Source organism: Anser cygnoides, chromosome 13 (genome assembly GCF_040182565.1).
Source record: "Anser cygnoides isolate HZ-2024a breed goose chromosome 13, Taihu_goose_T2T_genome, whole genome shotgun sequence".
Lineage (NCBI taxonomy): Eukaryota > Metazoa > Chordata > Aves > Anseriformes > Anatidae > Anser > Anser cygnoides.
The window spans coordinates 6,777,171-6,899,318 of record NC_089885.1 but is presented as its reverse complement, the minus strand read 5'-3'; the positions used below and the strand labels follow the sequence as shown (position 1 = coordinate 6,899,318).

The 122,148-nt window shown below is 58.5% G+C and overlaps 9 protein-coding genes across 23 annotated transcripts; 3 read left to right on the top strand and 6 right to left on the bottom strand.

The window, feature by feature from the left end:
- Window positions 1-3,176: 3,176 nt before the first annotated feature.
- On the bottom strand, window positions 3,177-7,934 carry UTP14A (UTP14A small subunit processome component). Of its 3 annotated transcripts, none has more exons than XM_067005107.1 (14): window positions 7,823-7,934; window positions 7,596-7,666; window positions 7,386-7,450; window positions 7,022-7,164; window positions 6,694-6,849; window positions 6,070-6,189; window positions 5,876-5,970; window positions 5,547-5,670; window positions 5,381-5,458; window positions 4,934-5,279; window positions 4,398-4,777; window positions 4,137-4,324; window positions 3,963-4,062; window positions 3,177-3,617 (listed from the first exon to the last, which is right to left on the bottom strand). In XM_067005107.1, exons 1-14 carry the CDS (start codon window positions 7,889-7,891, stop codon window positions 3,357-3,359), a joined length of 2,196 nt encoding a protein of 731 aa, XP_066861208.1. In that variant the 5' UTR covers window positions 7,892-7,934; the 3' UTR covers window positions 3,177-3,356. The 3 variants fall into 3 exon arrangements, with proteins under 3 accessions (XP_066861208.1, XP_066861209.1, XP_066861206.1); XM_067005108.1 differs by having other exon boundaries at window positions 7,596-7,668; window positions 7,828-7,933; XM_067005105.1 differs by having other exon boundaries at window positions 7,596-7,669; window positions 7,823-7,906.
- A 159-nt stretch (window positions 7,935-8,093) lies between these two features.
- ZDHHC9 (zinc finger DHHC-type palmitoyltransferase 9) lies at window positions 8,094-20,013 on the top strand. Its single transcript, XM_067005109.1, has 10 exons — window positions 8,094-8,225; window positions 8,446-8,741; window positions 15,361-15,521; window positions 16,092-16,250; window positions 17,225-17,362; window positions 17,517-17,565; window positions 17,851-17,953; window positions 18,099-18,202; window positions 18,754-18,922; window positions 19,344-20,013. The coding sequence occupies exons 1-10, from the start codon at window positions 8,112-8,114 to the stop codon at window positions 19,446-19,448; spliced, it is 1,398 nt and encodes a 465-aa protein (XP_066861210.1). The 5' UTR covers window positions 8,094-8,111; the 3' UTR covers window positions 19,449-20,013.
- Window positions 20,014-21,586: 1,573 nt separating this feature from the next.
- On the bottom strand, window positions 21,587-25,956 carry SASH3 (SAM and SH3 domain containing 3). Of its 2 annotated transcripts, none has more exons than XM_013183786.3 (8): window positions 25,654-25,956; window positions 24,212-24,307; window positions 23,862-24,011; window positions 23,648-23,789; window positions 23,416-23,567; window positions 23,103-23,309; window positions 22,836-22,986; window positions 21,587-22,729 (listed from the first exon to the last, which is right to left on the bottom strand). In XM_013183786.3, the coding sequence occupies exons 1-8, from the start codon at window positions 25,927-25,929 to the stop codon at window positions 22,545-22,547; spliced, it is 1,359 nt and encodes a 452-aa protein (XP_013039240.3). In that variant the 5' UTR covers window positions 25,930-25,956; the 3' UTR covers window positions 21,587-22,544. The 2 variants fall into 2 exon arrangements, with proteins under 2 accessions (XP_013039240.3, XP_013039239.3); XM_013183785.3 differs by having other exon boundaries at window positions 21,587-22,732; window positions 25,654-25,954.
- An 87-nt stretch (window positions 25,957-26,043) lies between these two features.
- Window positions 26,044-31,387, bottom strand: XPNPEP2 (X-prolyl aminopeptidase 2). Its single transcript, XM_048079002.2, has 21 exons — window positions 31,256-31,387; window positions 30,756-30,829; window positions 30,533-30,643; window positions 30,389-30,452; window positions 30,144-30,248; window positions 29,981-30,067; window positions 29,716-29,862; window positions 29,536-29,637; window positions 29,344-29,425; window positions 28,805-29,000; window positions 28,617-28,706; window positions 28,394-28,503; window positions 28,225-28,302; window positions 28,068-28,139; window positions 27,916-27,976; window positions 27,714-27,783; window positions 27,524-27,628; window positions 27,323-27,382; window positions 27,052-27,128; window positions 26,695-26,793; window positions 26,044-26,504 (listed from the first exon to the last, which is right to left on the bottom strand). Exons 1-21 carry the CDS (start codon window positions 31,299-31,301, stop codon window positions 26,295-26,297), a joined length of 2,046 nt encoding a protein of 681 aa, XP_047934959.2. The 5' UTR covers window positions 31,302-31,387; the 3' UTR covers window positions 26,044-26,294.
- A 4,930-nt stretch (window positions 31,388-36,317) lies between these two features.
- APLN (apelin) lies at window positions 36,318-38,005 on the top strand. Its single transcript, XM_067005352.1, has 3 exons — window positions 36,318-36,495; window positions 37,130-37,292; window positions 37,377-38,005. Exons 1-2 carry the CDS (start codon window positions 36,417-36,419, stop codon window positions 37,285-37,287), a joined length of 237 nt encoding a protein of 78 aa, XP_066861453.1. The 5' UTR covers window positions 36,318-36,416; the 3' UTR covers window positions 37,288-37,292; window positions 37,377-38,005.
- A 2,722-nt stretch (window positions 38,006-40,727) lies between these two features.
- On the bottom strand, window positions 40,728-63,304 carry OCRL (OCRL inositol polyphosphate-5-phosphatase). 3 transcript variants are annotated; one of them, XM_067005348.1, is made up of 23 exons: window positions 62,961-63,304; window positions 62,573-62,652; window positions 62,141-62,179; window positions 61,366-61,476; window positions 61,197-61,289; window positions 60,646-60,766; window positions 60,380-60,541; window positions 59,657-59,758; window positions 59,106-59,220; window positions 57,227-57,343; window positions 56,898-57,085; window positions 55,288-55,399; window positions 54,087-54,196; window positions 52,967-53,102; window positions 51,921-52,031; window positions 51,476-51,641; window positions 50,745-50,980; window positions 46,387-46,410; window positions 44,037-44,156; window positions 43,773-43,857; window positions 43,223-43,350; window positions 42,291-42,402; window positions 40,728-42,201 (listed from the first exon to the last, which is right to left on the bottom strand). In XM_067005348.1, the coding sequence occupies exons 1-23, from the start codon at window positions 63,287-63,289 to the stop codon at window positions 42,077-42,079; spliced, it is 2,922 nt and encodes a 973-aa protein (XP_066861449.1). In that variant the 5' UTR covers window positions 63,290-63,304; the 3' UTR covers window positions 40,728-42,076. The 3 variants fall into 3 exon arrangements, with proteins under 3 accessions (XP_066861449.1, XP_066861450.1, XP_066861451.1); XM_067005349.1 differs by having other exon boundaries at window positions 61,366-61,473; XM_067005350.1 differs by lacking the exon at window positions 46,387-46,410.
- Window position 63,305: 1 nt separating this feature from the next.
- On the top strand, window positions 63,306-67,769 carry ERCC6L (ERCC excision repair 6 like, spindle assembly checkpoint helicase). Its single transcript, XM_048079771.2, is given in 3 exon segments — window positions 63,306-63,480; window positions 63,589-66,631; window positions 66,633-67,769. Coding segments are annotated over 3 exon segments (3,960 nt in total). The 5' UTR covers window positions 63,306-63,361; the 3' UTR covers window positions 67,431-67,769.
- A 2,967-nt stretch (window positions 67,770-70,736) lies between these two features.
- On the bottom strand, window positions 70,737-71,531 carry PIN4 (peptidylprolyl cis/trans isomerase, NIMA-interacting 4). Its single transcript, XM_048079780.2, has 4 exons — window positions 71,385-71,531; window positions 71,210-71,277; window positions 71,016-71,135; window positions 70,737-70,913 (listed from the first exon to the last, which is right to left on the bottom strand). Exons 1-4 carry the CDS (start codon window positions 71,422-71,424, stop codon window positions 70,755-70,757), a joined length of 387 nt encoding a protein of 128 aa, XP_047935737.1. The 5' UTR covers window positions 71,425-71,531; the 3' UTR covers window positions 70,737-70,754.
- Window positions 71,532-72,875: 1,344 nt separating this feature from the next.
- On the bottom strand, window positions 72,876-103,028 carry NHSL2 (NHS like 2). Of its 10 annotated transcripts, none has more exons than XM_067005338.1 (9): window positions 102,894-103,027; window positions 99,896-101,621; window positions 80,113-80,265; window positions 79,228-79,361; window positions 78,822-79,026; window positions 77,826-77,957; window positions 74,582-76,699; window positions 74,341-74,473; window positions 72,876-73,662 (listed from the first exon to the last, which is right to left on the bottom strand). In XM_067005338.1, exons 2-9 carry the CDS (start codon window positions 100,338-100,340, stop codon window positions 73,350-73,352), a joined length of 3,633 nt encoding a protein of 1,210 aa, XP_066861439.1. In that variant the 5' UTR covers window positions 100,341-101,621; window positions 102,894-103,027; the 3' UTR covers window positions 72,876-73,349. The 10 variants fall into 10 exon arrangements, with proteins under 10 accessions (XP_066861439.1, XP_066861440.1, XP_066861448.1 ...); XM_067005339.1 differs by having other exon boundaries at window positions 77,826-77,906; XM_067005347.1 differs by lacking the exon at window positions 99,896-101,621 and having other exon boundaries at window positions 102,894-103,028.
- Window positions 103,029-122,148: the final 19,120 nt, after the last annotated feature.

Sequence of the window (122,148 nt, the reverse complement as noted above, 5' to 3'; positions counted from 1 at the left end):
GGAAACGCGGCGGCTGTGCAGGCCGGGATGCGCGGCCGGGCACCGCGAGGGCTGCGGGTGCCCCCCGTGCCCCCCGCTCCCAGAGGCAGCCCCGGGAGGAGGGGGCCCGCAGGTCGCCCCTGCCCTCGGCACCGGGGGAGGAGGCGGGGAGGAATGCGGGGGAGCTCTGCTGCGCCGTGCCGGAGATCCCCGATCCAAAGTAAGGGAGCAGCGCGGGACCCTCTGACGGCCGCGGGGGCCCTGCCACGGCCAGGGGCACCCCGGGCACACTCAGGCGCTCCCGCGGCATGCAAAGCCGGGGGGCCTTCACCGGGGGCTGAAATTTCACCCTCAGAAATAGCCCGGATGAAATACTTTACAGGTTATTTATAGCCTATGCTAGAAAACATAAAAAAAAAATAAAATATAAAAAGGAAGGAAAAAAGAAAACAACCACGAAACCCCTTTATTTGCTCATTTTTAATCTGCCTTTTCATTTCAGTCGGCTCCCACTGGTCTCAAGGGCCGGCTGGAGCCCGAGCACGGCATGGCCGAAGCATCGGCATCATCTCTCTCCCCCCGGGGTGCCCGCAGGGTCCCCGCCCCAGGGCAGCTCGGAGGCGCCCCAGCGGAGCCGCGTCCCCGTCCCATCACCGGGCGCTCCCTGCCGGAGCCAGGAGCGGTTCAGCCGCCTTCACCCAGGCTCCCCGCTCCGTAAACCTGGCTTTGACGTAGCCCTGAAAGTAGGCCAGTAAGAGCAAACTGCAGCCGCTCGCAGCCCTCTCGAGGGACGCCGTGCCTGCGCGGCGGGAGGGAGGAGTGCGCATTAACAGCGCCGCTGCTCTCCGCGGGCTCCCGCGCTCGGTGGAGATGGCCGGCGGAGGCCGGTGTTTTTCTCTCCTCCTGGTTGCCTTCAGACTCGCCCCAGCCGAGCCCCGGCGTGGCGATGCGCGGCGGCAGGGCATGAGTGTGCTGCAGGAAGGGGATTAGAGCGGGGAGTGTCCGGCCCCGTCTCCTCCCTGCTGCCGTGGCAGCTGCCAGTGGGCATCCCCGCCATCCCCCTTTCCTGCAGCATTTTGCAGATCCTGATTTATTTTTTAATTAAAAACCAAGCGCTGACATCCCCGCGCCCTGCAATTTTATTTCTGCGGGGACACCGGGGGACACAACCTGCTCTCGGCGGGGGAGCGTGGCAGCACCAGGAGCGGGCGAGCCCAAAGCGCTGGCAGGAGATGCGGCTGCATCTGGGTCCCTCCTGTAACTCATCCCAAGCAGCTTACACTGACGCTTTATGGATTTATTTTGGAAGCATTTCCGGATCCTTGAAGCCCCAGTTCGAGCCCAGTCCGCCCCAGCACTGCCCTTCTTTGCAGGACCAGGCACCCCCAGCTCTGCAGCTTGAAGCCGCCCCTCTCGATGCCGTCCGAGCATTGGCCGTGCTCGCACCGCAGGACCCGTCAGACAAAACCCGGCACGAAGCTGCCTTCAGACCGAGGGGCCGTATGCCAGCAGGTCCTGGTCGCTGCTTCAGGCGGTCACAGCTCGCGACAGCCTTAAGGCCGCTGCTCTCTATGGGGACACGAGCCCGTTTCGGGTGCGCTGACCTCTCCAGGATCAGCACCCCAGGAGGTCCTGTCCTGCTGCCTCGCAGCGGCCTGAGCCCCATCGCGTTGCTGCTGCTGTGGGGCAGCCGGGGAGCTCCAGCAGTGCCACGGGGACCTGGCTGGCCCCAGGAAGCCACCCCACCAGGGCTGCCAGAGAGCCTGGAGCTGGCCGCAGGCACACGGAGGAGCAGCGCGCAGCCCGTGCCGGGCACTGCCTTCCCCTGGCTTCAGGGCGCTCCAGGTTTTACTAAAACAAACAAGAACTGCCCCCCGCCCTGTGGCCCCCCGGTGACGTCCCCAGAGGCCGGGGGGCGAAGGTTTCCCACAGCGTTTTGGGCAGCCGGAGCAGAAGGAAGCTGGGGTTTGAGCTGGGGCCACCAGCCCAGCGAGGGGCTCGTCAGTGCCGTGGCACGGAAACGATCGCTGCTTCCTTTCTTTTTTTTTTTTTCAGCCGTGTCGACTAAAGCAACGCAACCATGCCCCCGTCCGCGGCCAGCGTTATCCAGCAGCCCCGGGGCACCGCGCAGAGCCAGCGATGCACCAGCTGGAGCCCAGCAAGGACACGGCCCGGGCAGAGGGCAGCGCCCGGCCCCTTGTGCTGGGCACAGCGGGCTCCCCGACTCCCACACCGGCTCGGAGCAGAAGCAGCCACCCCCGCAGGGTGCGGGCGCAGAGCGGAAGAGCCTGGCGTATTTACGGGTCGGGGAAGCCAGCGAGTCGCGGGGCCGGCTGCTGTCAGCCTGCATGTGCCCGTGCCCCAGCCGCGGGGGACGAGGGACAGGCCCCTGCACAACGCGGCTGCAGGGCAGAACAGCGGTGGCACGGCTCTGCCCCAAGGGACACACCGGGACCCAGCCTGGCTGCGGTGCCAAGGTGGGAGGAGGCGTCCCCAGCGCAAGGGACGTGTTTCCTGGGAACAGAAGCAGCTCCTCAAGTCCCTCCTTCGCTTAGGATCAGGAGTTTCTCCAGCTGGCACGAACGCAGCACACGTGGGAAGAGGGAGGAGAGGCCGGGAGGGCTCTGAGCCCGCTCCCGTTTCACTATGCCTCTCTGGCACAGCCCTCGGCCGCAGCCCCACATCCCTGGTGCTCAGGAGGGGAACACCCCGAGCACCCTGCCACCGCCTTCTGGAAAGGGCCTGGCTTCAGCTGGGGGGCCGGACTCCGCAGCAGGAAGATGGCCGGGTGGCTGCGCTGGGGCAGAGCCCGCTACCAGCCCACGCGGAGTGGCAGCAGGGCCGTGCAGCCCCGCTCTCTGTGCTCCTTGGAGCCGGCCAGCAGTTACTTGGGGCAGCAGGAGGGCTTGAGAAGCGTTGCCGCGTGGCCGGGCTCGCTGCAGCAGGCTGCAAGAAAGCCAACGTGGCCAAGACGACGACTGTTTATGTAAAAAATTGTGGCATTGAAGACAAAAACAAGGGGTAGAGACCTAGCCCAACGCTAACACGGTGCTGGCAGCAGCTCCACCTCCTCTTCAGGCTCCCACCCCCAGGCCGCACCTCCTGGGCCTGACCCCCAGCAAGCTGTTCACGTTACACCGGGGCGAGCCACCCTGCCCCGCGTCGGGCCCCAAGGACAGGCAGGAGGGCACCAGCTGTCCTGTCCCCAGGGCGGCCACGCAGCCTGCGCAGCCACGGCAGCCCAGCAGTTTTATTGCGGAAGGAGCATTAAAAAGCCCTTGACAGAACCAAGAACCTCTCCCTGGGAGGGAAGCCCCCGGGCACGGCCCCTCCACCTGCTCCCCAGCGCTGCGCGGGCCAGTCCTAGCCCTAGAGAGCTACCGCGCTCTCTTGTGCGGGCGGCCAGAGGACTGCTCTCGCTGCTTGGGAGCGATTTCTAGCACTGGTTTGGCTCCGCTGCCAGCTGAGGTGACGTCCTCAGCAGAGAGGGGCTGGATGATGTGGCCGGCCCGGGTGATGACGCGGGGGGAAGTCAGCTTCTGGAAAGCACGCTGCGTGTTCCACGTGGAGCCCACGGGCGTCCGGATGCTCTGCTCGAACTGCTGGTGCCTCTCAAAGGGGAAGGGCAGCTCGCTGACCTGCGGGGAAACAGCACAGCGGGGGTAGTGCCACCAGCGACCCGGCCCAGCACCCCGGTGCTGCTTTCTTCCCACCCTGACACCGCTTCCAACCACACCACAGCCAGCTTGCACCATGCACCCAGGCCCGGGACCTGCCGACCTCCTCGCTCCACACTCCAGGACAGACGGCCCAGCAGCACTCCAGGAACAGACCTGTAAATTCCCCCCCCCCTACCCTCCCGCCCCATTGCCCTCAGGGTTGTCAGAGCTGGAAATTGAACGGTCCCTTTGGAGGCGGGGATTCAGGAAGTTCAGGGGACGGGCCATGTGCCAGGCCAGCCCAGGAGCCAGCGCAGCACCCACCTGATGTGCCGCCGCATGGATGTTGCGCTGCTCGCTCATGATGACGTGGGGCAAGTGCTGGTCCTTCCTGGGAGGTGCTGGGGGGGGCTTGATCAGGAACCTGCCGGGGGCGGACGAAGACGTCAGGCCCTGGAGCTGGGCGGAAGCACGCTGCCGCAGCCCGTGGGCGCTTACCGTCTTATTTTCTTGGAGCTGGGCTTCAGGCCGGTGCCTCCCCACTCGCCCCAGCCCGGCAGCACCAAGTTCACCGCCTGGGGCTTCGCGTCCCGCTCCGCCTTGCTCTTCTCCCGGTGGAAGTCGGCAACTACGTCATCCCCGGCAAAGGCCTCGGTGATCACCCCCCGCTGGTCGATGCCACCCTCCTGCGGAGACAGGGGTCAGTGCCCGGCGGCCAGCCGGCTCCTGGCCCAGGAGGACTGGGCCCGTCCCGCTCACCTCCTCCTCCATGACCACGGGTAGGCTGGGGCACTGAATCTCCTGGGGCTTTTCAGACAGCACGGACTGCAGGCTAATCATTTTCTCCTTGGCTGTCGGTTTCTTGGCAGGCCGGGCCCCAGCTCTGCCTTTGTCCTGCTGGTGTGCTCGCTCTTCTGCTCCCGCAGCCGCTGGCTTCTCCTGCTCCTCCAAGGGCTCCTTGGAGGCCAGAGCCTCAACGTCCTCCATCGTCTGCACGCGGTCCAGCTGCTCCGACAGCAGGGTCTCCTCCTGGGCCTGGGGAGGCGGCTCGATCCCTGCACTCACCTGCTCCTCGTCACAGATGGGGTGCACGGAGCTGTCTCCCGGAGGGTCAGAAACTGCCTCTGTCTCATCAGTGCCTGCGCACCAAGGCAACAGAGAAGAAAACAGCCACCCCATGAGCGGGGAGGGAAGAAAGCAGGGCAGCTGTAAGAAAACGCAGCCCTCGCGACCCACCGCGCATTTGCCCAGCCCTGCAGCACATCAGACATTGCATGGGGCTGCGAGCTCCTCACCGTGCTGCTCAGGGCTCCCTGCCCGCCGCGCGTGCCGTTTCTGCTCAAAGTCCTGTAGCAGGGCCTCCTCCTCCGACACCTCCTCCTCCTCCGACATCTCCTCCTTGCTCTCCACAGCACCAGGCACTGCAGCGTCTTCAAGACCCTCTCGCACCTCAGGTTCCTTGGCTGGGTCGCTGGGCTTGCCCAGCATCCAGGGATTTGCTCTGCTGGCACCCACAGGGACGGTCACAGACGTGAGGTCCTCCTCAGGCACATCACCTGGCTCCTCCTCGGGCAGCTCCACCCGCACCTTCTGCATCAGCTCCTTGTTCCTGGCCAGCTGCTCCTGCATGGCCTTGCGGGCCTGGGAAAGGGTTGAGACAATTCCAACACAGGCCACAAACAACGTGTCCGCTTTCTTTGCCCCACCTCAGCTGTTCTCCCCTTCCCCAAGCTCCGTCTCACCTCCAGGTCGTACTTGGCCATAATGGCCCTGGAGCGGGCCCATTTCCCCTTGTTCTGGTGCTTGAGACTCATTCGCTCCTGAGGCAGAGGAAGAGGAAGCATCACAAAGAGCACCCTGAGCGAGGGCGAGCTCCCAAGGGATGAGGGAGAGGCAAGCGAGCAGCACCTCCATCCGGAGCTGCTCCAGCTCCTCCAGCTTTGCCAAGGCGGCCTCAGGGTCTGACTTCTGCAGCAGCTCAAACTCCTTCAAGGCCTTGCGCCTCTTGCTTTTCTTCAGCACGCGGTGGTACCTGCGGCACGAGGGGGCAGGCGGTGAGACCTCCTGGCGCGAGCACCCAGCCTCCTCTTTAGGAAGGCAGTGCCGTTTCGGGCAGCACAGCTTCCCAGCAACATTTCAGCTGGATGCTCGGCCTTCCTCCGCCCTTCAGCTGTCCCCACGCACCGGGCCCCAGTCCCCCCCCCAGCGCCCCGAGCCCGGCAACGTCAGGGTCTTACTTCTTGCTCTTGATCTTCTTCTCTCGCCGAGCCTTGGCTTCGTAGTAGGACTGCAGGACCCGAGCCTTCTGCAGCTCTGCTCGCCGCCGCTGGGCCTGCCAGGGAGCACAGCGTAAGGGCAAGCGCAAAGGAAGGGGCCAACCCGGCCAGCACAGGGGTATTTAAAAAAAAAAAAAAAAAAAAGAACCACCCACCTCCTCCAAGCTCATTGCCTGCAGCGAGGCTTTCTCCTGCGGCGTCAGCAGCGGGTCTGTGATGGGCTGCTGCGTTTTGTGGAGCAGTCCGAAGATCTCCTGCTCCAGGGGAGTTCGTGGCTGTCGGTGGGACAGATCGCACAGCAAGACAGGATGAAACAAGGAGCAGTGCAGGAGCCAGCACCCACACAGATCTCCCCATCCCTTCCGATGCTCGAGCAGGCCCATGGGAGGGCGCAAGCAAGCGGAAGTCCCAGGCCCCACAACACCATGTCAAGATGAACAGAGAGGGAGCTCCGGGCGGAGGAAGCGGTGCCTGTTAAGCTAGGAGCCTGGTGGGATCTGACCTTGCCCTGACCTTGGAAAGCTCTCCAGGGGTGGGAGCCTCTCCTACCAAGCAACACGGCCTGCATGGGAACTCGGATTCAAAGCCCAAAGCATGACCAAGACTTACAGGTGGGCTCTACCTGGCAAACTAATTCCCTCCTCCATCTCCAGAGGTGGCTGAGGCCTGTGAGCAAGCACCTGGCTCAGTGCAGAGACCGGGCACCAGCAGGCTCAACCCACGTGCTGAGCGCTAAAGAGCAGGGAGGAGAAACGCACCCAAGAGGTGACAGTCCCCACCTTCCATGCCGAAACCACTTGCTCCAGGGGGGCAACCGCCACGAGCTCCTGCTTCAGAGGGAAAACCAACTGCTCCGCTCGACGGTTCTGCAGGACCACCGGCTGCCATTTGCCAACGTCTTTGGAGGTCTTGACGTAGGCAGCCTCCCTCACAACCTGCAGATGGGCGCGAGAAGGGAAAAGGGTGAGTAGAGAAGCTGACCTGAAGAACGAGGAAAGCCAGGCAGCATTAGAGAGAAGTAGGCAGCACCCAGGGGCTCAAACCAGCCGCCCCTTACGGCTGGAACTTCTTCCCCCTGCTGCCCGCCACCCGCACAGACCCACGTACCCGCTCCCGCTCCTCCTTGCTGAGGGGCAGCTCCACCGCCTTCTTCTGCTTCACTCTGTTCAGCTCCTTCTTCACGCTGCTCAGGGCGGACTGGGCACGGATGGGCTGCAGGAGCTCAGACAGGTCCAGCTTCTCCCCGGCACCTACGTGAGGTCATCCCGCACATCGACACGGGCACACCGCGACCGAGCTGGGCAGCATTACGAGCTCTGATACCATTTGTTACGGGCTGCGACGCCTTCAGCCCGAAGGGCCAGCACGGCGCCTCCCGGGGGGGGGGTCTCCTCTGCCCGGCCTGGAGAATCCAACCACCTCCCGGGGGCAAAAACCTGGGGAAAGCCCCGAGCCCCCGAGGGGCCCTCACCTTTGCAGCTGACGTTGAACTCGGACACCTGCCCGCTGGCCTCGGAGCGCTCCACCAGCTTCCGCCTGCGGGAAAAGCGAATAAAACAGAGGAAAAGGGGGGAAGAAGCCCCCCGAGTGCTGCCGCCAGCAGCTCCCCGTGCTGCAGCCGAGGCGGAAGGGCCCGGGGCGGCAGGAGGGGGCACGGCGGGGCTGGGGGCTGGGGGCTCACCGCTTCCGCCCGGACAGGGCGCTGACCGCCTCCAGGAGCTGCCGGTGCCGCCGGTCGCCATCCTCCGGGCCCTGCTAAGCGGCGCACGCGGTCGTGAAGGCCGGGACTGCGTGGCCCGGGCCCGGCCCCGGCCCCAATCCCAACCCCGGTCCCGGTTCCCCTCCCGGTCCCGGCCAGCGGTCCCGTGCCACCCCGGACGCCGGCGGTGCGGGTCCCCCGCCGCTCACCTCCTCCTCCTCCTCCTCCTCCTCGCCGCCGCTGCCCGCCGCCTCCACGCCCAGCCACTCCTCCGCCATGGCACCGGAAGCGCGCCCACACGCCGCCGAGCGGCGCCGCTTCCGCCCCTGCCCGACGCCGCCGCCTGCCAAGCTTCCGCCCGGCCCGTGACGTCACGGCTGCCGGGGCAACGGGGCCGTGCCGCGGCCGGGCCGGGGCGGGGAGGAGGGGGCGGGGACTCAGCGCCGAGCGACGCCGCGCCCCGCCAATGGGCGCGCGAGGAGCGGCGCGGGCGGGCCAATGGCGGCCGAGCCCTCTCCCCCGGCGGCGGCGGCGGCGGCGGCGCGGGGCGTGGCGGCCCCTCCCGCGGCGCTGGGGCAGGAGCGGCGCGGCCCGGCCCGCACCGGCACGGGGGTGAGCGCCCCCCCCGCACCCCCCTCCCCCCTTTCTCCCCCCTCCCGGTGCCGCCCGGCGGGGCCGGTGCTGGCCGCGCCCTGTCCCCCCCCCCTCCCCTCCCCGATCCCCGTTCCCCGTTCCCGGCGGGTTGCCATGGCGACCCCGGGGGGGCTGCGGTTGCCACGGCGACCCCCCCCCCGCTGAGCCCCGTGCTCTCCCCCCCCCCCCCCTCCCGCAGCGCCCAGCCCAGCCCGGCCCAGGCGGGCCCCGAGGATGCCGGGGGCAGCGGAGCGGCGGCGGCGGCGGCGGTCCCCGGCCGAGCGGCGGCAGCAGCGGCAGCCCCAGTGACGGCCCCGCCATGTCGGTGCTGGTGGCGAGGAAGAAGAAGAAGAAGGTGGTGCGGAGATGGGAGAAGCTGCCCGGCAGGAACACCTTCTGCTGCGACGGGCGCATCATGATGGCCCGGCAGAAGGGCATCTTCTACCTGACGCTCTTCCTCATCCTCGGCACCTGCGCCCTCTTCTTCGCCTTCGAGTGAGTCCCCGCGGCGCTTCTCCCTTGCCCTTTGCAAGGGTTTGGGGCGAGGCCGGGCCCTCACGGGGCTCCGTGCCCCCCCCGGGACGCCGGGCCCTTGGTCACGGAGAGGTCCAGGGACCCGTGGCCCGAGCGCCTCGCTGCGTGGAGCCGCCCGGCTCGGGGAGGCGACGCTGCCGGGGAATCAGTGCAGCCAGAGGCACGGAGCCTGCTGGCACGGGGAGAGGGGCAAGTGCTGGTCCCACCGAGCTGGCAGCTGCTGGGCGACACGCTGCGGCGATGCTGGGCCGAAGCGGCCCCTTTTCTGCGCGAGGCCGGGCGCCTGGGGAGGCCCTGCCCCCCCCTTTAGGTCAGATCTGGTCCCGGGTCGGCAGCCTGGGGGGCTGCAGCCGAAATCCCAGATGCTCCCAAAAGAGCAGGAGCTTCCCCGTAACTCTCCCGGCTCCTTGAGTTGCCTGGGGAAGCGAGCTACCAAAAAATGGGAAATCGCAAGGGTTCGGCTAATGGTGCTGGTGGTGTGGGGAGAGGGCAGGGCAGCCCCTTTTTGCCCGGTCTGGAGATGGGTCAGCCTGAACGACAACAAGACTTCCCTCCCTCGTTCTCCGTCAGCATGTTTGTTTTGATCTTGGGGAGGCGAAGTCCTCAGTGGCGTTGGGTAACACAAAAGCTCTTTAAGCCAGGAAGGCAAAAGGAAGAACCTGCTGGCTGGTTAAGCCCTGGTTTTTCCTCCAGGTCTATAAAGCACTCAGCACGTGCGCTGGCCTCCGAGGCGTCTGCCCCAAACCAGGGAAGTTGTCTCTGCTTCCTCTGGTCCAGCATCGCCCTCCTTGCTAGCGGATACTGCTGGCAGCCTCGCAAAGGGCTTTCTGGAATGCCCTGCGGAGGCCTGCCACGTCCCAGCAGAAGCAATGAGGTGCATAACCTCAGGTACAAGACTGGTTTTTCTGCTTAGTCGTTGTGTAGCTTCGCAGGCGGGCGTCATGCAACCGTAACGCAAGGTGTTGGGGTTCCCGAGCTTGAAGAGCCAAAATTATCCCTGACTCAGCCTGAATTCACGGGTAAGAAATGACACTGCTGTTTGTTTGTTTTATTTCACATCCGACAAATGGCACTCGGGCTTCCTGCCTTGCAGGAATGAGTGTTACCACTCCAGAAACGCTCGTCGCCAGGGATAATTGCTCGCGCTCCCTGCGGAGCCTGTCCTCGTGGGACGAGCGGAGCCGCGTCCCGCTCTGCCCTGTTTGCCCTCGCTGCTGACCGCGCAAGCCCCGCTGCGGTTTGTGGGGCAGCGGGAACCAAGCCTGCGTTCCCAGCCCGGCAGCGTGACGGAGCTGCGTGTCGGGGAGCAGAATCGTCTGCGATTTTGGGTTGTTTGCTGATGAGTGGTTTTGACCGGGGAGGTGAGGGAAAGGTTGGAGAAATCTGAAATGCTGACTTGATGGTCTCAAGGCGCTGTGTCTTAATGCTTCCTGTCTGAGCGAGGTAGCTTTGTTGTGAAATTGCTTGTGGGTTTTTGAATTTGAGATAGGAATGAAACGCTGTCTTCCAAACCAGAAACACTCCACAAACCGTGCTAAGAAGACAGTCGGCTCAGCTGCTGGAGGCCTGGCTGCCCTTTGTGCCTTCTGCCTGCATCAGGGTGCTGTTGCGTGAGGGTCTTGGCTTTAATCTTTTCGCTGGGCGTGTTACCCGTTCATTTCAGCTCGTGGCCATTTCTTCGGCGTTTGCGCCGAAATTCCGTTTTCCCCTGTGAAGTTTGTTCCACGAAGGAACAATTTGGGTCGTTAGGATTTGCTTCTGGAGAGCAGCAGACGGGTGGGTGGAGGAGTCCTTTCAATCCTCGTACGCTAACTGCAGGGGTGCCTGTGTTTTCAGTGCCTGTTCCATTCAGCTGAATCACTTGCGCAGTCACACCTTGTCTAAGCAAAGCTCGGGGGTGCCTGAAGCCAGCAAACGCCTCGCCGCGCGACGCGAGCCAGCGACGGCTTGCTCCTCGCCCTCCGGGCTGCGCCGGCCCGGCCCTGGTTACAAACGCCCTCGCCGTAGAGCCGGTGGCGACTGGCATCGCACGTCACGAGATAAGCCGCCGCGCTCCTCGCTGACGGAGTCCTCCCGGCCGCGACATGACAGCCTCTCTGTTTTGGCTGCCGCTGGCGGCTCCGCTGCTGCCGGCTGATCTGCCGCATCTCTGCTCAAACGCTCCGAAGCCAGCTCGGCCCCGTGTGCGGGAACCTGGCTGGTTTTCTTCTCTCCGCCTTGGAGCTGCGGTCTCGCAGTCGCATCCGTGCCTCTGTTGGGGAGCGGAGGAGGCCCCGGGGACGGACCCAGCTGCTGGCGCCGTACCTGGAGGTCGGCTCCTCCCTCCCCGATAAAGCAGAGGTGCTGCGCTGGCTTCTCGGCAAGTGCCCGGCAGCCGCCGAGCGCCCTGCCCAAGGGCACCTCTCGCCACCACCCCGGCAGAAAGCGGCTGCTTCAAGGCTGAGGCTGGTCCCCGGGGCCTGGGTTTAATTGGGTCTGCTCTCTGACCGTAACTGCGTCACGTGGAATCGTATTTAATAGCCCGTTAGCGTTGTTTTACACGTTTATTGGGTGCATAGGCTGCTGTGTGAGGGCGCTCAGCTGTCTCACCGTGCCCGTGGTGTCTGGACACGATGAGAAGCCCTGGTGAAATCGCTGTGGGACGGAGGACGAGGGGCTGGGGTATCCCCTCTCTGACTGCCGGGGGTTTCTCTTTCCAGTTTGCCAGTGCAGCTGTGGCGGCTCTCCTGAAGTGACAGGCACTCGCTTCTCCAAAGCGGCTGCGAGAGAGCTCCATTTCTTTTGTCTTCAGCTTTTTGACACAAGCGAGACGTTTGTAAACGTTACAGGCAAGATAGTGCCCTCAATGCCAGGCTCCTGGCTGCACGAGGGGGCTGCTGTTTGCTTTTCCAATAACCAAGCACGTGTATCTTTTTTTTTTTTTTCTCTCTACATCCTTAGCTATGTAGAGGTTGAATTTTGTTTGTTTTCTGATAAATCGGAAAACCTAGGCTGACCCTTTGTGCGACTTCTCCTTCTGATTAATTTTCTTTCCTAAACCCCAAAGCTTGTGCACTAATAGGGAGTGCTCGTGAGATGGCTTCTGTCTCTGCGTAGGTCCATTTCGGACGTCGTCAAAAGCTGCACAGAAGCTGAGCGGTGCTTCTTCTTATTTCTTCTCTTGGTAGAGTCGAGCTTGTTGGCACCCAGAGCTGGTTCTGTGCACAGTGGCTGCTCCCCTGCTTTTGGGCTGTCTGCCCTTTCTCTTGCACTGTACAGGAGGCGTCTTTGCTCTCCCTGCCGCGTCCGTGCAGCTGCGGGTTCCTCCAGCTCAGAAACACGCGGTGCGCTCGGGCTGGGTCCGTCGCGAGCGTTTTCCACGTCGCTGCCGATCGATGGGGACGGACCCTGCCCACAGCTCCGGCTGAGCCCGAGCGTAGCTCGGGGAAGGGCCCCGAGCCTGCGGCACTGCAGTGCAGCCGTTACTCAGGTTTTCGGAGGATGGGGTTTCCACGCTGACAGTCAGCACGTCAGCTCCTGGAAGTCTTCCCGGGGCTGGGAGCTGCAGGTGACTCTGAGCGCTCTGGCGAGGGTTGGATGGTTGGTAAGGGTATTCCTTTGCTTCGACAGCGTTCAGGGTGAGCACGTGGTGCGGGTGTGCGTTGGTTCGTGAGAGTTAAACGGGTGATTTGCAAGTGAGGTATAAATGAACGTCACGCCAGAGCTTGTGCTGAGCCCTGGAGGGACCCAGAGTGGGATGCCTGGCCTGGTGGTCCCGGCCGAGTCCTGTGCCGCTCAGCGCTGGCGCGTTCATTTTCCCCTTCCTGGACTTCGCTTAACGTGCTGGGTACAGCAGAGCTTCCAGTGGCCTCAGAAGCTTCAGCAGAGTAGTCCGTGCTCCTTGCGCTCACTGCACCTCCGTCTGTTGCTTCTTGCTGCTCCCCCCTTCCCCGTTGCAATGATCCCTTTGTCTGAGCCTCCCCCCTCCCCCCGTCGTGCATTGTGATAGTGCTGTTGTCTGATATTAGACGGCAAAATGCTCGAGAGCACAGATATCGCCCTGGGAGGGGAGGAGGAGCAACATCCTCACATCCCAACAGTGTGTCTCTGTTGGTGCCCAGCTTTCCCAAACAATGGATCTTTAAAATATCAGTTCCTTAGCAGTGTAAATGAATTACTGCGCTTAATCACTCTGCAGACGAGGCATAGAACGAAGACTCCACGGCACTCCGGGTACCTGAGATTGCTTCTCTTTCCTCCTGAGCCGGGGGCCTGGCCTGCCCTGTGCCTGTGCCGCAGTGGAAGAGCCGAAGAGAGGCTGGAGAATGCCGTTTCCCTTGCCACAGCGGAGAGGACAATCGTGCACTCATCTTCTGTCTCCTAAAACTGCAGGCTTCTTCCCCTTCCCGCACCACACTCCGCAGTGCAGTAGCATCAGCCTGGAGGCTCCTCTCGCTGTGCCTGGGGGCGCATGTGCCTCCCCAAAGGGCTGGTTTCTCTGCAAAGATGCCCAGGGAGCGGGGCACGTCCCACGCTGGCGCTCGTCTGCAGGCCATGCAGGGGCTGATCCCGTTTGTTCTCAGGCGCTGCTGCGTAAAGCTCTCGGGTCTGTGCCTGGCCGAGCACACCCAGAGAGGATCACATGCTTTAAGGTAATAAATCTTTTTGCTGGTGGCACGCTGAAGAAACTTATGAAGGTGTCAGCGTGTATCTGAGGCTGGGAGCCCTGGCATGGTTTCAGCTCAGCTTTAACGCAGTTCACGAATCCTTTTTCTAAGCCTGTAATACAGTGGTTATAAAAGCCGGCATGTCAGCTGAACAAGGGTCAAGTTGCAGCCCTTGGAGGCAGACCGTGCACAGCTTTTGCGGGAATAAACCATATTCCTTCCCAAAACGGGATCCAAGGTTGCTGTTTAATCGCTGGCCGACTTGCAGCTCGCTAGCTAGACTTTGTCCTTACAGAGGGAAGGCAAAGTTATCTCGGGCTGCGTTAAGGCGGTAAGCCCAGCCCTCTGACTGTTCAGCCTGGCTTTGCAAAAGGAGGGAGCGCTTTGCACGTGGACGGCTCCAAGGGTTGTGTTGTTCTGAGTAACTGCGGGGTTTGTAGTGTCTAAAATTAACCACGTTGGTTTGGGGGACGGGCCCTGTGCATCGCAGCGGCCGAAGTATACCGTAGTGTATGGCCCGGGGCGTGCGCGTGTGTGGTCTCTCTACTTCGCTGCACACAGAGGATAGTTGCTGGAGTCGAGCAACAGCAAATTAAAGTCCGGTGAGCCGTCCTGCAGTGGGTGGTGAGTACGCAGAATTTGTTGCTGCAAAAGAAGCAGTTGGAGCTAGAAACTTCAGAGAAGCTGTGGGTGTGAAGGCTATCCAGAATTAAACAGTTAATGCCATGGATGTCGTAGAAATCCCCCTGTTTAGGATGAGAAGTCCACTGCGGAGGGTAATCCTGTGTCGTTCACCAGAGCAGCCTTATGCTTTCCTTGAGAACAGCAGTGGATGGGAGCAAGGGTCTGGGCTGGGTCCGTCTCTGCGGACTCAGAGGCATCAGGAGGAAGCTGAAGAAATGAGATGTGCGAGGAGAGGTGAAACTCCTGAGTGTGGGGGGGTTCAGGCGGGGTTAAACCAGAGGAAAGCTGTGTAAGACCGTCACCCCATCATAAGCAGGGTTTTCTAAAGAAACCGAGGTAAAAATTTGTTTTTTATTGGCCTGATGCCACTCTGAACCATGACTTCTGTACGGGCCTTCTGCGTGGCCTGTGCTGAAGTGCCCGTGGAGACATTTATGGGTGCCCAGGAGTATCATGGGGCATAATGAGATTGTTCTCCTTTGTCTCTGTGTACCACCTCAATCAACAGGATTATCAACGTGAATTTCTCCTCGGGCCCTTCTGTGTTTATAAACTAAACAATCTTCAGGCTGAGTGTCCTCTCAAGCTGATGTTGTCTTGAGGCAGGCGTGGGAAGAGACTTCCCGCTTCATCTGGGGCTTTTGAGCCCTGTGCCTCAGAAAAGCCGAAGGAAGCCTGACGTTTTGTGGCACACGCACGTTGCACTTGTACGTGACCATTGCTGAGAAGCACAGGGTGCGGTTAATCCTTGGCAGGTACTTTCTGTGGCACTGGATGCTGCCCGTTGAGGGGGCAGCCAGAGATTCCCACCGCTCAGGGCCATGCCCTCTGGCTCTGGTGGTGGGTTCTCAGACAAGGCTTTGGTGCTTCTCCTTTAGCTACGTCCTTGGCAGCTGCTGCCGTGGATGTCTTCTAGGCAAGATCCCTCTAGCTGGCTGGCTGTGTTTCTGTTGTCACCTGTGACTCTGAGCAAGACAGGAGCTGGAAACAAAATGAAATGCTGGAACACATACCGTGTTCTGCCTGGTTCAAACCGTGGTACTTCTCTGGTCTTAGCTGGCTGCCAGAGTTGCCCCAGCGATGCTGCCCTGTGGTGGTGGGATCAGAAGGAAGTGTTGAGCAGCCTGTCTTCTGCAGGTGTCACGGGGCTCAGAAGAGTCTGCGCTCTGATGTCTTGCCAGGATTTTAGACCCTGGCCCAGGCAGGCTTTGCTGAGGTCTGGTTCATTGCCTCCTGACGTTCCTTTACAGGTGTCGGTACCTGGCAGTCCAGCTCTCTCCAGCCATCCCCGTGTTTGCAGCAGTTCTCTTCCTGTTTGCCATGGCCACGCTCCTGCGGACGAGCTTCAGTGATCCCGGGGTGATCCCGAGAGCCCTGCCCGATGAGGCGGCCTTCATTGAGATGGAGATTGGTGAGTGCTGCAGCTGGACGCGTGGTGGCTGGAAAAGCCTTGGTGTTTTTGGTATAGTCTAGATTCTCTGCAGAGCCTTTTTGTCCCTGTTGGGGGGCACGACCTCCAAAAGTGGGAATGGCCCCAGACTGAGCATCTTACTGCCTACTGGCTAATTCTGCTTGGCTGAGTCTCAGCTGGTAAAACGTTCCTTTCCGGGAACCTTTTCATGCAGTTTTCTCTCTTGTAGCTGTGTACATACAAGCTCAGTCTGCTCTTGGTAAGGGGTGCAGGAAGCTTGACGCAGGCCCTTTGGTCCAGCAAGGAGAGAGGATGTTTGGTGGATCCAGGTCTGCTTGTTGTTTTGGTGGTTTTTTTTCCTCCCCTTACGCTCCTGAAAGCTCTGGCACCTCATTTCCAAGTTCCAAGCTGCCAAGTTGGCTCTGGAGTGTGTGAGCAGAGGTGTAGCCACTGGCTCTAGACCCAGCAGGCTCTGATCCATCTGGTAGAAAAAGCAAGGAGGAGAGTTGTAGCTCTCGTCCCGTTGTGTCGTAGCAGCAGGTCTGATCTCTGCTTGGTTCCCTCTCTCAGAGGCCACAAATGGGACCGTGCCGCAGGGTCAGCGCCCGCCCCCGCGGATTAAGAACTTCCAGATCAACAACCAGATAGTAAAGCTGAAGTATTGCTACACATGTAAGATCTTCCGTCCGCCCCGTGCCTCTCACTGCAGCATCTGTGACAACTGTGTGGGTGAGTAGAAAGGGCTGGGGCTGTTCCTGCAGCTGGGTGCTAGGTGAGAGCCTTTGGAGGAGAGCAAGTGAAGAGCTGCAGCAGGTCTCGCTCCGTATCCTGCCTCGTACTGCGCATGCTTCCAGCAGCGATGGAGGAAGTCCAGAGTGGTGTGGTCTGAACAGATGGGGACGGCCTGCCTCATCTTAAGCCCAAGGAGCTTGAGATTTGCTCAGAACCTGAAGCCAGATGGTTCGTCTTTGCCAGCATCTCTTTGGCAATAGCTGGTCTAATATGAGTCTAAATTATCCGTGTAAATGCAGAGTCCACGTCTGAGTTTCACTGAACTGCTGGCCTTGCTGGGCTAGAGGATTCCAGTGGAGAGCTGCAGCTTCTGTGAAAGCAGCTCCTTGCACCATCTTGGAGGCTATGCTGTTTCACCAAGTGCCCCTTTTTTGTCCAGCCCCCCCCCCCCCCCACCATAGCAGCTCTTTTAGCCCTTGTATGTGCCATAATTAGCTCATATTCAGCATCCCTTCTCGAGGAAGGAATCCCATTCTTCTGGATCCCTCGCCTTCAGTACAGGTTCCCAGCCCTTTGAGCACTTACGCAGTCTCTTGAACCTTCTAATGATCCCGATAGGAGTAAAGCAGCAGCGGGTTAGATGAGAACTGCTGAACTCCCAGACCTTCAGCCAACCTGTGTGCAGCTTTAATAGAAGCTATTGTACCTCAGGTCTGTGGGAGAGAAGACACGCGTGGGGTGAAGCTCTTAAACTCTACCTTAATGCGCCGACTGACTCAATGGAAGAGTTTTGCACTCTCTTACCTGGCTTCCACCGCCCCTTAGACCTGAGCTAGCGGAGGGGTAGACTCAGTGGCCCAGGGGGTCCTTGTCAGCCTTGTACGTTTCTGAGTTCAGGGCCTTGGAATAAGCACCTAGAAGCAGGCAGGACTGTGCTAGAGCAGTGCTGATCTCCATCTTCACTTTCACAGAGCGCTTCGACCATCACTGTCCCTGGGTGGGCAACTGCGTGGGGAAGAGGAACTACCGCTATTTCTACCTCTTCATCCTCTCGCTCTCACTCCTCACCATCTACATATTCACCTTCAACATAGTCTACGTAGCACTAAGTGAGTCTGGCTGTGGGGAGGTGGGTGGCTGGGCTGGCCGAGGGTGAGGGAGAATGCGGATGGTGTTCCCGACCCAGAACTGATGGAATGGGAAAGGGAAATGAACTTGATGCAGTCTCCCAGAGACCAAATGCCTCTTTCTTTGTGTTGCCAGAATCTCTGAAGATTGGGTTTCTGAACACGTTGAAGGAAACCCCAGGGACATATCCTTCCCCAGTGCCAGAAGGGTTGGCTTCTAAGTTGGTGCGGGAATGCAAGCTGCATTATGGGGGGAATGAAGTCTTGATGCTTAGGCTTTGCTGAGTTTTCCAGGGCATCACCCCCCTGCCTCCTTGATTACAAAACAAAGAGCAATTTTTGTGATTTTTGGAAGGGGGGTGAAACAGAAAACGGTCTAGGTGAAGAAGAGGCAGGGCTGAATGTAGTGACTCAGCTCGGGTGTGACTGTTTGACTGTTTGCCTGGTCCCCAGTCCTTAACTGCTCTCACTGTACTGGAGGTGCTCATCTGTTTCTTCACCCTGTGGTCGGTGGTGGGGTTAACTGGGTTCCACACCTTCCTGGTGGCACTGAATCAGACAACCAACGAAGACGTAAGTTCAGTCTCTTTGTTCCCCTGAGCCACCCCTGTTCCTCTTCGCTTCCTCTGTTTGCCACAGCTGCATCCACCTTGCTGACATGACCTGCTCGTGCTGAGGCTGGTGGAGCAGACCTGAGCTTGTGCCCTGTCCGTTGCAGATCAAGGGTTCCTGGACTGGGAAAAACCGTGTGCAGAATCCCTACAGCCATGGCAACATAGTGAAGAACTGCTGTGAGGTGCTCTGCGGACCTCTGCCCCCCAGGTACGCTCTTGAGGAGCTACCCTGCCATTCTTGCCCCGTCCCCCCGAGCCTGGGGTCCCGTGGAGCTTTCCTTGCTTGGGTGCAAGACCTGGCTGCCTTTCTGCCAGCGCTGTGTGTGTGGAAGGCTTCTGGAGGTCTCTTGGGACAGAGCCAGATCCTCTGGGGAGGAAGGTCTTTGGTTGCCTTCCTTGCGTATTTCCAGTGATTCACGTGTGTGATGCGGTCCCTAACACCGTGTGTTTTTGGGAAGCAATGGAGGAGTGACTTCCCTTCCCTGGGACAGTGTATGTAGAGGAAGCTCAGGGTGCTTGTTTCGGTGGGCTCCCACCCTCTGAACTGGGCTGCTGTCTGGGGGGCTTGGTTTTCCCAGGAGGAATGTAGGCACTCCTAAGATTAACTAGGAGTTAACTAGGATTGGGCGGAGCACAGCCTGTTTTTGGAGGGGGGAACGCCTTCCCTTGACTTTTGTCTTCCGCCAGCATTTTTCCTGCTAGAAAGAAGCTGGTGCAGAAGAGGTGCGGGTCTCTGACAGTGGGATTTTGTTCTTTCAGCGTCTTGGACAGACGGGGCATCTTGCAGCAGGAGGAGAGCACAGCTCAGGAGGAGACATGCACACGGGGGTCCAGCGCTCAAGAGCCCACTGCTGCTCAGGGCCCTGGTGGGCAGGAAGAGGAGAGCAGCGCTCAGCAGAAGGACGGCAGCCTTCCTCACCCGAGTGCCGTGAGTGATCCCCTCTGGATGGGGTGCAAGCAGGCTGCTGCTTTGTCTTTGAAACTAGCTACGCTTTGAGGGCAGGGTTGAACCCGAGACCCGTGGTGGTCCTCTCCTTCCTAAATTGTTCTGTGAACACGGTGCGAAGGGGCTGGGCCCGCTCCTGCTGGAGTGCGAGCTGCCTGTTTCTCTAGCACAAACAGACCAGAGTACTGCTGGAGCAGTCCAGTGCCCCAGATTTTCACGAAGCTGATGTGCTGCCTGCTTGGTGAGGCCCCTGCAGGCCTTGTTTCCCGTTTTCCCAAGCACAGCTGAGAGCTCTGCTCCTGGGGCTGGAGGCAGGGGCTGCAGGGTAGCTGGGCCACGTCTCTGTGCACAAACAGATACTCTGTGTGTTCGTGCCAAGTCATTGCTGTCTTCTCTTCTCCAGGTCCCTGTGCCGTCCCTGAGCAATGCTGAGATGCCAGAGGAAAAGCAGCTAACGACTGGGGAGCTCCCGGTCCCATCCCAGGACGCTGGGCAAGCAGAGCACTAGCCTCTGCTTGAAAGGGAGAACTTTCTTGTTTTGTCTAATCAAAGCTGGAAGTGATTGAGGAGAGGAGGAGATGGGCTGGATGGCAGGCAAATGATTCCTCATGGCCGTTTTGCTTTAGTCATTATTCATCTCAATGCGCAGGTGGTGTGGGCTGGCGCTGGCCATGCATGGTGGCAAAGGATAACGAGCACGAGCAGCCCACCGTGATCACTGAGGGACGCTCACCACCACCGGGGCTGGTCTCCCTGCAGGCCGAGGCAGGACCTCTTGCTCTGCAGGTTGTCCTCAACGCTAAATACTGGCTTGGTGGCCTGAGCTGTCCCTCCGTCTGGCCCTGACTGACCTGATGACTTGTGGTCAAGCAGCTCAGAAACGATGTTAGGGTCGGCCTGCTCCCTGCTGCTGAGGAATCCTGATGGGAAGGAGAAAGTGATTAATGGCAGTAACGTCCTCTCTCCCCTCCTCCCTCCTTCCTCTAATCTGTGGCATTGTTTTATTGGTTAACGTGGCAGGGGTTGTCAGGAGACATTTTGGTGCCAAAAGGGCCGAAAAAACTGGGAAGGTATTCTGCTGGCGGTGTTTCTTAAAGTAGCTTCCTTCCCTTGCTCCCTCTTTTCACGCGACTCTGCAGGTGTGAGCGCAGTCGTGGCGTGGGCCCTCCCTCGCGTCCTTCCCTGCAGCTCACGTGTACGGGGCTGGGGGAAGGAGCGGGGCAGCCCCGTCTTCCTGCTGCTCGGCTCTGCCCCGTGCCTGCCACAGCGTGGCCGTGCGCAGGGTGTGCCAAGCTGCAGGGGAGGACCTGCCTGCGTTGCTGCCTCCCAGGCTTGTGCCAGGGCTGGACGTGCTCCTGGGTGCCTGCTCTCCCGCCCTGCCCCGCTGGGCTGTGGCACGCCGCTCGGCCGCTGCTCTGCGCAACCTCGGCCCCGATTCTGTGTCGTGTTGTCGTGTCCCGTGCCCCCTCCCCGCCCCTTGCCCTGCATTTCTCAGCCATCCTTGGCTGGCTTTCAGAGCCTTGAATCTCCCCCGGGCTTTGCCGGCCGTCTTGGCTGCGTGGTGTCCTCCCCAGCAGAGGAGGGAGGAGAGGCCGAGCGGTGGTGGAAACCCCTGTGCCGTGGGCTCCTCGTCCACTGCAGCGCTCCCTCCGCGGGGTCTGCCGATGGCCGCTGCGGGCCCCTGCAGAGGCTGGAGATGGAGGGGAGGCCGCGATGTGCCCTGGCAGCTCTCCATCCCCTGCCGGGTGTGCTCGGTGCTGCTGCCTCCCGTGGACATGCAGCAAATGGACGGTGGGTGGAGATGTCGCAGGAGGGCCCCGCAGGGGCGGCCCAGCTTGCTTCTCCGCCTGGCAGCGTGTTCCTCCTTCCGTGCCCTCCCGCATCGCGCTGCTTTCAGTACCGTGGCCTGGAACAGGGCCGGGGGAGCCTGGTCCCTGCAGCTGCTCGAGCTGCTCCTTGCCAGCGCCTGAACGAGCTCTGGGTCCCACCACGCGGGGCTGGAGCCGCTGACGCCCTACGGCCAGACCGGCTCCGGTGCCCTCGCCGGCCCTGTGCACAGCCCGCGGCAGCGAGAGCTGCCCCTCCTCTCCCGCCTGCCCCAACGCGCTACTGACCAAATCTCAAACTCGTTGCGAAAAAAGTGTATTTTTTTGGTTTTACTAATCTATTTTCTAATGCGGTGTGTCGAGTGCTGCCTGCTGGGGCCGTCACGGATGCTGCCTGCACCTGTGGTTCCTGTCTGCTCTGTTCAGGTTCTTGTGAAGGAAGTGGGGGTAGGGTGAGGGTTGGTTTTTCTTTTTCTTTCTTTCTTTTTTCTTTTTTTTTTTTTTTGAAACAATGAAGGAAACTTAATTGGTTTGGAAAATGGCTGAGCTGTAGCCTCTGCCTCTCTCTGTCTGTGCCTCCCAAAGCGGGCTGCCTCCTTCTCCGTCCCCTGGGGCTTTCCAGCCTCTGCATCTCCCACACCCACAGTGTGCTCGAGCCCGCCCTTGTCTTACCTGTGTCCTGCTGTCCCCGACAACAGGGGCCATGGGTTGCAGCAGGAGGCTGTCCTGGGAAGCCGAACTACCTGCAGCTTCACTGGAAGGATGCTGCTCCCCTCCCTGGCTCTCTTCCCCAAGCCTTTGGGGCAGGTAGGAAGCAGGCTGAAGGCCAGAGCACGCCTTTATTGAGATCAAGCGCAAAGGAACAAACTCGGGGCCCAAAGGTCTGGCGCAGCACGGGAGCTGGAGCTGGATGAGTGCAGCCGTGAGAGCTGGGGCCGGATGAGCGCTGCGGTACCACCGAGCCCAGGGGTTTGTTACCCGTGGGCTCCTCTACCGGTGCCTTCCCTGACCAGCTCCTGCTCCCTGGCCCCGGCAGCGCTGCAGCTCCCCTGCCCGGGGGGCAGCCGGTGCTGGGAGGGGGGCACCTGCCTGTCTGCAGGGGGCTGTCCTGCGGGGCCCTGGGGACAGCCTCGTCCACCTCCGGGCAGTGCGGTGCTCGGCCCCGCTCCTCTGCGATCCCCTCTGGAGCAGGCTGCTGAGTGTCAGTTCTCACCCCAGCCTTCCTCCTGAGGCTGGGCTGCTCTCAGGGCTCGGCTGAAGCTCTCCCAGCAGCCTCCCGCTGTCTGCTTTGGCTGTGCAAGGAAGTCGATGGGGGAAGGCGGCACCCTCCCTGCTGCTGGCGGCGTTTCCTCGGTGCCTCTGCTTGCTTGCACCCATCCGCTCAGCAGCGGGCGTGCTCTGTCCGTGCCATCCCTGTCCTTGCAGGCTCCCCTGCGCTCATGTTTGCTCAGCCCAGCCAGCGAGGGCTCCTGGAGGAGCTCCTGAAGCTGTGGACAAAATGGGGCAAGCCTGGGAGGGGCGGCCCAGCCCCGGCTTGCAGACCTGCGGCATCAGATGGGCTCTCCCGCGGTGTCCAGAGCACCCACTGCGTGGGACAGTGAGCGTGGGGCAGTGGTATGAGGCAGCGCAGAACATCCTGGGGCAGCAAACCTCGGGGGCTGAGCCCGCCTGCAGAGCAGGTCCTGCCACGGGGTCCCATCCCTGGGGCTTGCCCGCACCCCGGCAAGCTTCCCCTCCTGTCCACTGCTGGGCCAGAGCCGGCAAAGCGCTTTGGGGGTTCAGGAGGACTCTGCTGGGGACAGGGCCCCCGGCTGCCCCTCAGGGCCTGCCAGCTCGGCCTCCTCCCGGCTGCCGTCAAGGGTCTCGGATCCTTCGAAGCAGCCCGAGTCCCGCGGGATGTCCCCCTTGGGCTCCGAGGGCGAAGGCTGGGCTTCAGAGCTGTCACCTTCCTCTGACTCGCTCGCTGCTGGGGGAGAGAAGACAAAGCATCAGCGGGTGCCCGGGCTGCTCCCCGCCAGCCAGCGTTGGGGACGGCCTGGGACGTCCCCTGCCGCCTGCCCAGCCCTTACTGTCATAATCCAGGAGGAGCTCGGCGGCCGTGAGCAGCTTGGCGCGGTGCTGGGGGTCCGTGATGTTCAGCTCGTTGAGGTGGGTCTCCCGCAGCTCCTTGAAGTCCTCCAGGGTCTGGTAGCCGTTCAGTAGCAGGGTGGAGGTGTGCTCCTGGGGCAGGGGGGGGATGAGACGTCCTCATCTTCCTGCATTGCTCTGCTCCTCGTCACATCCCCTCCCCGCCACTCCTGGGCTGCCCGGGTGCCCCGTGGGTCCCCGTCGCTCACCTGCAGGTTGATGCGCTCCAGCAGCTCGTGGAGCGTCTTGGGCTTGGGCCGCTTGCTCTTGCCCTGGCCCCGGCTCTTGCGGGCAGGGGCCATCTCCTCGGGGATGATGTCCACGTAGATGAACTTGAAGGAGCCCACCTTGTTGTTGAGCAGCCCCGTCCAGGTGCCCACGGGCGGCTTCTCGATGATGCCGATGATGTCCCCTTTCTGGGCCAAAGACGACAGGGGTGTGAAGGAAGGAGCAGGGATGGAGGAGCCACCGCCACACCGCGCTCCCTCGGGGCCGTCCCCAGCCCTGCCAGCCCAGGCTCACCCGCAGCTTCAGTGAGTCCTTGTCGTAGGGGCTCGGCGTGAAGTCTGTGTGGACGCGGGCCCTGCCGCAGAAGGGGCCTGTGTAGGCCGGGCCGCTCTCCTCCAGCCGCAGGCTGTCCCGGTTGTTGGGGCTGGGGCTGGACGCCTCGCTGCCTGCGGAGGGGAGAGGGAAGGGGGGGGTCAGGACAGGGTCCTGGGTGAGGGGCCGGGGGCCGGCTGGGGGCCGTGCTCACCGCTGGACAGCTGGCGGCTGATGGCCGGGTGCGCGTCTTCCTCCATCTCCAGGTAGGACAGGGGCATCTTCTCGTGGCTCGGCTCCTCCGTGCTGCTGGCTGGGGACAGTGGGGACGGGGACCCCTCCTCCTCCGCCTCTGCCTGCCAGGGGGGAGCGGGCTTGGTGCCAGGGAGCAGGGGCTGTGGCCCCGCACCCCTGGGCACCTTGCTCACCTTCCCCTCGGCCAGCGCCTTCACCGCCATCCTGCCCATCTTGCGGTTCATGGTGCGGGAGATGACGGCCCGCCACTTCTTGCCCAGCTTCATCCCGCTGCTCCGTGCCGCCTCCTCGGGGGCAGCGCTGCTGGGCTCATCCTCGGGGATCTGGAGGGGGGAAGGAGCGGGGAGGGCGCGCTGGGGCTGCAGGGCTCCCCGGGGAGCAGGACCCCAAAGCCAGGCACGGTTGGGCCGGTGCTGCTGCTGCAAGCCCCTGAGGCTGCCCCACAGCACCTGGGCTGCCAGTAGGGCTGGTGGCTCGGGGAAGGGGGCTCAGGAAAGGGCTGTGGGTGAGGACGGGCACTCACATTCTCATCCAGATTGAACTCCTTCTCGCTCGCCACAGGGGAGCTGACTTTGGCCTTGGCAAAGTCCTTGAAGCTGCTGGAGCGCTGGAGGGAGAGCTGGGGGCAGATGGAGAGGGGTGAGGGCTCCTCGCGCCTCCTGCATGAGGTCCTCCCCCCTTGCTCCCCAAGATCCTGCATGCATCAGAGGTGCCTGAAGCCCTTCCCAGCCCTAGGCCACAGACCTGCGCCTTCCTCGCCTAGTTCTCCTTTTTGTCAGCTTAACCGAGCATCATTTACTCTTTATTTTTGCTCTGCTCCCAGATCAGTGCCGCTCAGCCCACCAGACCCAGGCAGTTTGAACCCTCTGCGTCTCCTTCGCATCTCCTCGAGCTGAAACCTTCTCACACTGCGGTTGCCACCCCGGCCTCGCTGCGTGGCCGCTCGCCTGGGAGCGTTGCGAGATCGGCCCGCGGCGGGGAGGAGCCGGTGTTGCAAGAGCAGCCGGCACTAGAGCAGTGCTGAGCAAACCGCGAGCTCGGGGGGGGGCACCGGCTGCCCTGCGGGCGCCGTGCCCTCAGGAGCTCCGCAGAAATGGAGCGAGAGGGAAGTGAGAGCAGCGGGTGCGGCCAGGCTGGGCAGGGGATGCCCAGCGGGGGCTTGCCGGGCTCTCCGGGACACCCCTGCTCCAGGGGGATGCTTCACCCAGATTTCCCCCGGCAGCTGCGAGCTTCCCAGAGCGGGGCCTTCCCCCTCCTGGGCACATGGTGGCTGGCAAGAACCGTCTGCCACCGCCGCGGGCCTGGCGGTGCCGTGCCGGTGCCGTGCCGGTGCAGGACTGCTGGAGGAAGCAGCCGACACACGTGACGGGGCTGCAGCCTTGCACTGCCTCGACCGCAGACACCTTGCTGGGAGCTGCGCGCCCGGCAGCCCGCGCGGCACCGCCGTCATCCTCTCCCCGGGCAGGAAATGGCAGCGGTCGCCCACACCACAGGGAGCGGCGGGGTGGGGGAGCCTCTGCCCCCTGGCACAGCCCCGCCGGTCCTGTTGGTACCCCCTGCCGGCACCCACACTAACGTGGGGGTCTGAGCATCCCCGACCCACTGCTGCGGGCACTGCTGCTGCCTGCAGCGCCCCGGGGACGTGATGCTGCCCCCCTGCTGCTGTTTGTGGGCTGGGAGCAGACGGGGGCACTGGGTTGCAGCCGTGTGTCCCAGGGCCAGAGCAGGGCGTGGGCCAGGGCAGCTGCAAGCAAGGACCATGCAAGCAAGGCGACAGCGGCTTTGGTGGCAGGGCCTGGCTGCTGGCACTGCCATCCCCGGGCCCCAAGGGGCTCTGCCCCACGGCCACCCCAGATGCCCAGACCGCATCTCCCCATCCTCCCTGCCCCAGGTCCTGCTGGTGGAGGGTGGGCATCCTGGGCTCTGCGGGGACCCCCAGGGCAGCCTGGTCCGGTGGGCGCTCACCTTCCTGTGGCAGGGCTCCTTGTCGCTGGCGTTGGAGGGCTTGCGGCGCAGCATGGTGCTGGGGCCCCGGGGCAGAGCGCAGCGCTGGAGCAGCGCCTGGCAGGGCACGTACCGAGGCGCCGGCACCGAGGCCGGGAAGCGCACAGGAAGCCAGCGGTCACATGAGAGGTGCTTGCAGCGGCGCAGCTCGGGGCTTGCTAGCTGGGCCAGGAGGAAGGAAGACCTCCTCGAAGTGTCTGCCCTGCCCAGGGCCCCCGGGAGGGGTGCCAGCCTCATGTCGTGGTGCCTGCCACCAGTGCTGCTGATGGGCTCGGTGTCCCCCCTGGGCAGAAGAGGAGGGTCCCCTGCCTGTCTGCCGTGCCCTCTCCCCGTGCCCCTTCGTCCTCCTTGGCCAACCCCTTCATGGGACGCTGGGGCTGGGATGTCCCCTGCATCCCCAGGTCTTCCCTGCGCTGCAGAGGGGCAATTGGCCCCAGGTGGGACGGGCACACCGGCACCCTGCCCTGGCACACCAGCGCCTCACGCCCCCGTCGGTGTTGACACTGTTTAATTGCAAGGATGAAAATAAAAAAAAAAAAAAGGCAAAACAAGGAAGTGAGCGGTGGTGAGAAGAAGCTGCCTCGGCAGGGGAGGAGTCAGGATCAGGCCTGCAGCTCAGCGAGCAGCATGGAGACGAGCGAGCTGATGGCCAGCGTGCCCAGCGTGGCGGCGGCGGTGGTGCCAGTGCTGGCCAGCGGGAAGGGCTCTGTGTTCCTCTGCAGCCAGCGGTACTCCTCCTCCAGCTGCTGCCGCTGCAGCTCCGGCCCCACGCGTGCCCGGATGGTCTCGTAGTAGGCGTTCAGGTACTTTATCTGCAGCCGGGTATCATAGGCAGCTGCAGAGGACCGTCCTGGTGGTCCCAGCCCATTCACCCGCCCCAGCCCTGTCCCCAGGCCCCTCTGCACCTCTCTGTCCACGTGTCCATCCCTGCCTCAGCCCCGTTTGCCCACCCTGGCTCCGTTTGCCCTGGTTTCCCATTCACCCACTCCCAGTGCCCTGTACCTGCTCCTGCGACAGGAGGCTGACGTCGATGAGGTTGCGGTCGTAGGGCACCAGCGACACCACCTCGAAGGTCAGGAAGGGCTCCTCCCCGGTCGGGTGCTGCTGGGGGAAGGCTGTGAGGTGGGTGCCCCCCACTCCTTGCCTGGCGCAGCCCCCCCGGCACTGCCTGTCTAGTGATGGGAGCAGGGGAGGGGCCCGTGCCACCTCATCCCCTGCCACCCCTGCACTGTGCCCAAGCCCCCCCGCCCTCCCCTGTGCCCCCCAGCCTGATGCAGAGCCCTGGGAAGGAAGGTTGGTCTGGGGAGAGGAGGCAGCTCCAGGCTCCTCGGGCAGCTGCGTGAGCAGGGACAGCGTTACCTTGGTCTGCGCCTCCACCACGAGGGCGATGTCCTCGATGCGGATCCCAAACTCTCCATCCCGGTAGTAGCCGGGCTCTGAGGACAGGAGCAGTGCCCAGCAAGTCCCACGCCCCAGCAGCCCCCCCAGCCCATCCCCGCCTGTGGAGAGCCCTGGACTGGCTCCCCAGCGGGGCAGAAAGTTGGGGACCCACTTCCTTGGCACAGCCCCGTGACACCAGGGCCATCCCCTAGAGCCTGAGGCTGGCAGGACCCGCGCCGGGTGCACCTACCGATGGACGTGAACATGCCCGCAGTCAGCGGCACGTTGTTGGACTGGAAACCCACGGGCCCTGTGGGGGACACCGGGTGGGTTACGGGAAGGGGGAGACACACTCAGGGGGTGCCTGCCCGCAGCGAGCGGCAGCGCTGGGCTGTGACAAGCCCCCTGTGAGCCCTGTCCCTGTGTCCCGGAGCTGGGCCCCAGCACCTACACTCATGGACCGAGAGGAAGTTGCCGATGCCGTGGCCGGTCCCGTGGCCGTAGTTGAGCCCCACGTCCCAGAGCGCCCGGCGGGCGAAGGACTCCACGTTTCTCCCTGGAGGATGAGGACATGGGATGGGGCTGGAGAGCGGTGAGGGCACCCCCTGCCCTGCTCCCCCCGTGCCAGACGTGGCACCCACCGGCCGTGTTGGGCGGGAAGACGAGGCGGGAGAGGTCAATGTTGCCCATCAGCACGCGGGTGTAGGCTTCCTAAGAGCGGCACGGGGGTGCTGAGCATGGTGCTGCACGGATGTCCCCGTGCTCCCCCCCCCAGCACATCCAGCCTCAGCCTCTGGCAACAGCCCCAGCTCCACGGCTGGGATGGCCCCACGGTGCCAGCACCTTCTGGAGTGGGGTCGGGGTGCCCCAGTGCATGGTCCGCGTGATGTCTGTGGTGCCATCCCTGCAAAGGGGGACATGAGCAGGGGCCCTGACTTCTGCAGGGCTGGGCGCAGCCACGATAGGGGCACGGTGGGACGGGGTGGGATACGCACAGGTACTGCCCGCCGGTGTCCGACAGGTACATCTCATCCACCGACAGCGTCCGTTTGCTGGTGTTGGATGGGCTGGGGATGGGAGGGGGGTGAGAGCCCCCGCCATGGTACCCGGGACGCCCCGGCAGCTCCGCATCCCCAGCCCCTGACCCCACACCTGTAGTGGGCGAGCGCTGCGTTGAGCCCGCTGGCGGAGATGGACTCGAAGCTGGGCCCGTGGCTGTGCTGCTGGGCCCTGGAAGGCAGCGGGGGGGGGAGATGCCAGGGGGTCCCTGCCACCCTGTGCTGGCACCCCCTGGGTGCAGCGGCGGGTGGGCGGCACTGACCGTCGGAGGGCATCGATGTGGCGGGCACCCAAAAACTCATCCACCTGCCCCTGCGGCACCATCTTCTCCAACCACAGCAGGTACTGGATGACAGCCACCGCGTCCCGAACCTGGGCACAGCCCATTGGCATCGGGCGGGAGCGTGGGGGGGGGAACAGCACCCAAAGGAGCCCCCCCTCACCCCCCTTCTGCTGCTGGGTGAGGAGATGGGGACAGCCCTTACGTGAGCAGCTCGCAACAGCTCCTGCTCCTTGTTGTTCTTCACAGCCTTGGCCAGCATCACCGGGGAGTAGCTGTCCTCCAGCAGCTTCTCCTGCGAAGGAGACGGTGGGGCATGGCCACCCACCCCCCGCCCCCAGCCCCAGCAGCCGGCCTCCGGGGAGGCCGCGGCCACGGGCGGTGCAGCCTCACCTGGGGAACGACGCCGTAGAGGCCGTAGGTGGTGTACTCGGTGCCGAGCCAGACCGTGACGTTGCCCTGGGCGTAGCGCTGGAGGTGGGCACGCGCCTGGCTGTAGTTCCGCAGCTCCACGCAGAGCGGCCCGGGGCAGTCAGCCCGCAGCGACTGCCGTGCCTCTGCCGTCAGGCGCACCTCGTCCACGAACAGGCTGGGGGCAGGACGTGGGCTGGCTCCCCTGGCCCCCCCCGGCCCGGCCATGGGGGCACAGCAGTGGAGGGGAAGGGGCTGGGGGCTTGTGCTGGGAGGGGGGGGGGGGGCTGGACCCCGGGGTTTTATCGGGAGGGATGAGGCTGGAGCTGAGGCTGTGCTGGGAGGGACGGGGCCAGGCTTGGGAACAATGTGGGGCTTGGAGAGGGGGGTGCAACGGGGCTGGACACAGTGGGGTGCGCCAGGCGTTGGGGAAGGGTTGAAGGGGGGCTTCATGGCAGAAGGGAAGAGGGTCGGGGCAGGGCCCTGGCAGTGGCCCGTCCCCACAGGTAGGTGCTGCCCACCTTATGTTGGTGCTGGTCAGGAGCGTGTAGGAGTAGAAGACAGGGTTGTAGGGGATGTCATCTCCACGGAGGTTGAAGAGCCCTGCCGGGGGAGGGAGGCATCAGAACCCGTGTCCACCAGTGGCCCCGCTGCCCCAGCTCTCAGGGTGCCGCAGCCCTGGCACCGACGGCAGCACCGCCGTGGCTACTCACAGGCGGTCTCCTCCAGCCCCGAGAGCAGCACGGCCGTGGGCCTCCGGGTGTGCTCCGCCATCTGCTGCCGGATCCCGGCCACCTTCTCCTGCCAGCTGCTCCCTGGGAGGGGGGAGAGCCAGCGGCTCAGCTTGGACCCCCCACCCCGAGGCCAGGGGGTTTGGGTGGGGGCAGGCGTACCTGTGAACTCTGCCGGGAGGCTGTAGATCTCGCTGGAGGCCGGAGGGGGTCTCTGGTCCCCCCACACTTGGTCCACGAGGTTGGTCTCCATGGGCAGCAAGGCCCTGCCGGAGCCCTGTAGAGCCTGGCTGTAGCTGTTCCAGGTGTCTGAAGGGGAAAAGCAGCCCATGGGGGGGGGACATGCAGCAAAGACCTCCCTCACCACACCCAGGGGCCACTCGTGCACCCCATCAAGCAGGGCCCCCCCCGTGCCGACCAACCGTACCGATGGAGAAGAGGAAGGGGTCCAGGCTGACATTGCCCCCTGCAGGAACCGACTCCAGGATCCACTGCCCAATGTACTGGATCCATGCTGCAAGAGAGAGAGGCAGGTGGCGGGGGCCCAGGAGCGGGGACCCCCCCAGCCCCCCCGCCCTGCCCGCACTGACTTGTCCTCTGCAGCTCCCAGTTGCAGTCCAGCTGCCGCTCTGCCTGTGTCCAGTAGCGGCTGTCGGTCCACAGGGCCGCCCTATCCTGTGTCACCACGACGGTGCCTGGGGTGGCAGCGGGGACTCAGGCATCGCCTCTCCCCCTGCCAGGCTCCCCCAGGTCCTGCAGATGCCCCCGGGGACCCCCCAGGGTGGGAAGCCCAGCGGCCGCGGGCAGGTCCCCGCGGTGGCGAGGATGCTCTCACCCGCAGAGCCGGTGAAGCCGGTCAGCCAGCCCAGACGGGAATCCCGCTCGGCGATGTACTCGCTCTGGAGACGAGGATGGAGCCATGAGAAGCGGCTGGGGGTGCTGTCCCGCAGCCTGGGGCACGGGGGGGCTGCCCCCTTACCATGTGGGCGTCCGTGGAGGGCACGATGTAGGCGTGGGTGCTGTGGGCGCGCATGGCATCCCGCAGAGCGGCGAGCCGCGCCGTGGTGTTGGTGGCCGTGGGGGGCAGGTACTGGTGGCACAAGGAGGGAGACAAGGGTTTGGGGGGGGGGGGAGCCCTGCATGGGGCTCCCCGGGGGGGGGGGGGGGGGGGGGGGGCGCCGTGCACAGCAGGGGGGACTCACCGGTGGGTTCACAGAGCAGTCCCGAATGTCGGTCCTGGGGGATGCGGCCTGCTGCGAGCGTCCTGGGGTGCAGGCTGGGGTGCAGGGGGAGGCCAGAGCCTCAGCAGGGGCTCCAGCTCCTGGTCAGCCCCAGGCAGAGGCACATGCCCCTGGCATGCCTTGGGGAAGGGACCCCTGGGCACAGCGGGATGTCCACGAAGGGCAAGGTGGGATGGCCACGATGGGCACAGCAGGATGGTCACAAGGCACAGGTGAGGCATTGGGGAGCAGGCAGGAGCCAGCCCCGTGCTGAGCATCCCTGGGGCTGGGACCTGTCTGGGAGCCAGGGGTGTGCCCTGGGGCTGGAGCAGCAGAACAGCCCCCCAAGGGAAAACCCACCCATGCTTCACCCCCACCAGGCAAGCAAAACACTGAGGTGCACCATGCTGGGGCTGGATGGGAGTCCCTGGATCTGGTCCCCGCCCCCGCCCAGCCCTGCCACGGGGACGTCTCCCACATACCCTGGAGAAGGAGCAGCCAGGCTGCGATCCACCGGGAGGGCTGCATGGCTGCTCGGCAGTCCCCGAGCTGCTGGCAGAGGAAGGGACGTTTCGGCAGTGCCGGGGGTGACAGGTCCCTCCTCCTGCGCCTTTGCCCCAGGGGCGGAGGGATGCTGGATGACAGAGCCAAGGCCCCCGAGCAAATATGGGGGGGTCGTTGCCCTATTCACTGAGTGCTTCTCCCTTCTAGATAACCAGATAACAGTAAACAGCCAAATGCGCACAAAGTCCAAAGATCCTCCTGGAAGCAGAGGCGGAGCTGTGCCAGCTCAGCCTGGCAGGTCCCAGCTGCCCGGGGTGCTAACCTAGCACGAAGAGCTCTGTGGGGTGCCGTGTCCCCTGTGCCCCCGGGAAACCCCTTGTCCAGAAATACCCCCTGGGGGAGAGGCTGTCCCGTGGAGCGGGGTTGCGGGCATGGCACCGTCCTCGCCCGGCTCAGCGAAACGTCAGCGCTCGTCGGGTTGCGCCGAGATGGGGATGCGGTGAGGGCATCCAGGGTGCTGTGCTATGGCAAAGGGGCTGGGGGGCTGAGCTGAGCTCCTGAAACTCTCCCCAGTATGTGCGTAAGAGTTTCTGGGCAAGCAGAAATATGTGCAGGGCCTTGAGTGTAAGCACATAATGCCTTCAGCACTAGTGAGAGTGCGCGGTCTGGCTAATGGAGTAACAAGAATAATAAATTCAGCTCCCATTAGTGTGCCGGGTTTGAAACGCTGGCCAAGGAGACAAAAGGAATATTTTAGCATCCTGACAAGATAGGAGGCACATTTGGCAGCAGCGTACGGAGGGAGGGAGCGTGCTGGAGGTGAGCAGGTTGGGCTACCCCATGCAGGCAGGACACCAAACCATGCGCACGGCCTGGGGACCAGCGCCTGCACCCGAGGGCGGTGCCGGCTGGGCTGTGCCCTTCGTCCCTCCGAGCCTGTGTGCTCGGGACCGCCGTGGTCTCCACCTTGCAAAAAGAGCTGATGCGAGGCATAACGAGCCTCGAGCCCGGGGCCTGCCACGTTTATGGCGCACGTATTTCCTCCGGCTGGTTTTATGACCGCTCCGCCGCTGCCGAAGAGAAAGCCCGGCTGCAGCGGTGCCCATCCGAGGGTGGTGGGGGGAGATGTGCAGTGCCAGCCCCCTCCAGTGCCGTGGCAGCAGGACCTCGTGCTGCAGGATGCAAGCTGCTGGAAGTCCGGTAGGTCCTACGGTAAACAAACTGATGCTTTACAAGCAAACCTCCCTGAGAAGACACCAGCTGGGCAGCGGGCTCGGCGTCCCTGCGGGCCCCGTGCGATGGGCAGGGGGGGCTCTGCCGGCTGGCCCCTGTCCCGGGGCACCTCCCACGCGAGTTCTTGCCCCCTGCCCCGGCCCCCCCCCCCCGTGCCACCCCCCGCAGCAGGCAGGGATGCTGCGCCCCCGGCCGTGCCGCTGGGGTGCTGCCGGCCACGAGGTGGCACCACGACCCCGCCGCGGGGCCCCGTGTCCCCGTGTCCCCTGCCCCAGCCCCTGCGGAGCCCGGCGGGGAGCGGGGGGGCAGCAGCAGGAGCCGGGGGCATCGCCCCCGTGCCTGCAGCCACGCCGAGACCGGGCGCGGTCGTGTCACGGGTGGGTCCGTGGGTCCCCCGCTCCTGCCTGGGCCGGGGTCACCTCCCCGGGGCCCCCCTTTGGGTTCTCCTTGGGCTGGGGCAGCGGAGGGGGCATGCGGGGGGGGTCCGTGCCCCGGAGCTCCGAGCAGGGGCAGGACAGGGCCGGGTGGGGGACAGGGGACAGCAGCGACACCGAGGCTGCCCGCAGTCGTTACGGGCACGAAAAGTTTCTCGAGGATGCGTCACGCAGGTTGTCACGGCGACCATCAGGCAGCGCTTTGCTTCCATCCTGGTAATTAGCGAACCGCGCTAATCACCGCATCACCGAATCACCGAATCATCCAGGTTATAAGAGACCTCCAAATCATCCAGTCCAACCTCTAACCTAACAAGTCCTCCGCTAAACCACATCACCAAGCTCTACATCTGCTGCGCATCCTCCCCCAGCTCCGGCCGCCCCCTTGGGGACCCCCCAAGGCGCTCACCGGGGGCCGCCGCGAGCTGGGCAGCGTCAACCGGACGAGGCTCATCCACCGCCGCGCGTCCGGTGGGGCCCGTCCCTCCCGCGGGAGGTTTCCTCGAAGACGGGGCCGGAGGAAGGCTTGGGGGAGACATCCTCCCTTTGTGGGCTATTGTTAGCCTTCCGCCACCTGCGGGGCCGCGGCGTGACTCAGGCCGGGGTGATGCGCCCGAGCAAACAGGACGCGCGCGGGGCGGGAGGGAGCCCACTGCGGCCCCAGGAATGCGGAAGCAAGGGCGCTAGGTATTCTGATATCCAGAGAAAATCCCCCCCGTGACGGAGAGGCTGGGAGCCCCTGCCTGATGGACACGACGCGGGGGGACACGGGGGTCGCCACCCTGTCGCCAAGGCACCCCCAGCTCCTGCCTGCGTGGGTGTCTCGGCTTCCACTATGTGGGTACCTACAGGAGCTGTCGCATCACGGCTGTGGGGACCCCCCTGTGGGGCGTGGAGCTCTGACTTCCCTTTGTCCATCTGCGGATCCCCACTCGTGTCCTGGCTGTGCCTCAGTCGTTACCGCTTTGGTGACCTTACGGAGGCAGTTTTGGGGTGCCTTGTGTGGGTGTCTTGCACCTCTGCTGCCCTGGTCTGCACGGAAGCGTTGAGGTCGGAAGGGACCTCTCCAGGTCACCTGGTCCAAGCCCCTGCTCAGGCAGGGACACCCAGAGCAGGTCGCCCAGGACCACTTTCCACCTGCTTTTAAATCTTGCCGAAGGAGGGAGACTCCGTAGCCTCTCTGGTCGCCCTCACAGTAAAATGGGGTTCCTGAAGGTCAGACATAACATGCCGTGTTCCAGTTTTTGCCTATTGCCTCTTGTCCTGTTGTTGCAATCATCATCTTCAGAAGAGCCTGTCTCTGTCCTCTCTGCACTCTCCTTTCAGGTCTTTATAGACTTCGGTAAGATTTCCACGCGTTCCACACTCCACACATGCAACCCCTGGTCCCGCCTGGGCCTTCTCTTCTCTACGTGGAAGGGTCCCAGCTCGCTCAGCCTTTTGCCACGGGAGAGATACTCCAGGCCCCGAGTCATCTCTCTGGCCCTTCGTCAGACCCTGTCCTGTGTATGTGTGTCTGTGTTGCCCTTGTACTGAGGAGCCCTGAGCTGGGCATGGTGCTTCAGGTGTGGCCTCACCTGCGCTGAGCTGGGGGGAGGGCTCACCTTCCTCCACCTGCTGCCATGCCTGCTGCAGCCCAGGACACTGCCGGTCTTCTTTGCAGCAAGGGCACAGCCATGGAATGAGAGAATCACAGGCTCACAGAACGGTTCAGGTTGGCAGGGGCCTCAAAGCCCACCCAGTTCCAACCCCCTGCCGTGGGCAGGGACCCCTCCCACCAGCCCAGGATGCCCAGAGCCCCAACCAACCTGGCCTTGACCATCTCCAGGGATGGGGCATCCACAGCTCCTCTGTGCAGCCTGTTCAGTGCCTCACTGCCCTCACAGTGAAGAATTTCTTCCTTATACCCAATATAAACCTACCCTCTTTTAGTTTAAAGCCATTACCTTGTCCTATCACTACACAGTCCCTCACAGGGAGCCCCTCCTCAGCCTTCTTTGTGCTGGGGCCCCAGAGCTGAGCGCAGGGCTCCAGGTGGGGTCTGACGAGAGCAGAGCAGAGGGGGACAATCCCCTCCCTCAGCCTGCTGGCAACGCTGCTGTTGGTGCAGCCCAGCACACGGTTGGCTTTCTGGGCTGCAAGTGCACATTGTTGGCTTGTGTCGAGCTTCTCATCCACCAACACCCCCAGGTCCTTCTCCTCGGGGCTGCTCTCCATCCATTCCCCGCCCAGCCTGTGTTTGTGCTTGGGATTGCCCCGGCCCAGCTGCGGGACCTTGTGCTTGGTCTCATGAGGTTGGCACAGCCCCACCTCTCAGGCCTGCCCAGGTCCCTCTGGGTGGCATCCCTTCCCTCCTGCGTACTGACCGCACCACACAGCTCGGTGCTGTTTGCAAACAGGGTGCACTTGATCCCACTCTCTGTGCCACCGACAAAGATGCTAAACAGTGCTGGTCCCAGCACTGGCCCCCGAGGAACACCGCTTGTCACGGATCTCCACCTGGGCACTGAGCCGCTGACCGCAGCTCTTGGAGTGCAACCATCCAGCCAGTTCCTCACCCACCGAGTGGTCCTTCCATCACACCCATTTCTCCCCAGTTTAGAGACAAGGATACCATGGGGGACAGCATCAAGTGCCTTACACAAGTCCAGGTAGATGATGTCAGTTGTTCCTCCCCTATCCACCAGTGCTGTAACCCCATTGTAGAAGGCCCCCAGATTTTTCAGGCACGATCTGCCCTTAGTGAAGCCCTGTTCGCTGTCACCAGTCACCTCCTTATTTTCCACGGGCCTTAGCACAGTTTCCAGGAGGATCTGCTCCGTGGTCTTGCTGGGCACAGAGGTGAGACCGCCTGGCCTGTAGTTCCCCAGGTCTTCCCTTTTTCCCCTCTTAAAAACGGGGGCTACGTTTCCCCTCTTCCAGTCAGAGGGAACTTCACCGGACTCAAATATGACGGAGAGAGGCTTAGCAGCTACACCCACCGGCTCCCTCGGGACCCGCGGATGCATCCCATCGGCTCCCCCGGCCTTGTGCCCGCAGCCGGCGCGCTCAGCCCGCAGCCCCCCGGCCCCAGCCGGCTGCCCGGCGCGTCCCGGGGGGTACCGGGGCTCTGCATCCCCGGAGCGGCACCGGGAGGGCCGGGGCCAGGACGGCACCCCGGAGGGGGGGGGGGGGTTGCCCCAAGCCGGGGGGTCCCGCCTCCCCACGAACAGCCTGCGAGGGACCGCGGGGGGGGGGTCCCGGGGGGGCTCGGCCGCCGCGGGCGGAGGGGGCGGAGCGGGGCGGGCGGCGGAGCCCCCCCGGGGCGGGCGTGCGGCGGGGCCGGGCCGGGCTCTCGCCGCCTACAAATGCGGCGATCCCGGAGCGGGGCCGCCACCGCCGCCGCCGCCGCCTCCGCCGCTTCCCCCCCCCGCCGCCGCCGCCGCCGCCGCCCCGAGCCCGGCGGAGCCGCGCACCCCGCGCCCGGCGGAGCATGGCGGAGCGGCGCCGGCTGCTGGCGCTGCTGCTGCTGCTGCTGCTGCTGCTCTGCCTCGCCCTGGCCGCCGCCGCGGGTGAGTGCGGCGCGGGGGAGCGGGGCCCGCTGCGGGGCGGAGCGGCCGGGGGCGGCCGGGGGCGGCCGGGGGCTGGCAGGGAGCCGGCGGCCCCCCGGGGGGAGGACAAAGCCCTTTTCAGGGCGGCAACAAACCCCGCTCTGTCCGCCCCGGGGCGGCGGGGCCGGGCGACGGCCCGCGGAGGTCCCCGGGAGGCGGCCGTGCCACGGGGTGCCGGGGTCCCGTCGGGCGGGCGGCGGGCGCGGCGGCGGCCGTGCGAGCCGGGGGTCGCAGCCCCCGAGCCCCCAGGTGCCGGCCGAGGTCCGCTGCGGCGGGGACCGGGCAGGCGGGGAGGGGGCCGCGGGGCGCCGGGGAGCCGGGGGGGCTTTGGGATGGGCAGGGGGGGAGCCGGGGAGCCGAGCCGGGGAGCCGGGGCCGTGCCGTGCCCTTGGCAGCGGCCGCGCTCCGTGCAGGTGGCCCGGCCGCCCCGGTGCAGGAAGCACTCGGCTGGCGAACGGCTTCTGCCGGGGGCAATTCAGGAAACGGTGCCGCCCGGCCCTGCCCGCTTTGGGCCGAGCGCCGCAGCATCCCCATCCCTCGTGCAGGTTGGGGCGGGGGGGGGGACACAGGGCTAACGCTCTTCTTGCCGTCCCAGGGCCGGTGCCGGATGGGACGGGTCCGGAGCAGGGCCGCATCCGAACCCTGGTGCGGCCGCGGGGTGCGCGGCGCGGGGCCGGGCAGCGGGCGGGCGGGTGGCGGAGGCTCCGCCGGCCCCGGCCCCGGCTGTCCCACAAGGGCCCCATGCCCTTCTGACCCAGGTGAGTGGCGGTGGGGCTCGGGGGGGGACGCGCACGGTGCTGCCGGGCTGGGGCTCATCGCACCGCACTTCGCTCTTGTTGCAGGGTCGCCACCAGCCCTCCAGGGACGCGCGCCCCGCTGCCAGCCCCGCTGCCTAGCCCGGTCTGCTCGGCCCTGAGCCCCGCGCGTGGGGTCCCACCCGCGAGCCCCGGGCTGGCGTCACCTCCACCGCCGTGGCTGGTCCCCGGGCCGTGTCCCGTGGGTACCGCCGCGTCCCCTCGCCGCCTCGCGGGCAGCTCACGGCGGAGCTGGGGCGCTGCCCCCGTGCCCCGTTCCCGGCTCGCCGGGTCTGGGGGCTTTGCGCAAAGCACTTTGTCGGGCGGAGGAGCTCCCCGCGGCCCCGCAGGAGCCCTGCCCCGTCCCTGTCGCCCACCTGCCCCGGCAGCGTGGCTGGGGAGGGTCTATTTATTCTCGTGGTGCTAACCCCGCGTGAGCTGCCCTCCCCTCCCTGGCGGCAGAGCCACCTCTGCGGGACCCCCGGGGTGTGGGGTGCCCACCCGTGGGGTGCCTGTGGGGGGTCTCTGCGTGAAGCACTAATGTATGCCAAAGGAGGGCCTTAGTCGTGGTGCCGGGCCCTGTCGGTCACCGTGTCTCTCGTGTCTGTAAAGATTTGTTCTGTGTAAATACGTCTTTATAATAAAGAGCTATGATGACAATAAACACTTGTTTTTGGCGCGGTGGCGGCTGGGTGGCTGGACCAGGGGTTGGGACAAGATCTGCAGCCCTTGGGGCCGTGGAGAGATGCTTGGTGCCCTGCGAGGGGGACAACCTGTCCCGTCCCGGTCTCAGTCCCCGTCCCTCCGGGTGCTGATGGCGTACCCGATGCTGCAACGGCAGCCGGGGCTGGGGCTTGTGCATCTCACCAGCCGAAAGCGGTTTCTCGTTGCCGTGGTTACTGGCGATCGGTGCCGGGTGGGTGCAGCACCCAGCGCGGGGAGAGGGGCCTCAGCCTGTGCCCGGCCCTGGGGGGGCACGGGGCGATGGGACAGGACGGGACGGGCACTGCTGCAGCTGCTGGAGCTGCCCGGGTTCTGTGAGACCATGTCCTGGGCACCTTTGGCTCTTGTGCCGTCATGCCCTGGGGCTGCCGGACCTGCCCTCCCCCAGCCTAACACCACCAGCCCCGCTGGCCACAGGGGAGCAGCTGTGGGTGCCTGGCCTCTGGCACCCCCCTCCCTGGCATCCTCGTCCCCAGCATCCCCCTCCCTGGCATCCCTGTCCCTGGCATTCCTATCTCTAGTGTCCTTATTCCTGGTGTCTCTATTCCTGGCGTCCCTGTCCCTGTCATCCCTGTCTCTGGTGTCTCTATTCCTGGCATCCCTGTCCCTGGCATCTCTGTCCCTGTTGTCTCTATTCCTGACATCCCTGTCCCTGGAGTCCCTGTCCCTGGTGTCCCAATTCCTGGTGTCCTCCTCTCTGGTGTCCCCATCCCCACGGGCCCCGGCAGGCGAGCAGCTGCAGGCACCTGGTCCCTGGCATCCCCATCCCTGGTGTCCCGGTTCCCTGCATGCTCATTCCTGCTCTCTCTGTCCCTGTTTTCCCCCTCCCTGGTCCCTCACATGCCCGTGGAGAGGGGCAGCGGCTTAGGGCTGAGGGGGTCTTGCATGTGGATCGGCGGCTGAGCCCTGCAAAGGGATGGGACCCCTCCTGTCTCCCCCAACCCCCCAGAGCGGTGCTGGGCTCCTCGAGCTGCTGGGGCACGGGAGCCCCAGGAAAATGAGGGCCGGGGGCACCATGTTGGGGGGTCCCGCAGGCAGGGGCAGGGGCGTCAGCACTGGTGGGGAGGGGGTTAACGGGGCCACGGAGGGGCGGAAAGGCTGCAGCTGCGGGGCTGGGAGCAGGGGCCCGGGGGAAGCGGGGCTGGGTCCAGCTGGCCTCCATGAGCTCATCCTTGGGGAGCGGGAGGGATGCGCTCCCCGGCCACGCGCCAGCGCGCTCCCGCCCGGCCGCACGCCTGCGCCCGCCCCGTGCATCCCGTGCGGGCCCTGCTGGGTTTTCCCCTCCCGCGGGCCGGGGGCTGCCATGCCACCGGGTGCCGCGATGGGGGAGAGGCAGGATGCGGTGCCCTGGCCGCAGCCCAACCGCCCCAACCCTGCTGGCCCCATCTCTGCCCTGGAAGGGGGAGGCCGGGGAGGTCCCCCCGGTTGGGCTGTGGCCAGCCGGTGCCGGAGGAAAAGGCTCCTGGGCCGGGAAAGCGAAGGAATCTCTGGCTTTTCCTGGCTTGGCCTGCTGCCTGCAGGCAGGTGGGGGCTGCCGGGCTCCTCCGCCGTCCCCGTGCGCCGCGTGCCGTGCACCGTGCCAGCTCCCTCGCACGCTGCCGGCAGCGGCTGCCGCAAGTGCTGAAGCCAGAGGGGCTGTGAGGTCTCAGCAGCTGGGGGCAGAGGCTGGGAGGGCGCACAGCTTCCACCCCAGTGCCTGGCTGGGCACGTGTGCAGGTGCCTGTCCTGGCACGGCCAGGACGGGGGCTTTGCTGGGTCCAAGCTGGCCCAGTTGGGAAGCAAGGGTGCTGGGTGTGCTGGGAGAGGGGATGGGAGAGGGATGAGCCACCGCTGCAGGCCTCTGCTTCTTGGGGACCTCTGGCTGCATCCCAGGGGATGGCCAGGGCTCAGCGCTGGACATGCAGGCTGGGCAGGGGATGGTGGCTGTGCCAAAACCACAGGTTGAGCCACACCACTCACAGCTGGCACACACCGCTGGGGTGCCACCAGCCCCACCACGCAGACACTTCCAGCACCATGGTGGGTGCTGGGCACGTCCAAGCCCCCATCCCCATGCACTGCTCAGAGCTCCAAGGCCCTCCAAGGAGCGCCATGGCCATGGCCAAGCCTTGAGGATGCACGGGCCCAGCCCTCAGCCCGTCCCACGGGAGCCGCAGGGCTTCGCGCCCTCTCCGGCATTTCCGCCGGCAGTGGCAGGAATGCAGCGGCCACGGGAACAATGCCGGCACCTTGCACCGGTCCCCTCCGTGACGAGGCCGGGAGCAGCTGCCTGGGCACAGCCCTGCACTCAAGGAGCAGGCAGGAAGCAGATGGAGATGACACTGGTGGCCGTTTCCTGCGGCAGGATGCGGCCGGCTTTCTCCGCTGCTGCTCCAGATGCCGAGCCAGCGGGGCTGGAGGGCCCCGTGCCGCACTCTGGCACCGGGACCCCACTGCGCCCCCCTCCCCAGCACATGGGGGGCCCCTACTGAGAATTGTGTGCCGCCGAGGCACCCAGGGACGCTCAGCCGCCTGGCCCTCGTGCCCAGCTCTGCCCGTTCCCCCTGGGGGTTTTCCCCCCCAGCACAGCCCCGGAGCCGCAGCCCTGCGTCACTCCCGGGATGCTGCAGCCCCGCAGCCACTGCTACGTGAGGGCCAGCAGGCTCGGCCTGAGCCCTAAGCCCACGAAACCACTGCTTGCACAACTGAGGTTTATTTGGAACAGATGGATTCCCAATAAATTATGTAATTTAAAAATTAAAAAAAAAAAAAAGAAATTATAATAATAAGAGCCACAAGGTCCGGGAGCCCCCAGCTGCTCAGCCAGGGCACGGGGAACACAGGGCAGCACAAGATGTGGCCAGGTACGTGGGTCTGGGGCTGAGCACGGGCACCGTCCCTGCGTACCCTGGCTGAGGCTTGGCAGCTCCCCCCCGCAGCCCTGCAGGCAGGGCTCTGCTTAGTGTTTCAGCAGGGACAGGCCCCCCCTTGCACCCACCTCTCCCTTCCTGAGGGCTTCCCCTCCCCAGCTGCACACCCCCCAGCGCTTCGGGCCCCCGGCACGCTGCTCCCATGGGACCTGGGGCTCGTTCCCCATCCCCCCCGAGGGATGGATGGAGGGCACTCGATGCTGCCTGCGCCCTCAGACCCGGTCCTGCAGCAGGGATGGGGGGGGGGCAGGAGCCGTGTCCTGCTCCGTGCCATGCACAGGGACTGCCCTGGATAAACCAGACCTGGATAAACCTTCCCCTCACAGCCCTGCTCGATCCGGGCTCCTCTACGTCAGCCACCAGTCCCCGCACCCCAGAGGGCAGCCAGGGCACAGGGGGAGAGGGCAGAGCGAGGCGCTGGTGCCAGAAACCCAGGGGCCGGAGCAGGGGGATGGGGATGCCAAAACCTTACCCCGGGAGGGAAGGAGAGGAAACTGCGCCGCCAGAGGGAAGGGGCCACGTGTCCAGATAACCCTCGCGGCGCTGCCAGCGTCCTGCTTTCGTAGCTCAGGGACCGCGTATCAGGGTTAACCCGGGCTGCTGCAGGGCAAAGGGTGACACCTGCCCAACGCCAGCCTGGGAGAGCACAGGGCTCTCACCAGCGCGACCAGTGCCCACCAGCACACAGGGATGCAGCCTGCAGGCTGAGCGGCAGCCAGCTGAGCCACGGCCCTCCAGAAGCACCAGCAGCCTCCACCCTTCCCTGCGATGACTCCAGGGAGACGGGGGTGAAAAGGGGAGAGAAGCGTGGGTCGGGGAACCGGTGACATGGCTAAGGGACAAGTGGGCCGCCGGCACCACGTCTGGGTACCAGCAGATCCACCCAGCTCCAGGGGAGAAAGCAGGAGGGTCCTGTCATGGATGGCAGTGCAATGAGCACGCAGGTCCTCTGCGGCGTGGGGTACAGCAGTGGGAAAGAGGAGAACGCTTCCCTTCCAACTGTAAACACGGCACTTGGAGTAGCTTGGAGCCTTCCACCCTTCAGGAGCCGCCGGAGGCCCGGCCTGGGCACGAGGCCGGCAGCACGGGGCCCCAGCTTTGGCACGCGGGCAGGAGTCACTCCTCGTCCCCGGCAAGCAAGAAGCCATAGAGGAAGTTGATGGCACGCTGGCGGTCCTGCTGGGTCTGCTTTGCCATCAGGTTGGGTGGAGGCCGCAGGAGGAGGCTGGTGAACAAGGTGGCTGCAGAGGCAGAGTTAGTTACAGGCCTCGAGAGGCGCCAGGGAGGGGTCGCATTTCAGGGAGAAGGCAGAGAGGCGCCTCGGTCTTACCGATCATGGTGGCACTGACGTTGTTGTCTTCCGAGTATTTGAGCAGCTCTCGGAGGAACGACATTAGGTACCGAAACACGCTGCGATGGCAACGAGGCAGCTGAGAAACCACCTGCGAAGAAAACAGGGATGGGAACGCTCCCAGCACGTGCCCATCGCTCCGGCCTGGCCGAGCTGTGCCACCCTGCAGTGCGGCTGGGCAGCCTTCCCCCTCTGCTGCCTCGAGGCTGCTGCACGACCACCAGGCACCACTTAGAGTCCCAGGAAGAGAGCAGCAAGCCACCTGCTGTAGCCTGCTGCTGGTGACAGCACCACTGGGCTTCAGCTCCTGCTGACACCACCTCTAGGAGAACTGTCACCAGGTAAAAACTGACACTGCCCTGGGCTGCTTCCCTCTCGTCTTCCAGCTGGATCCAGCTGCACAGCAGCAGCACGAGGACCGGGACAAGAGGTTTCCCGAGGCCAGCTCTGAAAACATTCCTAGCTTCTTCCTCTGCCCAAGGACACGCTTGGCCTTGCTTGCTGCTCCGCCAGCTATTTTTAAGAGCCAGTTTGTTGCCGTCCTTAGAGAAAGCACAGGAACTGCAGCACTGAGCAGGTGCTCAAACCCTCGAGACTGGTGAAGGCGCTCTCGCTCCCTGGGGCTACTATTCCCAAGGTGCTCAGGGTGACACCACCCACGCCTGGGGGCTCTTTGGAAGCCACCAGCTCTCCTGGGACCGCTGGAGGAGCCGCAGTGCCAGCCCTTGGGCAAGAAGAGAGCACTGCCGGAGCACCCAAGCCACTCTTTGCTCACCGCAAAGAGCCTCTCCCAAAGCTCCTGCCAGCCCACGGGCAGGCAGCAAGCCCTGGGCCCACGCCAGAGCTGACAGCAGCGGGGAAAGCTCCCCCGAGCCTGCCGCGAGCGGATGGAGGCAGAGGCAGCGCCGTACCTGTCGGCAGAGCCGGCTGTCGTGCGACCAGTCGAGGCAGCGCTGATACATCTCGTAGCAGATCACCGGCTCTGGCAGAGCCTCCAGGAAGATGAGGAGCGCTTCAGCCACAGAGTGGTTACTGCCCGCTGGGCCAGAGGGAGTCAAGGGGCACGCGGAGCAGACTGACCCCCCCGCCTCTCTTCCTTCCCATTTGCTTTGCTGCTGCTTCCCCCCTGCAGGTCCTGCCGGTTCTCTGCCTAACTGCTTCCCGACACCACAGCCCCTCTCCTCTGCTCTCCCCCACCCACACAAAATGCTGGTACATCCACCCTGCGCTGCTTTTGCCCTCCTCCGAGCCCCACCATCAGTTCCTGCCCTTGGCACAGCCTTGCAGAAGCTTCCCTAAGGCTGAGTTAATCGGCGCGTGTTCAGTTCTGGAGGGACAGAAGGGAGCCAGCCCCCAAGCAGGGGCCCTTCCAGAAGTCAGACAAGCGCTCCTCAGAGAGCGATCTCACAGCAGAGCTGAGATTCAATGGGTTCCTGGGAATGCCAGGCGCAGCAAGGATACGGATTGTCTCGGGGATACTGGTGTCCAGGCAGTCGATGATCTGCTGCAGCTCCTCTTGCATGCCTGGAGTCTGGAACAGGTCCTCCTGCCAAAGACAGCGATGTCAGCACAGGGACAGGAACAGTCACACCTTCCTCACAGATGCTGGGGCACACAGGGACGGCAGGGTGGAAGCTGGAACCCCAGCCAGTGCCTCAAGCAGAGGGGAAAAGCCCTGCCTTACCCCGCTGGAGCTGATCTCCAGGCGGAGGTCCCATCCCTCACCTGGTGGCAAGCGTGCTTAAACAAGTGGTCCACCAAGAGCCAGATCTCCTTCGGCACCTGCAGCGGCATCTCGCTTGCATCCTCACTGTTCAGGATGCTCATCTGCAGCACGGATTTCTCCTGGTGGCAAAGAGAACATCAAGTTTCAGGGAAAGCTCGGTCCCTCTGGAAGGGTCTGGAGAAGGGAAGCAGCAGCAGCACCCAGGACGCGCCTGGCCCTGCTTCGGCAGGTCCCTGCCCCACAGAACCACCTGCCTGCTCCACCTCTGAACAGCAGATGACAGGCTGAGGCACAGCTCAGGGGAGCTCCCTCCAAAAAAAACAGCTCCCAGGACAGGTCCCCGGCTGTCCACGATGACCTGTCCGTGTTACAACTCCCACCCTCCCCAGAGCGTAATGAGTCTTGCTGCTGCACTGGCTTCCACGGTTCAGTTTAAGCCCAGCCACTGCTCTGCTCTGACTGCACAGTCAAGGACATGTCTTTACCGACTCCTGTGTGCTCTGGTGGTGCGTGACCGAAGCAATTCAGTTTTCTGAAGTTTGTTTCCTGATTTTCCTAAGGAGAGGTGTCCGCTGAAAACAGAACACCCTGACACCATCATCACGTTTCCCTGCTTGCTCACGGGAGGCAGCTGACTACCTCAACTGCTTAGAAATCCCCCCCACACCAACCTTTAACGGGATCAAAGTTTTCTTGCTTGATTTTATCCTCGCTTTATGATCGCTCGTGTTCCTGTGTGCTCCCAAAGAAACACCACGCACAGCTCTCCCGAAGCACGCACAGCAGAGCCACGCAGAAGAGACCGGCACAAGCAGGAACGCAACCAAAGGACACCAGCGGAGAGGAGCACCACAAGCCTAACACAAAGCGCTTCATTTTTGCTGGCAGCTTCCATGACAACTGTGATCTCTGTCCCTCTGCAGCGCACACAGCTGCCCACAGCCAGCCAGGGCTGCGTTTGGGTTCCCCCGATCGGTTCCCCCGATCCCTACCGACACGGGCACTGGCCACGCAGCACAGGACAGGCTTGCCCCACGCATCACCGACTTTTACCCAGCGAGCAGACACCGGGTCCTGGCTGCACACCCGCCTCACCCATCCAGGCACACAGGGAAGGCCGGAAAGCAGAGCGTTAAGCAAGCGAGTTACTCACAGCTTCCCTCTAAGAGCTAAGGCGGGAGCTGTGGGCGCTCTCGGAGAGCGAAAGACTCTTCGACAAAAAATCTCCGCTCCAGGCCATGCGGCGCTGGAGCCGAAGCCCAGAGCAGCACTCCTCGGCCGGGCTGCCCTCGGTGGGACTCGGAGAGCCGCGGAGCCCCCCGGCAGGAGGCAGGAGCCGTCCCCGGCGGCTGGAGCAGCGGCAGCAGCGCCGGGCTGTCCCTGCGCATCGCGCGGGCACCGAGCGCCCTCTCCTGCCGCGCGCGGGGAAGGGAAGCAGCGCCGGGGAGGGAAGATGCGCTGCGGAAGGATGCGATGCTCCCAGGGGCCAGCATCAAACTCCTCCCTCCCCCGCTGCTAGGAAGGAGCCTGGGGGCTTCGTCTGGTTCAAGCCCTCTCGGAGTCAGGACACCCCCCCCCCCCCCCCTCCTACCCTGACAGCCTGGAGAGGGGGAAGTCGCCCAGCCCAGGAAGGCTGCGCAGTCAGCTCGCATCGGCTACCAGGTGTTTGAGCTGGCGCAGGACGAGCAGGAACAGCGCTGCCATGCGCACAGCAGCGTCTCCACCTCCCACCTGCCCTTGGAATTACAGATTTGTCTCGTTTGGGCCCCAGCGCAGAGCACAAAGTAAAGCAGCAACCCCGCTCTGGCATCGGTGGCTATCGGTGCCGGCGGCGCAAGCGCTGCTGCTCGAGGAAGCTGAGGAACACCTGCCTCCTACACGAGACCCTCCCGAGGTCTCCGTGAGGGCATGCCAGGATGGAAAGAGCAAAAGATTTCTGTTTTCCGACTCAGCATTCTCCTTGCATCTGAAAAGGCTGCTCTGGTGAACCTCACCTCACCTGCACGGTTACAGTTAATTCGGGTATGTCACAGGTTGCCAGTCTTTTCTGGAAGTATTTGTCACTACTGCCTGGATTAGGACAGTATTTTTTTTTCCCCCCATAGCAAATTTTGTGAGCTTTAAGCAGCTCAGTTGGGCTGGCCCCATCTTGGCTATGGGGTCACTTTGTGCTCCTAAATGTTCTCATCTATTCTGGGCCCACAGCTGCGCTAAGAGGCTTTGCTGGAACAGGCACTCCCTCTGGACCCACCTCCCCTTCCCTCTTCAGCAGAAAGCAAGGGAAAAAACTCTCATTCTTTACAAACAAGTCATCGAGATGCAGACTTCCCCAGCAATTGCTTGCATTACCTTTTCTAAGAAGCTGTCTTCTCCCTGAGAGCATTGGGAAAGAGAGAAGAGGAAAAAGTATCGTTAAGAGAGAGAATGATCCCAGATTAAGCAGAAACCTACTTTGCATTATGAGAACCCACCAAATGCCAGTTCCTTCGTACATTTTGCTGACATGGCCAAAGTTAAACCTGTGGTAGGAGATTTGCCTGCCAGTTAGCAAAAATCCTGCTCACATGATGCACAACCTTGTCAAGATTTCTGTGAACTCCTCGAAGCAGCCGTGCAGCAACACTGTTCACAACTGAGCAAACAGCTGGACCACAGGCAGATGAGAGAGATCTGACAGGAAGAAGTTCCCCTTCTTGAATCCTCCTGGCCAGAAATACCTGTTCCTGTATTGTTTCTGCCATCTTCCCCTGTGACCGGGCCAGAGATAAAACATTCACCAAGCTAAATCTGTAGTGCTGAGTGCGTGGCAGCTGTGGAGCTAGCAGGCCCCCTAAGCAGCTTTGTGTAGAGTCAGGGAAATGAGTGTTTGTGCTCAAAACCCGAGGCTGCTTGTCTGTCTCAACCTAATAGCATTAACACTGCGACGAGGAGCACGCCAAGGCCCCCTCCAGGCTGAGTCCAATCCCTCAGACGATGCTGAAACGCAGCGTCCGCTCACCAGCGCAGTGCTGGCTGGCAACTTAAGACGCCGTTTAGTGGAGTCCACAGGAGGAAACACAAGCAGGTTGCCCAAGCTGAGTTTTGGCAGAACGACCTCTCAGGGTGGGAGCAACCAAAGTGCAGTCAAGGGCTGGGCTGGACAGACAGCTGCAGCAGCCATGACACAGGGCGTGCTTAGCGGGGAGCAGCATCTCAGGCTCTCCTCCTGCTTCTGCAGTGTCTGCTTCCTTTGGAGACTTGCTGTGTTTTAACGCAACCAGAATAGACCAGCTTGCTCCAAATAGGAGCTAGCGCAGGTTCTTCTTCCAAGGCACCAGAGGAGGGACTGCAGTCACAGGTTTGGGACACCAGAGAGCCACGCTGCACAGAAGAGAGGCTCGTTCGGTAACTGGGTGAGCCACCTACCTGACTGCCTGTCCTGCTGTTCACCTCTCTTCCTGTAGTGTTCAGCATATTGAGCTCTGTGAGACAACGTGCTCCTAAGAAAGATTTTTCAAGATGCTTTTTGAAGCCCACAGGAGGATCCCAAGAAAAAAAAATAGGATGAGACGCTAACACTAAAATCCCAAAGACAGGATGCTCAAGTGCTACCAGCTTCTCCCGGGAGAACTCAGAGAGCCATTTCCAAACAAGCTCACACCTACACGTTGCTATCCTGCATCAGACTGCCCTCAGACACTTCCTGACCTGCATTCTCCAAATCTCCCTCTGCTGAAGACAAGGCATACCATCTTGCCAGGCCAAGAAAAATGCTTGGTGCAGTGAATGATAAACTCTAACACTAAGCAAGTGCAGGAGAAAGAATGGTTCTTAACACACACACACACTTCTTTGCACAGTCAACACATTTGCTAAATACATGTAAACCAGACCTAAGCGCCTCTGGGCTGCACAGAACAGTCACCATTCTCCCTTGTAGAAAGTGCTCAGTTCTCCCTGTCTCCAAGAATTTCTCAACTCACAGGTATGATCAAAGACAACAGACCTAAAATAGCTCTAATGTGACAGTAGCTTTATAATCTTAAGTGACTAAATTTTGCTTTGGGCTGTTATACTTGTATTCCTTGAGCTTGCTTAACATCTTCCAATTGAAGTACTGCAGTCAAAGTGACCTCACTTGCAGAAGAGACTGTTTCTTTACTGCAAATGCTGGGACAGAGTGCCTTCATGTCTTGCTCTTCTCTGATTGTTTTGCTTCCTGTGCTTCTCTTCACTGAATAACAGAAGAAGGAAACAGAGGTAAAGGAAGCAGAAGAGGCCCCAGAGTACAGTTACTCAGAAAAGCAACGGTGCATATCCAGGAGGGCAGAAGCTAAGAGTCTAGGCCCAAGTTCCTATCCATCAAGCAAAAAGTCAGTGCTGAGCACTTGGAAGGAAAAGCCACCAGGACTACTGAAATGCTCCAGACCAAGTTTGACACATTTCAAAAAAAGAAGAATGATTATCAACCAAATCCTGAAAAGCATGAGGAGCTTGAGGCCTGCATTAGCTGCTTGAATTGAGGAGGCAAACACTGTATCTTGCCATCTAGATTCTGCTTAACCTAATCTTGTGATTACAAAAATCAGAAATCTAGCATAAAAAAAGCACAAAGGCCTTTCTGCATGTTGGGCCAGTGAGAAAAGTGGATGCTTACTACAAAAGGTGGGAACCGGAGGAGGGAGAAAGGGTGGGGCAGCTGCTAAAGGGAAGAGAAAGGAGTTTAAGCCAGCAGGAGAAGGCCCTGACAAATCTACAACTGTGAAAAAGCAGCAGCTCACTGGGCAAAAACAACAACAACAAACCACACACAGAAGGACAAGAATCTAAGATATGAGAAGAGACGAAAGGATGTCACAGAGACTGAAAGAACTGTGCTAATCCACCAGGTCAACAGAAATCGAGCTGCACCCTCAGCAAGTCTGCAGATGACACCAAGCTGAGGGGCGCAGTTGATACACCAGAAGGAAGGGATGCCATGCAAAGGGACCTGGACAAGCCTGAGAATTGGGCCCATGTGAACCGAATGAGGTTCAACAACGAGACAAAGCGCAAGGTGCTGCACCTGGGCCGGGCCAATCCCGGACATGAGCACAGACTGGGAGAAGAACTCACTGAGAGCAGCCCTGCACAGAAGGACTTGGGGGTTCTGGTGGATGAAAAGCTCGAAATGAGCCAGCGGTGAGTGCTTGCAGCCCAGAAGGCCAACTGCATCCCCGGCTGCATCACCAGAGGAAGGGCCAGCAGGTCCAGGGAGGGGATTGTGCCCCTCTGCTCTGCCCTTGTGAGGACCCACCTGGAGTGCTGTGTTCAGGTCTGGGGACCCCAGCACAAGAAAGATGTGGGGCTGTTAGAGCAGGTCCTGAGGAGGGCCCTCAGGATGATGGGGCTGGAGCACCTCTCCTATGGAGAAAGGCTGAGAGAGCTGGGGCTGTCCAGCCTGCAGAAAGGAAGGCTCTGGGGAGACCTCATTGTGGCTTTTCAGTATTTAAAGGTCAGTTATAAAAAAGATGAGGAGCAACTCTTGGCTCAATCAGGTAATGACAGGACAAGGGGGAATGGTTTTAAACTAAAAGAGGGGAGATTTACATTACAGGTTAGGAGGAAATTCTTCACTCAGAGGGTGGTGAGGCACTGGAACAGGTTGCCAAGAGAAGCTGTGGATGCCCCATCCCTGGAAGTGTTCAAAAGCGGGTTGGATGAAGTCCTGGGCAACCTGATCTAGTGTGTGGCATCCCTGCCCACGGCAGAGTGGTTGGAACTGGGTGATCTCTAAGTTGCCCTCCAACCCAGGCCATTCCATCATTCTACGAAATGAAAGGGCCTTCCTGGCTGAACAAGAATGAATAAGCAGACTAAAACTCAACAACTGCTAAACCATTCTGAAGCAAGGCCAGGGAAGGCCACCAGAAAAGAGGAATGAAAGCAGGCTGAAGCAAGAGTCAATGCCCCTCAAAATGGGGCTTAACCTCCAAAACAGCCATGAGACACCAAAAGGACAAAAGATGACTAGGGCACAGTCACACCACCTCATAGGCATACAAGGTTTCAGAAGGATGAATGCTGATGCTAGGGGCTCGTGACACTTGTAGAGATGAACAGTTATCTCTGTGTTGCAGAAGAGCTTGCTCACTGTGGTGTGACAGGAACTGGCCTGAGAGGCTGCAAGGCTGGCCATTTGCTGAGCTGTAGTCATCAGTACACTTAACAGCAACAAATTCCTTTCTTCGGTCCTGCTTCTGTCTCTTCCTTCCCTTGAGCAATGTGAATACCACAGCTGTCCAGAAGGAAAAGGATCCTGTAGCACTTCACATGGCCGAAGCAGCCTAGGCATCTCAGAGGAGATCATTTCAGTCACACTGCTTAAGGCACATCAGAGCCACCCAGCTGAGCACGCCAGCAACAGCAGGGCAGTGATGCAAACGAAGATGCTGGAATCATTGTTTTGTCTCACCACCACGTAATATTTAGGACTTAGTCAAGGAAATCACAGACAAAGTACAAGCTACCAAAAGCTCTCGGTGGTGGAGGGGAAAATCACAAAAGACCACCTCAAGCTCTGGAAGAAGTAAATCAGCTTAGAGCCAGCATAGCTGATCCAAATGGAAGGCATTACTCCAGCTTTTAGGAGTAAACAGAAGGAACATGCTCTCTCCCTAGGGGAACTGCAGGGCAAACCTGACATGCCCATTCACAGCAGCTTGTGCTCCAGAAATGCTGCTACTTACCAGGTCAATAAGTTTGGTGACTGGAACTTCTCGGATGGGTTGTCTCATCCGGCACAAAGCCTCTAGGGAGGTGCCAAAGCAGCTGGGCAGGTAGCTCCCACTGATGGTGAGGAAATAGTCCTTCCCTCGGTCCAAGTGAAGGACAAGAATATCCTCAATTTTATCCTCGCCCGAGTTCAGAAGGGTTACGGAGTCCTTACTGACGTACACATCCAGGGAGATGTCCACGCTCTCATCTGCAACAGGCAGGAGCTGTCATGAACACACAGACACTCTCCTCAAGGGGTAACAAAGACGTATATGGCCAACCTCTTTTCAGTGGTTTGTGGGGACAGGACAAGGGGCAATGGCCACAAGATGGAGCACAGGAAGTTCTGCCCCAACATGCAAAAGAACTTCACGGCGAGGGTGAGGGAGCACTGGGACAGGCTGCCCAGGGAGGTTGTGGGGTCTCCTTCTCTGGAGATATTCAAGGCCCGTCTGGACGCCTACCTGGGCAGCCTGCTCTAGGGAACCTGCTTTGGCAGGGGGGTTGGACCCGGTGATCTTTCGAGGTCCCTCCCAACCCCTACAGTTCCGTGATTCTGTACTACAGGGACAAAGGCCACAAAACTGAGAAGACAGGCAGACAAAGATGATGGCAGAACGGGTGAGACCCAGGAAAGAGGGGAGGGACTGATGAGAAGTGGCAGCCTATACCAATACACTGGAGAAACAGTGGCAAAACTCACTTGGCTCCAAGTAACCTTCACAAGGCTCAGCCCGAAGCCACGGCTTACAGTACTGCCTATCGTTGAGCTTTGGGATGAAGGAGAAGTGACAGGTGACCTGCCCGTTGTTGGTTATCTGGAACTTCTGCTTCTGCAGCTGACGGAACTTTACATTCTCAAACTCAAACTGCAGAGAGGAGAAAAACAGAAATCATGTTAGCAGCCAGGACAGGACACACAAGATAGCCACACAGACTCCACAGTGGCAACCCACAACCGGAAAGTGCCTACGTAATACAGAACTTCTAGCAGAATACCTCTCAAGAAGCCAACGTAAGATATCCCTTTTAATCCGATTCCTGATCATAAGATAACAGATAAAGTCCAAATTTCCTACAATTAAGTCCCAACACTTCCAAAACTGCTGTGTTTGGGAAGTGGATAGTGATTCAGATTTCATCCTCACTTCTCTCCTGCTTAGCTCCAGCGAAGGAAGAAAGTCATTCTCCATTCTGTCCATCATACGAACGATATCTTCAAACACCTTTCGATACCTCTGGTCATCCACAACCTTTACCTGTGAAAGATCAGAAAACACTCAGCAAAGTTTCTGACCAGCCTTACGAGAACTCCTGTGATCATGAGTAAACTGCAGAAGTGACGGGTTTCTCTAAGTAGTTGCTGTGTGTACCTGAGGCTCAGAGAATTTGCATACGTGGGTGCACCTCCAAGCTGCATAGGCAACTTAATGCAGATTTTATCCCAAGAGATGCGTTACTGGGGTGTTTCTGGTCAAGGGGTCACACTACTGGGAGATTACTGGGGGTGATCTCTGTGGGAGAGCACTGGCATCTTGCAGCATTCCTCACTATTCTCCAGGAGAACAAAAGTTCTCCTTTAAGGAGACTTGCGCAGCCCAGAAAGCGGCAAGTAGCCAAAACGGACATGGACCACCCCCACTCAGTAAGCTAGGAAACCCAAATCTGTTGCCAGCCAGTCACCATCAAACAAAACCAGATGTAAACCAGTGACACACTCTCCTAACACAACATTGCAACAGCAGGCACAAGTGATTACGGTTTTCTGCCCTCTCTCTTTGGGGAGGACAGAAAACAGTAGCTCACTCATTCTAGTGCTACGTACCGTGGGGTATACCCCAGAAGCTAAACAGCACCATTAAAGTAGTCAATGGGATTGCCTTCCTATTTACTGCATCACCACATCTGCTAGGGTAAGTGGCAGCAAACACCTGCACTGCTTTGGCATAACACTGTCCCAGCACTACGGCCAGGCTGCACTGCACACAAAGACTGCAATTGCTGAGTCGTTCGATGAGCAGAGGCTGGCACAGCTGCCAAATTGCAGCACACCTACCAAGTGGACACACCTTATTTTTTATTTACTCTGTCCTCTTGCAACAGCATTCACAGACGTGCCTTGACTACACAATCACCTCCCCAAGGAATGCATGGCAATATTGTGGTCCTGCCCTTGCATATAAAAACAAGTTACCCCGATGTGGAAAAGCGCGCTGACTGGCTTGTGGTCACTAGTCTTCAGGTCCATATGACTGCGATAGCAGAGCTGATTTATGTTCCCACCCCTCCAAAGGATTCGGTCACACCATGCTGGCACACGACACTTTCCACTACAAGGAAACACAAGTTACCACAGGAATCCAACAGCTCTAATATGGATATAAGCTCTTTCTCTTCCTGGCCACGCAGCTCCCTCCACCCCTATCATCAACGAGCACATCAGCAGTGATGGAGTGAACTCCCACGCTCCCCTCAACTGGAATACGATGGAATTTACTCTGCTCTCTTCCCTTTCCCTCTACAGCAGCTAGAACTCCCGTCCCTTCCAGGATCAGGAATCAGAATGACCACAAACAGGTCTGTTTCCACAGTCCGAGCCCACGTGTAGTGTGACCCAAACTGCGCTAGTTTCTTTTGCTGCCAGGCCTTTCTGCACATTACAGCTTGATCCATCACCCAACGTTTCCACTACAGAAAGTCTACTCAGCTATTACAATTATGTTATGAAATCTGAATCCTGGGTTATCCTTCTCCAGATTAACTACTGTGCTCATTCACAAACATGGGCAGAGTAAAATCTAATTGCTATATGGCTTGAAACTGCTTCTTGGGAGTTTCTCCATTTAGAGCAAGCTTCTGCAGAAGCATAAACGTCTGTGGGAGGCACCTAGCAGAGAGCGGCAAGCAGGAAGAACTGCTGCTATCCCAAGGTAGCCACCCCTGTGGGTGTGCAAGTCAGGGGCCAGGATGACTCACAGAGCACGTTCCTTTCTCTCTTCAACCCCTTTTATACTGTTTTTCTCTGGAAGCAGTAAAAACCCCTCCAGTGCAGGGTCACCTGTGAGTTCACTCTTTACCCGCACTCACGTATCGGAACCATCAACAACTGAGGTTAAAACATGTGCCTCCTCAACATACACAGGATCTGCTTATTCCAGAAAGTAGGGGAAACGAAGGAGTACAAATTTGTCTGTATACCCCAGCTATCACCGTAACACTGAGAGGTATTTCCACCTTTATGAAGCAGGAAATGACGTTTTACAACAAAAATATTTTATGTTATAGGTCAACATGTACATTGGCAGCAGATTTACCTGGAATCCCAGCGATCTGTTTTAGAATCATATTTGTATGTGGGGATGAACTTAATCTCTCCCTCAGTGAAATCTGCAAATGCTTTCTTATGAATACGCTGAATATTCAGCTAGAAGCAGAAAAAGATGATTTTAAAAACAAACTAAACAACGAAAAACCAAACCACCCCAAATGACCCACCCTCCCCAGCAGTGTCAGAGAGCAAATCTATAGGCTGAGCAATTGCAACTTGTCACCAAGGGATTCATCACAGATATCACACAAACCACCTCTCAGATCTTACACCTTTGACAAAGATAAAAATTCAACACGTCAGTGGAGTGTTTTTCAAATAGACTGAATACAAACTGGCACAGCACTGCTTGCCATACCATACAGACAGCATATAACAAATTAAGGGAAATACTAATTGTTCCTCTTGTGCTAAATGCCTTCATTAGTTTTCAGGCTCAAGCAACACCATCATTAATATTTCACTGTCAATTGTTTAGAAAAAGCCTCCGGAAGTGTGCTCAGATGACAACCTGACACTGCCTTCCTTTTCTCTTCCACTCTGCTGCAAATTTTCCTCGTTTTTTATCTCCAAAAAATCTAAGCTACAGTTGTTTTCTGCCTGAAGCTCTGTAGTACGGCAGGCATGAGCTACAGAACAGAATCAATCAGATTTACTGTTAAATTGTGTGCCAGAAATGCTATTACACTGTTTTTGTTCATATTTCACAGGTAGAATCCGTCATCTTAAAGACAGATCTGGTGCTACCTTAGTTTCCAGTGTGTTGCAAAAAAACCACTGAGTGGTGAAGACTACAGCACAGAATTTAGGTCAAACTGTCTGAGCAGACAAGTACTGGTCTCCAAATCAATACCTTTTCCAGGACACTGATTACAACAGCTATTGTTGCAGTTACAAATTTCTATGTTCCAGCTTGTACTGAAGAGAGAAATCTTCCAGCGAGATGCAAAGACACTTCGATAGTAACTGCCTGCCTGAGTCATTCCGTTAACCCCAGTATTGTGTACAAGCTATTTTGGTCCAGAGAGCTGATGTCACCAAGACACTCAAGAGCTCTGTCTAGGTTCTAGCATCTACGTCTACAGACACTTATCGCAGAGCGCCTGCCAGATCCTCCCAAGTACAGGCACATCTCAAGCCACAATGGCCTCACAAGTATGGAGCAAACATAGGCGGGGTTCACTGACCTGGTCATATGTCAACAATTTCTGAAGCTCATTCTTACTGATAAGACTTTTCACCTCACTGGCATCAGGGATACAAAGCCTGTAGTTCAAGTCTCCTAGCCAGATGACAACACTGAAAACAAAGACAAACATGGAAAAGAAGAGCCAGAAGTTAGTATCGTAAGCTACATGTGGAAGAAGGGGTGGCTAGGAGAACAGACGTTTGGTTGCTGGTGATTAAGACTGAGACACACGGAAGACAACAGGAGACATGAAGGACCAAGTCTGACAGCAGAAATTTCTAGTGGCATCTCCTCTGGAATCCCACGTGGGATTGAAGACTTGGTTTAATGGGAAATGCTTGTGTTTGCCTCTGTCTGAAAAAAGCCTCGAGAGCATCACCAGCTCTGTAACGAAACAGAACTTGCACGTCTCACGAAGGCTTCAAAACCTCCCAAGCTGCATAAAATCCACCCAGTACTCAGGCTCTTGTCTATAGAAGAGGGCAACGATAGAACTCGTTCCTGCTTGTTAATCAGTTAGGCAGGCTCATGTGCATGTATCTGCACGCTCGAACCTCGTGCGATACCATGGTTTTACCAGTTTCTCACTGCCTTTCTTTCAACCAGATCAGCACGCTACTTTATCAACTACCTAGCAAACACTGACTGATGCAGGATTTGCAAAAGCACAGATAGGACAAAAGCTCAAAGGGAGCCTATCTTATCTATCAGCCATATCTCATCAGCAACTGCTCTTATTCTGCCCCTCATTGGACTTCCAAACAGATCTACAGCCTTCCAGCTACCAGCAGCTAAAGAAACACTGGTAGTATTCTCTCTTTAATAAATAAAGGTTTCCTTCGAGGATTAAAATCTAAATGCTTCCAGTATCAAAGCTCTTCCTGTTTATAACCAAACCTCAAAAGTTCCATTAGTGGATTATCAAGGATAATCTAACGTTTGAAGTTTTTTCTTTATTTATCTACTCTATATTTTGAGTTTTTAATGGTTTAATTATTAACTGTAGAAGTATTAATTATTTGTATTAGGTTTAAGAAAACTTAATTTATATGCTTTTTTGTATGCATGCTTGGGATTGATTTGGATTATTCAGTAGCGCTGTCACTCCATAAAAAGATAATATAAATTGAATCAAGTGTTGCCTACATGCCATCTGATGCACTTGATGTACAGCAATTGTAAATACTCGTTACTCAAAAAAAGCCTAAAAAGCACAAACAATGCCCATTCTGCTATCCCTTTTCCTCCCATATTTATATTTTATTTCCCATCACACGAAAAACAAACAAAAAAAACCACTCAGCTTCCTCAAGCCCTGTAATGCTCAGTCACTGACTCAGGAATGCTGCTTGCTTGAAATGAGAAAATTATACGCAACGTGTGAGAAAAGGGCCGTTACAGACAGGTTGCCCGAGTCACCACGGTAAAAAGGTGACCAGCTAGCTCGACTGCAGGAGCTCTAGCACACAAGACACCTTGGCATTTTTAGTTATATTGTTAATTAAGCCAGAAAACTTATCTGTGGAAAATCTCTTGTTGCTGTGATTTTAACTTGATTTTTATTATCCAACACCACTTCAAGAAAGGCGGACAGTAAAAGAAACTTACTCGTGTTTCATGATGTTGAGCTGAGGTAGTGTATCATCAGGGGGTACAAAACTCATCCGAGCACAGATATCCTTATAATCCTGATTTCGGCGCTCAAAGTCCTCCACGTGAGCAGCTAAGTGGGAATTGACAACGCAGAAGGTCGTGTTGTGGAACACGAATCTCACCGCCACACCGCCCTTGTTGCCCTGGGGAGAGCAGGCATCAACAGTCGTTAGAGAAAAGGCACCAGGGAGAAGACGGGGACGGCACAGAGATGAGAACAAAACCAGACCGCGCCAGTTCTTGCATGGATAGACTGAAGCTAGAAACTGGCCTCAGTGACTCACCATCTTCCCCATGATTCCAGTGCCCACAGACTCTGTCATGATCTCTCTGACGTTACTCAGCTGATCCTTCCTAGCAAACACGAGCAGCATCATTCCAACCAGACGGACCATTTGCACCTGTAGAAATAAAAGAAACCCTGAGATCCCAGCAGGGCACTGCCTGCTCTGCCTCCTGTCTTCCTTCTCGGTATCTCTCAGTCCCTCATCGTGTTTTGTACTCAACCCCTGCTTGCAACAGCACCCAAAGGGCCTCCTGTCCCAAAGCTAGCTTCTGGAGGACAATCGATCAGCCTCCACTTGCCATCAGTTGTGCTGAGCTTACTACATTTCCCACTCTGGTGTTTCCCTACAAGCAGAGCTGTCTTGTGAGGTAACAGACACTTCACAGATGTGTAGCAGATCTTTTTGTGAAGTCCCAGCCTTTTACAAATTATGCGGTAACCAGCACGGCAATCACAGGAAGATCCCAAGAGAGCTAGTTAGGCATGTTGCAGAGAACTTCTTGTTGTGACTGTCACTGAGGGCTGCAGCTCCAGCTCCGGCTTGCTTACTCAGAACTACAACAGAAAAAGTGACATACCTTTGAGGGGAAAGGACAGAAAAGTTCTTATTTCCTGAGGTAAACGTGCCTGACATGCGGAGTATCAAAAGGCAGTGTCTCTGAGTTGTACCAACTGTTTGCTTTTCAGAAAACACCTTTTCTCTAATGTAAACAGTCTCTTTCTGGAGTTAAGAGGTTCTTCTCTGCTGCAGGGCTCAACCCCCAGGTCTCAACACAGTGCTGACGTGCGCTGTCCCAGCAGGATTGCAGGTCTGCTGCTGGTTCTTTGACACACGTGATGAGGCCTAACCACCCCGAGCACTGCTTACACGCTCACTTGAGAGGCGTAAACATATTAAGATGTGCTGGGATTAAGTCTATGCAGTGAAGGAAGAAGATGAAACCATAGCATAAAACGGGAAGAGGCAGAGTACTCAGTACAGTCTGCAGGAATGACATTTACATGAAACCACAAGTCTTATCTATGGTTTCAGTCACTTCCCCCTGCCTGCGGCCATATCCTGTTCTCTCCCTTTTGCAAGGGTGGAAGAAGTTTGCCTAAAAACTCACGTAAAACAAAGGCACAGGAACATCAGCCTCTCTGCAGTTCATGCCATGACCCTTGGCTCCTTCACCATGAACTTCAGCTCAGCAAGGTGCTGGTTTCCTGCTTTTGGTTACCTGTAATGCATGCCAGTGAGCTCACCGCAAAACAAGCAGGACAGGGGCGTGACAATGAGTGCATTGGCCAACGAGGAAGGGGAAACCGTATTTAGGCTGGTACCTACAGCAAAAAGGTTTGCTACAGCAGAGATGAAAAACAACGGCTTGCTCCAAAGCAACCAGAATAAAGACCAGGTGCCACAACTGAAGCAATTCCGCCCCAAGGCAGCAGCCTCTGGAATATTGCTCCTCATAAATTATTTCGTTCCTTCAGGGGGAAGCTATTCATTTAACTTACCAGCTCAAGACACACCTTGTTTCTAAAGCACAACAGTGAGAATAATACAAATAAAGAATTTGAACCCGCCACTATGATTTTATTGAGCATAGCACTTCCCTGTTACCTGCCTCTTATTTTATAGCTATTTTTACCCGCCTTTGTAAATTTCTGCTTCAAAATACAATGTTCTACTACAACAGTGGGACAGAAACATACTCTCCAGATTTAATTCAGTGTATTTGATACACAGACTTGCAGACACATGTCAAATACGCATCCTTGATTTCTACAGTCTCTGCTCTTTGGGTCAGATGAGGAAAGGGAAAGACCATTTCTGTTTCCTCTCCAGCCATTCCAACCCTTTGACAAACCCCCATACACTGAACAGAACTCACTTTCTTATACTTCGCCTGAGGGTGCAGGGACTTCTCCACAGCAACCAGCCATTCTTGCTCCTTTGAAGAGTCAAAGTAGAAAAAAGCCTCCGTGCTGAGGTCCAGCTCCTGGAACCTAAAACCAAGTCAACTTAGCACATTCCACCTCTCCTACAGATTGCCCTCTTTCTACAGGAAGGTCCCATATGAAACGTCCAGGAATCTCTCTTCTTGGTAGAAAAGCTCCTCATTCTTTCTTGCTAAAGCAGCAGCAGAATTTCACCGCGGTGCCTTGGAGACCCGACTGCAATACACCCCAGACACCCTCTCTCTGGGAGAGGTATTACTTTAAACTGAGGACAACCGGAGAGCACTGCGGGTACCTCAAGCAAAATCTATTTTGCTATGTCACACCTTAACTTGAAATGCTGCCTCAAACAAATAGCTCGCTCAGCTTTTTGGAACCCCTGAGAACACGACGGGAACTTCAGATAAATACAGCACACCAGCATCCAAGCAAAAGCAACAAGAAATCCAGCACCGTAAGTAAATAGAAGGTTATCACTTCTCACCCGATGCAATACAAGTCCGGAGGCTCTGTGTCACATGCCAGCCAGGGCTCCAAGCTACTGTCTGGAGACTGCCCGTTCACGTTCCACGTTCCCACAAAAAATCTACAACACAAAAGCAGCTGAACTGTCAGAAAACCCAGTAACTAATGCAAAAGTCGGGTCCCTCCAGTGCACACAGCAACATTCAGGCTGGGAGCAGACAATACATGAGCTCTCTCATATCATATTTTCAGTTATCCTATAGCTTAGGATATTAGGATAACTGAAATATTTTCAGTTATCCTATAGCTGACTTTACCTGTACAGGGTAAAGTCAGCTATAGGATAACTGAAAATATTTCTAGGCTTGGCTCATCTTTAGTGATACCAATTCTACAGAAAGCTACAAAACTAAAGACATTTCACCGGGGCCAGCAAACATCTGTCTCTTTTAAAATCATGTTGTATGGGGTGATGCCAAGGCAGTGTGGTGGGACAGATCCATTTTTTGTCTTTCTGCTCAACTGCTTCAGTCTTACTTGGAGGTCCAGAGATCTGACACACATAGAGGAAATGATACCAAAGGAGAAGCTGTATTGCAAACATTTGTTTTCTTTTCAGTCTGCACCAACCCTCATTTAGCCACCCAAGTTGTCAGATTTCAAACCTGGGCTGGACTTGAGCTCACAGAAGAGATTATAAAGGTTTGTCTCTATCTATGTATGCTGTTGCTTAGTCTCTAACCTGAAGTTCTCAAGGTAGACATACTCCTTCTCTCTCCTGGCAAGCACATGTTTGATGAGGCCTTCTCTTTGTCCTGACTGGGTGTTGGGCAAAAATATTTTGCGCATAGTGTTGGTTACTTTTGGCTGGTCCCTTGATGTACCTTCTCTCTCTCGGTGAAATCTCGGAAGGAAGCAAGAGCAGAATTAAAACTGGTTCTGCTGTCTAGGAAAAAAAAAAAAAAAAACAAACTCAAAAAAGGGGAAGATATTCACCATGGTACTTACTGCCTACTTGGAGGCACAGGAGGAGGTGGGGGATCCCGGCGAGATCCTGTTTGGTGGTTTTGCATGTTTCTTTTCTTCTCCAGGCTCATAGCATTGAAGTCATCCTCAAACCCCAAAGCTCCTATAAAGACAAAGCCAAGCACAATACCGTGAAAAACAATTTAATACAGCTCAGAACAAAAAGGAACGAATCTAACTCCACGGAATGTGAAAGAGCAAATGATAACAACAATGTACCAGCTCTGATGACACAGGGAAAAAGGTGCACAGGTGACACAGAGAAAGGGTATTAACCACAGAACAAGGCAGAACGGAGCTTAACACATGCAAACCAAGGCACTAGGCAGAAGACAGCACTGGAGAAGAAACAAATGGTCCAAGACAACAAAATCCAAGGACCAGGAAGTTTCATTTTGCACAGGATAAGGTGAGGCCAGGAAACAGGGCAAAAGGCAGACGGCTGAGTGCAGCATCAGTCACAGCTCCCTGCCACTGAGGGCCCTGTCCTGTACATACCACAGAGCATGCAAAGGTGACAGTCACTTTAATACCTGAAGGAGAGGCCTGCAAAAGGCTTGGGAGGTTCTTCTCCACCTGATGCCAGCTGGTTGAGTCCTTATGGTCCGGAAGAGATTTTAACTGAGCTGGAAAAAGAATCGGCCCTATCAGAAACTGCTAGTGGTCTGAGGATTTCACAAGCACAGCCATAGCTCTGCTTACCTTCCTGTATGCTCTGCACCTCTGAAAGGAATTCCAAGCAACGCTCCTCATCAGGGATTTCAAAGAGCCGCTCAGCTGTCTTGTCCCCTTGTATCCGGATCTTGCAGCCTGCTTCAGGCACAAACAGACTCAGAGAGTCACAGCCACATCTGCTTCACAGATGTGATGCCCTCAGAGCAACCAGGCTTACTATATAGCCTCTGAGCTCTTCAGTGGCAGGCAATGTCCAGCTACTGTTTCTGATAGGAATTGGCACCTAAACTAGTTTCCCCGTGCATCAGAGATTACCCTGTTTGGGCTATAACCAGTCTTGTTTTCCTGTTTTTAGGAACGCTTCTCCCCACTGCTACCTCACAGAGAAGAACTCTAAAAGTAGTAAGAAAAACGTATTGAAATGGAAAGCAGAACAGGTGACGAGAGAGTGCGCCGTTGCATGCACGCTGATAAGGGCAGATGGTAACTGAGGCTCAAGAACAAGTCAAAGAAACAGAAGGGGAATGAGAATGGTTCTGAAAGCAGGAAAAATTTAAGAAGTTAAAGTTTAACCAATTGCCAGTCCTTCTATCTGGGCAGTTAAAACCATGACAACTGGAAGTCTATAAAAGCCAGACAACCCTAGAGGAAATACATCCCCTGCCTGCTCAAAAGCTAAACACAAAGTATGGAGGAGAAGTACGAAACAGCAAGTAAAAGACGCATGTATCGGTGTCCAGCAGGCAGCCTGTTTCCTGAAAGGAGATTTAGCCACGCGACTGTCTGTAGTTATAAAACTTACTGTTTGTAGCTATATCAATCAGCAGGGTTTCTTCTGCCTCTGGAAGAGAGGAGAAACAGCATCAAGAGAGCTCATGCTTAACGCTGCAGTAACTGAGCACTCAAAAAATCACATTGCCTGCGTCTAGCCACAAGCGTCCTAACAATTGAACAAAGGGCTTTCATTTACACCTCTGCTCTTAATAATGGCTCCTGCAGAAAGAACGGTCATATCTGGAAGGCCTGGACAGTCATTTTCCCCTGTCAAAGGGTCAGAGGGGAGACTGCTAATGACCAGAGTCCTCACACCTTTGGACGTTTTGTTCCACTTGGGTACAGCTCCCTTGTGAAAGGCCGGCCTAACCATGAACTTCAGAGCTTACACAGCAAAAACGACGGGCAGAACTGCGCTGAATTACTGGGCAGCGGGATTCTGCCGCGGGGGGGTCAGTACCTTGCACGCACTTAAAGCGGCTGTTGATGGGGATGTAATCCGGGTCGGCGTTTTCCCTCTCCTGCGAGTGGATAACGATCCTGGAGACAGAGAGCGGCCTGCTGAGAGCGCAGAAGCGGCTCCCTCCCGGTGCACGGGCGGGCACCACCGGGAAGGCGAGAGGGAACGGCAGAGGGAAGGGGAGAGGGAAGTGGAAGGAGCTCGGCCCCGCGGGAGCAGCCCCAGCCCCAGCCCCCGCCCCCGCCCCCGCCCCCGCCCGCGCCCCCCCCCGAGGGCCGCCCCCCGCCCCGTCCCACGCTCTCCCGGCCCGTCCCGGCCCCCACGGGCGCTGTCGGCGGGGCTGCCCCGGTGCTCCCCGCGGGGCCGGGCCCGGTCCCGCCGCACTCACCCGTAGCGGCCGCCCCGCTGCGCCAGGCTGAGCGCGCACGGCTCCCGCCGCCCCGCCCGCACCTCCGCCCCGGCCAGGCCCCGCACAGCCCCCGGCCCCCCCCGCCGCCCCCTCCCGGCCAGGCCCCGGCCCGCGGCGGGCGGCTCCATGGCGGCGCCCCCGTCTCCCGGCGACCCCGCGGCGGGCCCGCCCCCCCCCGCAGCCCGCCCGCCCGCCGCACTGCCCCCTGGCGGCGGGAGGAGCGAGGGCGAGGCGCCGGGAGGGGCGGGGCTCCGGAAAGCCACGCCCACGCAGAGCGCCGATTGGCCGCGGCGGACGCTCATTTGCATGCCGCGCGGGGCAGGACGGGAAGGTTCGGGGTTTGAAGCGCGGCGCGGGGACGGCGGTGGCGGTGCGGCGACATGGCGGGGCCGGGGGAGGACCGGGACCGGGACCGGGACCAGAACCAGAACCAGGATTGGGACCGGGAGCGGGACCAGGACCACGATAGGGATCAGGATCAGGATCAGCAGTACCGGCGGTGAGCGGGGGGCCGGGCCCCGGGGTGCTGGGGGTGGTGGGGCCGGTGGGGCCGGGTCCCGGTGCCCCGGTACCGGTGCTGACGCCGTGCCCGTCCCCGTCCCCGCAGGCTGGTGAGCGACGCGAAGGAGGCAGCGGGCAGCGGGGACCTGGAGGCGGCGCTGCGGCTGTTCCAGCAGGCGGCCGCCATCCGCCCCAGCGAGAAGCTCCGCGGCCGCATGCAGCGGCTGGAGGCGGCGCTGGCCCAGCTGGCGGAGCAGGAGGAGGGAGAGGAGGAGGAGGAGGAGGAAGGCCGGTTCGTGGACGTGTGCGGCAGCGGGCTGCTGCTCTACGGGGAGCTGCACGCGAAGCTCTTCCAGCACCAGCGGGAGGGAGTCGCCTTCCTGTACCGCCTGCACCGGGACGGCCGGCCCGGCGGCATCCTGGCCGACGACATGGGTCTGGGTAAGACCGTCCAGATCATCGCCTTCCTCTCGGGTATGTTCGACAGTGAGCTCATCCAGCACGTCCTGCTCGTCATGCCCACCACCCTGGTCAGCAGCTGGCTGGCCGAGTTCGCTCGCTGGACCCCCGGCCTGCGCGTCAAGGAGTTCCACGGCAGCAGCAAGACAGAGCGCACCAGGAACCTGGAGAGGGTCCAGAGGAGGAACGGCATCATCGTCACGAGCTACCAGATGCTCATCAACAACTGGAAGCAGCTCGCCAGCTGCCACGAGCAGGACTTTGTCTGGGACTACATCATCCTCGACGAAGCGCATAAAATCAAGTGCCCGTCCAACAAAACGACAAAGTGCGTGTATGCGATTCCTGCAAAGCATCGCATCCTCCTCACGGGCACTCCGGTGCAGAACAACCTGCAGGAGATGTGGTCCTTGTTTGACTTTGCGTGCCAGGGCTCTCTCTTAGGAACTGCCAAAACATTTAGAATGGAGTATGAGAATCCTATTACTAGGGCCAGGGAGAAGGATGCGACTCTAGGCGAGAAAGCACTGGGACTTAAGATATCTGAGAATCTAATGACAATTATAAAGCCGTATTTCCTTAGAAGAACTAAAGAAGACATCAAAAAAAGTCATGCTGACAAACCAGATGCCCTTTTTCCTGAGGATCCAAGCGAGGCTAGTGCTCCTGTCATGCCATCTCTCACTAGGAAAAATGACTTTGTTGTGTGGGTGTACTTGTCTCCAACGCAGGAGAAAATCTACAGGAACTTTCTCTGTCTAGATCACGTGAAAGAAGTGCTGATGACAACCCGGTCACCTTTGGCTGAGCTGACTGTCTTGAAGAAGCTGTGTGACCACCCCAGGCTTCTGTCCGCAAGAGCATGTACCCAGCTGGGCTTAGATGGACAGGAATGCTCAGAGCAGGATCCCGAGAGTGAAGCAGGTGTGCTCTCAGGTGCCAACAAAACAGATCATCTGTCTGTTGAGACCCTGATTCAGGAGTCTGGGAAAATGCTGTTCCTTGTAGGGCTTCTGGAAAGACTGCGAGAGGAGGGGCACCGAACTCTGGTGTTCTCGCAGTCGAGGAAGATGCTGGATATCATAGAGCAGGTTTTGTCTCGCAGGCAGTTTAAGATCATGCGTATTGACGGCACAGTGACCCACCTGACAGAACGGGAGAAGCGCATTAGCGCCTTTCAGAGTAACAAGGACTACTCCGTCTTCCTGCTGACGACACAAGTCGGTGGCGTTGGCATAACCTTAACAGCGGCCAACCGAGTGGTGATCTTTGATCCCAGCTGGAATCCAGCTACAGATGCTCAGGCTGTAGACAGGGCTTACAGGATTGGGCAAAAGGAGAATGTCGTGATTTATAGACTGATTACCTGCGGTACAGTGGAAGAGAAAATATATAGGCGACAAGTATTTAAGGATTCATTAATAAGACAGACTACTGGTGACAAAAAGAACCCATTTAGATATTTCTCCAAACAGGAACTAAGGGAGCTTTTCACATTAGAAGACACCCGAACATCCACAACTCAGATCCAGCTGCAGTCTTTGCATGCCACCCAAAGAAAGACTGACCTGCAGCTGGATGAACACATCGCTTATTTACACTCTCTGGAAATGTTTGGTATTTCTGATCATGACTTAATATTTACAAGAGAAATGACTCATGAGGAGCAGGCTGAGAGTGAAGAAGCCCATCAGTACATTCAAAGGAGGGTACAGAAAGCCCACGAGCTAGTTCAGTTAGAGTCTCAGCTTAGAGATCTGAGGATGGAGGGGATCAGAAATGCTGTAGAAGAGTCTTGGTCGAGACCACCAGAACTGGCTTCCCAGGCAAAGAAGAGGTCTCCAGGGCTGAACAACATAAATAACTTGGTTTCACCACCAGTAGCTGATAAATGTGAAAATGACAAAGTCGTTGATCTTACAGAGGACATGGAGGTCCAGATTCTTGATGTCAGCTCTAAAATGACAAGTCTGACCGTTGATGAGTTGGGTGAAGAGAAACTGGCACAAGCGATGTCCAGTATGGATACGGAGCTCCTTACTAGCAGCAAGGTAGTGGAACAGCCCGATATACAAGGGTCTGAGCAAAATCTGGACTCAAGCGTTATACCGTTATCACCTGGACTTTGTCCACTTGATAAAGAGAGCCCGAGTCTCAAACAGAAGCAGTGTTCTCCTGTTCCCCATGTAAATTCGGATAGCTTGACTGAGGCCGGGAATGGCCTGTCTGGGCATTCTCAGCATTTTGCTAATGAGGCGGGATGGTCAGCCAGACCGAAAAGGTTACAAGATGCAGAAATGTCAGTTCAAGTACTTGACCCACTTGCTGTCTCAGAGACAGAGGGGAATGACATTCCTGAGCTAGCTTTATCTGCCACGCCACCAAACCTACCAAATGTTATGCCAGAAGTCCATGCTGGGATCCAGAAGTCTCATGTGGTGGAAGCCAGCTTGGAGGAAATGTCTGTGCCATCTCTCCAGGATCAAGTTGACTTCAATCTGGTCTTGGAAGAGTCTGGAGATGGATGGCAAGATGCCTCAAATGGGGAAAAATCACTGGAGCACCCAGAAGATGAGGGCTTCCAACTAAAAACAGGAAGTCTTTGTAAATCTCCAGCAAAAACTTTAAGTGAGAATGGTAACTCTGGAAGCCCCTGCCATGCAGCTGAAGAAGATCCAAATAACTCTTTGCAAAGCGAGTGAAGTATCAGAGGAAAACAGTGCTATCTTCATTTCAGGTAGAAAGAAGCGTGTGAAAAGAATTGTTTCAGATAGTGAGGATGAGGACTATTCTGTTATGATCTCAGAGGAAGAGCAGTCTGATAAAAAGTCCTCTCCCTTGAACAACCCTCTGCATCAATTTCTTGAAGGAATTACTGCATCTACTCCTAAAAGCAACAGGAGCCTAACAAAAGCCATTTTTTCTCCCAAATTAACTAACAGTGGTAACAGGTCTACAGCTTCCAGGAGATCTCTAATCAACAAGGTGGTAGATGAGGTTGAGGATATTGGAGAAATCATGGGAACCACTGATGAAGAAGAAATCAGTGATGAGGAGCAAGAAGACCTTCTGGAAGAAGAAGCAGAAGAGTGTAGTGCGGAGTCTGTTGAGCCTGAAGAAGAACCTGCTGGAGAAACGCTTAACACAACTGAAGAGTCCTTCCATCTAGAGGGTATGCAGTCTGAGCAGTCCGAAGCAGATGAGACGGAGTCATCTCAGGAGGAATCCACTGGTGATGCTGAGCTTCAGTCAGGTGAGCAGATAGAGTACTGCACCCAGGAAAGGGTCTCTGAGAAAGAGGACGGTCAGAATTCCTCTCCTTCCTTAGGTACTTACAGTATCTTGGTAGACAGAGGGAAGAAACTTAAGGATGACGGAAATCTACAAGAGGCACTGAACTGTTTCCTACAAGCTCTTGACATAAAGAGTGGAGATCCTGAAGTTATGCTTATGACTCTAAACTTGTATAGACAGCTAGCCCAGAAGTGAAATCTGTATATCTTTGTTAAATAGTTGAATGTAATCTCTATACCTTTGTTAAATAGTCTCACTCTGTTTGTCTATGCTACATCACTTTTTTTTTTTTAAAGTTCAGATGGCTGAAATAAATACATGCTTCTTTCAGGTTATGTAACTTTCTGTCATGGCTAGTAAGCAGATCCAGCATCTCTTCCTGTGTGAAGAAGCAGTCTAAGAAGCCCTTAGTCACATTTCAGGTGCTGGGAAAGGGACGTCACTGTGGACTCAGTTAACTAAGATGAAAACAGTTCATGTTCTTGTTATTTAATTAAAAAAAAAAAATAAATCTATGCCTAAATGCCTCTCCAAGCTTGCAGCTCTGCTTTCCTGTTTCTAGCATTCAGAGTCTCCTGTCTTCAGAGGAGGCTGACGGTGTGGTTCCACAGCAGCTTAATGCAGTCTGAATTCAAGCTGCTGTAGTTCCTCCTTCCTCGACTTAAATGAAGCCCATTTGCCTGCCTGAACCTTGCCTGCCATTTGGGTGCGCCAGATGCTGGTGCAAAGAAGAGAACACAGCTACCGCAATCTGTTTTTAAGTTGGCCTGAGAATGCATTTGCTGTGGTGGAGGTGGGGGGGGGGGGAAGCTGATTGCTGCTATAAATCCTCCATGCAATGGAGGCCAGCGCACCATCTGCCTGGTGCCGCGTCTAACACTGACATGTAGTACTGCAGAGACCCTTTTGCTCAAATCCCTGCCAGACTGTGGTTGCTGTAGAAGGGCTGTAGAGCTGGGGGGGGAGTTGCAGAAGGACTGAAATAGCAATTAGGCCTTGACTACTGCAAGGTGCTGAACATTTGGAACCTTTTAGGATTTACTGGAGGGGTCTAAGGCTTCAAAGCAGGCTGTGGTCTAACCTCGTAGCCCCCCTCTCATCTTTCCCTATTATAGTCAAAAGCCTGTCGGTACACAAAGGCAGCAGGAGGGAGACGTACCTGTCTTAAAGTTGTGGGCTGCCTTTTCGCTGGTGAGGTGGTCCTCTAACACTCTTCCCACATACGGTTTAGCTGTGGTAAATAAAATATTTTTTACAGGTACTATAGGCACAGTGAAACTGAAGTGGGTTCCTAGTTTTGGACCACGCAATTTTAAAATCAGAAGAACCTCATTCTGGCTTTTAGCAACGCTTTGCTCATCTGACTTGCCCCTCTGCCACCACCATGGGATAAACTTGGCCTGGGTATGCTTGCAACTATCACATCGTCTTACCTTGTAACAACATGGCAGTGAATTTCAGTGCTTCCTCATCTATGTTAAATGCCTAGCAGGTTTGCCTTGTATGTTACAGTGTGATAGCAAGGGACACTTTCACACCTTGTTGAGTTCTGCAGTTTTTGGAGGAGAAACTGGTATGCTGAATTTGAATTCTTTGTACTAGATAACATATCAAATACAAACAGTTGTCCTGTTAGAACAGGAGATATGCAATGTGCTTTTGCTAATAGGTAGAACAAAGCCCTGGTAGCCTGGAAACGAGCAGTTTATTAATAGAGCATCCCTTAAATGAGGCCGCATCTGCTCTCATGCTGTAGAAAGGCCCGTCTGCCTCTCATAACAAAATATTAATGAGGTAGAGCTTTGTGAGTGTTGGTTGGCCTGTGCAAGCCTCCCATTCTCTTAACAAAACAAACACCTCAAGAAGTGGGGCAGGAGAAAGACCTGCCCTGGTTTCAGTTTTGCATCTTCATTGCCTGTGATCTTGGGAAAGGCCTTTTTGTGCCATTTGATTTTTTTGTCCCCATCCTAAGCCCTCTGACACACCAGGATGCTCACCTGCAGCAAAGACAGCACCAGTTTGAGTTCTGCCTTTCAGCAGGCAGAGGATCAGCACATTGGGATATTTATTACTAAGGTCACGGAGGTAGGAGACACGCTGAGCTGCTTCATTCACATCCGTCATGCTGTCATTTAGCCGGTTTTACCAGAAGGACAAGGTGCAGTCTGCTAGACTTCATACACGTACTGCATGCTAAGCAGTAGAGGAATTGATGGAGTGACAAGCATTTAGTGTTTTTTCTGCTTCTCTTCCCTTATTCAAGTTACAGTTTCTTCCCTGAGCTTTGATTAGATAAGGTGTGGATGACTTTTTACGCAGGGGGACTCCTCTTGCACCTTCCCCCTCCCTGCTGCTGCTCAGTCAAGCCTCCAGCCTTCGTAAAGGTCTGGTAACTGAAAGAACGAGGAGCCTGCCCTGGGCAGCGGCTGTGAGCTCTAGCTGTAGCATTATTCTGCCTCTACCACAGGGAGGCTCTTCCCAGGTTAAATCTGAGCTCTGGAGCAGAACCTGTAGCATGTGAACCGTCCACATTCTCCCTGGTGGGGGTAAGGGTAAATGCCCGAGGGAACCCCTCTTTTCAGGCTGGTTAGATTTGCAGAGAAAAGCCTGAGCTTTCAGTTGGACAGATCATGTCATTTCCATGTGCAGTTGCAGCCCAGAAAGCCAACCCTACCCTGGGCTGCACCAAAAGCAGCGTGGCCAGCAGGGCAAGGGAGGGGATTGTCCCCCCCTGCTCTGCTCTCGTGAGAACCGTGTTCAGCTCTGGGGCCCCAGCACAAGGAGGACATGGATGTATTAGAAGAGTCCAGAGGAGGGCCACAGAGATGATCAAGGGGCTGGAGCACCTCTTCTACAAAGACAGTATGACGGAGTTGGGGGTGTTGAGCCTGGAGAAGAGAAGCCTCTGGGAGAACCTTTTAACAACCTTCTAATACCTAAAGGGGGGGCTACAGGAAAGCTGGGGACGGACTTTTTATCAGGTAGTAATAAGACAAGGAGTAATAGCTTTAAACAAAAAGAGGGCAGATTTAGATTAGATATAAGGAAGAAATTCTTTATTATGAGGGTGGCAAGGCGCTGGAACAGGTTGCCCAGAGAAGCTGTGGATGCCCTGTCCCTGGGAGTGTTTAAGGCCAGGCTGGATGCAGTTTTGAGCAACCTCATTTAGTGGGAGGTGTCCCTGCTCATGGCAGGGGGGTTGGAATTAGTTGATCTTTAAGGTCCCTTCCAACCATTCGATGATCATCACCGCTGCAGCTGGAAGAGAAGAGACTCACCTGCAAGCTGAAGCTGATTTAAAGCATGAAGCGCTAATTTGACCTTTTTCCACGGAATGCTTTACCTCTCTGTGCAGGGTCCTGTACTCTGCTGGCTGTACTCTGCGCGTCCTGCCCCAGCGGCAGGGACGGCTGGCTGTCTCCAAGCACACTGCTGCTTACGGCCAATGTGCTGTAAGCTCTAGGTGCCTGGGACGCTCTCAGAATTCAAGCAGTCAGGAACTTAACGGTCATTCACACTTTATTTTCTGCCTTCCACCATGATAATGTGGTACCCGAACTTTGTTCTGACAGGAGGGTCCGTATACACCGGTTTGTCCATGCTGCTCACAGGCAAGGCGAACGCGGCGTCCTGGAAGGGTCCCACCATGGAGCCTCTGGTCATCCAGCCCAAGTCTCCCTGGAAGAAGGAGCCACCAGGGTTAGGGAAGGGCTCTGCGCCTCGCCCTGCACCGCTTTTAGGGCCGGACGGGCCGAGGGGCCGCCCGGGGGACAGCCTTACCCCCTGCCTGGCCTTGTCCTCGCTGTACTGCGAGGCCACCTCGCTGAAGCGCACCCCGGCCTTGAGCTTCTCCATGGCCTCCATGGCCTTGCCGTGCTTCTCGCACAGGATGTGCCGCACCTGGGGGGGCAGAGGGGGCCGTGGCAGCCCGCTGGGAGCGGCACCGCGGGGGCCCCGGTGCCGCCGGTACCCACCTTAACGGAGCTGCCGCCGCCCTTCGGGCCCCGCGCCTTGCCCTCGCTGCCGCCGCCGCCCTCGCCGCCTGCCAACGCAGCGCCCTGAAGCCGGGACGGGCCTCGGGGAGCCGCTACCGGCCCCGGGCCCGCCGCCCCGCTCCTCGCCCGGCCCCGCTCCCCCGGCCCCGCTCACCCTTGCCGGCCTTGCCGCCGCCTTTCCCCTTCGGAGCCATGGCCGCCGCCGCCCCGCCCCGCGCCGCCGCCGTGAGGCCCCGGCCGGCCCCCGGGCCTGCCCCCAGCCCCCGGGCCCGCCTTTTTTTTTTTTTTTTTTCCCTCTATCTTTCCTTTCCTTCTTTCTTTCTTTTTTTTTTTTTCTCTCTCTTTTTTTTTTCCCTGAGTTTTTCAGCCTGGATCCTAATTACAGGCTCAATTCTGCAACCCCGCGAGAGGGAAGGGCGCAACGTGCAAGCAATGGGAGAGGGTGAAAAACACCGCAACCGACAGCCAACAAACAAGCGCAAGGAGAGCGGGGCCTCCTTCCGAGTAAAATCCGGCTCTGGGCAGGGACCCGTGCTCCCTGGGCTGGCACGGATCGCCCCAGCCCTGCTGAAGCTGTGCCCTCAGCCCCCACCTCCCCAGTGCTGCCTGGCCCCAGCCGCATCGTTCTTCCCCCACACAGGGAGGCTGGGGCGTGCCAGAGCTGGCAGAAAGACACGAGGAAATAAAGCGCAAACTTCCCAAACACCCCGTTTCGGCAGCGGGCACTGTCTCTCCCTTTCTTGCTCCGAGGAAGAGGAGGGCTGGTGCTTCTGCTTAGCCCTGCCTCCTGCCACGCTGCCCCCAGCCCCTGGGTGTCACTGCCCCGCTGCCTCTCACCGCGGCCTGGTGAGGGCTCACGGGGGGGTCTGCGTGTGCCATGGGGATGGTGGCACTGTGGGCAGCATGGGGACAGCGCTGGGGTGGAGCCCCTGCCGTGTGGGTGACCCCTGGGCGTGGGCAGGACGGTGGGAACCCCCCAGAGTAAGGTGGACCGGAGCACGTCCGTCTGTGTTTCTGCACCTGGCTGTGTGTGGCCCCCAGCGATGGAAGCTGCGGGTGTTTGCGGGAGGCGCAGCTCCACCCTGCTTCTGCAGGGTGCTTCAGTGCGATGCCAGAGGCAGGAAAGGAAATTTCTGGCATCCCCTCTGGGCAGCGATGCCCTGCTGCAGCCCCTTCCTTCTCACGTCCTCAGGACCGAGCGCTCCCCATGCCTCCAGTCACCTCACGTCCAGGAGATGCTTGTCCTGGGAGGCTGGTGGGGGCCCGTGTATGGTGTGGCTGGTGGAGCACGGCTCCTTGGGGGACGCAGTGGAGTGACCCTGGGGTCTGTGTTCACAGCAAGGGCTGGAGAGCTCTCAGAAATGCAGCACTGTCAGGGGCTTCCGAGGGGGTGGGTTTTGGCCTGAGGTCATTGCACGGGCTGCAGACACCGGGGCGCCCGCTCCCCATGCAGCAGGGAGGATGCTTTGGCTGACGAGAGGGAACAGTTTGTGGCTCTTCCAAAACAACCTCATTTCCAAACAGCCTCCTTACATCTTCCCAAAGTAAATCTCCGTGTTTCCAGCCGAACTCATACCCGGGACCTTTGCCTGGGAAACTAAAGGTACAACGTCAAATAAAAGAGAAAAAAACATCATCACCACTGTGCATTAGAAAAAGCCATTTAAAGTACCACATGCCGAGTGACCAAACAGTTTCAAGCTAGCTTTGCTGCGGGTGCTGGAGGGTGCTTGGGGCTGCTGTCCCACTCTGTTCCCGAGGAGCAGCAGGAGCTGCCAGCCCAGTGCCACAGGAGGTGCCGGGTCCCGGGGCCAGCTCAGCAGGGGACGGTCCCCGCTGCGGTGCTGCATGCCTGCCTCTTCCCTCCTGTGAGCAGCCCGCCTCCGCCGGGGACATGGGGGCCTCAGGTCCCAACACTGCCTCTCTGACGGCGGCTCTCCCATCGGAGAGGAACCAAAGAGGATTTGCCGAGGAAGAAATGAGAGCATGAGAGAAGCCCCAGCGAGACAGCCAGGACACCCCTTCTGCAGAGACCTGAGTGCCTAAAGCTACCGCTCGCAGCGAGGCTCCCTCCGCAGCCATCTCGAGCCCTTTGTGGCCAAGAAGGGTCTGTGCAAGGTTAGGGCTGGCTTTTGGGGCTGTTTGCACCATCCAGCTCAGGGGCAAACTCTGTCATGACCCTCCGAGCCAGCGGGTTTGTGGTCTTAAGCAGTTCAGCTGCAGATGGCCGGGTACCAGCACTGGTTTTACTGCTCTTCTTCTGGAGCAGGGCCTTAAAATCTTCATTCCTGCTGGAGGACTTCCCGGTGCTGACCACTGCTGCAGGGGACTCACTTGTTGGTGAGCCCGACGTCTTCACGGGTGAGTGGGAATTGGGCCGGCTGCCAAAGGTGTCACCAGGCTCCTTCCGCCCCAGAACCTTTCTCTTGGACCTAAGCAACAAAGAGTATAGCGGTGGGAGCAGCCCCAGGCAGGAGCTGCCACCGCTTTGGGATGTGGCGAGTTCCCACAGCAATGGGAAGGGCAGCACTTAAGGGGTGCAGTGCATGGCACCAGCCCAGCCCTGCTGGGGCAGGAAGACAACCTGACCCGTCCATCGAAGGGTGGGTGATGTGCTGAGCTTTTGCTCATGTTGCAAATGCTGTCCTGGTAGACAGGCCCCAGTTTGCCCCAAAGCTGATAGATAAATGGTGGCCCAGCCTGGCCATAGGTCCTGTTCTGCAGGCTCTGCTGAATTCATCACAGGATGGTTTGGGTTGGAAGGGACACTTAGAGACCATCCTGTCCACCCCCCTGCCATGGGCACTGACATCTCTCACTAGATCAGGTTGCTCAAAGCCCCATCCAACCCAACTTTGAACACAATGATGGGGCACCCACAACTTCTCTGGGCAGCCCGTTCCAGTGCCTCACCACCCTGACTGTGAAAAATTTCTTCCTTAGACCCTCAGAAGCGCACAAGGCAGCAACAGCCTCCCAAGGGCTTGTTCCTGAGCTTGAGCAGCAGCCCCAGCATAGAAAATTTCAGGCACCAGTGATGGGGACAGAACCACGTTGGCTCTGGAGGGGCCACTTGGGCGGCCGTGCCCACCACCGCATACCGGCCCTACCTGTGGATGACAGTGAAGAGATCCTCTGTGGTACGGGATGCCACAAAGACATCATCGTCCTCCTCTGCGATGGAGTCGGCTGTCTTGTCGCTGGCAAAGCTCTTCTCCTCTGTGCCGGCCTCAGACAAGCTGCCTGTTTGCAGGGAGGAGAAGACAGCCATGAAACGCATGGGATGATGGGGAGGGACCCCCCTGCCCCTTCTCCCTGGGGTATAACATGGAGAACCAGGTAGACCCTCACCTTGCTCCGAAGGGGTCTCGCCAGCTTGTGCTGTGCCCGGGACCTCCGTGGGCATTGGGTCATCAGTGTCAGGGTGGCAGCAGCTGGGCTCGGTGTCCAGCGTGATGATGGGGCTGGGGGTGGGTGCCGGGTCCCCCGCACCTCCTCCCTGCTGCACCGGGGCTGGGGCGAGCGGCAGGTAGAGTACGCTGGGTTTCTTGGGCACCGGCGGTGGCACCTTGGCCTTCCTCCGCTCCCCCTCCGGCCGCGGCTCATCCTCCAGGCTGCCCTGTGAGAGCCGCCGGGGCTCCCCTGGGCCCCTCCTCGGCTCCCCTTTTCGCAGCGCTGCCAAGCCGTCCTTGGTAGCAATGCTTGGTGGGGACGTAGGGGACAGGGGGCCCTCTTCCCGCAGGGCCGGGGGCTTGGGCAGGATGCTGGGGGGCCGCTTGGCCAGTGGCGGCTTCTCCGCCACCGGTGGCTTCACCTTCCTCTCCGGGCCCGGGCAGGGGACGCGTGGTGGATCCTCGGCATGCTCCAGGCCGTCGACATTGTCCTCGGGCTCGGAGCGGCTGATGGAGCGCAGGCGGACGGAGCGCAGGTCGGATTGGGTGACCACGGGCATGATGGGCTGGATGGGGCTCGTCTTCTGGGCCAGCTTGGTGCCGAAGGTGGAGTCGGAGTGGTGCCGGCTGACCTTCGTCTTCCCCTTCAGGGAGATCTTCAGCCCTGAGAGGTCAAGGTGGGCGGGTGGTGTGAGAGGGAGGTCGAAGGACAGCCTAGACTTGGGGCTCCTCTCCATGGGGGATGTGGGTGGCAGTGAAGACTTCCTCTCAGGGACCAGCGGCCTCACCCGCACCTGGTGTGGGGAGTGCCCGAGGATGGCCGACGTGGGGACAGTAGGGGTGGGGGTCTCCGACTGGCTGGAGTACCCGCTGGACGGGGACATCAGCCCCGTGGGCCTGCCCGGGGAGGAGGTTTTGAGGTCAGCCTCTGCCGAGAGCTGGGAGGGTGTTGTGGCTCTGGAGATGGAGGGGGACGTGAGGGACTCAGAGCTGCCCCGTGCCTTGACACACTCAATGGCTGTGGTCCCCGTGGCCGTGCTTGAGCCGGAGAGGGACCGGTAGGGATCGCCGGTCTTCCAGTCTGCCAGATACCACTGGTGGGGGGCGGCCGGGCCGTCGGGCTCCCTGCCCTGGGGGTCCGCGTGCACCAGCCGGTGGCTGGGGGGGTCCAGCGGGATGCACAGGCTCTTGGGTCTCTGATCCCTGGGCAGCCCCAGGGCAGCAGGGCCATCCTGCCCATCTTTGATCAGCGAGACGCTGCGGGTGGGCGGCGAGGGCTTCTTCTTGGCCTTCTTGAGGGAGATGCTCTTGGAGCGCCGCCGCCGCTGGCCATCCGGCTCTGGCCCCAGAGAGATGTTGTCGGTGCTGGTACTGCCTTCAGAGCCGGCGCTGGGGTAGCCCAGGGTGCAGTTGGTGCTGCTGCGCCGGGCCTCGGCGTAGGCAATGTCCACGGAGCAGAGGGACCCCGAGTCGGTGGGCACCGACAGTGACCGCTCGCGGAAGCGGCACCCTGCCCGCTCCACCCCGAGGCGTGCCGGCTCCGACGCCGGCTCCGGCTCCTCTTTGCTTGTCGGCGAGAAGTTCACCCTGGCCTCTCGTCCATCACACCTCCGGAGGCCCCCGGAGCCCGGGGGGGACTCGGGCACCGCAGCAGTGAAGGATCCGGGCCCGGCGCTCCCCACACGCTCCTCCTGGGCGATGAAGAAGGAGGCCGCCCGGTCGGTGCCAGCGGGTGAGCCCATGCCGGAGCTGCCCGGTGAGGCGCCCTGGCCAGCAGTGGGGCTGGGGGGGCCGGCGTAGCTGAAGGAGCTGGCGCCCCAGGGTGAGGGAAAGGGGGTGCCCTGAGGCCCGTTGCAGGTGCCGGGGGTGGCCACGTTGTCCATGGGGGTGGAGGGTGGGCAGCAGCGTGCCTGCAGCGTCCCCCCGAGGTCGCTGAAGGTCTTCCTCAGTGGGGCAGAGAGCGGCTGGCGGGGGCTTATCTCCTGGGCGGGCTTCCCCCCGCTTGCGGGCTCGAAGCTGCAGGACAGGGGCTCGGTGATGGGCGGGCGTGTGGTGGTCGCAGGGCCGTTGGCGCTGCCTGCGAGGACAGACATGGGGTGAGCGGGGGCTGGCAGCACCCCGGGCATTGCCCCGCAGGTGGTCGGTGGCACCATCCTGCCCCGCCGCCCGTCTCTGGGGCTGTATCCCTGCCCATGCCTGAAACGCACCCCAGCTGACTGCAAGGGAAGGGTTGACAACAGATGTTCTCCTACCTCCCTCTACTGGGGTGGCCACATCCCAGCTGGGGACAGTCCCAGCCCGTGTTAACCCTTCTGCTGGGATCTGGCGGCTGGGATGTGCCGTAAGTGCGTGGACAGCTCACCAGGGTAGGAGTCTCCATGTGTGGGGACACTGACAGGGACCAGGAAGAGCATCACCACCCAGGCCAGGGAGGGACAGGATGGCTCCCAGTCCCACCTCATCTCAGAACAAGCCGGTGGGAAGGGACCTGGGGGCCTGGGCCCAGCCAGACCACGACAACCAGCATCCAGTTGAGCTCTGGCCATCTCCACAGGACGAACCATGACACCTTGCTGGGCTCCTGACCCAGTGGTTGACCACTGACAGGGAAATCCCTTCCACCTACTCCGTGAGAATTCCCCTTGGTGCCATGGTTCCTCCTCCTGTCCCCACATACCTCTGAGCAGAACCTGGCTCTGATTTCTCTGCACCTTCCCTGGCACGACAAGATCCCCGAGCCAGGCTGGATTCTGTGCTGATGGGGTCGAACACTGTTCTGTGGCTATGCTGGGGGTGCCATAAGCACGCTCAGCCACACCAGCACCCTCATCACACCATTGTGGGTCTGCCCGCAGCTGGTGAGGACAGGCATGGGGTCAGGCTGGAGCTTTGGAGCTGAGCCACCACTAGGAGAAATCTCAGTAGACTTTGCTCCCCATAACCATGCTGAACCCCAACGTGGGGTCTGGGGGGTGTCCCCTATCATGACCCAGCTTTGGTGCCAGGCCAGTGTCACCAGCATGCCCAGGACCTCAGCTCCCCTGGAGGGTGCAGAGCCTCTGTGGTGGCCTTTACATCCCCACGGCCGGGGCGTCCCAGCCCCCTGGTGCGCCTTTGCCCATCCTCAGGGAGGCTCAGGTGGGTGCCAGCCAGGCCCGGGCACTCCTGGGGCAAGAAAGGGGCTGCGCGGTTCTTGCTGTCACCTTGGTCTCGCAGGGACATGTTAGGGAATCCGATAATGGTCCGTCTACGCCGCAGGGTGGACTTGGGGTTCATCGCGGTCTCTGTGTTAAACAGGGAGTGACGAGCACTCGCGTGCCTAGCAAAGTGCTGCCCTGTAGCCAAAACAAACACGCTGTGTACACAGCCCAGCGCCATCGCTGCGACCGGCAGGACACGGCCACCGCGGCCACCACGGGTGTCCCCTGGCTTGCTGGTGGGCGGGGGGGGGGGGGATGAAGGAGCACGGTGAGCCACGCGGTGCGAGCTGCGGTGGGGATGGAGGCACAGTGGGGATGGTGGTGCCAGCTGGTGGGAACACGGAGATGCTGCGGATGGGGGTGGGATGCACGGAGAGCGGCGGAGACGGGCCCCGCGCTGAGCAACGGGCTCTGGTTGGTGCTGGTGAGGTGGGACCCCGCACCGCTGCGCCTCGTCACTGATGGGACCGGGCTGCTGGGACACACTGGGGACACGGGCATGGGTAACAGAAGGGCGTGAGTAACAGCAGGGGTGTCTGCACGTCTCTGCATCACGGAGGGAAAGGGCAGGATGACATCTTTTGCTTTCATGGGGTGCCTCTCGCTCGGCTGCTGGCCCCAGGGCTTTGACGTGCCCATGGGATGTCTGCAAGGGCCGGGCAGCTCTGCGCTGCTGGGAGCTGCAGCCCCACGAGGACAGACAGATGGACGGATGGACAGACGGAGCGTGGTGCGAGCCAAGGTGACAACAGAACCGGCTGGTGGGGCAGCGTGGCAGAAACGAGAGACCGGATGGCAGCGTGGCTGGTGGATCGGATGCACAAAGTTGCAGATGGCAGGAGAGATGGCAGGGAATGACACACACGAGCGTGGCACTGCTGTCCCCTATTGTCCGCACGGGGCCGGCAGGGACACGGGCTTGCAGCCCCAGCGTGCCCTCCCACCACCCTGCATCCCCCTGGGAGCAGCCTTCCCCGGGTCCCGGCCCCGCCGCCCTACCCGAGACATTGATGGGGACAACGTTGGTCTGGACGGAACAGGACTGGTGCCACTGCTTCTCCTCCACGGTGGGCAGGGGGAAGGCCCTGGGCCAGGCTGTCTGCTTGTCGGGGGTGGTGGGGAGGCTCAGGGAGGCGTCGGGTGGCCTCACGCCCAGCGCGGTGGCACCGCTGCTCTCCTCGTCGTTGGCTCGCCGGCTTGGGGGCTGCAGGGAAAGGCACGTGTCCGGCCAAACCCACCCCGGGGCATGTGGGGGGGACAGAAAGGGCCACCTCTGGTCCTGCTGTCCCATCAGCCGTGCCAACCCATTTTCTCCACCCGATGCTGGGGCTGTACCGCCCTGCCCCGCTGCCCCACCGAATGCTTGGGCACGAGGCTCCTTGCACAGCAGGGCCCCAGGACTCACCATAAGCACAAACTCGAGGCGCTTGGAGGGCGGGGGACGGGGTGAGGGCTCCGGGGGGGTGCCGGGGGACGGGTGGCCGGCGGCGCGGAAGGTCTGCCCGGTCACCCTGCTCTCGTACTGCTCCTCATACTCCTCTGCAAGGGAAATGGCAGGACCCTGCTCCAGCTGCCAGCTCGGTGGCAGGAGGAGCACAAAGGCGTCTGTCCCCGGTCTGTCTGTCCCTGCTCAGCACGGGTGGCTCAGGATGCAGGGAAGGGGACCGTGCCCGTGCTGCCAGCAGATCCTGTGGAGCAGGGCCAGGGCTGAGAAAGCACCAGATCTCAGGGGGCAGCAAGCCCGGCTGGGGATGGCCAGCAGGGAACTGAGCATCTCCCGCCCTGTAATTGTTGAGCTAATTAATGCTGGTCATTATGGCCTTGCACGGAAACCAGGTCTGCTCGGGCTGGCTTAATGAGATTACAAGTTGGGCGAAGGCCAGGCTGCTGATCTAATCGATGCCTGTAAAGCATCTGATCTGAGGCTGCATGACGTCGCGATGAAGAAACTGGAAGGAAACAAGATCAACAGCCACGCTGATTCGATTAAACGGCTTGGCAGCCCCGGCCCCCTCCTCGCGGGCAGGAACGCGCCGCGGGGCTGGCGGGTGCTCGGCAGCCCCAGGTGCCACTTCTTGGCCACGGTCACTGATGGCTTCAGCAGGGACCTGGGAGAGGACCAGTGCGGAGGACGGGCTGCTGGAGCCTGGGACCTCCTGGGGACCTGGCTTTTGCAGCTTGGCGAGGACGAAGGAGTGGCTTGGACAAGTGCATGTGGGGAGATGGCCTCGCTGCAGCACACCCAGAGCCGTGCCCGTCCCTGCCACCCCGGACCGCCTCGCCCCACTACCTTGCAGCAAGCTCTGGAGGTTGAGCTGAGCCTCCTGGTGCAGCTGCTCCATGCCCGGCGGGCGGCCGGCAGCCAGGAAGACGTTCACGGGCTGCTGCCATGACAGCTTGGTGTGGGCGGCTTTCTTGCTCTCAAGGTCCAGGTTAGAGGTGGCTGCGAGCAGGAGGGAGCAGAATGAGAGGGAGGCAGGCGGCCAGCTTTCCCGCGAGTGCTGCTGCGGGTTCGGGGCTGATGCTGAGCCAGCACAGTGTGCTCATCCTGCCTGCCTGTCCCTCCAGGAACACAGGGACGGGGATGTGTCTGTGTCACGCCCCAGCAAAGCCACCCCCGCAGGCTGCAGGAGCAGAGCCCATCGCCACCGCTGCTGCTGCTGCAGGCACCGGACACGCTCCTGTGGGCGGACGGAGACAGCCAAGCCGGGAGCAGGGTGAAATTGGGGAAGGAAGAAATCACCCTGTCACCCCGGCTGATTGCACAGCTGCTCTTGGGTGCAGGAAAGGCAGCGCACAGCGGTGAAGCAACCTCCTTGCTGCAGAAGAGCAGAAATTGCAGCCTAAAAGGAGGGTGCAAATGGACACGGCACCTTTTCGTCACGCTCACTTCATCCACCAGCTCCAGAAGAGGGGACGCATTGCCCAGCATAACTCACATTTAGCAGGGAAGGGTGGCGAGCCAGCAGAGGATGAGGGCTTTCTGATGGCACCGGGGTCCAGGCAGGCTCTGTGTGCACACCCATTCCTATTTCCTGCGTGGCAAACACTTCCCCTCGCCCCTGCACCGCGGGTGCCTGTCCCCAGCGAGCGCGTCAGCGCCTCCGGCCGCAGCACCCGCTTCGTGCCAGACCCCACCCAAGCAGGCAGAGGAAGCAAACGGGGTGGGTTTGGTGAAAGGGGACTGCACCGCAACGGGTCGTGGCTGCCCAGCACCTCCCTGCACCGGCATGCTGCTGGTGCCCCCTCTTCCCACACTACTTGAGCCTGCCGTGGCCACCTGGGCCACTGCGGCCCCAGCCCGCCGTGCCCCGAGCATCGCCCGTGCTGCCCACCCTGCCCCCAGCTCCAGCAGAGCCGAGCGGCACAGCCTGCACAACACCCAGCATCCAAAAGCAACGTGCCTGGTCCCTAGCCTAGTTACTTTTATAATTTGTGTTACCATAACGACGTGCCTTAACACAAGCCCTTTTTTTTTTTTCCTTTCCTTTAAATAATTTGACTTGTTTCCATATCAACCAAGAGGTGTCGGGGCGTGCGCGTGTAAATCACACCAAGGCTTCGTCGGCTGCAAAAGCCCCGTCCCAGAGGGCGCGCACAGGGCAGTGCTGTGCCCAGAGCAGCCCAGCAGCCGGGGATGAAATTTCCCCTGCTGCGGGTGAGTGCAGCCCCATTTTTTTGAGCAGGAGCACGGCTTCTCCTCCTCTTGCCTCCTAGCTTGGTGCCCAGAGACACAATGCTCGGGCAGGACGGAGGTCTGGGCAGAGGTGACGGACGGCACAAGGAGCACAGGCCATGCACGGAGCAGGCTCTGGGCATCCTGCTTCCCCCCTACCCCGCAGACCCCGCAGCCGCTACGCAGGAAATGAGGGACGCCCCAAACCACAGTCCCCCCCTCCCTCCTCTTCCCTCCTGCCCCGAGCAGGGGACCTTACCTCCACCCCGGCACCCTCGGCACCCCCAGGCGCCCACCCCGCCGGCTGCAACCCGGCGGGCAAACGGCAGCACCGAAACTCGGGGCCGCCCTTGAGCAAAGCGGAAGCATGCCTGGGCAGCCGGCGGGGCGGCCCTGCAGCCGTCCCCCAGGGCAGGGCTCCAGCACCGTGACACCCTGCCTGCGCCAGAAAGCCGCCCCCCCCCTCCGGCCACCCCAGCACCCTGTGGTGCCATGAGGGGCTGCGCTGTGCGCACACGGCTCAGGGCTGCGTGCAGGAGCCAGTGTAATGCCCTGGCGCTTCGGCGTTTGCTCCCCGGGTGCAGGTGCTCAGAGGGTTTTTTTTTTGGGTGGGGGGGGGCATCACGCGGTGGCTCTGCAACGTGGCGCGTGGAGCCGGCAGCGTGGCCCTGCTGTGCTCCCAAGGGCCTGGCTGTTTTTGGAAGGGAGAGCACAGCCGGGCTCCTGGCTCCATCCCGCATCCCCCAGCACTTCTGACACAAGCCTCACCGGCGGGGGGTCACCTCGCAGGAGCCAGGATGTCTCCCGGGGGATCGTCCTGCTCACAGACAGCTCTGCCCCTCGCCCCAGGGCCGGGCAGTGTCTGCATGCAGGGCTAAGCAGTGGCTCCGCGACCTTGGTGACAGTTTGCAGAGTGTGAGTGAGTGTTCAGGCTTGGGCGAGGGTGGTGCCTGTGGTGGCATCAGGTCCAGGACTCAAGCTAAGGGGATTTTGCTCCTGCTTTAGGACCAGAGTGAAGCTCGAGCCAAGGTCTGGCCCCTCCTAGGACTGCCAGCTGCAGAGCACAGCCTATGTGCTCACCCCGCGCATCTCCTGAGCCACCCCCGCTCCACGCCAGCACCCACATTTACCTACTGCCCAGGCATCCCGAATCCACAGCGAGATATTCGACAGAGCCATCAGGAGCTGTCTGATTCAGGCCGAAGCTATCGTAAGATGACGTCTCCTGCCGGAAACCACACGGCCAAACTTTTCCTTCTCAAGCGCGCCCCAGGCCAGCGGGCAGCACCGGCAGCGCAGCCCGTGCCGCCCGGCTCCTCGCTGCCGCCGCGGAGGTACCGCGGGAGCGATGCGACGGCAGCGGCAGGCGGTGCACCATCAGCAGGGCAGCCATGGCAACGGGCATCGGCACAGCGGCATGCCAGCTGCCGCCAGCCCGAGCGCGCCGGAGGATGAAGGCTGCGAACTTCGAGGCCGCGATCGATCCCGACCAGCAACCCAAATGCCGCCGGCTGGAACCGGCGCGCCGCAGCACCGGCGACGTTATGGCACCGGCTTCGAGCGAGCGCCCCGACCTGCTGCCGGCACGGCGAGCGCTCTCTCCCGGCGCGTGTGGCCCGATGACAGTCCCCGTGGTCCGGAGCCAAAGCGCACACTGCTCTGCGACGAGCGGAGAGGAAGAGAAAATAGCAAACAGCAGGAGCTGGCAGCCGCCGCGGAAAGCGCCTCCTGTCCCAAGCTCACCCCATGCTGAACTCGGAGCCACCGGTCCAGCTGCCCCGCTGAGACACGGAGCGGCATCCGTGTGTGCCGCAGCCCCAGGCGTGGACGGCCGCCCAGGCCCAAACGATGTCCCCAGATTGAGAGCAACGTCCCGCTGAGAACCCCACGCCCGGTGCTAGGAGAGGGCGACGAGTGCCAGGCAGACCTTGCCACAGGCGCTTGCTGCGCGCGGGATGGAGCGTGCCCGAGACACGAAACATCCACGCAGATGTTTTGCCAGCTGCTGGCTGAGGCCAGGGCTCCAGGCTCCTGAGCTGGGTGCCCGTGCCGGGACCCCAGCACACTATGTCAGCCCCTCCTGTGGCACTGCACGGCACCTGGTGGGGCTGTGACATTAAATAATCACACCAGCCTGCTACAGCAAATTTGCCTGAGGCTCCAGGCTCTTCTTATTCTCCCCGTTTCACATGCAATCAGCTGATTTTTGTACTGACAGGAGATAACAGCACTGCAGAAGCTGTTGGAAGGGGTGGGTGGGTTTGGCAGCTGTGAGGGTCACTCAGCTCACAGAAGGAAGGTTGGATTGCAGGAGAGGTTTCTGTGAAAAGCACCAGCAGCCAAACAGTTAACGCCACCGTCCGTCAGTAGGGCTCAGAGTTAACACCACGCTAGGGCAGTCCGCCTGCCCAGCCCTGTGGTGAGATCAGACAAAACAGATAAAAGCCCTGTTTCTCCAGCTGGATCCCAAGCGGTCCATGCCTTGTGTGGGGCGAGGGCGGAGGGGACACGTGTGCTCCCCATGCGTGGTGCCAGCCGGACGCCGGTGGCCCCGCTGGGGTCCTCCTGCCAGCTCGGTCCCCGGCTCAGTGTCTGTGGGGGCACGCAGGGCCACCGTGCCGCTTTGGGAGCAGTCACCACAGCAACCAGCGCGCTGTCACTCGTGCAGTGACAGCGGGGACGTTGGGAACGGTGGCAGGGAAGCGAGCGAGCCCGCAACACTGCTGGTTTTTGTGGCTGCCTGTGAGCGGGAGCCAGCCAGGTGCGTGGCTCCGGAGGCAGGGAGCCCGGCCACCCGGTCCTGCGGCCGCCCCGCGCCGTGCCCGTGGCTCTCCCGGGGAGGCTGCGGTCCCGCGCTGGGAGCGGGCGCTTCCAGGAAAGCGCCGTTTCCCCTGTGCCCTGCTGGTTTTGCACTCCGCGGGGCCAGGACAATGCGAGGAAGTTGCCTGAGAGGGGAACGTGGCCAGGCCCCGGGACAAAGGGGCCCGAGATGTGAAATCAGCCGCAGCAGGAGCAACAGCGAGGGCGGCGAGGCTCCTGGCCGCTGCACCCTCAGCGTGGCCCCGCAGCCCGTGCCGGGGGGGATCTGCACCGCTGTGGCTTCGTCAGAGCGAGGACAGCCCAGATGGGCTGGGGAGCAGTAGGGAGGGCTTAAAAGAGAAGGGGACACATCGCAACCAAGGCCACGCTGGGATAGCGGGGACAACATCTGCAGCATTGGGCAGCACTGACCCCATCCATGCCTATCGGACGGCCTCTGAAGACGAGAGCCTCCACGTCCCTGTTCCCCGACTGGGCACCCCAAATCCCTGCAAGCACTGCTGCCCTCCTGCCTTACCTTCCCGGTGCCACGGTGCGAGGAGCCACTCCACCTTGGCCATGGCTGCAGCCGGCGCTCGGGACTCCGTGCAGCAAAAAAACACGGCGAGAAATGAGCTGCCTCCGCCTTCCCTGCCTCCGGCCCCGTCCCCAGCCCGGAGGGAAAGGAAACGACCAGGAACTGGCTGTTTGAGTCAGCGCCAGCAGCCCATTGTCACAGCCCCGTCCCCTCTTCCTTCCCATGTCACAGCTTTCTGAATTCACTCGACTTTCACCCTGGGTGCTGCAGGAGCCCCCCAGGGCTTCCCCTTGGCTTGCCTCCTGCCGAACGCCACAAGCGGAGACTCCACAGGGACCACTTTCCAAGCACCCCAAGGATTTGTAAAGCGGAGCCTGATTTTCCAGGAGGACTGAGGCCCCTGGGAGCCAGGATTGCAGCAGAGATGGGAATGTAGCTCCAAGCACTGGCTTGACTTGGGACGGGCTTGATTTTTGAGACTGGGGCAGCGTGGGGAACATGTGCCTTGCACTCAGTGATGCTTCAGGCCCAAAGGATGGGATGCTTCGAAGGCAGCAGATGCCAGCAGAGTTAATTTCCCCCAAGCGCTTGCAACCCAGGCAGCACTTGCACATGGCTCTGATAGATGGGGGAGACAAGCAGACCTGCTCCGACACGCACCAGCAACGGCCACGGACAACGCGGCAGCAGATTCCCCCGGTGCCCCTCCACCAGCCCCTATACGATGTGTGTCAGAACAACTCCTGAGCATCTGCTGCTGATGGTTTCCCGAAAACACAGTGACCTGAGAGCCCCCACCCAATCGCTGGCAATAGGGGAATATCAAAGATGTTTTTCGGCCAAGCGGGAGCTTGGACTCCCAGGAACCCAGGCACAGCTTTGCCAGCTCTGGTAGGAGAAGCACAATCAGCTCTGGTCCCCTGCGAGCTGTGAGCACCAGCTGGGGCAGGAGACAGGGGCAGGGTGCAGGCCAGCATCCCAAACCCCCAGGCCCATCCAAACCCCATGGCCTGGCCACTACCCACATCCCAAGCCAAGAGGGCACCGACACTGTGTCAGGCAGCCCACCATCCTTCAGCATCCCACAGCGCCCAAGCGCACAGCAGCCCCTCCTGACCTAAAGCTCTCTTTTGCCCTATTTCAGTCCTCTGCGCCACCCGCTACAACAGCAGCTGCAAAATTATACAGAGACAGGCTGTACTTCCACCCCCTCTGCCCGCTCATTATTAAGCTGTGACAGTCACTTGGGCTGTGACAATCACTCCACGTTTTTGTGCGGCTCCCAAGCGATTTGCCGGAGGTCCCTCCCAGGGCTGCCAAGTTCCCCGCTGCTCCCCGCGCTGCCACCTCCCCGCTCTCGAGCCCGCAGGAGCGCGCAGGGCAGCGGATCACGGCTGGCCCTGGGGCCCAGAGCCCTGCCAGACCTCAGCGTCCCAGCTTTTCTGGCATTTCCAGGCGCTGGGCTGGGTCGCAGAGGGAAGCCGAGCTTCCCGGTGTCTGGAGAGGGTTGCTGAACTGCCTGGGCCGGCCAGGTGGGGACAAAGGAGTGACCAGACAGGTCCTGCTTGTTCGACCCAGCTTTTTCAGAGGGCAGCTGTGCTCGGTCGCCCCATGCTCCCCCCCCCAAACTCCCACTGCAGATTTGCTGGGCTTTCTGCCTGACAGCTCGTGGTGAGAGACCCCTCAGAGACACCCGCTGCCTTCGCGGCTGGTGGGAGGTGGGGGCTGGGGGTGCTGGGGGCTGCGCGGGGCCGGGCTCCCCGCCTCAGCAGGGCCCAGCTCTAGGGCCAGCGCACGCAGGCCTCTGCAACAGAGATGGCTCCTCACGAGCTGGGGCCGGCTCCACGAAGACGGGGGCTGGCTCCGTGCGGTTTGGGGCAGCCTTCTTGCACCTGGGTGCTGGTTCCATTCAATTCGGGGCTGGCTTCTTGCAACCCGGTACTTGCTCCCACCAACTCAGGGCTCGCTCGTTGCAACCTAGGGCTTGCTCCTTGCAATTTGGGGCTCACTCCCTGCAACCTAGGGCTTGCTCCTTGCAATTTGGGGCTCGCCCCTGCAACCTAGGGCTTGCTCCTTGCATTTTGGGGCTCGCTCCCTGCAACCTAGGGCTTGCTCCTTGCATTTTGGGGCTCGCTCCCTGCAACCTAGGGCTTGCTCCTTGCAATTTGGGGCTCGCTCCCTGCAACCTAGGGTTTGCTCCTTGCAATTTGGGGCTCGCTCCCTGCAACCTAGGGCTTGCTCCTTGCAATTTGGGGCTCGCTCCCCGCAACCTAGGGTTTGCTCCTTGCAACCTGGGGCTCGCTCCCCGCAATTCGGAGCGTGCTCCTGGCAACGTGAGGCTCGCTCCCTGCAATCTGGGGCTTGGCTCCCTGCGTGCCAGAGCTGGCTCCCCACAGCCTGGGGCTCCCCCTCCCGCAGCTCGCCCCCCCTCCACCCGGCGGCACCCGTGCCACGCACCGGGGGCCGGTGCGGAGCGGGGCGGCGGGGTCGGGGCCCCGCGGCAGCCCCACTGCTTGCCGTCCCCGGCAGCGAGGCGCAGCTCAGCTGGAGGTGACCTCACCCGCGTCCTCCAAGCGACCCGCAGGGACCAGGAGGCCGCGGCCAAGGGCGAGCCGCCCCCTCCCCTGCTGCCGCCGCTGCCGCCGGCTCCGTCCCAGCCCGCGGCGGGGGGCACCGGCACCAGGCACCGGGGGGAGCGAAGGGGGGGGGCGCGCGGGGAGCGGGTCCGGTGCCGCCCCGTCCCGTCCCGTGCCGTGCCGTGCCGTGCCGTGCCGCCCCGTGCCGTGCCGTGCCGTGCCGGCCCCCGGTACCTGTTGCTGAGCGCATCCTGCCCCGCCGCTGGCTGCGCGGCGCCTTCCGCTGCGCGTTGCCCATCCTCCGGCGCTGCTCGCCCGGCCCAGGTGGTCACAGCTCCGCCGCCCCCGGGCCGCTCCCCGCCGCCTCCATGCCTCCCCCGCCGAGCCGAACCGAGCCGAGCCGAACCGAACCGAGCCGGGCCGGGCCGGGCCGAGCCGGGCCGGGCCGGGCCGCACCGAGCGCCCGCCGCATCGGCGCGGCGGCCGCCGGCCCGCCCGCCCCCTCGGAGCCCGCCCGCCGCGGCGGGGCCGCGGAGCGCGATCGCGCCCAATGGCGGCGGCTGCGGGGGGCGGCCGGGGGCGGCGGCGGGGTGCGGGGGGGGGACACGGGCACGGCTGCCGGGGGGAGCGGGGAGGAGGCGGCCCGGAGTGCGGGGATGGGGGTCCCGGGCTCGGCGGGAGGCACAGCCCGGTGAGGGGGGCACCCCTTGGCGGACAGGGTGCCCGGGGGGGCTGCGGGGGTGGCACCGCTCCCCGGGCCCTCCAGGCCGGCCGCCGCCGAGGCAGCTCTCCGTGGCCGGCCCCGAGGGGAGCCGGAGCCCTGCGGCGGTGCCGAGGGAGCAGGGAGGCTGCGGGTGGGCTCTCGGGGACGCTGCCCCATCGGGGAAAGCCCACGCGAGGTGCCGTGCATCGCAGGGGCCATGGGTGGTGGGGACCCGGGCCTGTGGGTGATGGGGTGTCTGTCTGACAGCGACCCTGGGAGGTGTGCTGGGGGAAGCAGGGAGCGCCCAGCGACCCGAACGCTGCGCTGGGACCCGGCTGGCAAAGGGCCCTTACACCCAGAGGCTGGGGGTGCTCGGCGCCTGCTCAGCCGACCCGCTCCATCCTGGGCCGGGAGGGTTCGAGCATCCCTCACCCGCCGAAGCTCAGCATCTTGTGCAGCGACAGAAAGGACCAGAAAGCGCCGGGAGGTTGTTATGGCAACAGCCACAAATTGGATCAGTACTTGGCGCAAGGAGCGGCGGCGTGTGTGACTGATGCGGGAGCAGGTGGGTGTGACAGCTGCGGCGGTGCGGGGGCCCAGCTGTGCCACCCCCGGCTCGCGGGGACGAGCCCCCACCTCGCCCAGGAAAGCGAGGCACCAGGGCAAGCCCGGGCGGCTTGCAGAAACACCGTCCCAGCAGATATTTTCTCGGAGCCCCCTGCCCCAGCACGCGCCCTGTCCCAGGCGGCGGGGACCCCGCTCGTCCTCCCCCCCTGCGGGGATGCCCCACACCCATCTCCTCCTCCGCTGCCGCTGTCCGCTCCCACAGCAGCCCTCCGCTGGCGCAGAAAGCAGCTTCTTTGAAGCAGCCATAAACACTCGCTAAGTGGATGAGCTGATTATTTTCTGGCCAAGAGACCACGTTAAAAATAAATAAATAAATAAATAAATAAATAAATAAATAAAGTAACTAGCGACTCGGATGAGCTCATTGGAGAACAATGGTTCGGGGCCCGAGCCAAGGACAGGAGAACGGGACCGGGGCTGCGCAGCCCCATGCTGCTGAAAGCAGGCTGCGGCGTGCGTTGCGCCCAGTGCTGCCCAAGGCCAGGCGAAAGGGGTGCTGCGGGGTGCCCACCGAGCTGGAGGGTGCTGGCAGAGCTCGGGAAGCCGAGCCCTGAGCCTGCCCTCCCTGCGCCTCCCCATCGCCCCCGAAGGTGACCTCCAGAGTGGCCCCTGCGAGGCTGGCCTGGCTCTGGTACCGCTCTGCCTGCAGCTCCCAAAACGCCGGGCTGAGGCTGCCGTGCCACCTCGTGTCCCCTCTGGGTTCTGCATTCCTGGGATTCCTCCAGCGCAGCAGCACAAGTTTCCTTGCTCGGCAGCCCGGGAGCTGTACGAGTGTCCCCCGTGAGCTTCGCATACCCCAACAACACCACCAGCACAGGGCACGCTGTAAGGTCTCTGCTGCCCATGCAGGGGTCAGGCACGTGCAGACTGCCAAGGGGATGTGGGTACCCGAGCCCTGAGCACCCCACCAAGCTGCACCCCAATCCCTGGGCACCCAGAGCTCCTTCCAGCTTGGGAGCAGCAAATGCAAGCAAAAGCCACTGCACAGGACAACCAGCACAGACCCAGACAAGTGCCACATGCTGTAATATCCTCACCACGACGTATGAGCCCACTGCGGGGGACGTGGTGCCAGTGACGCTGCTGGGGCGCAGGGCATGGCACTGGCATGCTGTCCCCCACATGGCCACCGACCTTGGTCACAGCACCTCTACCTGCAGCCACCACATCGTGCCCAGCATGGGGGAACCCACGTTGAGCACCCATCCTGTGGCCGGGAATGTGGCAGTAAGGCAGGGGCACTCCGGGCACCTCCCATCCCGACGGGCACCCTGGGGATGCTCCCTGCCCCAGCCGGTGCCAGCAGCAAGGAGGAAGGCGAAGAGAAAAAGGAGGAAGAGAAAGAGGAGGAGGAGGCGGCGCCCAGCCCCAGGTCTGGGCACGGCTGTGGGGCACTGCCCAGGGCACAGAGGGCTCTGCATCCCTAACGGCCCCACGCCACGCACCCGCTGCGCTCCCTACCCTCGTCCCGCGGAGCTGCCAGCCCCCTCCCTGAAGCAGGACAGCGAGTCGGGTGGAGGAGGATGATAAAACTTCTACATACCCAGCTCGGCCTCCTCCTCTTTCTCTCCCCGCAGGGATGGGGGCCACGGGCTGCTCCGTGCCCCGCTGGCTGCCCTGTGCCCCCATGGCACCCTGGCACCCAGCGGGGTGGCTGCGCGGGGCGAGCTGGCCGCCGGCCGCCGCTCGAACTCGGCCGCTAACTCGCTCCAGGTTTGCTGGGAGAAAGGCTGCATGGAAATGCTTTCCCACCCCAGCCCAGGCCCTTCTTAAAGACATAGCTGCACTTCCCCGCCGCAGACGCATGCCACGGCGGAGCCATGGAGACGGCGCGGGGATGGAGCGTCCTGCTGGCCGGGGGAGCAGGGGATGGGGGCCACCAGGTTGGTGGGGCTGCGGGAGAGGAGATGCCCCCGGCCACCCCACCAGTGCCGTGCCAGCGTGTGTAGCTGCCGTGAGCAGAGCCAGCCTCTCCTCTCTGTTAATTAACGGGGTTCGGGCAGCGGGCTGGAGGGATTTGCTCCAGACTCCATCCTGCAGCTCCCCTGGGCTCTGTCATTTGCTCGGTGATGTCCCTTGCTCTGCCCTTTGGCCCCACCGCTTTGGGGCACATCCGTGGTGCCAGCTCTCCTGCCCAAGTAGGTCCCCTGCCTAGCGGGGTCCCCTGCATGGGCAGGAGACGATCCTGCCACCCTGACCTTACCTCCTGCTACCATTGCTTTGCCTATCCCACGGCTAAACAGAAACCTGGAGTCACCAAGCAATTTCCACCAGCACAAATCCCCCCACGACCTTTTGGCTGACTGCTTCCAGCCAAGCCCCTCTGCACAGGAGCCTCCAGACGAGCACCCTACAAGCAGGAAACCATAAGCCACTCTCATGCACACAGCTGGGTCGTCCACAGCCTGCCCTGGGGCCCAGCCGAGGCAGGGAACGAGGGTTTCACGTCTGAGCTGATGTGCCCAGCTGAACTGACCGCATGTGTGAAGCGTGCAGCATGAAGTAGACCTGCTGCTTCTAGACCAGAGCTGGAGAAAAGAAACAGCTCCTTGCCACCACCATGCCCGCTATCCTAAAGCCAGACGTCAGCTCTAACATGCACGGGCCACACGGAGCTCTGTCAGGCAGCTCTGCCAGGGCCCAATGCCAGTGGCACCAGGTACCTGGGGAGCACGGGTCTGCAGCTGCTGGCTGCAGGGGTGCCATGGGGTTTGGGGATGGGATGTGGCCATCCCCGTGAGGCTGCTGAGGCACAGGCGGGTAGCACAGAGCCAGCTGGCACCCAGCTGTCCCCATGTATTCACCTCTGGGAATGGGTGTAGGGGCTGTGCCAGGTGTGTCCCAATCCTGGTCAGCAGCAGGGAGCTGGGTCCTTGGGCGAGCAGCTCCTGCCTTTCAGCTCTTACGGCCTCGAGACCACCTCTGCTGTGCTCGGTAGCTGCTGCACACACCGCGTGGAGGCGGTCCTTCATGTTTGTGCAGCGTCTGGCACCTGCAAACGCCCCACGACAGCAGGCGCTGGAGGGATGAGCTGCTCCAGCCCAGCGGTGCGGGTGCTTGCAGCATCACCCCTTGGTCCAGCGCCTGGCGACGGTCCTGCGTGAGCGCTTTTACTTTCCTGAGTGTTACAGAGATCTCTGCAGCTGGAAAGCAGGTTGCCAAAGTGAGCTCCAACTCTTGTTTGCACATGAAAGTGAATGCATCCTTCAGACTGCTTAAGATGATGCAAGCCTCTTTGGAGACATAGTTGAAACTAATCCATGTTCCTGTGCAGCGTAACCACTGCCACATTCACAGCCAGTACGATGTTGTAAGCGCTTCCTGAAAGCAGCCACTCTGATATAGAAATACTACGGAGGCTAAAGGAGCCTCTACCTGCGACCTGGGGCAGAAGGGAGCATGAGCACCAAGGCTGTGCGACGTTGCAAGTGGATGGTAGCACCACCCCCTGCCTCCACGCACCGCCAGTGGGTGGTTTGGGTCCCCCTGCGAGGGAATTGCAGCCCCATTGCAAGCGGGCAGGGAGGCAGCGAGGTCCCAGCGACAACCTGGAGAAGACACCCCCAGTGCCAGCTCCCAGCTCATCCCCGGCACTGCCTCCACTCCTTCCCTGAGGAAACTGCAGCAGCGGTGTCTGCTCCTAAGCACCGCACCGCCTACGTTTTCGGAGAGCGGGTATCAGCCCCGTGCTATCAGCCGAGGCGGGTCTGGATGCGAGACGAGCGTTATTCGTTTATCCCCTCGCTCTCCCCGCTGCTCCCCGCAGACGGTTCCCGTTAAGAGGCAGGGTGCGGCTCCGCGCTCTGCTCCTCTGGCAGCCGAGCCCATCCCAGCCTTGCTCAGCCTCCTTCCTCCCACTTGCGCCAAGGCCACATTTGGGGGAGCTGCGCTCTCCCCTCTGGCGCTGAAATCACCGCTGGCTTAGGAAACAAACAGGCGGAGGAAACTTCTTGGAGGCTTGGGAGGCTTCTTGGAGCCACACCGGAGGAGGCTGAGGCCAGGATGAGCAGCTCCGGTTCCCAGGATGGGGACTTCTCCAGACCTTCGCCTCCTGCTTGGCATCGTGCGTACCCCATGGGGTCATGGCATCTCCTGCCCCTGCCCTGTGCATCTGCATGGTGGGAGCCCTGCACCACCCCCAGCACTTCCACGCGGGTGGCGGCTCTGCCTATCTACACCGCTTGCGTTGAGATGTGAGCTCAGAGGACGGCAAGCACTGTGTATTTGGGCAGGAGCAGTAAACAGCTCCTCCCGCCAGCACAGCTCAGGGTTCCTTCCAGAGAATCGTCCCCACAGCTCCTCAGGGACGATGGTTTAAATAGCTCTCGGCACCAGGCCCCATCCTCTTTGTCACCAAGAGTTATTTCGGGAGTGGCTGGGTCCCCAGGGGTGAGGGCTGAGCGGGGAGCATGAGCCCGTGCCCCCCAGCTGGCATCCAGGGGGCTGCGAGGGGCAGCGCTGGGACGGGCGCGCGCTCTCCCTGCTCTCACGTGATGGCTGATGAATAAGGGCAGAGGAATCCGACAGCCTTTGGCTGCTGTCTTGCAGTGGAAACAACCGCGCTGCCTTGTCAGATTAAGCACTCCCCTGGCCCTTTGCGGCGCGATTCCTTCATCCGGCAGCAAGGCGACTGCCCCAGCGCCTGCCTCTCCCGAGGAGGAAGGCAAGGCGGCTCCTGCTGCCTCTGCAGATGGACAAACTGCACGGGCACAGCGGGCACCCAAGCTGCCTGAGCGGGCAGGCGCTTTTTCGGCACACTTTAACCTGCCTGGGAGGAACCAAAGCCAGGGAGAGGATCCTGAGAAAATCCGGGATGCGCAAACTGGGGGGAGCATCCTCGGGAAGGGCAGAGCCAGAGCCTGGCCCTCTCCCCCAGCATCGCACGGCTGCAGTTTCTTCACTGGAGTTCGGCAATACCTGGAGCACTACCACTCACTGCCAAAGCCCAGAGACGTCTCTAATCACCAGCATGTGGTGTCAGCTCCGAGCCAGAGGACGTGACGAACCCAGCCCAGCCGAGGTGACAGCTAGCAGGTGCTGCAGCCCTGCCTGGGACTCGGTCCTGAGGTACGAGCCTTCTCTGCTGGACTGCAGGAAGGCTGCTCCAGGGCATGATTGGTGCTGCTGATTCACCGCCATGTCCCCAGGGACCAGACATTTTGGTTTGGTTCCGCTTTGAGAAGAGAAATGTGATTTTTCCCTTTGGATCCTCTTTAAGAAATGGAAAAATGGGAACCCCCTCCTACCCTCCAACAGCACGTTGTTAAGTGTTTGTTCCCCCCCAAGGGACCTGGCACGGCGCTGTGCCCCAGTGCAAAGCGCTCTCGTGCAGCCCTGGGCTGTCTCTGCTCTCCCCACAAGAACAGGGGGCCAGGAGCTTGTGGGGGTGTTCATGTCCTCCAGGCATGTGAACCGATCTCCCCAGCAGCAGACTAACATCGGAGTTCTTCGAAAAACAAACAGCAAGAGGAACAGCAGTCAGAAATTTGTTCCTGCACCCCTTGGGCTGCAGAGCAGCGGTGGCAGGTGGATGAGGAACGGGTGGTGCTGCCCTCGGGGTGGGGGGAAGGCAGCCCACCCGTGTCCCTGCGCCCCACCGAGCTGGGCTTGTGAAATCAAGCCAAACTTTCTTTTTTCTTTTTTTTTTTTTTTTTCTTGACACACCTCCAACCTCCAGCTAGTGCCATTTATGCACATCTGCATGCATGCATATTCATGCCTCTAATGAGGAGATGTGGCAGGAGAGGACTGCCCATCCCTGCTGTCCCCTGCCCGAATCCTGATGCCGCCATGGCTGCAATGTCCAGCCCGGTGGCACAAAGCTCCTGCGGCCAAAAGCGTTCCCAACCTACGGGCCAGGAGGGGACCATCTGGCCACCATCAGGGCCAGCTCCTCCTCCAGGGGACAGCGGTCCAGCACGTACGGTGACGGCACTAGCTCTGCCCTACTGCAGGTGTCAGCTTGGGTGACTGCGGTGTCTCCTTCTCCCCATATTCCTGTACCAGCCGAGGCAGGGGACAGCGGGAGCCTCTTCCTTCCCCTGATAACTTCTTTGCTCCACCAGCATTTGCAAGAGCAGCGCATCTCCCAGGCCAAGGCTGAGCGCTCGGCTTGCATCCGGGAAGCACGCGGCGAGGGTCTGGCAGTCATTTCCCATGGCTCCACGCAGACGGAGCAGCAAACGGCACTCGCGAGGGGGTTTGCAGAAAGCACAAGAGACACATACTTTGTCAAGGGCCTGAGAAATGCGCTGCGCTTCTGCGGAAAGCATGCTCCAACAACAACCCCCCCCCCCCCCCCCCACCCCGCAAAGCGTTTGAAAATAAACTTTTATAAACAAAGCCAAAACGAGCTTATTTTAAGCTCCTCTGAAACAGGCTGCCCGCTTATGACCCGGGGCGTGAGCCTGGTGCCAAACCGAAAGGCTCGAAAAGGGAAACGAGAAGCAGCTCGGGCGCAACCCGGCCCCGCTCGCTGCCAGGGGAGCGGGGCTGCGGGCAGGACGCCCCGGCTGCGGGCTGCCCCTTGCCTCCGGCCGCCCCGGAGCCCCCGGGGAAGCCGCTCCGCACCCAGCCGCGGCTCCACGGCGGCCGAGAGCGCAGCGACGGGGGGACGGTCGCCCGTCCCCGGAGCCAGGGGAGGCGAGGAGCGGGGCTGGCCGGAGCCGCTGGCCGGCGGCAGCCCCCGCCGGGAGGGGAACGCGCTTGGCCGGCAGCCCGGCAAACGCCCGCTGCGCGGCCCCGATGGGGCGGGGGTCCCGGGGGGGGGGCTCGGGGGGGGCTTACCTGGGTCTGCCCCGCGCAGCGGGCGGCCCCGCAGCAGCGCCTGCAGGCGGGAGGCCCGGCGGTGCAGCCGCCCGGTGCGGCGGCCCAGAGCCGCGACGTGGCCCTCGATGTCCCCGAGCAAGGCGAGCGAGTGGCCGCACAGGTCGGCGAGCTGCCGGAGCAGGGTGAGCGCCGCCAGGCTGCAGACGTCCCGCAGCTCGGCCAGCGGCACCGCCCGGCCCCGCCGAGCCACCACGCTCCGCTTGTAGAACGGCATGGCACGGCACGGACCGGCACGGCACGGACCGGCACGGCACGGCAAGGCACGGCACGGACCGGCACGGCACGGACCGGCACGGCACGGACCGGCACGGCAAGGCACGGCACGGACAGACACGGCACGGCACGGACCGACACGGACCGGCACGGCACGGCCCGGCCCGGCATGGAGCGGCACGGCACGGCCCGGCTCGGCACGGCACTGCGCCCGCCGGCCCTTCAGCCCCGCTCCCCCGGCCGGCCCCGCGGCTGCGAGGGCTCTGGGCCGGCCGGTGGGAGGAGGAGGAGGAGGAGGAGGAGGAGGAAGAGGAGGGAGGGGCGGCCGCCGTCGGGGATGCTCGGGACCCCCACCCCCGTCGGTGTTTCCTGCCCCGGCCGGTGCGGCGGGGGGCCGCCAGCCTTCCCGCGGGTGCCCGGCCCGGCTTCTGTGGGATTTTGGGTGCGGGGGCTCCGGGAGGAGAGCGGGACCCCGGGGGAGGCAGCAGGGGAAGCACGTTAATCTTGCATTTTTCTGGCATTGCTCTCCCCGTGGATGTTCTTGGCCACCGGCAGCTGCTCTCCTCTGCTCGTCCCCCCTCTCCCCAGCGCACACTAAAGCAAATATTTGTGCTGGCCCCGGAGCAAAAATTCCCCTGGTTTAAACCGTCCGCAACCTGCCGTCCCTCTGGGGTCGCTCTGGGATGCAGCGGGGCTGGACTGGCTGCTGCGCTCCCAGCTCGCTGCAGGCCTTGGGCGCGGGGTGCTCCCGGGGCACCCGGCCTCTGGGAGCTCCGGTTACGGCAGGGCGACGGTGCTGAGCAGAGCTGGGGGGCTGCCTCCCCCCCACAGCTCAGCGAGAGCATCAGTGAGGGCAGCAAGGAGGGCAGGACCCCTGCCAGCGCTTGAGGAGCCTCTTGCCCTTTCCTGAAAAGGTTGATTTTACCATGTTTTTGCTGCTCTTTTCTTCACATCAATGTTTTTTCCTCTTCTGTAGGAAAAAAAAAATTGCACTGGCAGCATATTCCCTTGTCTGCATGGATATCCCCTTGAGGCGCCATGGCTCTGGAGCACAGTGCAAGGGTGGGTGGCCCCTAAAAGCGGAGAGTGCAGCAGCCATGCTGGGGGCACCCCCAGATCCCACTGGGTGCACCCAGCACCCTCCCTGCAGCCCCCATTGCCTGGGGAAGAAAAAAAATCGCAGCAAGCGTAAAGCACCGCGTCCCCCGCGTGCCCTTCCAGCATCCAACTATTTTCAGCACTGGGAATTTCCTGAGCCGGATGCTGTTTCTGTCTAAACGATGACCCTTGCTGCGCTCCTCTGTGCCTTTGCCTGGTCTCTGCTTGGGTTTGTGTTCCTGCACCCAAGCCCAGCCCCATGGGGCTGCTGCGCCCCGTGAAGGACACCCCGCTTCCCTTCCTTTGCTCCTTGTTTAGCTCCGTTGGGTGCCCCTGAGCTCTCCCGTAAGCTGCAGAGGGCAAATTCAACGCTGCAGTTGTGGGTTTTCACCTATTTCCCCCAGACAGATTTGCATACAGCAGTAAGGTTTTGTTGTGGTGCCTCTCTGCCAGCACTGTGCTGGTCCCTGCGTGTTTGCAAGTGGGGAAACTGAGGCACGGGGGTCACACCCTGGGTGAGGGTGATGTCAGTCTGATCCTCTTGGCCTGGTTGGTCCCTGACCGTGAATCATCTTCTGGGCAAGGAGAGCATCTGGAGCCCATCAGGATCCCTCGCACAGGTCGAGCCGGGAGGAACAGACTGTGCTGAGCTCTGCTCGGCTCCAAGCCTTCCCCAGCCCACCCTGGCCCTGGTGCTGACCTCTCGTACTGCCAGAAAAGGAAGAATACACACAGACATTGTGCCTATTTTCGTGGCTTTTCCAACAGAGAGCTGCTTGCTTCCAGATTTCCTTAGAGTAGCCTGGTTTAAGCTGTTCTCCATTCTAACAGCTACTGTCTGCACCAGGAAGTGGGTGCGGAGCGGGGACCCCCACCTAAATGTGAGCGGAGGGCACTGAGCACACGCAGCAATCTGTGGGTAATCAAGGGACTCCAGGAACCGGGGGATTCATGAAAACATCCCACTGTGCAAGACCCTCCGTAAAATAACAAAATCTGGCTGCTTAGCAATCTAAACGTTATTTTTATTTTATTTTTTAATTGTGTGTGTTTTCCTCTAATCTTCCATTAAATTTTTAGTGAGAAAACTAAAAGGACACTCTAAAAATGAAGTGAGCTGAATAATGGGGTCACCATGTTTTTAGGCTGATCATGACGCACAGAGTGGGGCTGGCCAGGGCCGGAGCAGCTGCAGGCATGCTTTGGAGCTTCTGGACAAACCCCCCAGGAGAAATCCCATGGGGAAGCAGCATGGGGCGAGTCGTGCGGTGGCTCCCATCCTGCTTTGGTCCATGCTCATGGTGCCCGAGCTGGTCCATGGGGGCTCTCAGCCATGCTGGGTTATTTGCTCTGTTTTTCACAGCTTGCATTCTGCAAATCCTGCTGCCTGCCCAGAGCAGTGGCTGGGGGTCCGTGGGGCACGGACCCCTCTGCGTGGGAGCCGCCGGGGCCACAGCTGGCTGCAGCGGACGTGCAGAACGCCGGCACATGGAGCAACGGGCTCGGCGTCCTGTGGGAAACATGTCACTTGGCTACTGGCCGGGAAGGAGCCTAGCCAGTTCTGCAAACACTGATTGCAACCAGATGCTGCCGGGGGTGCTCTCCCTGCCCCAGACGGCTCGCCCCGCAGGAAAGCCCACCCTCGCCCCGTGGACGCGATGCCACGGGGATGCTGCCAGCCCCTGCAGGGTTGGGGTTTCCTCTGCTCCCGCTCTTGCGAGCGGCTGCGCAACCGCCCAGCCCTGGCTTCCGCGGCAGGCTCTGCAGCTGGCGGCCAGCTGGACAATTTGGGGAGCCCGGCCCTGCCCTCGCCTCGATGGGAACCCTGAGGAGCACAGGCAGCGAGGGCCAGCCAGCCTCGTGCCTTCTCACCCAGCGTCTGGCCACACGAGCGGGGGATCCCAGCCGCCCTCGGCACCCCGCGGGGCTCCCAGTGGGCTCCCAGTGCCCACTGGAGGGTGCTCTCTGCCAAGCTTTGCTTCAGCTTTGCCTCACTGCTTCTGCTCCCTAGCACTAATTGGCAGAGCAGAGCCTCCGAGCACGTCTTCTACAACCATTTGGTGCCATTTCCTAACAAAATATGATGCAGATTAGCCCACGCACAGGATTCTTGGTCCTAATCGTTGTAGTAGCTCTTTTTAAATTATCCCAGGGACTGTCCCATGCTGTGAAGCCGGGCTTTTGCACTAGCTGAAACTTTTCTCTCTGGTGTGCTACAGTATTTGTTTGCTGAAGTAGCTATTCAGCTACAAAGGCTTCACCCAGTTCCCTGGCTTGATTAGGTTTCTCTGAGATGCTTACAGGCTTTTCTGGATTCAATTAACTCCCCTCTGTGTCATCGACAAACTGGGCTCTGTTTTCCAGCTCCTTCTTTCCAGATCGCTGTTGAAAACATTAACATATGCAGCGATGAGACCCGTTCATGAAAAATTGAAAATTAAGTCCCCTTGGTTGTCTATCGAAGACTTTTTTTTTTTTTCTTTCCCCCATAATGTCATTCTTCTCCTGCCCGCTTGTGCTGCACCTTGCAGGTACCCTGGCTGGTCCAAATGAGCCGTGCCTCCTGTTAGAAGTAGGAACACCACCGGGGACGTTTTGGAGAGACTGACGAATTTCCCTTCCTGGAGTCCGTGTCATCCCATCTGTGCTCTGTTAGTCTATTTTTAATCACAGCTTAAAAACATTTTCCAGGAACAAATGCGAAGCTTACTGGCCTGTGATCCCTCAGTCCCCTCGAGGCGGCTCAGGTCCAGGTACCCGACTCGCTGCCAGGCGGAGCGGGGGCTGCGCTGAAGGGCTGCGTATTTGTGGAAGCAGATCAGCAAAGTCTGCCCCCTCCCTCCGTCATGTTATCACACCTCATGGGGTCAGCGTGGGGCACCCGAGTGGTTTTCATGATCTAGGGGGGTGGTAATATTCTAACAGTAATCGTTATAATCGTTCAGCTCCTGGCAGCCGGCGCGTCGAGCCCTGTGCATGCCTCAGGCCCACACACCCCACCTCGGGGGAACTTACATGTTCCCTTCTGCGCTTTGGCCAGGCTTCCTCTCCGGTGCAGCCCTCGAGGGACCCGCATTTGCCCTTTCTTCCATCTGTGTTGATCTTTCACATTTCCAAAGCCTGGGAGGACACCATCACATCCCCATCGGCCCAGAGAGCCCGACACTGGGGCTGCTGGGCTGGCTCCTGGCCCCAGCTCCCGCAGAGCCCCATGGAGGAGCCATCCCGCGGCTGGAGCAGGGGAGGGGAGGCTCCCACCCCAGATTTCCTGCTGGGAAGGGCAACTTGGGATGCAGGGCTGCACTTCAGTGAAGAGGTAGCGCGGATTTAGTACGGGCAGCTTGCTGGGCAGCTCCAGATCTCCTTTGATGCTGAAGCCATCCTGGTGTGCAGCTGAGCCACCCCACGACCCTTGGTGGATGCAGGACACCAGCAACGCCAGGCTGCAAGAGGGTTCCATGGTGGGATCTCATGGGGGATTCCTCCCATGGAGGAGACGCTTCTGCCATGTGTGAAGTGTCACAGTGCTGGAGCACAGGGCTGTGCAGAGCTGGGCACCGTGGGACCCTCGGGCTCTGGGCAGGAAGGGGCTCTGCATCACTGGATGTCACCAGCCCCTGTGCAAAGGGACAGGAGCGCCCCAGTCTGTGCCCCAGAACTCCAGCAGCAATGCTCTAAACTCCGGCAGCACTAGTCCCGCTATGGGCTTGGTCTGTGGACTGGAGCACAAGCAAAGCCCTCACGGAGGACATCCTGGTGGTGGGACCCCAGCTCCTGCAGCTCCTGTGGTGGTAGCTGCCAGCAGCAGCTGAGGAAGTGCCGTCTGTTAGGGCAGCAAAACCCTGCAAACCCCAACAAGTGACATCGCAGCCTCCTGGGTGGCGGCCTCCCTGCAGAGGACAGCTGACAGTGAAGACTTGCAGGTCCTCAGTAGTGTTTCCTAGGGGTCCTCTTGTCCTGTTCCCAGCAGGAAGGGAATGTTTGTGTGGCTCCAGCAGGGATATGGGGAATTTCTCTCACCTGTCTTAACAAGGCGGCATAGGACTGCCCGTAAAAGTGAAAGTCATCCTGTGCAAAACGTAGTTGTGCCTGGGCAATGTCCCACCACTCGTGCAATCTTTCTTAGTATCAAACTATCAATTAAAAACTTTGCAGAACTCGACTATGTTTCTTTCCCTCTATTTTGCAGGATGCTGCTGTTTAATCTTCGGGGACACAGAACTCATTATTTAGTGTGCTGGCAATGATGAGTAAGTGCTTAAATAAACTAGCACAAAATAATAATTATCTGACAAAACCCACAGGCAAAATTCAATCTGCAGGGCAAAGGAACATGGCTCTTCTAATAGACACACCGCAGGTATTTGCGTCTGTTCAGAAATGATACTTTGAAGCTGCGTGAATACCTGTGATTTTTAAATGAGTCCCAGTACATGGGTCACTTGGGCAGAGCCGGTGTGGATGTATCTTGCTGCACACTCAGAATCACTTATCCTTTTCTTTTGCTGCACCAGGAGGCTCCAGGCATGCTGGCAGTCGTGGCATTTTCTGCAGTGATGTTCTCGTTTGCTCTCTGTTTCATCCTTAAGATAACGTACTCCCACAACTGAAAGGAGATTTACCTGTGCCAACAGATTTTGAAGATCTCTACCAGTTTAAAAGACGGGCTGGCAGTGGCGTGGCAGCAGCATGGAGGGGATGCGCAGCCTCAAGGGCCAGGAGAACCCGGGCAGATCCATTCCTGTGATCAGGGACAACATGCTGGTGAGCCCAGCTTGGGGCTCTCATGACCCAAGGACCAAAACAAGGGCTGTCACAGGGGTACTTATAGAGAGAATTCGATCCCAGGGTTAAATTATAACTAGCACCTAGTGGAGGCTTCAGCATCTACACCAGGTGCTACTGAAGCTCCCAAGAAGACAGCTGGGAGGGGGTTACATCATGGAGTGTGTTCTGCCTTTCGGTTTTGGTGCTCTCTGGTGTCTTTGCCTCTTCTGGAGTGGCACTGCCCGTGACACTTGGGATGTTTCTCCATGGGTGACACAGGAGCACATCTGAATATCACAACCCCACAGTCTCAACCTCAACCCTCACCCAGCCATAAGCCTAACAAATATCATGATAATTTACTCTCAACCTTTTTTTTTTTTTTTTTTTTTTCTCCTGAGCTCTGACTCAAAAGCCAACCCACGCTTTAAAATAACTTTGCTTCTGTTTTCCTAACCGCCTAAGTAAGCTGAAGGCAAACCATGGAACAGCTGCTGGCACTGACCTTCACCCTGTTCCCAGCATCCAGCTTTTAACCGAGCAGCCAGCACCCACCTGCAGCCTGCTCCTGGAGCTTAGCCCCATGTCCCCCTCCAACTTCTGCTCTGCTCTTGTTTGCCCTAGCACTGCTGGCACTTTCCTGGAGCAGGCTTTGGTAACAGAGTGTGTGAAATATCCTGCTCCAAATGCCCTGAGATTTTGCCAGTCCACAAAGATGGGCTGCAAAGCACCAGGGACAAGGGCGACCATTTGTCACAGGGCTGCGTTCTCCATGGAGGAGCACATTGTGCCTTTCAGACACAGGATCTGACCCATCCTTGCGGGGAGCACAATGTCACGAGGATGTGCCCTCACCTGCAGGACCACCACAGCCTCTTGACACGCGGGGGCCAAACACGCCAACAACTTTAGGCAATGCCAAGCAGAGAGACAGGGCCACATGCGTTAAAGCCCTCCCCATCTCAGCCAGGGTTTGGCAGGGCTCATCACACCACAGGCTGCCTCAGCAGCTCAGTCCCTTCCATTAGCATGCAGCGGCGAGAGGAGTGTCACGCCAGGTGATCCGTCACTGTCACTTCCGATTACAATAATAAATGTCTCCTGCTTCCTAATTTGCTGTCCTGGTCCTGCCAGCCACGGCTGCGCTCCCTGCACTTATTAAATGCACGGAGAACATTGTCATTACTGTCCGTGTCATTTGCTAAGTGTCTCTCAGCTAGTTAAATAAATGTTGGTTAGAACTTACCCACATAACAATGTGCTGCCTCGTGCTTGGGAAGCATGCTCTCCTCCTGCTTTTGCTGTCTGGCTCCTCTCCTGGAGTGTGTGGAGAGGCGAGGGTGGAGGTCGGTGTCTACACACGCACTTGGTGTCCTGTTCCCCAAATAAGTGCCATACCGGGAGGGCAGGAACCCAGCACAGGGCTCTGAAGTCTCCTCCAGCAGCCAGCCGCCACCCAAGTCTGGTGCTGAGCCCTACCCAAAGCACACCCCCTGGACTTCAGACCCATCTCAGAGGTGAAAGCTCCTCTTCCTGCTTCTGTCTCCCAGGCCCCTTAACTATCTTTCTAGTTTCCAAATCTTTTCCCTAGCAGCACGTCAGACAAGCTGTTCTGTCGCTAACATGTGTTGATAAGGTCACGTACGGCTGCTTGTGCTTTAGCTGTTTTACTCATGAACAGAAAACTCTGGGACCTGGGCCACGAGCTAGAGCCAAATCAATGAGAGCTGTTGTTGGCTTGCTTTTTCTGAAGAAGTGGGATCATGCGGAAAACAAGGATAGTGGAGAGCTCTTGCATCGGGGCACCCGGCGTTTGACTCCATGCCAGCAAGGCTTCCCATGGGAAATGTCTGAGCAAGACGCGAGAGGCCAAGGAGACGTGGGAGCTCTGCAATGGGAGGCATTCAATCTGCTCTGCTCGGAGGTTTGTATTTCTTTCATCTGCGTCAGAGTTTCGGCAGCAGCTGAGATTTCCCATAGAGGCAAGGAGCTGTGCTATAGCGAGTTGTGGGATGGGGAGCTTTGCGGAAGAAATGCGTGACAATGCATGGTGTTTGCTGATCATCCCTATGGTCACAGACACATAGAATCACAGAACAGCCCAGGCTGGAAGAGACCTCACAAGATCATAAGGTGGGGAAAGGGAGCCTCAATGGGAGGCACCCTGTACAATTGCATCTTGAAAGCCTCCAGCGATGGGGGCTCCACCACATTCCCGGGGAGGTTGTGCCAGTGATTGATCATTCTCACTGTAATTTTTTTTCCCCTGGGAGGAATGCACAGGTGGGAAACTGAGGCACATGTGGTGCCAAACCTCTTGTTACTGATGAGTTACTTGCTGCCACTGCAGAAAGCCAGCAACACATCAGGACTGCCGGTGGCAGTTCAACTAATGCCTCCTTCAGGAAGATGGGTGTTTTGATAATCTGTTGATCGAGTTTGTTGATTATTCCACAGTTCTGGATGGGCTTGAAAACGAGCTTCTTCATGGGTACACCTCACTGGCTGGAATAACCAATTTGGTATTCATTAATACATACCTTACATTTCATTCTTTCCCTCAGAGGGGGCTTTGACTTCGATCCAAAGCTGCTGAATTGTGGCCAGCAACCAGCAGGCAGCTTTCCTTCAAATCCTGGGCCAGCTGCAGTCCCATTGGGCAGACTTCAGGCCACGCAACACTCAACAGTAAACACAAAAACACAGCTTGAGACACCTACAGCCACAACCCCAGCTGCTGCGAGCCGTGATCCTGTGTGCCCCGACCATCCAAGGGTCCAGTGCGCACCATGGCACGGGGAGTGGCAGAGCAGAGCTCAGGTCAGCTGCTGGTGGAGGATGTCCTCACTCACCCTGATGCGGAGGTGATGCCCAGCCCCATCCTCTTGCCTGTCCCTTGCCACAGGGACCTGTCCTGTCCCGTCCCCTGTGGGCAGGCCACCGGGATGCTGTGCACTGCTGCTGTCATGCCTGTCCCGACCCCTACTAAGCAGAGTATCCCCAGTCTCCAGAGGCACATCTGCAGCCCTGGGGCCAGGCACATCTCAGGGGAGTTCAAGGAGACACAGGATGCCTCAAATTTCTATGTACCACCAATTTCTCATAGCTTGTTCAAGCTCTACTTTACTCAGGCATGTTCCTAATGCAGTGTTTGCATGCAGAACCTGCCTCTTTCAGGCAGAGGGCAGTGAAGTTGCTTTCAGATATACATTTTCTTAGTATTTCCCTGATTTTCAGAGGTTTAAGCGTGGTCAGTTCCTGATTTTCAAAACTGTGAACTTTGCTGAACTTCCCATCCTAGAAGGACTCAAAACACCAGCAGTGATGTGGGTTTCTCCCCTGTGGTCCTGGTGCATGAATGAGGATGCTTTCGTTCCCCTAGTGTCCTTTTAATTTGTGAGCAAATAAGGAAAATATTGCATGTGAGAGAGCTCCATGATCAGGGCCCTTGGGGCAGGACCTAACTCCAGTGCAGCCTATTGAAGAGACATAAGGATGATTGCCCTTCCATGATTTTGGACATCTGCAGTGGCAATACCCCTCCTTGCACCAGGAAACCTGGGCTCCTTGGAGAGGTGTGGGCCCTTCCAGGGCCTGATCTGCTTGGTTCCCTTCAAGCAGGAAAAGAAGCACCGCTAGGTGTCACTGTCCTGGACGGTACCAGGAAGATGGAGCTGAGGACACATGCACATCACGGGACAGCAAGCCCTGCACCTCGAGACCCTGCTTTGAGTGGTCAACATGAAGCTGTGATTTTCCCAAACCAAGCAGGATCTGTCTCCATCATCTCTTTGCCCTATCTTCCCTAGATGAACTCAGACCAGTGATGGGAAAACATCATTTCATAGAGTCAGGGAGGGGTTTAGAGCAAGGTCCCTCTCTGCTGAAGTTTGGCTTTATATTTATATTCAGTGGCTTTAGCCCTCTTCTAATCTAAACTTTTAATGTGTTGGTGCAACTGTAAATGGCTGAGCAGAAGCCATATACAATGCAGCAATATGTTTAATTAGATATGGGTTACTTTATATGCAACATTTATTTTAAAGACATATTAAATTACCGGCATATTTTCTTCCTGGCTTTACATAAATATTTATAGGGCCCAGGGGGGGACTGCCTCTCCCGGCAATAAATAGTGTTACTTTTCGATATTGAAATACACATTTCTGGAATGGAAATGAATTATTTATCCTCCTAGTGTGAGATGTGTCCAGCACCAAGGCAGGCTGCGGCAGAGGAGCATTTGCTGTGGACATCATTCCTCGGTGGCTCTGCACAGCCCAATTGGGTCCCATCGCTTTTGCCTGGGCAGCTGCACTGGGTGAGATGGTGACAGCTTTTGGGGCCTGTCCTCTGGGTGTCACTGTGCAATTGCTCTAGAAATGCTGAGCATCACTGCTGGAGATTTGGCCCAAAGAGGAAAAGGAAAATATTTCTCATTACTTGCAGCTGACGGCCAAGCGCTCTCGCTTGTTTTGCGCTTTAGTCCCCCTTGGCTCACTCGAGCCTTCCTGCCTTAACTCCTGCTGCAGCACTCGCCAAAACCCTGCCCCCCCTCCTGCCTCTGGCCTGGCTCCTCTCCTTGCCGGATGCACAGGCACCTACCTATGACCACGCGGATTCAGAAGGCTGTGGGCAGCAGAAGGCTGGGGGAACCCTGGCCTCAGTCCTTTATGTTTTGCCAAAAAGAGGTGATCTCTTTGAGAACCATTAATTCATGTCTCAGGTGATGGGAAGCTGCTGGAGAAACCAGCAGCCTGATGATCCAGCCCAAAGATCCAACAGAAGGCCTGTATCAGTGACCTACCAGGCATTAGGTGAAGCCTTTTATCAGCTCTGGGGCAGCAGACCTTCACAACAGGACTCTGCAAGAGGGATGCTACCAGCAAGGGAAGGCAGTGGATTTTGTACTTTGCTAGGGGCAGGTGCAAGGATAGGGACACCTGCCCAAGCCTGGTTGCTTTACCCCTCCTCTCATGCTTTCTGGGGTGCATACTGTGGGCAGAAAGTCTCCGGGGCTGGAAGGAAAGAGTGGGCAATGGCTCCAGCATGGAGAGGTGGGCAGGGAGTACCAGTACTGGTCCTGCCTGTCCTGCCAAGCGTCACCAGTGTCACCTGCAACACTCCAGGAAATACATCCCTGGTGATTTGTTAATAACTACCCCTGTTGTTCAGAGTCAGAAAGGCAGAAAGGCTGTTCCCACTCAATGTCTCCTCTGGGCTGTGCCATGAGCAGAGTCAACTGGCATCTTGTGTGTGGAGATCACTTGGAACCACCCACCACACACCAGAAAAATTCCCACAAGGCAGGGCTCAGCTTCCCAGGCAGCAAACTGCAATGGAAATGTTCCTGGAAGCAGCTTCACCTCCAGACTGGAGGAAACCGTCTTTCAGGAGCACTTCCCTGCGACCCAAACTGAAGAGATGCGAGGAGTTCCTGGATATCCCCTCAGACCCAAGGCTCTGTAACAGCCTCTAGTACACCCTGCTTCAGGGTGCTTTTTCTCTCTTCCAGATCAGAACAGAAACACCAAAGATCCTTCGTGGAACAGGGTTGCCATTCTCTGTCCAGTGTTGTAACCACAAGGTCTCTCTGTCCATCTGCACCACCCAACAGCTCTGTCCCTGGAGGTCCTCCACTCTCCTTCCACTGTGTCAGTGCCATATCTCTTGCTGCTATCTCTGTTAATTTTTGAAGTCTGATAAATAGGAGAGAGTGAGTACTTCAGGATAAAATCTCCTTTGTTGGAGCATGCACTGTTCCCAAATAAATGACGAGCCATAGCTAAGGGAAGGCAAGGCAGGAGAGCACTATCTGCCTCCAGTATCAGGGATTGCTTCTCCCCAGCTGCTGGCAGTAGCCTTGTGGTCAATACTCATTGTAAAATTTGGTTTTAGGGAATGACTTGAGGTAGGAGAGACTTGAGGCTCACAAGTCCAGGAAAAAGGAGCACTGGTGAATTGAGACAATCTGGCAGTGTGGTACATTCATGTGTTGCTGCTCTTGGGGAACACGCCAGCACTCTCACAGCTCCCTGGCACATGTGAGGACCAAGGCCAGGGCGAGACGCTTTTTTCCACGTGCTCATTTGAAACGAATAATGAAAGCACAGGCCATGGGTGCGGCACGGCCAGGCCGCATGCAGCTTGGAGCTCCAGCAGAGCAGGGCGGCCAGGCCATGCCGCACACCAGGGGCTGAGGCCTGCACCCCGGCACCCGGCCCGGGATGGCTCGCTGCCAGGCCCGGAGGCACAGCGCCATGCTCACGGAGTTCCAGGCCGTCCCTGCCCTGTCCCACAGGGGCCTGTGTCACTGGCACAGCTTCCAGGGTGAGCCCTGGAGCTTCTCGTCCCTCACAAGCCCACGCGTGCTCTGCAGATACAATGGCCGTCATCTCCAGCTGGTTGGCCCTTTCTGTGCAGTGCACTGAGACAAGGACAGTGTGCCTGCGCTCCCTGGGCTGTAGGACTCAGGCGTGGGCAGCTGTGGAGTGCTGCTCTCCGTGGGAGCAGAACTTTCTGCTGTCACTCCGTTGGTGGCTCTGTGAGCCCATCATGGCACCAGCGAGACAAGCAGGAGGGCTGGCGGCCCTCAGGGGGCCTTGCTCACCCTGCCTCCTGCCCCAGCCATCCGGCCCTGCCCTCTGGTCCTTGATGCTGTCTGAGCAGTGATGGCATCCCGCTGGGGCTTCTCTGTAGGGGAGGAGGAGACCTGAAAGGAACCACGATAAATATGGGGTAGGGTGGGGAGGAGGACATCCCATTTCCAACCCAGAAGAGGGCTCAGGGGCTCTGTGGAGCAAATGCTTGAGTTTGGTTTAATCCGTGGCTTCTGCTGCTGCTGAGGCTTTGGGGGAACCACTTGTGCACAGGCTCCACATGGGCCATCACCCTTCCCCAGCATGCCCTGTCCCGTCCCAAGTGTTGGGGTTTCCACCTGGGACCCAGGGCTGAGGTCCTGGGACATGGAGAGCCAAACCTTGTGCCTCGCTGTCATGAAAATGTGCGGGTTTTGCTGCTCTGTGCTTTGACTGTACTCAGGTTTTGTCCTGAAATGTTTGATCTCTTGTTGGTGATGCTGATAGGGCTGCAGATGGAAGGGGAGAAAGAATGAGATTTAGTAACACAGATGCACCTGAAGGCACTGGATGCCTCTGTCCTCAGTAGGCTTCTGCCGGGTTCAAAGAACAAACATGATTAAACCAGCTGAGCACACTCTTTGTAGTTCTCTGCAAACACTTGCCTGCCTGCAGACAAGAGCTGTGAGGTGGGTTGTCAGACCAGCTTTGGAGAGCAAAACCTGGGCAAGTATTTCCCCAGAGTTTCTCTCAGACCACGCAACCCCTTTCCCAGAAACTCAGCAGCCACTCTGGCCTGGAAAGAGGACTTTTGCTTTCCCTGGGTTATTCCTCGGTGTGCTGTGCCGTCTGCTGTCACAGACAGTGCCCATCACCCAGTGGCTGGCATCTCCAGCAGTGCCCGCCAGCCCCTTCTGGAGAGCTCAGCTCTGCTGTAACGCATGCCCTCCCCTTCTGTGGGACACCAGCTTGTTGCTTGTGTCCTTGTCATGGCCCAGAGAAATGCAGCTCCTCTCCTCACACCTCCCCTGGGGCCACCAGGCTCGGGGGGCTTTGAAGAGCTGGGGCTGAAAGCAGATCGAGAGGAAAGGAGCTGCTGGGAAGGCGCAGGGCAGGGGCAGGTTATTTATGATCCCCTTTCATTTCTGTTCTGACGCGCTCAGCTGCTTCTGAGGCTCCTATGCTTTCAAAAGGAACTTGTTCCAGTTTCTTTTGGGATAAAACTTCATTTTTGACTTTCAAAGCTCTTTTTGAGGAGCTCATTATATAGAAAGCATCCAGGCAAAGCCACCTCAAACCCCTCAGCGCTCAGGGCCCCTTCTTCCTGTTGTGGATACAAAAGCTCTGACCCCAGAAGGCTGCTGGCACTTGCGGCCTCTTGTCGCCCTCCTGGGCATGTAAGGCACACTGTGTCCTGGCTCCTTCCCACTATACTCATGTCCATTTTTTGCCAGAAATCAGCAGCTCCTTGGACAAGATTTTTTTTTTTCTTTTTTCAGTCTGTGCATCACTGTAGCAATGACGTGGATGGTAAGCACTGCAGGCTTTACCTCCTAGTGGCACATTTTTGCAGCGGAGTCAGCCCTTCCAAAGTGTATCTAGCCCTCAGAGTCATAAAGAGAAGGCTTGTAAATGTAATGTGGGATGAATTACCCAGAAAACATTTGCCGGAGTTGGAGAAATCACAGAGGGATGCTCTCTGGAGCAGGATGCCCTGGTTGGAGCAAGCAACTCTAAGGCAGTGCCTGAGCCTGCAGGCATCCCGGGACACTCGCAACGGGACGGGAAGGAGCACTGGGTGTCAGCCCTGGGCTGCTCCTTGGGGCTGTGAGGACCGGTACTTGCAGCATCCTTTTCCATTGAAGACCATGGTGCTGCTAGGGGAAGGGGCTACATTTGCACAGGTTCCTTAGGGACCTTGGAAGGTGGCCGTGCCCTGGGAGAGAGATGTTCACCTCTGGAGAGTTGGGATCAGGGGGATGGTGTAGATTTGCAGCCCCCATGGCACTTTATGGAGCAGAGGCACCATGTGCAGCAGGGTGAGCTGCCATGAGGACAATGTTCAGGAGCCAAAGTGCTCACAGTCCCCTGCACCTCCCTGCATCTGCCTTGCAGGGAGAAGCGAGTTCCCCCCTTCCCTTCCTCAGAATTGCCCTGGTGAGGGTTTTCTGGGGTTTTTCTCATGGCTCTGCTTGCCTCTTGGATTTTAGGGAGAGGAAGGGTCAAGATGTGCTGTGGCAGTAGAGAACTGTCACGGAAACTTTTCCAAGGAGCTGAGGCATGGGTTCAGCGCAATATTTCATGGCAAGCACTGATATTTCATTACATAACCGTTTCTGCCACACTGCAGTCAGGTGGGTTCATCCAGGTTTTGCTCTCACCTGGGGAATTTATCGTGACTGCCACCTGTGGCAGGATGGGGCTCCAGGAAGGAAGCGATCAGTGCAGTGTGGCTCTATGAAATATCTAGCATGGCTGGGCAGGGTGGTGGTGGCAGCTCCATGTGGAAATGCACAGGGGACAGAGGGGGTTGTGAGCTCTGTAGATGTAGGTGAAGGACCTAAGGAGGGTCAGCATAGTGTTATGTATCTATAAGAAGGGGAGAGGCTATGAATGGGCAATCAGTGAGCTGGGAGTGAGCTCTGACCCTGACTATGGGCAACTTGCTTTCACAATGCCTATGGTGCTGCAGATTTGGACTGGAGAGCCACCCCACTTCTACACAGGTGGGCCCAATTCTGGTGGGAATGCATAGGATCTACAGTCCATAAAGAATGATCACAGCAGCTCTGGAGGTGATGAAATGCAGCGTAGGATAAGCGGGTGGGAAATGGGGGAGGACATTGCAGATTATTTCTGCCTGTCACTGCTGAGCTGCTATGTTCTTCAGGACTTCCAGCCCTGCCTCCCAGCTGCCCATCAGGGCCAGCCAAGCGAGTATACAGCCCACAGGCAGCTTCCCGACCTTGGTGCTGTGCTGGAGTATTTTTAATACTGACAACAGACAGGCAGCAAGTGCAACACTTCCCCCTTCCACCAAGGACCAACAGTACCGTGAGAGCTATGAGACCCTCCCATGAGGTCTAGTGTGTGGCTGGGGCTGGAGAAACAGGGCATGGCCAGCATCTGCAGTGACATGTCCTGCAGGGAAGGAGCGAGTCATGCTGCTCAGACACTTCTGCGTAGCTGCTCAGGAGGGGTGGCAGAGCGCACCCTGAAGCCTTCTCCAGAGTGGGGTGAGGACCGGTAGAAGATGCTCACGCTGCACCCAGGGCTGTTGGCAGCAGCTCCTGCAGGAATGGAGCAGCAGAGGCTACCAAGGAAAGAAGGCAATGGCAGGGAATGGATGGAGCTGTGATTCCTTTTGTCGTGAAATCAATAAATCAGTGATCTCGCACTCCTTTTGGCACCTCATCCTGCTTACAATTCCAGCCGGGAGGCAGGCAGCACAGGGAGCTGGTGTCTCTGCAGTGAGACACCAACACAGCTCAGCTTGCTGAATGTCAGAAGACACAAAACATTTAAAAATAGCATTTGGATGACCTTCCCTGACCCCGTTAGTCATCTCCCTCCTGAGAAGCGCAAATGAGACCAGCCTGGTCTCCAGCTGCAGGTCTGCTCCTGCTGGTGGGGCCATCAGTGAAGTGGGGAAAGAAGCTTCTCAAGTCATCCTTTTCCTACAGCTTCCCTTCTCTTGCCAGCAGCTCCTTCTCCATGAATTCAGTGTTCACACCAGTGTGCCAGTTTAATTCAGTCACTGGTGGTGAAGATAAGAGCTCACCTCCCATAAAGCATGCCTTCCATTTCCTTTCATAGGTGGGTTCACCTGAGATGAAAGCTGGTGTTTATGATTTCTTCTTTTGTATCACAGCAGTTTTATGTCTGTTGTAGCCCAGCACTTTTGGCCATTTCAAACTGAAAATACCCGTTGAAAACAACCAGAAAATGCATTTGATGGTTTAACTCTTGACGGTTTAATTCTTGGTCCCCAGTTAGCATTAGCTGGTTTTGCTTTCAAAATTAGCATTGCAATTGATAACTGAGCATGGGATAACTGCTTCTGGATTGAGCTTCTGTCAGCCGTCATGACAGTTCATTCAGTCACAAGATGATTTATGCAAGCTCAGGGCCTCACAAGTACGATTTTCCGTTTTCCTGCCTGAAAACTGCTTTTATTTTATACTCATTGCCTCTTACTCCAATTCACAAATTGATGCTCATTTTTTGTCATTTATTTGTATTAGTTTAGGACTGAGTGAGTGAAACATTCATTAAAGAGATGAACACAAACAGGAGGCATGTGTGCACGTACATCTGGAGCTGCAGCAACAGACAGAGAGCATCCACATCCCGTGGCTCATGCACAGATGAGTAGGCTCATAACTATTTAGCTGATTCTCCCTTCCACTTAAGTGATCAGGTAGAAGCCCCGACTGGATGGTGATGCACTAGAAGCGGCTGGGTTTGCTCTCCTGCAAACCACTGTGTCCCCACACACGTTAGCCATGGCAGCAGAGTGGCTTTCACCCGAGCTGTACTTGGGTAGAAGGTACGTGGTCTAGTAGGCTGGGAGGCTGGTGAGCATCTCAGCCCAGAGATGTCCCATCCACCTGTGAGGACTGGAGCCGTGATATGACCACAGGACATCACACCAGCCAGCCCAGTATTTCTGTCAGTATCTGCACTTTAGGCTGGGATGCTGGCAGAAGAGCTCTTCTGCTGGCTCCTTTGGGCTGTGATGAGGTGCTCCCTGCTAGGTGCGGTGGGGTGGAGTGGAGTGAGCTGTCACCTTGGTGTCCTCATCACCCCTCCCCACACATGGGGCATTGCACATCCTTCACCAGCTCCAGACAGGACACACGGAGCCCCGTTTGATTCAGCAAGCAGCAAAAGGCACAGAGAAAGCACTCACCATCCTTAACACAAAGCCAAAAAGGAAATAAAAGGCCCTTTGTCCTTTTCCTCATTAGCGTGTTCATCCCAAGTGCAGGGGAAGTAATTACCCATTTCTACATGCCTGGTGTGGAGAGCCTTCTCTTCTCCTCCGTGAGTGCCCAAACACCTTGTCTGCAGAGTTAATTGGTGTGCACAACGGATTTCTTCTTGCTCTACTGCTCTTCTCATTCTCTGAAAGGGCTCTGTGTTTTTTGGTGTTTTGTTTTTTCCCCGGTACCCACACAATTAACCAAATTGGGCCAATTTTGCCTTTCGGAAGGGATGGCCCAGGGGATGGACAGCTCTGGGAGATGCACACAGACCCTAATGGTCTCAGTGTTTAGCCCAAAGCTCTTGAAAAACATCTCCTACCTACTGGTAATAACTGATTTGGAAGACATTATTGAATTAATACTACTGATGTCCCCTCTTGAAGGTCGGGCTGGTAATAAAGTCATATGATAGTATTTATACTAACATTAAAATTAATTACTTGCCATTTTTATGTGTATTAATGATTTGATTGTGATGCTCTTTATAGCTGTAATGGAAGGCCAGTGACTGATATACCTCTGTTCTTTATGAATGTAATTAAGAAGAAAGCACTTTAAGGCATTTATTCACAAATAACGCCAGCCAGGATCCAAACCTCAGGTGGTACGTACAATCTGCACTGCTTATTAAATGTCATATTCACAATTATGTGTTCCTGCATGATTTACATCAGGTTGCTAGAGTGGGATGCGATCTCTAGGCACATTCCTGTGTGAGCAACAAGTGGGAGCTGCAACTGGAGACAGGCACAGCTACGTGGAGTCGAGCGCACTGTGGGCGAGGATCACAGCACCTCACCCCAACTTCCCCTGGGCCTCTCAATCAGTAAGAGACTCAAAATGCTCCTGGATGTGGGTCCTTTGGCAGAGTGCTTCACATGGTTGTGCCAGACGCCTGATCCAGCTCCTGCAGCATCCACCATGGAGGCTCACTGCTCTTCCTGGTGGTGTGTGGGGTGCATCTGAGACAGATTTTGGGGTGGCACAGGCTGCTGTTGGCAACAATGACTCTTTTGGATCCCAGCTTCTTACACTTGCAAGCCTGCATTCAATATCACAGGGTAACCCCGTTCCCATGGTTTGACTTTTGGAAGTTCTCAGAGATACTGGCACAGTAAGAGCGGCCTTGCTTAAGGTGACAGGGACCTCACCCCCAGCTGTTTCCTAAGTGCACTGATATTCACAGTCTTTTAAATCCTACAGCTGCAGGATATCTTCATCTCTTAGATTCAGGAACTGCAGCCTCAGAGCAAGAAAGTGCCATGCTGGATTTCTGCTGATGCTCTCCCTCCTCTATCAGCACTCATCTCTCTGGTGTCCACCAGCCCACTCTGGTGTTTAAGACATTCCACAGTTTCCATACCTACGGGAGACGTTAAGGTTCAGTGGGTCTGGCTGGGAGAACTCCCCCCAGCTCCGAGCAGGAAGGTCATTGCCGGCTGCATGTCACTGGCCATTTGGGATTGAGATCTCAACAGGCTTCATGCAGGAGATGTGTCACTGTTGGTTTTCATTTCTCCATATGGTAGTGGAGTGATCTGGCTGGGCAGTATCTGACAGGCAGTGCACAAGAAGAGCTAAGCCTCTTCTCTCTGGCTCCTCCCTCCAGGTGACACCTGAGATGTCACTGTGAATTTTAATATTCTCTGCTTATGGGTTGCTGACCTTCCACTGGGGTTGGTTCCTGCTGCACAGAGAGTCCCTGTTCTCCCAGAGATGAGGAGAGCTTTGCCCAGCACTCACTCAGCTGGTGCTGGCTCTCCGGTAACACAGCCCGTTCTGTTCTTTGCTTGCCACCTCAACAGGGTCACATTCTTGTCCTGCCTGCTCAAGATGCCTGTGGAGGTGGGGGGACAGTGCTCAATGATGCGGTGACCAAAGGTAGCATTTCCAAGTGCCTTGTGTCCTACGAAGTGGTGAATCCGTGGGGTTTGTCTCCATACATCCCTTACTCTTCTATTCCCTTTGCATGTGGCTCATAATGTCTTATGATAAATCTGTGTGGTTTTTTTTTTTTTTCATTTTACTTTAAGTGGCTTTAAGACACTTTCTGAACTTATTCCGTGGAGCTACTTTTGGAGCAGCTTGGACATAAGCCATTTGGTGAGGTCAGCGGGAATCTGTGATGTATTCTGGACACACCAAATTTGCTTTTATGGTGTTAAAACAAACAAAACAAACAAACAAACAAAACAATGCTGGCAAGTCTCACCTATCTCTAATTCCCCTAGAAAGTTGTTTCTAACCTGTCCCCCACCAACCCTCTGTGCTGTGGAAATTTGGAAGCAGCAGCAATCATCAGGCACACCCACCGTTTTCATGACACCCATTTCTGTCACTCACGTCAGTTCACCTGAGATTTTCTGCTATTAGCAACCAGGTTTGTTGCTAATTCATGCTAAGTTCAGGTATTCAGCTATCCCAGGCAAGATGAGGGCAGTGAGTTTGGTGAGTGCCCTGCCATGGGGCATTGTACAATCTGAATAGATGGACAGAGAAGCTGGAGACAAGCCGTGGAGGATGACTTGTGGCCTGTCATTTTGAGACAGTAGTGAATACTTGCTTATGTAGAGAGGGAATGATATTCTCTATGTCTGATCAGTACTAAATATTTCACAACTCATGAAGTCCTGGCGTGCATTAGCATATGGCAGAGTCGCCACATTTTTGGCTACTGCGAGAGGATGATTAATTAGTAAGACATTTTTATGTATGAAAGGAAAAACATCACAATCTTTGTGGTTGGCAGCATGCTGATGTTTTACATTTCTGTAAGGGATAGGAGGATATGTAAATTGGCACACTTCCCTGAAATGTTTACCAGCAAACATTTATCCTTGTTTGCTTAAATAAAAAAAAAAGCATGTTGCATGTTAGAGTAATAGTATGTTGGACATAGGCCCTTTGGAAAGGGAAATTGGATAGTACAAACTCCCACTGCAATAATACACTTCTCTAACTTTAAATGAAAATATACACATAGTTAGGAGAAAAATTAAGCTTGGGAGAGGAAAGGAAGTACAGAAGAGATTTGTAACAGAGCCATTAAGAGCATTATGAAATGGAAATGGAAATGCAGGTGTATGAAAGCACCAGAAGCAGCACGAGAAAAGGGATTAGGAGAGTGAACCATACTGATAACTAAGGACAGGACTGACAGCTGAACCAGCAGGCACTGCAGAGCCTGTGGCTTGCATCAAGACCACAGCACATGAAACTTGTTAGCAGAGAGCCTTCACCCAGCAACAGGAAGATGGCACTAAGGGAGTGCTTGTCATATGTGCGTTTATCTTCCTGTGGTCTCAGCAAGAGGACAGATGGTGTGTGAAGATGCCCAAACCGGTGAACAAAACACAACGGGCATAAACGTCACCTGAACACCTGAGATTTAGGAGGCGAGGTTCTGAAGCAGAAAATCCTCCCACAATAAATGTTTGACTCCTCAATCATATAAAAGGCCTGTCCCCAAACCGGTTCAGGGGAGCACCTGGGAGCACATGTATTGGGAGAGGTGGGAGAAGGGGCAGGCAGCAAGCACAGGCCACAAAATAGCACAGAAATATTATATTTAAAGGTTTGGGGTTAGAAAAAATAGGCCATTCCCCACCAAATCAGATCAGCACAGAGACATGCACAGTAACGCACGAGCTGGGCACAGCTCTCCAAGATCCCTGCAGAAAGCAACCACAAAAGAAGGCTCAAGGGAGGGTGCATATTAGCCATGGTCTTGCTGGAAGATTGAAGCACCTGAGCCCATCTTTGGAGAGGCCTGGAGCAGGAATTCACTGCGTCTGCCTGACGGACCACTGGTTTGTGTCTCCACTGCCCAAACACTACTGCAGAAGCAGGCCTTTGCTTCGTGCCCCCAGGAATTTAACAGAGCTCAAGGTCCATGTGCAAGGATTTCTCTTTGCTTGCTTCCCCCTTGTTGGATAAGTGGTGGCAAATTAGGTCTTGTGGAGCTAAATCGAGCATTAACTGTTCTCCCTTCAGAACTACTGCTGCAGCCTCTCTGGGGAAATAAAAACTGTTTCAAAATGTGACTCGGATCAGATCGCTTCCCCTCCAGTGCTGGAAACCTCTGGGCTTTGCAGCGGTGTGCGGCTGGGAGAAAGCTGCTGGTGCAGAGCAGGGCTTTGGGGAGGTGCAAGGCCCAGCCAGGGCAGGAAGGCGTTGGGCACCGCTGCTGATGCACTGATGCCTCACCACGCAGCCCCAAGAGCTGCTATTTCAGTCCTTCAAAAGTAAATATAACTCGTAGAGAGAAGGCTGAGCAGGACTCAGTCCTCCCTGCAGTGTGACCGTTCCAGGACAGAGGCAGAGGCCCCAGCACAGCCGTCCTGGCCCCAAGCAGGCCCCATCCCTGCCACCTCCCCCTGAGGTGCCCGCAGCATCTGTGCCCGCGCTGGCTCCCTGGGCAGTCTCTGGAGGGAGAAGTCAACGTCTGGCAGCAAGAGCACGGACCTCATGCTCGGGACGCCCCATCCTTCTGTGCCATGTGCCACCCCGAGGTGCCTGCTGGGCATGCCTGCCCCGTGGGACTCCCAGGTGCCTCCGCCAGCCCCTGCTGCCTGCAAGCACCATGCGGAACCGGAGGGTAATCCTCCAGTGTGTCAGACCTGGAGGAGGACGTGGGACATCATCTCTCACCCCCTCCCCTGCGTCCGGAGCCATCCAGTCCAATCCATGAAATCAGGTTAAGGAGCTAACCCTGCTCTGGCGGCAGGATCTCCACAAGAAAGAAAGGGCCAGGCCCGTGGATGGCAGAGCAAGAGCTGTTCTCTGTTATGCTGCCTTCAGATCAGTTATTTCTCCCAGACGAAGAAGAGTCTGTCTTTTGGCAGAAAACCAGCGCTGGCAGACAGGAGAAGAAGCATCTGCTAAATGAGACACATGCAAAGCTTTCCATGTGTTGGTGATTCAGTCCAAGGTTGAGTGCAAACGCAGTGAGCTTCCCAGGCAGCCGGCTGGTGCGTCGCGGGACGTGCGGATGGAGCAGGAGGGAGGTGTCCTCTGCACCCGGAGGACACCTGGGCTGGGGCTGGTGCAACCTCCTGGAGAAACCCAGCCTAGCCTTGGGATCAGTATCGCCTGCACACAGCTCAGCCAGTGAAGGGTGAAAGGTGGCAGGGAGCTTCTTCCTAGGACCTCAAGTGCTGCTTTAAGACAAGGCAAGTGGTCTAATGCTGTATGACCTGGTACCAGCAGGAATAGTGGGGTGAAACTCATCAAAGACTGAGTGCCAGGGAATGGATTCAGGCAGTGAGGTCAGGTTGGGTGGGAAGGAGCCCTTGGGCACACATGCCAGTCTGTGGGCTCTTCTCTTCCTTCCCACTCTTTTCCCAAGCTGCCCTCTCCAAAGGGCCTGCCTGCACACGCAGGCTGCATGGGTTGATTCCAGGTTAGCTGGTGCAGCCCCAGAGCTGCTTAGGGCTGCTTCAGCATCGATGAGGTAACGCTCTGCTTTGCAGGGCTCCCAGAAATCCTGCGTACAGGCTTCTGATCCAGGCATCTGCCTGCAGTGGTGGCCAGGCAGTGGGTGCTAGGGCACATCGCACCACTGAGCATCCCCCTTCCTCCACAAACCCCCTCCTGTGGCTTGGCGCTGTGCCTGCTGTGCAGGGTGGGCTGCATCCCATCGACACAGAACAGTGTGCTGTGGCTAGTTAACGACGTGTAATTTACTGCCTTTATGTTTATTGCCAAGGGGAATTATCCAGATTAATCACAAAGTTCTGTAATAAAAAAATAAATAAATGAAATAAAAGACGGTCAAGTGATTCATTGATGGAAATTCCTCCCCTGTTTCCAATGAAAGCGCTTGCAGTAATCTCTGTGGCATTGTTTCTTTCGGCTACCTGACTTTAATCCATAAAACACTGTAATGTCTCAGAGGTACCTCACAGGCTGGGGTTGCTGGGACAGGGATAACTCCTACTTGGGGAAGGGTGACAAACCCTTCAGGGTGCGTGGCCTCCAGGGAGAAGACTGCACCTGCTCTGCAGAAACAGCCAGGAGAGCAGTGGGTGCTCAGCGGCACCTGCAGACCCTGTCTGCAGTAAGACTGCAACGATGCATCGTCTTTTTTCCTCTAGTTCTTTCCAATCTCTTTTGTCACATGAAAAGGTAGGTGTTCTGCATCAAAAAAGATTTTTTTTTTTTGATGAGTCACTTCAAACATTTTTTTTTCTCAGCTTTCAGGTGTTTCCTCAATGAAAACCAGAGGCAGTTAACTCCTTTCCAGGTGGTTGTAGCAGGTTGCTTTCAACCTCATATGTGTGTGAGGGGCAGTATAATGTGCCTTCTTCCAGCCGACATGCCTGCCAGGTTTGCTGCAACAGCCCCAAACACAGTTTTTTTTTACTCCCAAGGAGCCTCAACTGCACTCACCAGCTGCTTGCAGAGACCAAGAAATCCCTCTGGCAGTCAGAACCAGAAGACTTCTATCCTGCACAGAGGAGGAAAAAATCCTTGAAGTCTGGATACCTCAAGAAACAGCTGATACCCTCTAAAAAAGATTGCATTTCTTCCTGATTCTCTTCACCTGATGCCTTGTAGTTGCCATGCTCAGGCAGCGACGAGTTCACCAGAGCAACAGCATCCATGTGCTTTTGCAACTCATTTCTGGTGGATTTGGAAGGAGCTGCGAGCACTGGCCTGGTGGTGAGGCTGGTTGCCCGGGCTGCTGTCTTCTTCAGTTGGCTTCTGGGGAGGCTGCACGTGGGTGAGGATTGGTGCTGGGCTCTGACCTTCGTGGTAGCGGCTCGCAGCCAAAAGCATCCTGCGGCCCCGTGGGCTTACGGCAACATCTCCTCTGCCCCTTGGCTTCTGCAGGCAGCAGGAGCCTGTGAGGACCTACCTTCATCCCTGGCGTCCCCTATTCCTCGGGGAGATTGTGGCAAGGAGGCAGCAGCTGCTGAAGAGGAGGCCACGAGGTGGTCCAGGAGTGGGTGAGCCTGGAGCATGGGCGGCAGCACAGGTGGAAGCACAGGACCTCTTTGTGTCCCCAGGCCCAGGCTGAGCAGAGAGCCCTCTGCCCTCAGCCTGGAGGTAGGTGGCCACGAGTACCCCAGGGGCTCCATGGAATGTGTGTGGCCTCTTGGAAAGATGCCCACGCTCCCCAGAACTCTGTCTTCTGGCCAAGGCTGAGATGCACTTGAATGAGACTTGAGTTTGGATGAAGCCGGTTCAAGCAGATCCTCAGTTTTACTTAGTTATGCAGTGCTAAGAATGAATAGCATCCAAGTTTCTGCCAGAAACAAATGTATGTTTGCACAGATTGAAAAGGTTACCTGGTTTCACTCCATCCGAGATGGGTTATTTACTATAAATATGTTTGCACTGGAGTTGTGAAAATTAAGGCATGTTGATTGAAAACCTTACAGCAGATGTTGTCTTAGCATCCCCCAGGAAACTGTCACAATCGTCTTTTCTTAATGTGGAAGTGACACTTGCTTCAGAAACAGTTTGGGAAATGAATGTTGCACTGAGGAGGGGTTTGTGTTGTGTTGCCAGTGGAATATCATATGCCTGTTTGATGCATTAAGCAACATGTAAAAATTTAATCAAAAGCACATTTATTATACATGATAGTAAAAAAAAAAAAAAAGGCACCAAAAAACAAAACTAACCAGCAAGGGCTTCTGCTACTCATTAACTTCCTTAAAAATGGCTGGAGAGAAAAGGGAAAGTGCCTGCGCCTAGCAAAAAGGCTTGGAAATGAAAGTGCTGTCATTAGCATCACCGACCTAAAAAAAGATTCGGCTTAGGAGTGAGTTCCCCCGACAAAACTTCATGTCTGGGGGATCCTAACACACTTGGGGTCTCTGTCTGCTGGGGTCCCTTCCCTGTGCAAGCAGCCAGCTGGGTCCAGGAGAGCTGGGACCCATCGGGTGGTGCTGGCTGGGACAGGGGCTTTCCCTCTGCAGCGAGGGGTTGAGCAGGTTTGGGAAGGGGCTGGAAATAAAGTGGGCAGGGTTTTACGGAAAAGTCGCGAGTGCAGATGGGAGCTCTTTATGGAGCAAATAAAGGGAGCAGACTCGCTCCCCACGGTGTGCGTAAATATCACTGAGGCTGAGAGTCAGAAGCTGTGCGTGGCCAAGTGCAGCCGAAATGGCTCAAAAGGAGCTGGCCTGAAGGAGAAATCCTGGAGGATGGACAGAAACCCACTGGCATTCCTTCATCCCAGGGCCACAGCCCTGGGCCAGCAGTGAGAGCAGAGAGGGAAAGGCTGCTGTCAACAATGCTCAGGAGTTAGAAAATATTTGGAAGAAGACAAGGTGGTTAAAGGGATTTTTTTTTTTTTTCCAGCACAGAAAAATTGCGTAGTAGCCAAGAAAAAAAAAATAAAGAAGAAAGAAATGAAAGGAGAAAAGCTGGTGGGAGGAAAATGGATCTGGAAATCGGGTATCTCAGTGTCAGTGGCAAATGGTTTTTAGAGAGAAAATTATTGCAAAATACTGCATGAGTAGGATTTTACCCTGTCAGACAGAAAATAAAGCTATGGGAAGGGCTGAACAGGTTGCAACCATAATTGATTTTGACTGTAATTTTATGAGGGCAGGAACTGTTTGCACAGGCCCTGGCAAAGACTGAATTCTCTTGCTCATAAAAGGAGCTGGGTGACATGCTGCTAGAAAATGACTTATTCCTTGAAAAACGGCATTTCAGATTGAGTAAAATTATTCAAATATCCAAGGTAAATTTAGAAGCGAAACTGTTTAGGGAAAAGCTGAAATGCTTGATTTTGAGACTTTTTTAAAGAAAATAATCCCACTTTTCATATTAATGTTCTGAAAGGTGGTTTATATTTTATTTCTTTCAGAGTAAAATAAAAAATAAATTCTCTCTAAATGAAATTAAACAAAAAAACAGTTTTAGCTCAATAAGAAAATTGCGACTTTTTTGGAGAAATCCAGAACATGTTTTATTTATT

Coding starts and splice junctions, on each gene's coding strand:
- UTP14A (XM_067005105.1), bottom strand. CDS start 7,891: ATGGCGGAGGAGTGGCTGGGCGTGGAGGCGGCGGGCAGCGGCGGCGAG. Junction 7,670..7,822: donor AGGAGGAGGAGGAGGAGGAG/GTGAGCGGCGGG, acceptor TGCGCCGCTTAG/CAGGGCCCGGAGGATGGCGA. Junction 7,451..7,595: donor GCCCTGTCCGGGCGGAAGCG/GTGAGCCCCCAG, acceptor CTTTTCCCGCAG/GCGGAAGCTGGTGGAGCGCT.
- ZDHHC9 (XM_067005109.1), top strand. CDS start 8,112: ATGGCGGCCGAGCCCTCTCCCCCGGCGGCGGCGGCGGCGGCGGCGCGG. Junction 8,742..15,360: donor GCCCTCTTCTTCGCCTTCGA/GTGAGTCCCCGC, acceptor GTTCCTTTACAG/GTGTCGGTACCTGGCAGTCC. Junction 15,522..16,091: donor CTTCATTGAGATGGAGATTG/GTGAGTGCTGCA, acceptor TCCCTCTCTCAG/AGGCCACAAATGGGACCGTG.
- SASH3 (XM_013183785.3), bottom strand. CDS start 25,929: ATGAGGCTGGCACCCCTCCCGGGGGCCCTGGGCAGGGCAGACACTTCG. Junction 24,308..25,653: donor AGGAGCCCTGCCACAGGAAG/GTGAGCGCCCAC, acceptor ATCTGCCCCCAG/CTCTCCCTCCAGCGCTCCAG. Junction 22,733..22,835: donor GCTCCTCCTGGATTATGACA/GTAAGGGCTGGG, acceptor TCTCTCCCCCAG/CAGCGAGCGAGTCAGAGGAA.
- XPNPEP2 (XM_048079002.2), bottom strand. CDS start 31,301: ATGCAGCCCTCCCGGTGGATCGCAGCCTGGCTGCTCCTTCTCCAGG. Junction 29,426..29,535: donor GGGGCTGGAGGAGACCGCCT/GTGAGTAGCCAC, acceptor CTCCCCCGGCAG/GGCTCTTCAACCTCCGTGGA. Junction 28,303..28,393: donor CACATCGATGCCCTCCGACG/GTCAGTGCCGCC, acceptor GCTGCCTTCCAG/GGCCCAGCAGCACAGCCACG.
- APLN (XM_067005352.1), top strand. CDS start 36,417: ATGGCGGAGCGGCGCCGGCTGCTGGCGCTGCTGCTGCTGCTGCTGCTG. Junction 36,496..37,129: donor CGCCCTGGCCGCCGCCGCGG/GTGAGTGCGGCG, acceptor TTGCCGTCCCAG/GGCCGGTGCCGGATGGGACG.
- OCRL (XM_067005348.1), bottom strand. CDS start 63,289: ATGCAAATGAGCGTCCGCCGCGGCCAATCGGCGCTCTGCGTGGGCGTG. Junction 43,351..43,772: donor CAGTATCCCCGAGACAATCC/GTATCCTTGCTG, acceptor CCTCTGGCCCAG/CGGGCAGTAACCACTCTGTG. Junction 42,403..43,222: donor ACAGCCGGCTCTGCCGACAG/GTACGGCGCTGC, acceptor TTTTCTTCGCAG/GTGGTTTCTCAGCTGCCTCG.
- PIN4 (XM_048079780.2), bottom strand. CDS start 71,424: ATGGCTCCGAAGGGGAAAGGCGGCGGCAAGGCCGGCAAGG. Junction 71,136..71,209: donor GCGGCGGCAGCTCCGTTAAG/GTGGGTACCGGC, acceptor CTGCCCCCCCAG/GTGCGGCACATCCTGTGCGA. Junction 70,914..71,015: donor AGGACAAGGCCAGGCAGGGG/GTAAGGCTGTCC, acceptor TCCTTCTTCCAG/GGAGACTTGGGCTGGATGAC.
- NHSL2 (XM_067005338.1), bottom strand. CDS start 100,340: ATGGAACCCTCTTGCAGCCTGGCGTTGCTGGTGTCCTGCATCCACCAA. Junction 77,958..78,821: donor TGTCCCCATCAATGTCTCGG/GTAGGGCGGCGG, acceptor TTTTGGCTACAG/GGCAGCACTTTGCTAGGCAC. Junction 76,700..77,825: donor CATGTCCCTGCGAGACCAAG/GTGACAGCAAGA, acceptor CTGTCCTCGCAG/GCAGCGCCAACGGCCCTGCG.